Source organism: Periophthalmus magnuspinnatus, chromosome 22 (assembly GCF_009829125.3).
Source record: "Periophthalmus magnuspinnatus isolate fPerMag1 chromosome 22, fPerMag1.2.pri, whole genome shotgun sequence".
In the NCBI taxonomy this organism is placed as follows: domain Eukaryota; kingdom Metazoa; phylum Chordata; class Actinopteri; order Gobiiformes; family Gobiidae; genus Periophthalmus; species Periophthalmus magnuspinnatus.
Window position 1 is genome coordinate 28753614 of NC_047147.1, and position 142426 is coordinate 28896039.

A 142426-nucleotide genomic window follows, 5' to 3' on the forward strand; every position below is an offset into this window, starting at 1 on the left:
CAGAGAAACGTCTTCACTCTAAAACTTTTGTCCAGTGACAGATTTTACTTTGTTTTTTACTCTGTATTTCAGAATGAAAAAATAAACATACAAATCTGTCACCAAAGGTTTTTTTAAGTGCCTCTTTCTGCACGTGCTCTATGCTCTTCACTCTTTACTCTTTACTCTTGACTCTGTCTCTGTGAGTCTGAACAAAGTTTATTTAAATCTCCAGATCAAATCCTGCTACAAAATCAAATCCTTCTTATCCAAACACAACTTTACAAAATCTGTTCAAAAACTCAAAATGTGTCTCACTCATTCATTTTCTAATCTGTCCCTCAAACTAAAAAATCACTGACTTCACCTCATTAAAAACGTGTTAATATAAAATAAAGTCACTCACCAGTAGAAGAGCCACAGAGCCACAGAGCCACAGAGGATCAGAGCCACAGAGTCACAGAGTCACAGAGCCACAGAGCCACAGAGTCACAGAGTCAGAGGATCAGAGCCACAGAGCCACAGGGTCACAGAGCCACAGAGCCACAGAGGATCAGAGCCACAGAGTCACAGAGCCACAGAGCCACAGAGGATCAGAGCCACAGAGCCACAGAGCCACAGAGTCACAGAGGATCAGAGCCACAGAGCCACAGAGCCACAGAACCACAGAGCCACAGAGCCACAGAGTCACAGAGCCACAGAGGATCAGAGCCACAGAGCCACAGAGCCACAGAGTCACAGAGGATCAGAGCCACAGAGCCACAGAGCCACAGAGTCACAGAGGATCAGAGCCACAGTCAGAGTTTCCTCCTTCCTCTTGTTCCTCTTGTTTCCAGGACGTGTTGTTCTCATTTCTCTTCATGGATTGATCCAAACTCTGTCCACACCGCGCGTGAAACAGAGCGCGCGCCCCTTCTACAAGACACGCCCCCTCTGCAAGACACGCCCCCTTCTGCAAGACACGCCCCTTCTCAGGCCACACCCCTGTGTCTGAGGTAAATCTGATCTGGTTTTATTTGTGTGATTTCGATTTAATTTGAGGTTTTAAATTATGAAAAACTCTGAGGCTCTGATTTAAACAGGTGTCAGAGTTTTCTGTTTTTTTCTTGTTTTACTGCAGAGCAGATGTAGATTAACTTGTATTTAACAGTGTAAATGAACGAGGGTTTATTCTGACAGAATCATGAACATAACCACCATCTTCACTGTTGTTCTCATCTTGTTGTTGTTGTTCTCATCTTGTTGTTCTCATGTTGTTGTTCATTTCTACCTCCAAGTCTTTTATTTCATTTTTAAACATACTTTACATTTTATCACTGCAGTACGTTCTTAGTCTGAGCTTCACTGACGATGGAAATAAAAACTCGTCTGGGTTTTTAATGATTAAAATGATGAAATATTTTATTATGAATCAGAATCAAACACTGTTACTGGAGTTTACAGCTTTATCAGGAATGTTCCAGAGTAAGGCATTAAAATGATCCGTCACCAAGGAGACGAGCATGTGACACCAGGCCGAGTGACAGGTCAGATCTGTGGAGATGTGACTTTGTTCTTAATAAAAACACTCATCTGAATAATAGTGAGAAAAGTTACAGAGTGCACCTTTAACTCATTTGTGAACAGTTTCTATCAGATAAAAAGCTCAAACAAGAATCTTTACCCAAAAACAAACCACACGGCTCTGGTTTTATAAATGTTTTGGTGAGTTTATTTTTGAGAAAAACAAAACAAAACAAACTATAGTTCAGTCTCATTCTGGTCAAATGATCAAAATCCACATGTTTTATTAGACAGAGGACAGAGGACAGGGGACAGGACAGAGGACAGGGGACAAGAGACAGAACAGAGAACAGGGGACAGGACAGAGGACAGAGGACAGGGGACAGAGGACAAGATGCCTAAAATAAGGTCACACTGTGAACGAGGGAATAAACTTTTATTAAACCAGAGCAGCGCCAAGAAAAACATCAACATAAACATAAACATAAACCCTCTGCACTTTCACTGTTTGCACCGATCGGACTGAAGCGCGTCACAACTGAGGGAGAACGGGTCTGTGTCTGTGTCTGTGACACCTCAGGCGTCCGGGTCTGGTCTGATCCGGTCTGGTCCGGTCCGGTCCTGGTCCGGTTCGTCTTGTGCTGTTGTTTTGACCTGGTTTATGGTTAATGTCTCTAATTACTGGTCCTGTCCATGTGAAACAAACTCGGCTCAAAGTTCAACGTCTCCTCAGTGTAAATAAACAAAAGTGAAGTCATTTTTTCACAGCAAACTGAAAAAGTGGAGCCTTGATTCAGCTCTGAAGATGTGAAGAACTTTAATCCATGACATTGATCTTCAGATTTGTAGAATCCCTAAAAATATGGATAAGGTTTAAAGTTTGTGGGTTTTGTGATATTTCTTGTAAAAACAGTAACTGGAGTGACCTTTTGTCCATAATCGTCTTATTGTGAGCTGCATTTCCGTGGCAGGGGGAGGCTGAGCTGTCGGACGCGTGCGGAGGGACAGGCGGAGCGCGCCGCTCTGCTGATGACGTACGGGTTAAATCCTTCATACAGAGACTTTCTCTCTTTGGGACTGGACAGCTCCTGGACACGGGGACTGGCCACCGCCTTCTGAGCCGATCTGGACACGGGCCAGGACGCCTCACGCTCCCCCTCGAACTTTGGGTGGTTTTGTTTTGGGGCTGAAAGTGGAAGAGGAGGAAAAGGAGTCAGATAAAAGTACTGACTGATTAAAACAGTGATGTTTATGTTTTTATTACACAAATATCAGTTTATTATTAAAGTTCCCGGCTCTGTGCTCCTCAAACTAAAACAACCCCACGGAACTTTATGGATCATTTTATACAAGAGTTTCCACGTAGAACCAGGACGACTCCAAAACTAAACAAACCTTTTATCTTTTTCATACAGTATCAAATCTCACCTAAAACAGACAAAATGAGACTTCAGTAAAACTCAAAAGTCCAGATTAGGCTTTATAAATCACTGTTGTCACGGCGATACCAAGAAAAACACTTGATACTCAACAATGAAATAAAAAAACTCAAAAAAAAACTTTAGACGATAGAAAGTGATTTTCAACATTAAATAATATTTTCTTTTATGTTCCCCATGTGTCTTATGTCTGTGTAATGTCTCAGTGTCCAGGAGGTTCAGACTGGACCATGGTCCTGTTTAGTCCCGGTTCAGTCCTGGTTCAGTCCCGGTTCAGTCCCTGGTTCAGTCCCGGTTTAGTCCCGGTTCAGTCCTGGTTTAGTCCCGGTTCAGTCCTGGTTTAGTCCTGGTTCAGTCTTGCTTTAGTCCTGGGGTAAAAGACGCTAGTTGGTGATTGGTTGAGAGGCAGTGGGCTGTGATTGGCTGACAGAGGCCGACAGGTGACGGCTGGAGGGAGGAACAAAGACACAGGAAACATGTCCTAAACGTGTCCTAAATCTTCTTGGTTTTGACTTGAGCTTCATTTATGTAAAACATCATCCAGGGGTCACTGAGTCGGGGTCACTGAGTCGGGGTCACTGAGTCGGGGTCACTGAGTCGGGGTCACTGAGTCGGGGTCACTGAGTCGGGGTCACTGAGTCGGGGTCACTGAGTCGGGGTCAGTGAGTCGGGGTCACTGAGTTTAGTATCAACAATGTGAAACTTAACCCTCAGTACAAAACAAACACGAGCTCGACTGCACCAGAACAAGAGGAACAAGTACACAACCTGGTACTTAAGTAAAAGTACTGATACTGGAGCAAAAAGTACTCAAATCAAAGTAAAAGTGTGACATGAAGTATTAAAGTAAATAGTTTAAAAATGTACCTATAGAGTAAAAAGTAAAGTATTTCTCGCAGGTTTTGAGTCTCAAATCTTCAGATGTGATTTTGATCAAATTTGTGCCGAGTTTTGTTCAACAGAAACAATTGAACGATTATTTTTTGTCTGTTTTACATTTTATATTTTTATATTTTTCTTTGCATAAACTCAAACTTGAAAACAAACCCTCCGTCTTTTCAGCCGCTCTAAAAACTGCAATAAAAAAATACAACTTTTCAAAAAAACAACATGAGCTTCAACAGTTAAACATTTTGTCCATTTAAAACTGTGAAAGTTACGACAATGTTGAAAAAATGAAATGTTGACTCTTTTCACATTAAATATTTCATGTTAGTTAAACTGTCTAAGCCCAAACAAAGAAACAGATGTAAAAATGTGACATAATGCAGCTTTTCAACATTTCATTTTTTGATTGACGTTTGTACCAAAAAAAATGATTCAATTGTTTAAAAAACAAACTATAATAAAGAAAAGTAACAGAAACATTTAAAAAGAGTTTAAGGAAATGTTTATTTTTCATTTCATGATGTTTGATTGTTTTTTCATTGTTGATGTTTCATTCAGTTTTAATCCATGTTTGAATTTAATGTTTTTTTAAGGTTCATAAATGTCATTTTTTTCTCCAGTAAACGGCTAAAATGTTTCATTTGATTTATTCATAAGGTGGAGGTTTTAAAATAAGCCCTTTTTTGTTTCTGTTTTTCGTATCTTTCTGTTTTTTATAAAGTGTATTTTTATTGTTGTATATGTGCTAAATAAAGTATTGTTCTGTACTTATCCCCGTCCTGACTCACTGGCGAGCAGCTCTATGTGAGCAGACGCTCGACTCGACCCCTGGGAGCGAGGAGCAGGTTTGGTCCTGGGACCAGACGCCTCATCTCCATGTTTCTTCTTGGGCTGAGCGAGCGCACAGACCCGGGCCGTGGCCACAGCCGTCTGAGTCGCTGCGCTCAACTAGAAAAGAATAAGAACAGAACAACTGAAAAAGGAGAAGATAAAAATGAACTGAAAGAGAAGATAAAAATGTTACATCACTAAATGTGTGTTACTGATGGACCTCAGCATTTTCTTTCATCTACAATTTCAATTTTAAAATTTGCTTTTCAAAATAAACTGATTTTGCAAGATGCACTTTTCTGATGGAGGGTCAGCCATTTATATCTCCTCTGCACAGATCTGACCAGTAACTTGGCCTGATGTTTCACCTGCTGATCCTCCTGGAGTAAAACAACAGACTTAATGATTTTAACATGTGCAGGTTTAACTCTGACCATCAGATCAAGAGCATTTAACAAATGCTCCTGTTTCCACTCACAAGGAGTCGAGTTTATCCACACACTCGTGTCTGTTGTTGTGTTTCACACTCTCCTCGTGTCTGTTGTCGTGTTTCACGCTCTCCTCGTGTCTGTTGTCGTGTTTCACACTCGTGTCTGTTGTCGTGTTTCACACTCGTGTCTGTTGTCGTGTTTCACACTCGTGTCTGTTGTCGTGTTTCACACTCGTGTCTGTTGTCGTGTTTCACACTCGTGTCTGTTGTCGTGTTTCACACTCGTGTCTGTTGTCGTGTTTCACACTCGTGTCTGTTGTGTTTCACTCTCCTTGTGTCTGTTGTCGTGTTTCACACTCGCGTCTGTTGTTGTGTTTCACACTCGTGTCTGTTGTTGTTTCACACTCTCCTCCTGTCTGTTGTTGTGTTTCACACTCGTGTCTGTTGTTGTGTTTCACACTCTCCTTGTGTCTGTTGTTGTTTCACTCTCCTCGTGTCTGTTGTTGTGTTTCACACTCTCCTCCTGTCTGTTGTTGTTTCACACTCTCCTCGTGTCTGTTGTTGTGTTTCACACTCTCCTCGTGTCTGTTGTCGTGTTTCACACTCGTGTCTGTTGTTGTTTCACACTCTCCTCATGTCTGTTGTTGTTTTTGAGTCTCTTACACTGCAGTACTCACAGGGGCCAGTAGGGGGCGCTCTGGCTGCCACTCCGCCGCAGGGAGTCGTGGGAGAGCCAGACGACACAGGCGTTGGGACGGTACAGCCTTCAGAGCCCACGCACTCACCCTCCACTCAGGATTCAGTCTGAAACACCAGAGTTTACACGATTCAGACGATTTGAGTCGTTCATTTCAAACAGAGTCAGGAGTTTGTGTTTAACAAATGACATTTGTTTTGAGCTGGTTTAGGATTAATATGTTTGTAATAACTGATCCTATCCACATAAAACTCAAAATACACTCACACTCACACACACACTCACACACACACACACACAGGGGGTTAAGTGTCTTGCCCAATGACACAATGACAGGATTCATCTGAGCAGAATTCAAACCTCCAGCTCTCAGATCAGTGAATCTGACACTGTCCCGCCCGAGCCCGTCGGTCTGTTTAATAAAGTGACTGTTGTAGAAATCCGTCCCGTGGTGTTTATGTTTGACCCGTGAGCTCAGATCTGTGACACGTGCAGCACTAATACTACACGTCTAATACTACAATACTACAACTAATACTACAACTAATACTACACGTCCCACAATGCTTTGCTCGTGCAGTGAGACCAGTGTGCAGAGTAAAGACTGAAGTAAACTGATCTTGAAAATGTGTTTACTCTGCACTTCTCTGTTAATAGTTTGAAAGTTGAATTTTCAGTCAACAAAATTTGTATTTTTATTTATTTTTTGTTTGGCTTGTGAAAAAATATTTACTTTAAAAATGAAGTTGAAAGGCCACAGAGAAATGAATAATACTGATGTTTTATTTTAAATTTAATTTCTCAGTTTGTAAAATCAGACTTGATTTGTTCCAGATTTTGTGTTTAAGCAAAAATAAAGTTTGTTTCTGTGTGAAAAGTTTAAACGTCACATCAGGTGCAAATTTTTCAATATTTTTTTTTTATTTTAGCCTATTGTGAATTTGAGTTTGACACAACTGACCTTAAGATTTATAAATGTTTAGACTCAAACTTTAAACTAAATCAAACCTGAAGGAGCAGCACAAGAAATGTAACCTTTTTGACCTGGACTTTTAAAAACAGTAAATGAACCAAACATTTGTGCTGGAGACTCCATGAGCTTGAACCTGTGAGACTCAAGGACATTACGATTTTTAAGCCTCTGATCAGAAAATAATCTCCTGATCTGCGTCTAATCTGCTTCTTCTTTCAACTGATAATAACTAACCCTTTGCACCGTCGCGTTTAACCGCCTAAAACAGAGAAAATGAATATCGTGGGATTATTTTGTGACGACAGAAGATGTTTATGTCACTTTTTGACTCAAGGATGAGCTCAGTCACAGATTAACAAAGTCAAAGCATCGATCTGCACAGTCGACCAGGAAAATCTACTCAATCTACAGTATAAAAAACAGACTTAGTCATTACAGAAGAAACATCTGATTTAAGATTTTGAATTGGGACATTTTCTAGAAATAAACCACAAAAAATAAAGTAAATCACATCAGAAAGAGCGAGGCACTAAGAGACAAATGATGAGTTTGAAAAGTATTAAGAGAAGAAATAGTGTAAATATTCACAATTAAACATTAAAGTAGTGGAAGAAATGAATCTGAACAAGATGAAAAGTAAAGTCATATGTGAATTATATGAAAGACAAAAGAGCTGGAGGTTTGGAAGTGATAAGAGACAAAGATAAAAATATGTTATTATGATTTATGAAATGTAAAATCAAACTGTATTTCCACCAGCCCCATGAGACGGTTTGATATTTACGTGACTCGAGTGTTGATCTTTTTACTTCGGGAAAGCTCCAGCCAACGCGGGGTTAACTCTACAACACAAACCGTCACATAAGTAAAAGTACACACACTTACACAAAATACTCACAAGAAAAACAAGTACCAATTTGTGTCACGGAGCTCGTCTTTTCAGGAGGCAGTTTATCGAGCCAATAAACCGAGCGACTTAAAAGAGGAAACACTTGATGAGTTTGAGATTTCACTCTAGTATTTCTTCCATTCCCAGTTTTCTAAATGATAAATGTTGTTTACATGAAGGAACCAGCCATAAAAACACTGGGACAAAGACTCTACATTTATCTGAGCTGGAATCAAACCTCCAACCTGTGGATCTCACAGCTCAAATGTTTGTCAAGAGTCGAACCGTCTAAAGGAGAATCCTACACTGATCGGCTTTAAAACTCAAACTATGGCTGAAAACTGAAAACAAACATGTGACCAGACTTTAGTTTGTGCCGTTTGTGTTTCATGTTGTATTTTTTATGTATTTGAGGACTATGGATGAAAACAACTTTAGAACTAAAACTCTGCATTTTTACATCTGTTTATATTGATGTCCATTAATGTGCATTGTCCCCATCACACACACACACACACCCCCCCCCCACACACACACACCCCCACACACACACTCACACCCCCCCCCCCCCCCACCCCCACACACACACACACCCACACTCATACATTTTTACACCTGTTTTATACTGATGTCCATGTGCATTCTCACACACACACACACACTTATCTCTCATGTAAAATAAATAGTTGTAGTTTAGTAAAAACTTAAATGGAAACGTGATTAATCAGTTAAAATTAGAACAAACTGAGGACATGGGGCGACTGTGGCTCAGTTGGTAGAGCGTTTTTACTTTTCTCACCAAAACATGAAAATAAAAACTGATTTTATCTTTAAAAATATAAGACGACCGTTTGAATTTCATTAATGTAAGACAAATATATATCAACTTCCACGGGCCCCCGTCCTCACGCGGGCCCCCGTCCTCACACGCGGGCCCCCGTCCTCACACGCGGGCCCCCGTCCTCACACGCGGGCCCCCGTCCTCACACGCGGGCCCCTCTAATATAATATAAAGAGGGTGTGATTCTCGGGGGCCCGGGACAGCAGACCCCTCTGTCCCCCCTCGATTCCCCTGATCTTCTGTGTAAAGACATTGTCCAAACGTCTGTCCCCTCCTGAAGGATCCGTACCGGTCTGGATACTGAAGTCTGTTTGGTTTGGGCCGAGCGAGCTCCTGGAGGCGTCTGGCCATCGAGTCCATCCAGAAGAATCTAGAACAGACTGAACACGTCAAAACACACACGACCAAAGAGAACGTCATTAAAGTCACTACGCTGAAGATTTAATTTACAGAAGCTCTTACCTGTGACACTGAGGAGACACTGACACCCGCCCGTCGCTATGGACCGTTGCTATGGAGTCAGGTGTCCACAAAGATCATCTGTGTTCAGCTGCAGACGAGACGCTCACACTGAACCGTTTGGACAAATTTAACTGCAGCTCAAAAAACTCAATTAAATCTGTCACTGGACAAATCGTTTCAGAAGCGACGACGTTTCACTGCTCGTCCAGGACACTTCTTCTTCTGCAGGTCAAAAAACTACAAATCTGCATCTCGCTGTTTAATATTGTTTTGAAATAAAAATAAAGAACATTTATAAAACTTTTTAAAAAACTGAATCGCCGTTTCTTGGATCATTTACAGTGTTCGACAGTTTCATTCGTCAAAACAAATCCACACGACAGTAAAGATTTAACAAGATGCTGCGCCTTTCTGCTCGTCTCCATAGAAATGTTACTGCTTAGAATGTTCCATAGTCTGGCATTAAACTAATCCATCTCTAGATCAGCAGATGAGACTCAGTGACAGGTCAGATCTGTGGAAAAGCGATCCCACTCAGAGTTAGAGCACATACATGTCACGATATCATTATAACCAATGAAATAACAGATTAGGTTTAAAGCCACACGGTGGAACATTCCAGGAAATCAAAGAACACTTCAAAATCTATGGTAAATGTTTTAGTGACACAGGTAGAACATGCAAACCCTGGACCGTCTGGTTGTAAGGCGAAAATACAAACTGTGCCACTGCTCAAAGTCCTGAGAAAAATAAAAATGAGACAGATTTGAAAAAGAAACACTTTTATTTTAACCGTACATTTAAATCTTATAAAACACAGTAAATATTCGTCTAACAAAGCTTTTTTCACAAAGTCCACAGGTGGATCACACTCTACTCGAGTATTGCAGGAGTCTGTTATTGCGACGGTTTAAATATAAATCTGACATCATAGAGACTTTGAGTTTATATTAAACGCAGTGACGTGGGGAGAAATCACCGTGAAACATTCAACGTCTAAACAAACCCGACGCCGAGGCCGACCACAAAGTGTTTGGTACGATTTAAATAATAAAAACTGAAATCTTTGTAAATTATATTTTCAGTCGATGTGACTGCGTTTGTCGTCATCAAAAAACACAAAAACATTGGCTCATTGTTTAATCTACACAGAAACTTGGCACGAGCTTTAACTAAAAAAAACTAAAAGTAACGAGGCAGAATCTCAGAACAAGTCAAAGTTTGAAAAGCTACAAGTTTTTTTTTTGGTCTAAAACTAAATCAGCTACAAATTTGGACTTTAACACTGATTTAATACTGACTCTTGGTGAAGAAGTTGGGATTTATCGAGGCTGTAGAAGCTGCCAGTGGGTCTGACTGTGGAAAATAAACAGGACGGCACCAGGCTCTTTGAGCAGAGCACGGGGGGCGGGGCGCGGGGCGGGGCGAGTGGGGCGGGGCGCGCGGGGCGGGGCGCGGGGCGGGGCGCGGGGCGGGGACAAGGCAAAACAACAACTTAAGTGGTTTTCAGTAGCACCTGGTATAAGGTTTAAACTGCAGTGTCCTCTGTTCATCCCTGGTAAAAATGAGAATAAGCGTTTTAGTTTTGTTTTCTCACAAAATAACCAGCGTCATTATTGTAAAGTCTGTTTTTTTTAACCATTTAACAGATTTTTCTCATTTATTCATAACAATTTGGGACTGGTTTTGGGTTCTGTGACTAATCGACTGGAGCAGTAATTCTACTCATCTTCATCATTCAGACCTGAGACTTTTCCACATGAAACATGAACAATAGACGAACACGTCCCTGACCATCGCCCTGACCATCGTCCTGACCATCGCCCTGACCATCGTCCTGACCATCGCCCTGACCATCGCCCTGACCATCGTCCTGACCATCGTCCTGACCATCGCCCTGACCATCGCCCTGACCATCGCCCTGACCATCGTCCTGACCATCGCCCTGACCATCGCCCTGACCATCGCCCTGACCATCGTCCTGACCATCGCCCTGACCATCGCCCTGACCATCGCCCTGACCATCGTCCTGACCATCGCCCTGACCATCGCCCTGACCATCGTCCTGACCAGGACAAACTCTAGCTCTGGAGCTGAGACGTCGTCACAAACAGGACTCCTGTGAGCTTTAAGAAATCCTCAAAAACACACTGGAGTTGTGTTTGTTTCATTCACATGTTTGAGTCACACTTAATTATTAGTCTGTTACATCTCCAAAGATCAAAACGCTCTGTTCCACTTGGTGATGTCATCATGTGGTAGTTTTCATGTTAACTCCTCCTTTTACTTTGGGAATTTCAGAGCTAAAAATGATCCAAATGATTCTAAAGTGTGTGGTTGTTTTTCATTTTGTTTTGACTCTGGACAAATGTTTCAGGCTCTTAATAGTTTTTGAATATTATTCTTCAAATGTTTTATCAAAATGATTAAAACACAAAACGAATGTCCTCATGTGTGACATTTTTCTCAGAAACTACATAATGTAAAAAGATAATTCTTTGTTTTTACATTATCAGGTCCAATCAGCCCAAATAACAAAGAGAAATTAATAAAACCTCGAAAGAGCTCAGGTCCAAGGAGTTTAAAAACACAGTGGAGCACTTCCTGTATCACCACATGATGACATCACAAGGTGGAACAGAGTGTTTCATTCACACACGTTTAACACACAAACCTGCAGATTAACAAACACAACTCCAGGTGTGTGTGTGACGAGGAAACGACATGAAAACAGATCAGACTGGACTTTATCACCACAGATTTTTATCAGGAGTGTGAAACCTCAGAGGACACAGTGTGTAGAGTGTGTGTGTGTAAGTGTAGAGTGTGTGTAGAGTGTAAGTGTAGAGTTTATAGTGTATAGTGTGTAGTGTGTAGTGGGTAGAGTGTATTGTGTACAGTGTGTAGCGTGTGTACATTTAGGCGTGTCAGAGCGTCTGTACGATGACCGGATACAGCAGAGACATGTGCTCCGCCCCTCTGATGGGCAGCTTGTGGGTGGTGTAGTAGTTGATCACTTCTGGGATGGTGGAGAAAGGAGGACTGTTCTCCCCGAGCACGAAACGTCCATCTGCAGACTCAGAGAACTTCATGTGCATAAAACCTTTACAACTCCTGAGAAAGACACAAGAGAAGTGTGAGAAAATGGGACTTTAAATAAAAACAAACTAAAAAAACTGATTCAAATAAGAAACTATAACACCATGAGCCTAACAGAATAAAACTATAATATATAAATCTAAGTCACCTTTGCCTTGTAGAAAAATAAAAGTATTTTTCGACAAAGCAAAGGGTCGGCTACTTTGAGGATGTAAATAAAATGTATAAAATATTTAAAAAAACAACTAAAAACATTGAATGAGCCGGTGTGTCCAGACGTTTGATAATGTCACGTCCAAATGAGTTTATAAACACAGTAAAGCTCCTTTAAACACAAACTACACCAGGTTCACCTCGAGTCCAGTGGAGAAGGTCGTTAGATGTTTAAGAAACGCCTCATGACTAAACTTAAACGGCACAAACACAGACCTTACACTGGAGATTTTAAATATCTGAGACCTGATGGAGAGAGAGAAGTCTGTTCTGCAGGTTTGGCTGTTCCTCACGAGGTACGAGCTCTCTTTGCACAAAGTCAGTAAAGACTCGGCCTCTGCACGGCTGATCGCTCCGTGGTACCAGCTGCAGAAACAGAGACGACGAGTCAGGAGCGAAACACATTTACATGAGACCAGTCAGATATAAGAGCACAGTATAAACAGCAACTGAAATCACAGTTTGAGCTGCTCTGGAAACAACATCCGGTCTCTTTAGAGAAACACCTGGTGGTCACGAGAATCCCAGGCGTTTCAGAACATGTTTTTAGATGTTTAAACTGTACACAAGCTCAGAGCCTTTGTCCACTGATCTGAAGGTCGACAGTGTGAATCCCGTTCTCCACATAAACATTGTCGGTTGAGATTCAGATCCACAGACCCACAGGTTGGCGGTGCGACTCTACCTCACACAAATGAAAGCTGTTGTGTCCTTGAGCAAGACACAGAACTCCCCCAGTGTGTGTGAATAAGTGTGTGATGTAAAGAGCCTTGAAGGTTGAAAAGCGCTGTATAAAAGTGTGAGTGCTCACATTCACAGTATTTGTTTAAAAAGCAGGATTCAGTTCAAATTCCAATCACAATACTTCAGATTTTTTTTTTTTTAATGTCAAATGATTCTGTGAGAAAACAGAGACAATCACGACCCTGACACACTGAGGTTTATGAATAAAAAGTCTGTCCTAAATATTTCTCCATTTTGTTTTTGAAGTGCAGATCCACATTCAGATCATTCTTTTGTGACCTCAGTCGTGTCCAGGGTTATGATCGACTTTAATGCTCCTTACACTTGTCGTTCGAGGGGCGTGAAAGGGTCGACTCTCTCTCCGAGCAGAGGGGGCGTGTCCCCGACCAGCCTCAGCGTGGTCGACTCTGACGAGGCTCCGGCTCGACCGAAGCGGCTCTGCTCTGTGCGGGAGCGCTCCCTCTCGGCCCCTTCAAACTGAACTGAAAACACAGTTTATTAAAACACTAATTATACAAATATATTCCATAATTAGGAGACAAACCATCTCTGAACACAAAAAAACACTCAAACTGTTCAAATCAAATACGACCTTTTCTGTGAGTCTAAAGTCGACGTTTTCACAATTAAACCTTTTACATGTTCAAGTAATTTGTGGAAAAGTGGAAAAGTGTTTGTGTCAAGAAAATCATCCAAACACAAAGAATAAGCTCCTCATGTAGAGTTTACAGATTCTGCAACTAAAATTTAAACCACTTGATCTTTTTTAAGTTAGTGGCTGTAAAATGCTTAAGTCTGTTCCAGTTAAACACCACAAACTCCACACACACACCACACACACACCACACACACACCACACACACGCCACACACACGCCACACACACGCCACACACACGCCACACAGACACCACAAACTCCACACAGACGCCACACACACACGCCACACTACACACACGCCACACACACGCCACACAGACACCACAAACTCCACACACACACACCACACACGCCACACACACGCCACACACACACCACACACACGCCACACACACGCCACACACACGCCACACAGACACCACAAACTCCACACACAGACGCCACACACACACCCCACACACACACACGCCACACACACCTCCACGTCCACTCACCGGCCAGAGCTTTGGAGATGTTGTCCTTCTTCCATTCCCAGGGCTGGTCGTACTCGTCGGCCGGCCTCTCGTCGTCCTGGGGCAGCCTGCTCTCTCGGCCGTCCGTGTCGATCCAGGCCGCGTGCTGAAGGCCTGAAGGGGGCGCTGTGTGCTGAAGGCCTGAAGGGGGCGCCGTGTGCTGAAGGCCTGAAGGGGGCGCTGTGTGCTGAAGGCCTGAAGGGGGCGCTCTGGGCTGCGTCCTGCCCCTCTCCTCGTACGGGTTGTCATATAACTGCCCTCCGTCGCTGCTCCCCGATCGACTCGTCATTGCACTGTGCTGGAGTTCTGCCAAAAAGAGAAGAGTAAGTCACATTTTAGTTGCGTTTAGTGGAGTAACTATTTATAAAAATACTTAGAGAAGTTTTAATACAGCGAGAATCTGACTTTATACACAGAAAACAGAAAAAGTATCTCAAACGCATCAGTGTCTGCTCTTTAAAACCTGCTGAAAAGGGTCAGTGCTGGAAGAAACACTCAACTGTGCTACTTAAGTAAAAGTACAAACCCCAGAGAAAAAAATAATACTCAAGTTCAAGTATCACATGAGAATATAAGTAAAAGTACTACAGTATTCCTTTAAAATGTATGTAGAGTAAAAAGTAAAAGTATGTCTGATTTTATTGGGCTTCAAATGTAGTGATTGATAAAGATTTGAGCTGAACTTTGTGCAACAGAAACAATTAAATCAATATTTTTATTATTTATTTTTTATTTATTTTATTTTTATTCTAGCAGTTTTTCTTTGTTTATTTTTATTTGCTCAAACTCCAGACATGTTAAATTAAACCCTCAGCAGGTCTCAAACAGTAATAAAAAATACTTTTACTTTTCAGTCCTGTTCAAAAATCTAGTGCAGTCGAAAGTACAAATACTGCTCTCAAATGTACTCAAGTAAAAGTATCCACTTTAAAATGTACTTAAGTGTAGTAAGTGAAAAGGCTCTGGGTTTTTTAGTTGGTTCATGATGAGTTGATTGTTCAAGTCACAGAGTAAACCAAAAAATAAAAAGAGAAAAAAAAGACATTTTTGGCTAGAAAATGTTAAAATGAAAAACATGAAAAATGAGGTCCTGACGTGCAGAGGAACATCATCATCATGACTGAAAACATTCACACAGGCTCATCAAACAAACACGACTCCAGAGGCACAAACACTGAAGCTCAACCTGAAATAATGCGCTGAGCTTCAAACGGCTCCATGTAGCTGCCGCACTCGGGGGGGAGGGGCTTCGGCTCCCAGCTCAGTTTGGGTCTGGGGTCGGGGCGAGCGTCAAACGGGTCGGAGTAGTCCGTGTCTGCGTCTGAAGCGGCGGGAGCAGATGGAACGACCTAAAAACGACGGGAAAATGCATTTAACATTAAAAAGTAAAGAATTTTACTGAATCTTCTGACGACATTGTTTTTGTTAACACTTTATTTTCAGGCTCTTGAAGGTCAACATGATCCATGTGTGATTTGTAGAGTGTGTACAGTGTGTACAGTGTGTGTACAGTGTGTGTACGCCGTGTGTGTGTACGGTGTGTGTGTACGCCGTGTGTGTGTTTCCTGCTGGTGCCTCTTGGCCACATCAGGTTTGTAAATGAAAAATAATTCTAACATTGTACCTGCTTAAAAAGGTTAAAGGTTAAAATAAAAACATAAATAAATGCACATTTATTTAGTCTCTACGATAAAACAAACTGATTCTGCTCTTTTTTGTAAATATAGATCCTGCACTAACTACTGATAAATGCCAAAATATGATTTTTTAAATCAGGCAAGATGGGCATAAAATGTTGAAATCAAATAATCTTTTTATATAAAAAGTTTCTTACTGGTTCCTCTTGGACGGTCACAGGACTGAGGGGAACTTTGCTGCGTCCAAATTCCTGAGAGTCGACTTTGATGAGTCTGTGTTTTGGAGACACAACTTTGACCTGAAATCAAAGAATCACACACAAAATCAGTAAAAAAAACCAACAAACTTCTATCTGCACCCGTCCCTGTAGAATGTTACTGTTGTAACAACAGGAAGTGTTTGAACTGCACTTTTCCTCTGAAAAAAATTTTGTGCATCATTGTATTTCAGCCATAAACTTTGTGCACAGCGGCACGTTAGCTACAGCGGCACGTTAGCTACAGCGGCACGTTAGCTACAGCGGCACGTTAGCTACAGCGGCACGTTAGCTACAGCGGCACGTTAGCTACAGCGGCACGTTAGCTACAGCGGCACGTTAGCTACAGCGGCACGTTAGCTCGCTCAGTGTGTCTAAAAACCAACAGTCATTTTAATTAAAAAAAAAAAATCAGAAAACATAAAATTAACAACCTATGAAAATTCAAATTAATTAAAATAAAGCCTACTCAGTCATTTTTATATGTCATATAGTTCAGTTGGTGGTGTTTGTTTAATATTTATTATACCCGTGTACTAAACAAATGCTGGTACTTTTGCGGAGTCGTCGTTCGCTTTAGTGGTGCAAAACTCCACTTTGGCCTCTGAAAGTTGTGAATAAGAAGCATAAACCTTCTTTCCACTCCTTTTCAAGCTTCTATAAGAATAGATTTGTAAGATGTGTTTGAGGTGCACCTGTGCGCAAAATAAAAAATTAAAATAATGAAATTAAACAAAAAAGTTTCAACATTAGCATTAACACAGACACAAACATGTCTTTACACACAGAAGTGACCTCATTTATTTTATCTGTCGTGTTTAACATGTCGTCAGTGACATTCACCAGCAGCTCCCTGTCCACTCTGACCCCTGACCCACAGCTCCCTGTCCACTCTGACCTCAACCCTCTGACCCCTGACCCACAGCTCTCTGTCCACTGCCTGATCTTTAAATATTTATTCATTTTAGCCTGACTCCTCCTGACCTGATGCAAACACAAATGAACAGGATGCACTGAGCCAGTTAAGAATAAATATGTGATGATTATATTGTAGAGTTTTGATAATAGTTTAAACAACACAATTATAAAAACAAAACTCAAAGCAGAATCAAATGCAGAGTCCAACAATTTGAGATTACACCAGTGTTTTATCTCATCCCAGAGTGGGTGTTAGACGCTCTGTATCAAAGAAGCTATTGTGAAGAAGTGTGAAATGTGACCCTGGCCCAAATGGACCGTTATGTCTGAGTTTTCTGTGATGACAAGAAATGACACTTTTTTGTGGGAAACAACATTTTGTCAGCACTGTAATATATTATATATATTTTCCCCTCCCCGAACCGCCACCTTAACGTGGTGGAGGGGTTTGAGCACCCGAATGATCCTGGGAGCTATGTTGTCGGGGGCTTCATGCCCCTGGTAGGGTCACCCATGGCAAACAGGTCCTCGGAGACGGGTCTGACTAAGAGCGGTTCAGAAGCCCTTCATGAAGAAAAATACAACAAGGCAGTTTACGTCGCCCGGACTGGCGTTACCGGGGCCCCACCCTGGAGCCAGGCCTGGGGTGGGTGCTCGGCAGCGAGCGCCTGGTGGCCGGGCCTTTCCCCACGGGGCCCGGTCGGGCCCAGCCCGAAGAAACGACGTGGGGCCGTCCTCCCGTGGACCCACCACCTGCGAGAGGAGCCATGAGGGGCGGGTGCGGAGAGATCCGGGTAGCAGTCGAAGGCGGGGACCTCGACGACCGGATCTCCGGACATGGAGACTAGCTCTGGGGACATGGAATGTCACCTCGCTGGGGGGGAAGGAGCCTGAGCTTGTGCGGGAGGTTGAGCGTTACCGGCTAGATATAGTCGGCCTCACCTCCACGCACAGCTTGGGCTCTGGAACCCATCTTCTTGAGAGGGGTTGGACTCTCCATTTCTCTGGCGTTGCCCGCGGGGAGCGGCGGCGAGCTGGTGTGGGCTTGCTCATTGCCCCACAGCTCAGCCACTGCGTGTTGGGGTTCACTCCGGTGAACGAGAGGGTCGCGTCCCTGCGCCTTCGGGTCGGGGACAGGTCTCTCACTGTTGTGTCGGCCTACGGGCCAAACAGCAGTGCAGAGTACCCGGCCTTCTTGGAGTCCCTGGGAGGGGTACTAGACAGTGCACCAACCGGGGACTCCGTTGTTCTCCTGGGGGACTTCAACGCCCATGTGGGTAACGACAGTGACACTTGGAGGGGCGTGATTGGGAGGAACGGCCTCCCCGATCTGAACCCGAGCGGTGTTTTGTTATTGGACTTCTGTGCTAGTCACAGCTTGTCCATAACAAACACCATGTTCGAGCACAAGGGTGTCCATCGGTGCACATGGCACCAGGACACTCTAGGTCGGAGGTCGATGATCGACTTTGTTGTCGTGTCATCTGACCTCCGACCGCGTGTCTTGGACACTCGGGTGAAGAGAGGGGCTGAGCTGTCAACTGATCACCACCTGGTGGTGAGTTGGATCCGCTGGCGGAGGAGGAAGCCAGACAGACCTGGCAGGCCCAAGCGTATTGTGAGGGTCTGCTGGGAACGTCTGGCGGAGCCCTCCGTCAGGGGGGTCTTCAACTCCCGCCTCCGGGAGAGCTTCTCCCTGATCCCGGGGGAGGTTGGAGACATGGACTCCGAGTGGGCCATGTTCTCCACCTCTATTGTTGATGCGGCTGCTCGCAGCTGTGGTCGTAAGGTCTGTGGTGCTTGTCGCGGCGGCAATCCCCGAACCCGGTGGTGGACACCGGAAGTAAGGGATGCCGTCAAGCTGAAGAAGGAGTCCTATCGAGCCTTGTTGGCTCGTGGGACTCCTGAGGCAGCTGATGAGTACCGGCGGGCCAAGCGTGCCGCGGCTCGGGCAGTCACAGAGGCAAAAACTCGGGGTTGGGAGGAGTTCGGGGAGGCCATGGAGGAGGACTATCGGACGGCCTCAAAGAGATTCTGGCAAACCGTCCGACGCCTCAGGAGGGGAAAGCAGTGCTTCACCAACACTGTTTACAGTGCGGGTGGAGGGCTGCTGACCTCGACTGGGGATGTTGTCGGGCGGTGGAAGGAATACTTTGAGGATCTCCTCAATCCCACTGTCACGTCTTCCGAGGAGGAAGCAGAAACTGGGGACCCAGGGGCGGACTCGTCCATCACCCTGGCTGAAGTCACTGAGGTGGTTGGCAAGCTCCTCGGTGGCAAGGCTCCGGGGGTGGATGAGATCCGTCCTGAGTACCTCAAGTCTCTGGATGTTGTGGGACTGTCTTGGCTGACACGTCTCTGCAACATCGCGTGGCGGTCGGGGACAGTACCTGTGGAATGGCAGACCGGGGTGGTGGTCCCTCTGTATAAAAAGGGGGACCGGAGGGTGTGTTCCAATTACAGGGGAATCACACTCCTCAGCCTTCCCGGTAAGGTCTATTCCAGGGTGCTGGAGAGGAGAATCCGACCGATAGTCGAACCTCGGATTCAGGAAGAGCAGTGTGGTTTTCGTCCTGGTCGTGGAACACTGGACCAGCTCTATACTCTCCATCGGGTCCTCGAGGGCTCATGGGAGTATGCCCAACCAGTCCACATGTGTTTTGTGGATCTGGAGAAGGCATTCGACCGTGTCCCTCGTGGTGTCCTTTGGGGGGTGCTCTGGGAGTATGGGGTCCGGGGCTCTTTGCTAAGGGCTGTCCGGTCCCTGTATGACCGGAGCAGGAGCTGTGTTCGCATTGCCGGCAGTAAGTCAGACCTGTTCCCAGTGCATGTTGGACTCCGCCAGGGCTGCCCTTTGTCACCGGTTCTGTTCATTATATTTATGGACAGAATTTCTAGGCGCAGTCAGGGGCCGGAGGGGGCCTGGTTTGGGAACCACAGGATTTCATCTCTGCTGTTTGCAGATGATGTTGTCCTGATGCTTCTTCGAGCCAGGACCTGCAGCAGGCACTGGGGCGGTTTGCAGCCGAGTGTGAAGCGGCTGGGATGAGAATCAGCTCCTCCAAATCCGAGGCCATGGTTCTCGACCGGAAAAAGGTGGTTTGCTCTCTCTCCGGGTGGAGAGTCTCTGCCCCAAGTGGAGGAGTTCAAGTATCTCGGGGTCTTGTTCACGAGTGAGGGAAGGATGGAGCGTGAGATTGACAGGCGGATCGGTGCAGCGTCTGCAGTGATGCGGTCGCTGTATCGGTCCGTTGTGGTAAAGAAGGAGCTGAGCCGGAAGGCGAAGCTCTCGATTTACCGGTCAATCTACGTTCCTACCCTCACCTATGGTCATGAGCTCTGGGTAATGACCGAAAGGACAAGATCGCGGATACAAGCGGCTGAAATGGGTTTCCTCCGCAGAGTGGCCGGGCGCACCCTTAGGGATAGGGTGAGGAGCTCGGTCACACGGGAGGAGCTCGGAGTAGAGCCGCTGCTCCTACACGTTGAGAGGAACCAGCTGAGGTGGCTCGGGCATCTGCTCAGGATGCCTCCTGGACGCCTCCCTAGGGAGGTGTTCTGGGCATGTCCCACCGGGAGGAGGCCCCGGGGAAGACCCAGGACACGCTGGAGGGACTATGTCTCTCGGCTGGCCTGGGAACGCCTTGGGGTCCCACCGGAGGAGCTGGAGGACGTGTCCGGGGTGAGGGAAGTCTGGGAGTCCCTGCTTAGACTGCTGCCCCCGCGACCCGGCCCCGGATAAGCGGAAGAAAATGGATGGATGTAATATATTTGTATATTGTTCACATGGGACACAGAAGTCTGCTTGGATGCACGCTTCATTCACGGACGATCTCCGTGGAAACGCAGGGCACATTTGTTGGCCGCATTCGTCGCATGATATGAAATGGGACAGGCCTCGTCACGCCGGAAGTGAGGACACTTCAAATGCACTGAAGTGTCCTTCAGTGCATTTGTCAAATTAGGACACGGCCCATGACTCCTGTTTGGAGTCACAGGCCGTGTTACAAATATGGAACTCTGCTCCAAACCGGCCCCTTTACCTGCTCTAGCCTCAGTGAGCTTCATTTGGAGCTGAAAGCTGCAGGTGACGTCACACTTACGTCACTTCTTTATTCAGTCTATGGCATGGACTGTACGTTGATGTTGCCCATTTGTTTTCTTATGCAGTCTCGGTCTTCCCTTTATCTGGTGATTTAATGTGCCCTCATACACAAGACCAATTCCTCTTAGAGGAATAAAGGTTTTCATTCATTCATTCATGATTAGGACCGTACCTCCACTCCGTTCGGCAGCACTGCACCGAACGCTGGGAACGATGGCAGACTGACGGTGGAGGCGCAGGAGCCGAGACCACCGTTCTGGGGCTCTCTGTCGGGGGAATAAGGGTCTTCAAAGTCCAGCTCCTTCTGGGCTCTGTACGCCCTCAGAATCTCACTCTCTGTGTAGTCCGGCCGCGGAGGCTGAGGGGGGTCACGCCGGCTGCCAAAGTTTAATTTCAGCCACTTTGCCATGGATCTGTGGAGCAAAATGGAGAGTCAAATATTAACCAAAAAGGGAGAAGTAAAAAACAAATTGAAGTAGTAGGAGGTTTCTTCAGTTGGCAACTGTATCCAACTTGGTAAATTGATAAATTGTTATTAGACCTACTCCGACTAATCAGAATAATCTTTATTATTCAATTGTTAAACTAATTGTATTTTGATAATCGTTATCTGGGTTATACAGACTCAAAGCACAGAAAAAATACACACCAAAACCATAAGAGAAAGCAAATGAACACAAACGCACAAATGAACACACTGCAGCAAACATTTCTGTCAACAATGATTTATAAATATATGTTAGAAAATGAATAAAAACATTTCTATTTCAAAGTGCAATACTATTTATACAATTCTATATTATATAGACATTTACACGAGAGTCCTATTCTCAATAAAAGCGTTTTTCTCCTCCTGAAGACAAACAAAAGTAGTTTATCACTCCAGTTTATCAGGTCATTGTCAAGAAACAATCACTGTTTAAAGGGATGGACACTGTTCACAATGACCAGCCGAATAAATCACTTTAAACATCAGATAAATGATTAAACCTGGAGCAAACACTGAGCTACCGCAGACACAGAGCGGTCCGCACATGGTTTATTTAAAATGTGAGAAAAATAAACATTAAAACGATGTAGCGATGTTTAAAGTGAGGTAAAGTTAGCCAAGTTAGCCCCCGCTGCTAATGCTAATGCTAATGCTAACCAGACCAAACACTCACCCTCCTGTGCGTGGGGCATTGGAAGTGTCACGTTCTCTGCTTTTTCAAGATGTCACACAACAACAATGACAAACACGATCCAGACAAATAAATCAGTGTTTAAGTAAAAGTGCAGCCCGCGCGTGGAAAAAGCAGGTCAGTGCGCTAATGCTAGGGCTAATGCTAATAGGCTAATGCTAATAGGCTAATGCTAGCAGCTGTGCAGAGCAGCTGTGAGCCGAGCCGCACAGGGGCCGGGATTAAAGGGGAGGACTGACGTGAGGGGGCGGGATTAAAGGGGAGGACAGCTGTGAGACGAGCAGACTCTGGGGACAAAAAATCTGTAACTCTCCACTAAAGAAAATGAAAACAAGGGAAAAATAAACTACAAAAAAACAAATTAGACATATATTTATTCAGACACTGGGAGAGGAGTGACAGATAAACACAATTTCACAACAGAAAAATACAGAAATTATCACACATTTTAAAGGTGCACTATGTAACTTTTATGTTGGAGGGTTTGTCACCTGCTTGTTTCCATCAAGAGGTTTGCACTGAATGTTCCACAGTAGCGCATTAAACTCGTCTTTCTCCATAGATACAAGCAGGTAACACCATCAGTTACAGGTCAGATCTGTGGAGAGCTGATCCTGCCCACAGTTAGAATACATGTTTTTAAGGTATTTTCTTGCAATAAAAACACATATTATTGAGGAGAAACTGCAAAGCAGTAACATCTCCATGGAAACAAGCAGGTAGCAGAACCCGCAAGAAAAGCTACATACTGCTCCTTTAAGATTTTCCTCAGTTTTTTAAAATTCAATATCAGTTTATTCAATACAAATACACATTTATGAGATAGCAGTAATACAAAACGATATGTTACTCTATTTTCTTTTCTTGTATTGTTTTGTTGATTCTTTTGTTGTTCTCAGCACAGAACACATCGTCCTTATTCACTGTCGTTACTGTCACTGTCGGAGTACGCCCCCAGCAGGCTCAGCGACGATGACCCATTTTGTGTTGATGTGAGCTTCAGCGCAGGAGAAGAATCCACTGCTACTTTTGAATCTGCAGAACAAATAACATGAAAATAAAGCTTCAGATTTGAAAGTGAAAAGGTTTTGTTTTTCTTCTCATCTTATTTTTTTAAATATTGGAATATTTTGATGTTGTGTCAAAATCCTCATGTTCTGACTCATTCACATAAAAATTATTTAGATCGACTGGACATAATATAAAATTCAGTTAAATGATTTTTAAAAAAATTACACACGTTTTGGTTCTCCCCTAAAATTGGACAATTGTCTTGATATTTTGAGTATTTTTTTCCTAATCTGTTTATTCAAAATCATGTTAAATCATCAGCCACGTTTATTCATTCATTTCATATAGTGGATGCAGCCTATACAAATATAAATAAGATAAAGTCATAACATAAGAGCATTACCGCTTTGTGAGGTGGCAGCGCTCGCCGTTGATTCTTTGGGTTTGTTCACAGCTGCCACAGGTTTTTTTCGTACAACCAAAGACCCCAAAGAGCTTTTCCCGCTCAACGTCCCCACACTCCTCTCCCAACTCTCCACTTTCTTCACCCCTCCAGAGGTGCCTCCCTGTCAAATTAAAAAAAAAAAAAAAAAAAAAATATATATATATTGTGAAAAGAAGAAAAGTTTGTTATTACGACTTCTGAATGTGGCTTTTAATAAAATATTACATTATATTACAGAATGTGTTCAGATAAATTTACATAAATGTTGGATCGACACTACAGCCAAGAGGCGCCAGGATGGAACTGTTCAGAGGAAGTGTGAAATACACCTGTCACTATTAATCAATTAAACAAGAGGGAAATGTGAGAAAATGTTAATGCCAGTGTGAGAAAAGTGTATAAAGTGTGTGGTGAGGGGTTTTACAGCAAAAAACATAGATTAATTGTAAAAAATAAAGCTAATACTCTTTCACCTATTGCAAGTTATTTTTAGAACATGACCCCCGCCATAAACCAGGGACCACTGACTCAAAATTAGTATTCAGAACACATATTTTCAGTACATGTATTCAGTCTCTTCCCAACACTGCATACTACATAAATGGAGATCTAAAAATTATTTGATAACAACCTGCAAAAACACAAGACATTTACTTCTTCATTGACCCTTTGTGAGTTTGTTATCATCATGTTACCTGTGAATCCGTGGGCTTGTCCGTGGTCAGGATGTCTGTCGCTTTGACGTCAGTGTTGTCGGTCTTTCTGTTTTTTTTCTCCTTTTCCTCGTCTGAATCAGAGTCAGAATCTCTCAGTCTTTTCACAAGAACACGATCCAACATCTCCCTAAAAAGAGACACATTTCACACTTGCATATTAATACTTTGCTAGTGAAGATGTAACCTGTAAATCTAAAGGCACAGTAAAATCACAGAACTAACTTCATTCTATTGTGTTATTGTGGAGAAATATAAACCTCTCTGACCAGCCACATGTCATATTTCAAAAGATCGTCTTAAGTTTTCAGTTACAGTGATTTCTTCATAGAGGCTACACTGATAAAGCTGTGACTTTGTCTATACTATAAAGAAAGACAGTCTGAGTCGTCCCAGTCTCATCTCCCACAGCTCAGTTTAGGGATGCACCGGTACGTTACTGGTATCAGATATCGGTGCCATTTTTAGTGAATTGGATATCAGCTTCCAAGATATAAGTTCATCTAAAATTACACCAATTTATAGACCAAGATGTGGTAAGACACGATACACTGGCCAATGTTTGCTCAAAACATCTAATATTAAAGCTGTATTTTTACAAAGCTGTTCTGTAAAACATTTAGATTTTTTTTTACCTTATGCAGTTTGTGTTTAAAGGAAATACATGGTATTTTCAGTCTCTGCACTGGTTGATATTAAGTATCAGCAGATAAAGGCCAAAGTATTGATATTGGTATCAAAACTGAAAAAGCTGGATCGGTGCTTCCCTCGTTCAGATGGGCCTGACTGACAGAAACTAGGACTTTTCCATCTGATAAATGACTTGTGATAATATTGTCTTGACTTATAGTGTTAGCACTAGAGTTACATCAATACCAAAATCTTCATAGGAGAAAAAAGATTTTACGAGACACATTGAGCCACTCACTTGGTCTCCCGCTCGTCCTCCTCTTGCTCCCTCTCCTTCTCTCTCCTCTCCAGTTCTCTGTATTGGTCGATCATTCCCTCGAAGTCCACCAAAGCCTGTCTCTGGTTCAACTCCTTTAGCTCCTGAAGGTTCTCCAAGACCTCCATCTCCATTTTAGAGTCCTTAGTGCGGTTCTCTAACACCTATTAATGTCAAGTATAAAACTGTTTCACTGTGGGCTCTTACAGTAAAATGTTTTGAACAATTAAATGCAATAAACTAGATACACTCATCAAATTATCTATCACTGTCTCACAAAAAATGTTCCCTGTAAATATGTTCTGTATGAGCTGAGCAGTTCTGTAAACTGAATCTTGGTTTAAAAAAATTACAAATCTAATAGAAACCACAATGTTCTTTCAAAGAATTCCAATGACATGTTTATTTCAGCCATGTTGGGAAACTGACCTTCATCGGGTTATTGAGCTCTTCATCCTCTCTTTCCTGTTGGATCCTCTTCTCTTCTTCCTCAATAAGTTTTTCTGCCTGAAAGTTTCTCGTGGCTCCGTGCTCCATGGCATAGTCTGTGTTTTCTGGGTCAGTCTGTTAACAGAATCATATAGACAATATAAACAAAGATTACAGCGAACTTACAGTATAAAAAGACAATGTTATAAGAGTAATTTCTTATTTTCAGTCATTTTTACCTTGAATGTGATCTCAGCGAGGCAGCGCGTGCATTTGATGTAGAAGCGGAAAATAGGCAGTCCCATGTACAGCTCATTTTGAACTGTCTCTTTTCGAGCATTGAACTTCTTCCCTTTGTAAATATATTCACCACATGTTTTACACCTGGAGACAAGAAGAGACTGGATTTACTCTTATACTATTAACCAAATGACACACATGACACTTTTACACTGTGTACACTTCATTGACTGTATTTACAAAGGCAAATACCTCATGTTGAACGGGGCCATCAGTCGCACCACATACTGTCTGTCTTTGGGGAGTTTGAGTTTGGGGATTTTTGCGGGATCAAAGTCTGGAGGGTAGTATTTCTGAGGACGAAAACATCAAAGTTAATAAAATATAATATAGTTTTCATAATAACAGCGGTATCTATATTTAATCACCTATACTGTCATTTAAAACCGAAAGGGGCTGAAAAAAGCGCGCTTCAGTTTTTTGGTTTTTTTTTGTTTTTTTTGGTTGAAACGTAAGACAAATGAAAAGTGTGAACTTTGACGAAACAAATGTAAATATAAACACATTTTCACAGGATCAGGAGCCGTTTACTCACATTTAAGACTTTTCTTTCAGACATAGTTGTTGTTTTTTAGAGAATCCAAACCGTGGAGACAGAAAAGTAGTGAATTAAGTTGCTAAATGCTAACGATGCTAACACACGGTTAGCTTTGATGTAAACTTCCGGGTAGTTTCTTCTTCGGCTCTTTGCGGCAGTGGCGCTGGTGACAGAGCTCACACTGCCTCTAGCGGACAAAGGAAAGACTGCAAAAACACAGAGAAGAGCAGCCAAATGAAGTTATTTATTTCAGTGATAATACGATACATTTTTATTTTCTAAAACATCCTAATGTTGGAATATGGACTTTAGGCCTGTTTTTGGTACGACTGAAGATTATTATATAAGATTATAAACTAAGACTGTTAAAGACTGAGATGATTATGTTCAAATGTGCTACAGGCTACACTGCACAGTCAATACAGTTCTTCACTATAGTGTTTTTATAATGCTTTAAGAGAATGTACAGGTGTAATGTTCACAGCTGACCTGGTTTGATTCTGGTTTAAGTCCTGATCTGGACTCGGTTTGGTCTAGACCCATAACACGCTTGTTCTAGTCTTTTTCTATAGTCCAGGTTTATTTCTGTGTTTAGTCCCAGTTTGACTCCAGTTGTGGTGAATGTGTGAAAGGACAGGGACTGATGAGCTGCACGCCCTGTGAATATCTGCATTTATCTTGAAATAAATTATATTATTATTATTGTTGTTGTTGTTATTATTATTATTATTATTAATAATCATTATTATTTGTGTCCTGGGCACTTATTTCTTTGGACTTACGTCACAAAAGACAGGAGGGGATTTGTGTAAACACAGGCCAACCACAAGTGACAGTGTGAACACAGAGAGACCTGATCCTGAGGCCGAGGTCACACCAGAGGAAATTGGATCCTGATTACAGACTGGTGTCAATGGAGGTCAGACGATCAGCAGATTTGACTCAGACTGAATGAAAACAAATGAATGGGCATACCACAGAAAAATAAAATAGTTAAAGTGCTAAACTGTTGTGAAATAGGAGGTCTGTTTAATTCAAACAAGCATCACAAATGAGATTAGATTTGATATTCATTATTTTTTTATTGTCTCCAGTTCTTTTCTAATTTGTCCAGGAGTTTTAATGTTTGAGGGAATACGACATGAACAAATAAACAAATAAACTCCAAAATTCAAACCATAAAAAATACACACACACTTCAACAAAACAGGTCTAAGTGTCTGCTCCAATATTCTGCCAAACAATAATAATATTGGATTTAAAAGTTTAATAAAACAGATTTAGCCTCTTTTTTATGCTGTGTGCACAAAAACAGGCATTTTCTATGCAGCGGCCGGGGCAGATTATTCAAATAGACTTTATTAAAAGCATAAGTCACATGTAAACTCACCTTTGACACTGTGCTCCTTCTGTGGTCACACCGAGATTAAAAGGTGTGGAGCCGTGTTACAGTTTCATTAATATTTAAGGAGCTGGATGATGACAACAGGGCTGAACGGGGGATATAAAGAGGAGGTATAAAGAGGAACTTCTCTGGACCACAGCTTTGAAACTGCCCTGACTTCATCCAAACCCTGACTGTCTGTTTCAGCACCATGGTCAGTGCCACGGCTCTCCTCCTCGTGGTCACCTGCTGCTGCTCGTACCTGTGGCTCGTGCGCGCTGAGGACTCGTCTCTGGAAACTCGCTCTTTGGACTTCACGATAAAAGCCCAACAGGAGAAAGACCTGGTAAGACATTTCAAAACAGTCACTGAACTTAGAAATGGAGTTGCAGATGATTTGGGGTTTTTTTTGGCCTGAGTGTGAGTGTTTTAAATAGATCTATAATGTTATAATGTTTTTGGAGCTGTAGTTTGTCAGTCCTCACCCTCTAACCCAGAGGTTGGTGGTTTGATTCCATGTGCTAAATACTTAATCACGTCCTTTGTGGGACTGTTTGTGATGATGATCTGAGAAGTCAATGCATAATTCAGTGTGCTGCTGTTCACTTTGTTCCACTTGTGAAGCTCAGTGTAAACTTGAGCCTCTGTTAATCACAGATTGATGCTTTGCAAGAAGTTTTGGAGAAGCTGCGAAGCAAAGAAATGCCATCGGAGAAAAAACTTGGTTGGCTGCCATCAGTGAGTAAACCATTAAAGAAAGACAAGATGATCGTTATTTGGTATAAAATATAAAAGAATAATGTTAGTTTTATGTGTTGTACTTTTTGCACCTTTTCCAGTGCGACGCGGGGGAGCCGTGCGCCGTGCGTAAAGGCGCACGGATTGGCACATTGTGCAGCTGCCCGCGGGGAACCGCCTGTAACTTCTATGTCCTCAAGTGTTTGTGATGTAAAAGATGGAAACATTTACACTTTTATTTGTTAAGGAAAAGATGAGGCCACGTCCTGATCGTGAGAGGCTCCTGTGGTTTTATTTTTGATGTGTTTGTGATAAAGAAGGAGAAATAAATGAGCGGTTTGTCCTAAACTGTGATGACACTTTGTGTTAAATGTTGTAGATCTGCATGTTTAGATGTAAACTGTAGAAAAAGATGCACATGTTTGTTTTCTGCAGGACGATGCTTGTACAATAGACCTATATTTGTATGAGGAAAATAAACTTTAAAGAGTGTTTGTTTTCTGTGTTGATGTTTGCACCAAATGAATTAAACATGTGCCAAATGAACAGCCTCCTCGCCTCGCGCTTTCACCTCGTGCCATCAATAATTGAGCAGAGCCTGGCACGCGCTGCTCGGGCGCGTTCCTGCACAGAGCAGGTGGTGGTGCTGGTGGTGGTGCTGGTGGTGCAGGTGGAGCTGGTGCACTTCCTCCTCCTCTCATCACTGCACAAGCCCCTGTCAGAGCTGCACTCTCTCTTTTCTATGACATCACACGCGCAGTTCCAACATGGCGTCGGGCCGGCTGCTGCTGCTCCAGGAGGAGAGGGAGGTCCAGGAGGAAACGGCTCAGCTCGACTTTTGCCTCCACAAACACTCACTGCTCATCGTCGTGGGACGCAGCGTGGAGCAGGGACACGCCGCGGGACACGTCGGACAGGACATTGAACGAGGTGAGAGGAAAAGACTGCGGCAGTGATCACGTTTATCACGTTTATCACGTTTATCACATTTATCCTCCACTGCAGACTCATCACATCTGCTCTGTGTCCACACTGACCTCACTGCAGCGTTTATGTAATTATGTCCACGCACGCGCCGCTGACCGCGGGGCGCGTGCGTGGGCGCGTCCTCTGGTGTTTTTCACCACGCACCCGCCGCGCGCGCGTGAGGGCGACACCAGACACAGATTTGGCTTTGAGGAAATTTATGAAGATTTAGACGATACAAGCTGTGGACAAACAGGGACAGAGACAAACAGGGACAGAGACAAACAGGGACAGAGACAAACAGGGACAGTGACACAGAGAGACACAGAGACACAGGGACAGAGAGACACAGAGACACAGGGACAGGGACAGAGACACAGACACAGGGACAGAGACAGAGACACGGGGACAGAGGAGCAGATGGTAAAGGTGCATCAGATGGAGGTTTATGTTGGATCAGGAGGGACATATGGATCATGTGTTTATGTATAAATGTGTTTATATTTATGAATGTAAAGATGATCTGGGACAGTATTTATCGTCTCAAATGAAGCAGAGACTAAATGAGACTAAATGTCTCTAATGGTTTATTGATCAGTTACAGCTGCATCAGTTCAATAATTCATCTGATCTGAAGAGAAGAGCCTGAGTTTAAAGACGTTTATGACACATGAGTGTCAGGGTCAGAAGAGTCTGAAGAACACGATCTGAACTGGGACGGTTTTCTGCAGCATGGGAACAAAATGGACCTCACCCACAGGGACCTCATCCTCAGACATAGGGACCTCATTCAGGAGCCAGTGCAAAGACCTGAGCACAGGACACATGTGCTCGTACTTCCTGGTTCTAGTCCTGACCCGAGCAGCAGTGTTCTGGATGTTCTGGATGTTCTGGATGTTCTGGATGTTCTGGATGTTCTGGATGTTCTGGATGTTCTGGATGTTCTGGATGTTCTGTTCTGTCTTGAGGCTCGTTTGGAGAGGCCAGTGAGGTCTAACCTTCTGGACACAAACTAAAGTACAGAACATTTTAGTTTAAAGTAATAAAAATATCATGGTGTCACAGATGATCTCACACAAACAAACGTCCTGTGAATAATGAGCCACATGAGTCTGGTCTCTGTAAACAACCTGGAGTTTGTAATTTGACTAAACCTGACACTGTGCAGAGTGTTGATCTTAATAAAGGACAGAAAAACAAGGGCGATGCCAGAACAAATAATGTAAAAACAACAGTATAACTGTGTGTTTTCCGCACAATAAGGCGCCGCTTCAGTGAATGTTCTGTTTTAAAGCTGTTTCCATACACAGGGCGCACCGCAGTATAAGGCACAAAGAATATAAACTACTGCAGTATCTGAGGTTGTGTTCTGCAACAAGATGGAGGGAATGTCAACAAAACAGATAAGTCAGTCAAACTTTATTAATAGAATATTAAAAAAAACTTTGTTCACTCACAAAACAAGTTAATGCATCACAATATAGTAACTCTGGAAATAGTGCAAAGTAACAATAACTCAACATTGTTCAAACGTTAATGTCCAAAGTCTCAATATCTCCAGCCTTGTTCAGTTTAAACACGTGAAAGAAACACTAAAGACTCACTTTTTCAGTTCATTCCTCATTCACGTCTCCCTCGAGTTCTTCCTCTTCAGTGTCTGAGTTGAACAGTTGGTCGAGCTCATTCAAAGTGCTCGATTCCGTCTCGTCAAAATCGTCATTATCCGTGTGGCTGCTGTTGTCTTAACAGTTCAGTGATGATTCCTGCCTTCATGAGCTCAGACCACAGACTGATATATCGGCCCAGGCATCTGCGATCCACTGGCAGATTGTGGCGTGTGTCTGTCTCCCCGTTATTACCGCCATTACTTCGGCGACGCCTCCTGACTACGGGTGTCATAATGGACCAATATTGATCCATATATAAGGCGCCTCGGATTATAAGGCGCACTGTGGGTTTTTGATGAAAGGCTTTTAGGTCTTATAGTGCGGAAAATACGGCAGTTTCCAATCGCTCAGATTTCTGCCTGTTCATTGGCCCGACTTTAAGACTAAACACACACTGGACAAAAAAAGGTCCCACGCTCTAATATTTGTTTGTTCCTTTATCTTTCATTACGTCACATTCTCTGTGTCATTGTTTCGATTTCTCTTCTCCAACGTCACAGATTTATTTCCATCCAGTTGTTGCATTAATGTTTCTCCTCCTAGTTTAATCCAGGTGGAGACTTTTTTTTGGCCAGACAGTGAGTATTTAGAGTAGAGTATTTAGACTCCAGACGTCCTTGTGAAATGTGTCAAATCTTTCATATAATTCACAAAAATGGGTCTATTCCTTCAGAATCCACAGTTTTTCTTCTCTTTCCTCGTCCTAGACATAAATGTTTAAAAGTCTGACCATTATTTGAGTCATAAAAAGAAGCTTTTGGGTGTAGTTTATCTGTTACTTTATAAACTTGATCTGTTGTATTGATCAGTGTTTAAAGAGATATTCATCGTGTTTTAACTGTTATTCATCGTGTTTTAACAGTTATTTGTTGTGTTTTAACAGTTATTTGTTGTGTTTTAACTGTTATTTGTCGTGTTTTAACTGTTATTTGTCGTGTTTTAACTGTTATTTGTCGTGTTTTAACTGTTATTTGTCGTGTTTTAACTGTTATTTGTCGTGTTTTAACTGTTATTTGTCGTGTTTTAACTGTTATTTGTTGTGTTTTAACTGTTATTTGTCGTGTTTTAACTGTTATTTGTTGTGTTTTTCAGGTCTTCGCTCGTGGGACATAGATTTAAAAAGCTGTAATCTGAACCTTTACCTGCAGGAGTTCTTGTCCCACCACACGGCGTCGTTCAAAGGCTCTGGTGAGTTTAAAGTTCGACTAAATATTTTCTGAAACTGCTCTTTGCTGCTGTTGAACTTTCACATAAAAATAACCATGAAAACGCAGCAGGAAGTGACAGAGGAAGGAAAGTGAAGGCAGGACATAGTTTAGTTTGGGCCGAGCCTCAGGACCAACAAACAATAAAAACTGAACCTCGTCTGATGAGCAGAAGGAGCGTTTTTATTATCACAAAACCTCAGTGAGATTTTAAAGGATTAAATCATCAGAGTAAAAACAGACGAGAACTTTTAATAAATAAAACAGAAACTTTCCTCCTTTTCCCCGTAAAGAGACAGATTCAATAAAAATGAACTTTATGAACCTAAAGCTCGAAGGGACTCAGGATTCAGTCACTTCACTGTACTTTACTTTACTTTACTTTACTTTACTTCACTGTACTTTACTTTACTTTACTTCACTGTACTTTACTTTACTTCACTGTACTTTACTTTACTTTACTTCACTGTACTTTACTTTACTTTACTTCACTGTACTTCACTGTACTTCACTGTACTTTACTTTACTTCACTGTACTTTACTTTACTTTACTTCACTGTACTTCACTGTACTTCACTGTACTTTACTTTACTTTACTTCACTGTACTTTACTTTACTTCACTGTACTTTACTTTACTTTACTTCACTGTACTTTACTTTACTTCACTGTACTTTACTTCACTTTACTGTACATTTGAGAGCAGTATTTGTACTTTTACTCCACTACATTTAGAACAAGATTGAAAAGTTAAAAAAACACAACTTTGTGGACAGACTCTGTGTGAGCTGTGACTTACTGATCTCTGATTGGTCGTTGGCTCTTGGCTCCTCCCTCAAAGAGTCTAAACTTGGACAAACATAAAAGTGACAGAATGTTTCTTTATCAAAGATCAGAACTGAGACACGTCACATTTAAAGAGGAAGTGAAACTTTGGAAAAAGAACAAAGAACAAAGAGAAACCTCGAGCCGTTTGGGCTTCTTTTATATTGAATCTGCTCTGTGTCTCTCTCTGTGTCTCTCTCTCTGTCTCTCTCTGTCTCTTTCTCTCTTTCTCTCGTTGTTTTTCTGTAAATTTGCTCAGGACGTTGTTCTAATTTGTTCCAAACTCAGTTGATTTATTTCCTTGAGTCTTTTGTCTCGTCTGATTTGCTCTTCAGGCTCAGTCTGATGTTTATGTGCCGAGTTCTGCTCCGTGTGTAAATATACACACACGTGTGTGTATATTTACACGTGTGTGTATATTTACACACGTGTGTGTATATTTACACATGTGTGTATATTTACACACGTGTGTGTATTTACACACATGTGTGTATATTTACACACGTGTGTGTATTTACACACATGTGTGTATATTTACACGTGTGTATTAATCTAAATCCACAGACGTTGGATCTGAATGAGTTCGGTCGTTTTTAAACTCGTGTCGTGGCGTCTCACTCCGTGGCGTCTTTATAAACTCACACTGAGTTTTCTCCTCGTCTCAGACTCTTATCCTCTGCTCTCCATCGTCCGGATCTGACTTGGCATGTCGTCCCCAGTGATTCTGACTCAGCTCGGTCTTTTTCCATCACAAGTCTGGACTGAGTCTGGACTGAGTCTGGACTGAGTCTGGACTGAGTCTGGACTGAGTCTGGACTGAGTCTGGACTGAGTCTGGACTCTCAGAACAGAAGCAGCAGCAGAGACGCTTCAGACGGGACGTGTAGGACATGTAGGACGTGTAGGACATGTAGGACGTGTTTTTGTCCAAGTGAATCATTGTAGGACTGAAGACGTCTCGCTGCTCGTCAAAGACACATCTCAGCTCTGGTCAGAACTGGACAGATTAGAGTTTTTCTTTTATTGTGGAGACAGAGGGACAGACACAGAGGGACAGACACAGACAGAGGGACAGACACAGACAGAGAGACAGACAGAGACAGAGAGACAGACACAGAGGGACAGACACAGAGGGACAGACACAGACAGAGAGACAGACACAGAGGGACAGACACAGACAGAGAGACAGACACAGAGGGACAGACACAGACAGAGAGACAGACACAGAGGGACAGACACAGACAGAGGGACAGACACAGACAGAGGGACAGACACAGACAGAGGGACAGACACAGACAGAGGGACAGACACAGAGGGACAGACACAGACAGAGGGACAGACACAGACAGAGAGACAGACACAGAGGGACAGACACAGACAGAGGGACAGACACAGACAGAGGGACAGACACAGACAGAGGGACAGACACAGACAGAGGGACAGACACAGACAGAGGGACAGACACAGACAGAGGGACACACACAGAGGGACAGACACAGACAGAGGGACAGACACAGACAGAGAGACAGACACAGAGGGACAGACACAGACAGAGGGACAGACACAGACAGAGGGACAGACACAGACAGAGGGACAGACACAGACAGAGGGACAGACACAGACAGAGGGACACACACAGAGGGACAGACACAGACAGAGGGACAGACAGAGACAGAGGGACAGACACAGAGGGACAGACAGAGAGACAGACACAGAGGGACAGACACAGACAGAGGGACACACACAGACAGTGTAAAACTGTCTCAGACACAGATGGACACTGGTCTTTTAAAGAGACGTGTTTGTTCTCGTCTGTTTTTTTCCCTCAGGATCAGATTTTTTCTTTTTGCTTTGACTCATAATATTTTCCATCATATTTATTCAACTTTAAATTTCACCTTCACCTGTGACAGAGTCTGTGTCCCACAGAGTCTGTCCCACAGAGTCTGTCCCACAGAGTCTGTCCCACAGAGTCTGTGTCCCACAGAGTCTGTCCCACAGAGTCTGTCCCACAGAGTCTGTCCCACAGAGTCTGTCCCACAGAGTCTGTCCCACAGAGTCTGTCCCACAGAGCTGTGGACGACCAAATAAACTCTAAAGATCGGTCCTACTGATCGATTAATCGACTGAAAAGGGGCGTGGCAAAAGCTCTCAAACTGTGATGTCACTGTGTGAATCTGAACAAACTCACCAGAAACACAACGTTTAGTGAACGAAGTCTGTACAGACCTGGCTCTGGGACATGTCTCTGTCACATTTGTCTCTGTCACATTTGTCTGTGTCTCACATTTGTCTCTGTGTCTCACATTTGTCTCTGTCTCACATTTGTCTCTGTCTCAGACTCGTCACAAAGTCTCAGCTCAAATATGTGATTTTCACTTGAGCTGCTCCTCAGACCGACTCTGACCTACTTCCTCTCGTGTTTCCTCCTCTTCCTCTCCTCTTCCTCTTCCTCTCCTCTTCTCTCTCGATCTACTTGCTGTCTCTGCTCCTCCTCTCTTCCTCTCTCTCAATCTTCTCCCTCTCTCACCCTCTTCCTTTCTTGAGCTTCTCCCTCTCTTTCTCTCCCTCTCCTCTTCCTCTCTGCTCTTCCTCCTCTCCTCTCTCTGCTCTTCCTCCTCTTTCTCTGTTCTTTCTCTCTCTCCTCTTCCTCCTCTCCTCTCTCTGCCCTTCCTCTTCCTCTCTCTCTCTCTCTGCTCTTCCTCCTCTCCTCTCTCTGCCCTTCCTCTTCCTCTCTCTCTGCTCTTCCTCCTCTTTCTCTCTCTATTCTCTCTCTCTTTCCTCTTCCTCTCTGCTCTTCCTCTTCCTCTCTCTCTCTCTCTCTCTCTTCCTCTCTCCTCCTCTCTCTGCCCTTCCTCTTCCTCTCTCTCTCTCTGCTCTTCCTCTCTCTCTCTCTGCTCTTCCTCTCTCTCTCTCTGCTCTTCCTCCTCTCCTCTCTCTGCCCTTCCTCTTCCTCTCTCTCTCTGCTCTTCCTCCTCTCCTCTCCTCTCTCTGCCCTTCTTCCTCTTTTTCTCTCTGTTCTTTCTCTCTCTCCTCTTCCTCTCTCCTCCTCTCCCTGTGCTCTTCCTCCTCTCCTCTCCTCTCTCTGCCCTTCCTCCTCACCTCTCTGCCCTTCCTCTTCCTCTCTCTCTCCTCCTCTCTTCCTCCTCTCCTCTCCTCTCCTCTCTCTGCTCTTCCTCTTCCTCCAGGTCACACGTGTCTTCGTCACAGCTCCAGGTGTCTGGACGTCCATGTGGTCATCAGTCCGACTCAGGAGCAGGTTCACACAGAGGTCAGACTTTCACACAAAAATCACATGAAACAGAAAAGTCACATTCAGGAACATTCTCTTCAAAGAGACTCAATTTAAAGGAGCATCATGTGACATCAGACACTGGAGAACATATGCTAACCTGCTAGCATAGACTGTTTATATAAATGAACATATGCTAACCTGCTAGCATAGACTGTTTATATAAATGGATGTAGCTAACCTGCACTAAACCCAAAGTGCTGTAAACATTTGTAAACATCAGTTATAATCTGTTGTTGTTCTCCTCCTCTCCTGCAGGTGTCCTCGTCCTCGTCAGTTATAATCCGTTGCTGTTCTCCTCCTCTCCTGCAGGTGTCCTCGTCCTCGTCAGTTATAATCTGTTGTTGTTCTCCTTCTCTCCTGCAGGTGTCCTCGTCAGTTATAATCCGTTGTTGTTCTCCTCCTCTCCTGCAGGTGTCCTCGTCAGTTATAATCTGTTGTTGTTCTCCTCCTCTCCTGCAGGTGTCCTCGTCAGTTATAATCTGTTGCTGTTCTCCTCCTCTCCTGCAGGTGTCCTCGTCCTCGTCAGTTATAATCTGTTGTTGTTCTCCTTCTCTCCTGCAGGTGTCCTCGTCAGTTATAATCCGTTGCTGTTCTCCTCCTCTCCTGCAGGTGTCCTCGTCAGTTATAATCCGTTGCTGTTCTCCTCCTCTCCTGCAGGTGTCCTCGCTTCTGTCCCGGGACTCGGCTCATAAACTCCTGATTTTGGCGGGTCAGAGTTTGGAGGAAACGGGAGATCTTCTGTTTCATCAGGGCCTGTTCTCTGCTCAGCAGCTCAAACACATCCTGCAGCAACAGGTACGAAGAAGGAAAGGGTTTAAATGTTTGAACGCAGGTGTGATGTTCCGCAGTGTGGCATTAAACGAATGGCTTAATGTGTTTAATGTGTTTGTTCAAAGACACTAGAGTCACATAAAAGGCAAATATTTAAATATATTTAAATATATTTAAATATATTTACTCCTGTAACTGTTTCACTTAAGTCTTTACATGAATCATGTCGCTCAGTTTTAGTTTTATTTTCAGTACATTTATCAGACGTGACTTTAAAAATGTCAAAATGTCTCATAAGTGTAAATGTGTCTCCAGTTGGCGGGTGGAGGACGCTCCTGCTCCAACCTCCACCTGACCCTGAGCTGTCCCAACATCGGCCACTGGAGGCAGACTTTACTGGAGCTCCAGGGCCCGTTCTCTCTGCACATCAACCCTCCGCAGATCCACCCCGTCCTGGACGCCATGGGGGACTTCAGCTCCCTCGTGTCCAGCACCGTGTCCCCCGTGTCCCCCTTCGACCTGCTGCCTCCCCCGTCCACCGTGGGCTTCCTCAAACTGTCCCGTCCCTGCTGTTACGTGTTCCCGGCGGGACGGGGGGACTGTGCCTTCTTCGCCGTAAACGGGTTCACGGTTTTGGTGGACGGAGGGTCGGAATCTCAGGCCTGTTTCTGGAAACTGGTGAGACACTTGGATCGAGTGGACGCGGTTTTACTGACGCACGTCGGGACGGAGAATCTCCCAGGAGTCAATGCGTTTCTCCAAAGAAAAGTGTCCGAGCTGGAGCTGAGGGCAGAGGTCAAAGGTGAGGCTCAAGGTCATTAGTATCAGACACAGAACAGAGATTCAGTCTGTTTGTAAATGTAAACTACAGTTTGAGAGAAAATGGTATTTTCTGGACGATAAGTGTCACTTTTTTCACAGTTTGTCGTTGGTGCGACTTCTCCTCAGATGTGACTTTTATGTGAAATGATTCAAATCTATAAAGTCACATGTTGGTTCTTGTCACAGTGACAGTCGTGCGAGGGGCTCTAGACTTGGACCAGTATCTACTCCTCCTGAACCACTCAACATTTAAAATATCAACATTACACTCATTTAAAAGACAAAGACAAACACTGAACAAAAATCAACCAAAAAGAAAATGTTATTCTGCTGAGTCTGAGTAAATCCAGAGTAAACTTGTTGTTTTTTCTGCTTTATTTATCTGATTAACTGTTAATATCTTACGTTAACAAACCAGACACGTGTTCAGTTCTGTCTGTGCTTCATGGAGCTGAATAAATATAAATGTGTTACGTTAGCATTAGCATTAGCATTAGCATTAGCATTAGCATTAGCATTAGCGTGATGTACTGATATTCAGCCTGTTGGTCCACATTTTATTATTATTATTAGAACTTGACTTTAAAGATAAAATGTCTGTTCTTCATCTCAGATTTTGTAAAATAAATTTCCCAAAAAATGTGACTTCGTCCAGTGCGACTTATATATTTTTATTCTTTATTCTGTGTTTTTGTCTGGTGCAACTCCAGAGCGTCGTATACTCTGGTAAATACAGTAATTATAATAAACATATCAGTCCATAAATATGTGCAGACTCTGATTCTAAATCTTTTGTCGATCTTTAGTTTATTTGCTCTTTTCTGTTTTGCTGGATTTTCTAACCTAAAGTTTGTTTGTGTTTGTTAACACTTACTAATATTTAAAACTAAATATTATTTTATTAAGGTTTTAAAAAGCCAAAGTGTTTGGTAACAATATTTAAAACATACAGTATAATATTTAACTTTTATTTATAGAACACTTAAAAATAATGCAAATGGAAAACAACAGAAGAAATAAAATAATATAAATGCTAAAATAAACCATGATATTAATGATGTGTGTTTGTGTTTTTTTCTTTGAGCAGACGACTCGTCCAAGAGGCTGATCTCCCCGGAGCTGGGAGTCGTTTTCTTTAACGCCCCCGACAGGCTGCAGCCAGAATTACACAGTGAGTCATCGTGTCTTTGTTCTGTTTATTTCACACAGTCGTTTTCTGCGTCTGTGAGTCAGAAGTTTAATTCTGCACAAACGTCTCTGCACAAACCACAGAGGCTGAAAGAACCAGAGAAATGTAAGAAATAAACTTTAAACTGACTTAGAGCTGCTGTGTGTGAGGATGTGTGTGTTTGTGTGAGGATGTGTGTGTTTGTGTGAGGATGTGTGTGTTTGTGTGAGGATGTGAGGTTGTGTTTTTGTGATGAGTTGTGTTTAGATTCGTGCATTTTTGAGTTTTCCAGTTTATTTTTAGTGAGCTCTCGTTTTAGCCTCTTCATCAGCAGGTGACATTTTGTGGATGTTGAATTCAGGTTTAAGTCGTGTTGTTTTCTGTACAGACGTGTTTTATTTTATACGACTGGTCAATAGTCGCTGCACTCGCTCTGATTAATGACTGAATGACTTAATGTCTGCAGATTCTGGGCTTTCGTGAGGATTGAGGCGTTTTTACATTACGTAATATCGACTGGTTTTAGTTGTACAAACGGATTTCTCTTTCTCTGAGGGAGTCACTGCAGCTCTACACTCCACCCAGAGCCTGAGGTCAGAGGTCAACTGACCAGGCTCAAGGTCAGAGGAGACAGAGTTTTTTCTGTGGCCCAGACTATGGAACAGCGCCCTCTGCCTGTCAGATCCTCTCAGGCTTTAACACAGAAAACACTCCTCCTCTCCCTGGTCCCTCCTCCAGTGACACGTGACATCTGTGTGTTATCTGTGTGTTTTCTGTGTTGTTGTTGTGTTGTTGTTGTTGTGTTGTATGTGTATTGTTAGGCGTGGTCTTATCAAAATGACGACTGGATTCGATCAGTTCAAATCTCAAAAGTTTATTCCCCTGACAGTTACAATCTAATACAGGACCCAGGGTCAAATGATCTATCCCTCGTTTGTGCAGAGGCTCTGTCTGCTTTTCCCTGGCCCCAAAGAATAAAATGTAACATGTAACATGAATATGCAAATATTGTGATGAGTAGGTTGACGTCTTGGTTCCTCCTTCCAGCCTCGTTCACTTCTCCGGGCAGCACCGGTTTGTTTTTCGGCCTTGGGTCTCGTCCGGCCGCCTTATCTCTGTGAAAGGAGTTTCTACAAAGAACTGGCTGTCCCCCATAACTCACATCTTACAATGTTGCCTTTAATATGAGAGTATTCTACTGAGTGAATAGTTTTGGTGTTAGTACATATTGTTCAAACTTTAGCATGAACATGGTGCCCGTTCAAAAGACCTTAAAAAGAGTGCAATATTCAAAGGATACATGAATTCAGTGTACACATAGTGGTTACATCACAATATTCAAAACTTCTATGATTTCAGTGTCAAAAGATATATATGTATATGTGATGCACAATATATACATCAATATGCATTCAATAATTTTGATATATGTATTTGTAATGCAACTCAGAAGCTTTATTATTTGTCATACTCTTCAGTATATATCTTATTCTACGTCTCTGTGGCACTTCATGGATTTAATAAGAAACACTAAAGTTGTTTATTCAAAGTGTAAAAGTAAAAAAAAAACAATCTACACAGTGTTATGTTTATTTTAGACGTTAAAAAGAATTTGCTCCCCGTGTTTTTTGCCGTCCTCTGTGTTACATAAATAAACTTGAATTGAATTGTAGGGAGTATTATACCTCTGATGATGAAGGCCAAGATAATGAGCTGCCAGAGCAATTTAATATAACTCTAGAACTTGTATCTGTTAATAAGCACTTAAATAAAATTTTTCTCTTTCAGATGTGGACAATGTTTTGAAGAGCTCTCAGCAGGGAGCTTTAACCGTGCAGCTGCTGAAGAAGCTCGACATCAAACCACATCCAATGATCCGCCCCAACACGGCCCCGATCGAACCAATGACCCTTTTCCAGAAGATGGGAGTGGGACAACTGGACCTGTTCATCATCTCCCCGAGTAAAAACAGCCAGGAGTATCAGACCTTCATGCAGAACTGGCCCGACGCCGCGTCCTCGGCCAAATCTTTACCTCTCAGCGCGTTAGCTTCAGTTTGTGCTCTGCTCGTGTGGCATCCTGCGTGTCCCCAGGAGAAAGTCGTCAGAGTTTTGTTTCCTGGTGTCACTCCACAAGCAAAATTAATACAAGGACTCGAAAAACTGAAAGGGTTGGAGTTTTTGCAAAAGCCAACGGTAACAACGGGAGATTTTGAGCAATTTGGAGCAGAGAAGAAAAGCAAAAGAGCAGACAGTCAGGACAGTGTGAAGTCGGTTGGTAAAGACATAAGAAAAATCGTCAAATCGGTCAAAGAGGACGCAAAGGAGAAAGGGAAAGTTATGAACGGGGCTGATAAAACTAAAAAGGAGGGTAAAAAAGCGCCGCTGACAGATAGAAATACTCTGAAGAAAAAAGATCTTAAGGGGAAAGAGGAAAGTAAAGATCTGACTGCACCCAAACCTAAAACAGACAACAAAACAAAACTGAAAAAAGATGCAAAAAATGACTCAAAAACAACAGCAAAGAAGAGTAAAAAAGCATCAGGCAAAGAGGCGAGTGGAGGCGTAAAAAGGTCAGAAACTGAAGTCTCAAATAAAAATGCAACGAAACAAGAAGAAAAGATCCAAGAGAAAAATGAAAAAGTCGAAGAAAATGAGGAGCAGCCATCTTGTTCCAAAGTATCAACGCCCGAAGACATGACGGAGGAGTTTCGTCAGCTGAGGGAGGAGACGGCGAGAGAGGCGGAGCTCAAAGAAACGGCAAAGTCGACCGAAAATCAACTCAGCAAAGAAACTAAAAGTGCTGAAAACGCAAAACAAGATACGACAAACTGTGTGATCAAAGAGCAGAGTGAGGAAAACATCAAACCTGCCAAAGTTGCTGGATTTCCATGTCCACTTAAAAATGAACCAAGTGTCCCCCAAGACATAACCCCAACGGAGTACACTCTGCTGGACGGGGCGCTACAGCACAGCCCCCCGGTTGTTACGCCCAAATCTTCACCTGAAACTAACCAGGCTCCGGTCAGTCCAGAGGAGGCCACGGTGGAGAACGCGTCACCCGAATCTCGACCCAACAGCGCAGGACACACCCCGTACTGTCTGTCCCCCGACGACGTGTGGGGCAATCGCGGCGCGCTCAGTCGAATACAGATGGGCGGCGTCGAGTCCAGCGACGGAAGCGACGGGACAAGTTCATCAAAAGAGCAAAGCGAAAAACCCAAAAGTAACAAAGAAAAGCATCTGAGTTTTATGACTTTGGGGACTTTGAAGGAAGCGTCCGATCCGTCTCCGTCTCTAACGACCACGACGACCACGCACTCGATGCCCGCCGAAGTCAGCTCTCCCCAGTCGACCGAAGTGGACGAGTCGCTGTCCATGTCCTTTGAGCAAGGTCCAAGCCAGAAAGAGGGAGACGAGTCAGTCACGCATCACTCAAGCTCAAACGGCGGCCATTTTGTCGGTTTGTCTTTACAGATGAAGAAACCGCCGCGATCTTTAGGCTCAGAAATGTCCCGTCCGCCCAATTCGCTCCAAGTCGAGACATCGCCCCATGACGTCGACTTGTGTTTAGTTTCGCCTTGTGAGTTTAAACATTTCAAAGCGCCTGACTCCGCCTCCAATAGTGACCAATCCAAAGGGGGGAGCCATCACCATAGCAACAACAATAACCACAAAGACGCCTCCCCGAGCGAATCAAACGCCCCGGTCGGAACGGAAGACTGTCCCTCGACGACGGCGGACGCGGTTTTAGATTCAGATGATGATGACGATTCTTGTAGCGAACCGTCAAACTCTCCTCGGGACATCCGCCCCGGACAGTCCCTCCCCCCGGACCCTCTCCCCGCCCCCTTGAGGGACGGTCCGCCTCTGCCCCCGCACCCCGAAACCACGATGCCCATCCCGCAATCTGAGACGGACGCTCAGGCCAAGAGAGCTAAAGCCGGAAGCATCAAGGGCAAAAAGTCAGCGGTGAGTCTTCAAAATAAGTCACCTCTGATCATGTCGGAAACCAAATAAAGGAAAGGTGCACTGTGTAACTTTTCTGCCAACTGATCATTTCCACAGAGACTTTATTGCTCTGCCAGGAATTTTACACAGTATGGCATTAAACTGTCTAGTTTTTATGCTCGACAAACATGCATTGTCTCCATGGTGATAAGTTTAATGCCTTATTGTCAAACATTTGAGGTAAAGCAAAAATATCTCAATGGAGAAAAGCAGCTGACACCAGAAAAGTTACAGCATAAAGCTTTAAGTTTGATCAAAATACGTGATTCAGATCTGATATTGATTCTTCTAATATTAAAAAATCCCTCCTTAAACTTAATGTTCAGAATATTTATAAAACCAGTCACCACCAAAACAGTGTTTAAAAACGCACAATAATGACAGTGTTTCATTTACATGTTCTTATGTGTTTGTGTGTTTTTTGTGTGTTTCTTGTGTGTCTGGTGTGTTTTTTGTGTGTTTTTTGTGTGTGTTTTGTGTGTTTCTTGTGTGTGTTTTGTGTGTTTTTTGTGTGCAGGTGGTGGAGACTTTGCACAGGCCCAGTTCAGGAAAAAAACAAAACCAAAGTGGAGCAAAAGGGTCAAAGGAGAATCTGTCTTCTGCTCGAACGTCGTCCTCCAGCCTCAAAACAACAACGGCCAAATCTGCTCCAGGCCCAGGTCCAGATCACACACTTTATTATTACAATGTGATATTTAGAGTTTTTATTCACACAAACACACAAATTATGTTCATCTGTGTTAAGCTAAATGTGAATGTTGCACAGTAAAGAGTGTTAGCCCAGGTGTCGGATATAAAACGGCTTCAGTTCACATTGTGTCTTTGCTGCTGTAGTTCCTAAGTCTGCCTCCGGGGGCGATGTGAGCGTGTACGTGGACCTGGCGTACATCCCGTCTGGACCGTCCACCTCGACGGTCACTGTGGACTTCTTCAGGTGTGTGCGCTCCTCCTGTTACATCATCAGCGGAGACGCGCCTGAGAGGGAGGAGGTCATGAGGCAAACGCTCGACGCTTTACTGGACGGAAAATCCTCCTGGTCCGACGCGGCGCAGGTAAAGATCAAATAAGTCGGAAATTGACTTATTGCTGTTGCTTATTAAGCTGTGAGTTTTTCAGGGGACGTCCTTGTTCTGTATTTTCTGCACTATGAGTCGCTCTGGAGTCGCACCAGCCAAAAAATGCAAAATAATGAAAAAAAGAAACATATATAAGACACAGAGACCAAGAACAGACATTTTATCTTTAAAGTCAAGTTCTAATAATAATAATAAAATGTGGACCAACAGGCTGAATATCAGTACATCACGCTAACGCTAATGCTAATGCTAATGCTAACATAACACATTTATATTTATTCAGCTCCATGAAGCACAGACAGAACTGAACACGTGTCTGGTTTGTTAACGTAAGATATTAACAGTTAATCAGATAAATAAAGCAGAAAAAACAACAAGTTTACTCTGGATCTCACTCCAAATCAATAAATCCACTGAATTCTTCATCCTCGGTGTCGATTCTGAACAAATCCACCCACTCCAGAGGAAGATGAAGCGTTCAGTGTTTGTCTTTGTCTTTTAAATGAGTGTAATGTTGATATTTTAAATGTTGAGTGGTTCAGGAGGAGTAGATACTGGTCCAAGTCTAGAGCCCCTCGCACGACTGTCACTGTGACAAGAACCAACATGTGACTTTATAGATTTGAATCATTTCACATAAAAGTCACATCTGAGTATAAGTCGCACCAACGACAAACTGTGAACAAAGTGACACTTATCGTCCAGAAAATACAGTATTTGATTTGTGTTGTGTAATGTGTCGTCGTTTGTGTTTTTGTCTTTTGTTTTGAAGGTCACAGTCATCCCTACCTTCGAGTCGGGGTCCATGCAGGAGTGGTACCAGCAGACTCTGGACCGACAGAGGGAGCTGAACATCACCGTCCTGGGCTCCAACAGCACCGTGGCCATGCAAGACGAGACCTTCCCCGCCTGCAAGATCGAGTTCTGAGTTCGGCCGCACCAAACGAGAAAAACAAGCCCGAGTTAAACATCTTCAGTGAATAAAAAATATCAGGACAGATCCTCACATATAAAGCTTTTTTACTCGGCTAAAACACACGACCTTTATCCTTCCTCAGAGCACGAAACGCTCCGAGAAAAAAGCTTTATCCTGGATTTCCTTTTCCTTGTGATTTTAAAACGCTGATTTCTGGACAATATTGAAAATACCTGAATGTGAACAGACTCAACGACCTCGGCTCTTCTGTGTTTGGTGTTTGCCGATCTCTCCCACAAACTCCCACAAACTCCCACAAACTCCGCCAAACTCCCACAAACTCCCACAAACTCCCACAAACTCCCACAAACTCCCACAAACTCCCACAAACTCCCACAAACTCCCACAAACTCCCACAAACTCCCACAAACTCCCACAAACTCCCACTTTGTAAAAGAATGCGTCTCTTTAGGGACAGATCCTTAGGCCTGATGTTATGAGAAAACTGCAGTAGAAAACGCATGTGCAAAACGTGAGCAGGTAACAGGAAATATTATTGATTTGCTTCATCCTGTTTGCCAGTGTTAGATTTAATTCAGAAAATGCATTTATGTGAATGTACATGTCATTTAAAAAAAAAAACTAAAAAAAATGCATTTTTGAGTAACTGATTTAATTTAAATGACAAAAGTCGATTCACTTCACGCAGAAGAAAATCCCACAGTTTGTTTGATGATGTGGATAAACGGCTCAAAGCAAAAGTGAAAAGGCTTTACCTGGAAGGGCATCTGGCATAAAACCTGTGCTTTATAAACATGCATCACTGTACAGTCCAGAGGAGCTTCAACTTTCAGTCTTTTTAACTTGAAAACAGTTTTATTTTATCCACTGCAGAAAGTCTGACGTGTGTAAAAACATAAATTATCTTTAAAATGTTTATTCAAAGGCTCAATGAGTAAATGAAACTAATCCAATCAAAACTACTCAAATTAAAGGTGCATCATGTAACTTTTCTGGCGGAGACTCTGCCAGTTCATTGTCCACATCCACATGTTTTTGCTTGGCCTCAAATGTTCCACAGTGCGGCATTCACGACTGTTGTTTCTTTTGCTACGAAAAATACCTTGAAAAACGATACTGCGGAACATTCCTGGCAAAACAATCACATCTCCATGGAGACGAGCAGGTGGCAGACGCTCCAGAGGGAAAGTTACACGGTGCATCTTTCTGTTGAGACGTTTCTGCAGTGGGATCTAAATATCACTGAATCATTTCAATAGTTTTTAACGAGAGCCTTATAAAACGTCTTTCTGTGGTCAGCTGTCGTGAGGTGAACTTTGAACTGTAAAATGTGACGTCAAAATGGTTTTCCGTGGTTCAACTCGACTAAACTGTTTGGTGTTTGTGAAAATCAGGTGGTTTCTGAATGTCCAAAATGTAAATGAGCTTCATTTTAAGGACTGGTCCAGCAAATTGTAACGTACTTGAACGACAAACGCTCCAGCCAAATATGTGACTCCTTCAAATGTACAAGTTTATTTAAGTTGTAGATATTTCCACACATTGTAACATAAGTTATATAAAGTTAGAGGGTGACGTTATGTTTGTAAATAAGAACACGGTGGCCTCAAAATCACCAAAATGGAACAGAAATACTGAGGAAGATTAAGAAGTTTGATTGTGTTTGTGAGATTGTTAAAACAACCAGCAACGTTCAACCCAGGGCCGTCCAAAACAAAACACGTCACTTCATCTTTAAAGTGGGACGATAAAACACACGGAAACTCCGCCCCCTGCAGGTGTGTGTCTGTCACAGCACAAATGAATCTGCACACACATAATATCAGGACAGTATGAAGATCCCGTGTGTTTGTTGATTTTAGGTTTAGTCTTTACATTTTCATCAAACTGACACGTTTCACCATCAGCAGAATATTATGAACCAGAGACACAGTTTGAGTCACACTGACCCACTGCACGGCCCGAACACACTCTGTGCACAGCAGCATGCTAGCTAGCTCACTGTGTGTCAAAGCTAACACCAAGAATAATCCATGAAGCTAACGTGGATCTAAGAGATAAAAAAAAACAGGACAACAGGGAATCTGAACCCACAAGGAAAGAGGTTCCTTACACTGCGGGTGCGTCGGATAAAACTAAGACCGTTTGAGATTCTGGTCTTTTTCAAACCTACAAACACTTTAAGACGAAAACTGGTGCAAACAAAGGACAAAACCCCGAGACACAAACAAAGTAACGTGTCTCCTCCATTTAGTGAAGAGCGAGCGTCACACTGGAAAAAATAAACACTCCATAAAAGAAAGAACCAACACGAGAGAGAACAGCTCAGGACACAGTCTGCTGTTCATCTACATAAGAGAATAAACAGAGAGAACAGCTCAGGACACAGTCTGCTGTTCATCTACATAAGAGAATAAACAGAGAGAACAGCTCAGGACACAGTCTGCTGTTCATCTACATAAAAGAATAAACAGAGAGAACAGCTCAGGACACAGTCTGCTGTTCATCTACATAAGAGAATAAACAGAGAGAACAGCTCAGGACACAGTCTGCTGTTCATCTACATAAAAGAATAAACAGAGAGAACAGCTCAGGACACAGTCTGCTGTTCATCTACATAAGAGAATAAACAGAGAGAACAGCTCAGGACACAGTCTGCTGTTCATCTACATAAAAGAATAAACAGAGAGAACAGCTCAGGACACAGTCTGCTGTTCATCTACATAAGAGAATAAACAGAGAGAACAGCTCAGGACACAGTCTGCTGTTCATCTCCATCTCAAACACACTGACCACTGCTTTGACCAGAGTGAGGGTCAGATCTGAGAGAAAAGAAATGGTTTGAGAGGAGAGTTAAAGAAGATACTTTTGTTAAAGACGATCCTTCTTTAAACAGGAATGGAGCCTGAGACATAATCTGTCCTCCATCTATAACTCCATCCTCAGACCCAGAACAAAGAGAACAATATCAGGGACGTTAAGGCTGAAACTGGAGACAAAATCTGTTTACAGTTTCAGTGTCGTTAGCGCCCCCTTCAGACAGATATAAGACAGTGTCCAGCAGGAATCTGACCAGAGCTGAAGAAGAGACTTGGACGAGCAGCCAGACGTCTTCACTCTGCAACAATTTGTCCAGTGACAGATTTAATTTAGTCTTTTGCTCTGGATCAGACCTGGACGACTGAGGGACACACTGACATTAGCACTGAGACACAAACATGTCTTTGTCCAAACACAGAAGTGTCCCCCAGTGAAGTATTCATTTTATTTGTGTAGTTTTAAACAAGCGGTCAGTGACGTCCACCTGCAGCTCTCTGTCCACTGTCTCATCTTTAAATATCTGTTCATTTTAGCGTGAAAAAAGCTGAACAGGACGTAGTGACGCTAACAGTGAGGCTCCTGTGCACAGAGCAAAGATCATTCTCTAATTCTCTCAGTCGTCATAATGTTACGGCTGATTCAGATTGTAAAGTATTTTTCACTTTTTTTTAATGTTTTAAGCCAAAGTAGACGACAGTCCCAGACACATGTACTTTATGTAATGTAACTGTACTCATTCCCACGTTGAATTATTCTCATAAACATGTCCGACACCCCACCACACTCACTGATCACAGGACGTACTCATCGTTTACTTGATACTTAAAGACTTGAAGCTTGAACTTGACCCTCGCCTTTGTGTTTGTGTCCCGCATGTGTCCAGTGTTTACCGTTTGTACTTCATTCATGATATTCATGAACTTAAACTGGGATAAACAAGTGAATAATGGAAAACTGACTAAATTACTTCCTTTCACTTTGTAATTTTCCATGCAGTCATTTTGGGATGTGTGAATAAAGAAAGAGCATCACTGTTGTTCAAAAGTCAATGTTTAACAGTTTTTAAAGAGGTAATTTACACAAAGTCAAATAGATATAAACAGTCGACTCAGACATAAACTGTGAGGTCTATGATCCAACGAGGGGCCGACGGTGATGTGACGTTTGTGGATGAGACGGTTCTTCTGAGCAGTTCTTTAATGTAAACGGTTAGAACCAGATCTCAGTTTTGAAAAGAGCTGAATCTTTCTGATTTTTATGTATTTTATCCTGAAGACTGAGCTCAGCAGCAGAACAGACGACACGAGTGAGAGATTTGTGCATAAAAAACACATTTGACATTTAACAGTTAGTTTTATTATTATTATTTTGGTGTATTTTAGTTTTATTTCGATTATGCCTCATTTCCGTGGGTAAACACTCATTGAACCATTTTAAACAGATCTCAGTCTTGGTTATTTCTCTGCGATGAGTCTCATTTTGGCTTCGATTAAAAGTCACATCACTCAGACTATTTGACCACGACGTCTTTGTCAAATGGCTGTTTAATTTCACAAGCCACAACTGAATAACTGCTCGTTAAACTCTGACTAAGTTTGTCACTAAGGCGATAAAAGCCCTGCTGCTGCGTTTTACTTTCACTTCAGCTTTGTGTCACACTTGGATCCAAAGTTCCCTCCCATCAGATCGTCTATAAAAAGGATCAAAGTGCAGGACACGCCCACACAGGACACGCCCACACACTCATCAGACGCAACGTTTGAGCCACAGCAGCACATTGTCCAGAGTCCAGCGTTCGTCCACAGGTAAATCTCACTTTTGTAATGTGTTTTTATTGTTTATTGTTTAACTTATATCAACACAAGACCACAGTGACATAAATCTGATGTTGTGTTTCTCTTTTGTTGTGCAGTTTACTCCACCGTCTCCATCATGTCTACCATCATCTCCAGTCTGACCAACGACCAGAGAAACAAACTCCTCTCTCTGTTCAGCCACGCTCAGCTGCACCTCCTGTTCAAAGCCTCAGTCCACGGTTTTGCTGCAGATCAGTTCCACTTTCGTTGTGATAAACAGGGCCCCACCGTCTGTGTGGCTTTTAACAGCTCTGGGTTTGTGTATGGAGCGTACACGTCTAAGGACTACGCTCAAAGTAACCAGAACATCCTCGATGAACGTGCTTTCCTCTTCAGCATCCGTGAGGACAGACCCAGGCCGATCCGGGTGGGGGTGACCCCCGGTCAGCACGCCTTTGTGGACGGAGCTACTGGTCCAAACTTTGGTGCTTTACTGTTTTTAGATCAAAATACAGCTACTGTTTTGAGTCCAGGAGGAGCAACGTTTAACTTCACTGCAGCAGAGATGCACGGAGACAACCTGAACCTGACTGAGTTTGAAGTGTATCGAGTCCAAGGTTTGTAATAACAACTGAATTTGTATGAATATAAAATATTTTATTTTAACCATAGAATTCCACTTTCACTCACTTAAGATCTGTGCAGTTTCATTTTGAGTCAAAAGTACAAACATGTGAAACCTGCTTGTTCTGTATTTACAGAAATGGGAGGAGTCCTGGAAAAACCCTGGAGGATCATTCAGTGGAATGAAGAGTAAGTACACGCCAACATCCTGCGTTTGTGTCGACTGTTCTGTGCTTTTACTCGAGTAAAAAGGAAGTGCAGCCACTGACACAGATCAGACACATGAGGTAAAGTGGACGGACCATGTCTCATATAAAAAGATCAACCTCCAGAATTCAGTCTCTGAGCAGCAGAAGCATTTCAGGTTTTTAGGCCCCTGTAGGACGTGGGGCCTACTGCTTCTGTAACAGTCAGTGCATGGGGTCATGGGGTCATGGGGTCATGGGGTCATGGGGTCACTGCTGCAGACTGATCTGACAAACTTCATCTGAAGTCGCCCCCTGCCCTGTCTCCAGTATCATAGCAACCCATGCCTTAGGCGCAGAGTAAAACACAGAGTAAAACACAGAGTGAAACACAGAGTGAAACACAGAGTGAAACACAGAGTGAAACACAGAGTAAAACACAGAGTGAAACACAGAGTGAAACACAGAGTGAAACACAGAGTAAAACACAGAGTGAAACACAGAGTGAAACACAGAGTAAAACACAGAGTAAAACACAGAGTGAAACACAGAGTGAAACACAGAGTAAAACACAGAGTGAAACACAGAGTAAAACACAGAGTATAACACAGAGTAAAACACAGAGTAAAACACAGAGTGAAACACAGAGTAAAACACAGAGTGAAACACAGAGTAAAACACAGAGTGAAACACAGAGTAAAACACAGAGTAAAACACAGAGTGAAACACAGAGTGAAACACAGAGTAAAACACAGAGTGAAACACAGAGTGAAACACAGAGTGAAACACAGAGTGAAACACAGAGTAAAACACAGAGTAAAACACAGAGTGAAACACAGAGTAAAACACAGAGTGAAACACAGAGTAAAACACAGAGTAAAACACAGAGTAAAACACAGAGTAAAACACAGAGTGAAACACAGAGTGAAACACAGAGTGAAACACAGAGTGAAACACAGAGTGAAACACAGAGTGAAACACAGAGAAAAACACAGAGTAAAACACAGAGTGAAACACAGAGTGAAACACAGAGTGAAACACAGAGTAAAACACAGAGTAAAACACAGAGTGAAACACAGAGTAAAACACAGAGTGAAACACAGAGTAAAACACAGAGTAAAACACAGAGTAAAACACAGAGTAAAACACAGAGTGAAACACAGAGTGAAACACAGAGTGAAACACAGAGTAAAACACAGAGTAAAACACAGAGTGAAACACAGAGTGAAACACAGAGTGAAACACAGAGTAAAACACAGAGTGAAACACAGAGTGAAACACAGAGTAAAACACAGAGTGAAACACAGAGTAAAACACAGAGTAAAACACAGAGTAAAACACAGAGTGAAACACAGAGTGAAACACAGAGTAAAACACAGAGTGAAACACAGAGTGAAACACAGAGTGAAACACAGAGTGAAACACAGAGTGAAACACAGAGTAAAACACAGAGTGAAACACAGAGTGAAACACAGAGTGAAACACAGAGTAAAACACAGAGTAAAACACAGAGTGAAACACAGAGTAAAACACAGAGTGAAACACAGAGTGAAACACAGAGTGAAACACAGAGTGAAACACAGAATAAAACACAGAGTGAAACACAGAGTAAAACACAGAGTGAAACACAGAGTGAAACACAGAGTGAAACACAGAGTGAAACACAGAGTAAAACACAGAGTGAAACACAGAGTGAAACACAGAGTGAAACACAGAGTAAAACACAGAGTGAAACACAGAGTGAAACACAGAGTGAAACACAGAGTAAAACACAGAGTGAAACACAGAGTGAAACACAGAGTAAAACACAGAGTAAAACACAGAGTGAAACACAGAGTGAAACACAGAGTGAAACACAGAGTGAAACACAGAGTGAAACACAGAGAGAAACACAGAGTAAAACACAGAGTAAAACACAGAGTGAAACACAGAGTGAAACACAGAGTAAAACACAGAGTGAAACACAGAGTAAAACACAGAGTATAACACAGAGTAAAACACAGAGTAAAACACAGAGTGAAACACAGAGTAAAACACAGAGTGAAACACAGAGTAAAACACAGAGTGAAACACAGAGTAAAACACAGAGTAAAACACAGAGTAAAACACAGAGTGAAACACAGAGTGAAACACAGAGTAAAACACAGAGTGAAACACAGAGTGAAACACAGAGTGAAACACAGAGTGAAACACAGAGTAAAACACAGAGTAAAACACAGAGTGAAACACAGAGTAAAACACAGAGTGAAACACAGAGTAAAACACAGAGTGAAACACAGAGTGAAACACAGAGTGAAACACAGAGTGAAACACAGAGTGAAACACAGAGTGAAACACAGAGAAAAACACAGAGTAAAACACAGAGTGAAACACAGAGTGAAACACAGAGTGAAACACAGAGTAAAACACAGAGTAAAACACAGAGTGAAACACAGAGTAAAACACAGAGTGAAACACAGAGTAAAACACAGAGTAAAACACAGAGTGAAACACAGAGTGAAACACAGAGTGAAACACAGAGTGAAACACAGAGTGAAACACAGAGTAAAACACAGAGTGAAACACAGAGTGAAACACAGAGTGAAACACAGAGTAAAACACAGAGTAAAACACAGAGTGAAACACAGAGTAAAACACAGAGTGAAACACAGAGTAAAACACAGAGTAAAACACAGAGTAAAACACAGAGTAAAACACAGAGTGAAACACAGAGTGAAACACAGAGTGAAACACAGAGTGAAACACAGAGTAAAACACAGAGTAAAACACAGAGTGAAACACAGAGTGAAACACAGAGTGAAACACAGAGTAAAACACAGAGTGAAACACAGAGTGAAACACAGAGTAAAACACAGAGTGAAACACAGAGTAAAACACAGAGTAAAACACAGAGTAAAACACAGAGTGAAACACAGAGTGAAACACAGAGTAAAACACAGAGTGAAACACAGAGTGAAACACAGAGTGAAACACAGAGTGAAACACAGAGTGAAACACAGAGTAAAACACAGAGTGAAACACAGAGTGAAACACAGAGTGAAACACAGAGTAAAACACAGAGTAAAACACAGAGTGAAACACAGAGTGAAACACAGAGTAAAACACAGAGTGAAACACAGAGTGAAACACAGAGTGAAACACAGAGTGAAACACAGAGTGAAACACAGAGTAAAACACAGAGTGAAACACAGAGTGAAACACAGAGTAAAACACAGTGAAACACAGAGTGAAACATAGAGTGAAACACAGAGTGAAACACAGAGTGAAACACAGAGTAAACCTGAGGATAAAGTATCATTTTGATCCATGTTTAATCCAGTTTGACAAACTCTGGCTCAGATGGTCACGTCCTGCAGAAAACTCAATTCAAATCTATTAAAATCACATCATACTTTTCTTCCACATGAGTTTTTACTTTAGTTTGTTTTACTGGTTTGGTGGCACCAGCAAAATGTCAGTACCTCCACCCTTCTGTGTATTTACAGAGACAGGGCCTGGACCATGGACGTGTGTGTTTCCAACCACAAGACAAAGGAATCCTGCCCCCTACAGGATAACAAATATATTTGTGTGGAGGGCCGAAAATTTAGTTTTCCCAAATGTTTCACACAAAATTCCATTAGGTCGTCCCAATCACTAAAGTCAATCAGACCCTCACATGTTGCACTGTGTTGCCATGGCGATGTGTTATCCTGATGGGAGTGATCCCAAAATTTCCCATTCCATGAGAAAAATATTAGTATTGTGGCATAATGTGAAATTAATTCAATTCAGTTCAATTCAGTTCAATTTATGTGTAGTCATTGTCACAGAAGAACAACCAAATCCTCCATAAAGTGCAAACCCATGAAAAAAACAAAAAAAAAAACAAATTAGGCACAATAACTTTGTTATGTCATCCTGATGAAAAAAGTCAATCGGACCCCTGTCATATCTTTCACTGTGTTGCCATGGCGATGCAAGAAAGAGCCTGTGTTATCCTAATGGGAAAATTACCTAATTTTCATACATTTCAAAGTCTTATAACGACTTATTAGCTTCATTGAGGACCATGGAATTTGGCACAGTGACTCTTCAGGTCGTCCCCGTCAAAAAAGTCTGAGGGCCCCAACTTTGTATTTGGCACCATGTTGCCATGGCGATGCCTCAAAAACCCATGTAACTGCATTTTGTACATCAGCCCTTCCAATGTGTGTAGACTTTGTTCAGCCCAAAGCCGCATTAAACAGAGGAAAGTGGCATTTTAGCGCCTCCTGCAGGGAGCGCCGGGTTGGCCGAGTGCGAAGTGCGGCTCGTGAGGGCCGTTTGATGCCACTTGCGGCTTTAATCTTATTTTTACTTTTCATCATAGAATTTCTTGATGCTCTTTTTTTTACACAACATCACAATGAGTAAAATCAATAAATGTTTGAACATTCTTACCTCATGGACTCAGGTGTAATGTTCAAATACAAATTCCACATACTTTACCTTTAGGTAAAACACATCACAGTTGTTATAAATACTCATACTTGTGTCTCACAGTAAAAGGCAGGAGCTGAAGAATCGGATCCTGTCGTATCGTCCAGATGTGAAGGGGGTGAAGGAGGCGCGGGTGCTGATGGTGGGACCGGTCGGAGCAGGAAAGTCGAGCTTCTTTAACTCCATCAGCTCAGTGTTCAGAGGCAACATGACGTCCCAGGCCATTGCAGGGAAATCTGGGAAGAGCGTGACTGTCCAGGTAAAGACAGAGAGACACATCTGCAAACATCAACAGCTCTGTAGACCTAAGAAATACTCTTACAGTGTTTTATTCATAGTGTTCATTGGTGCTACAGATTTGTTATATTAATCTGATAAACTGAAGTCCTGTCCCAGTCTGTTTATAGGTTTGGATAATGCTGCTGCGTTTTATTAATTGAAACAGACACTTTGTTCCATAAGGTCCATAGTCATTTTACAGACAGTATCTGTCCATTTTCTTCCTCTTCTCCGGGGCCGGGTCACGGGGGCATCAGTCTGAGCAGGGACTCCCAGACTTCCCTCACCCCAGACACGTCCTCCAGCTCCTCCGGTGGGACCCCAAGGCGTTCCCAGGCCAGAGAGACATAGTCCCTCCAGTGTGTCCTGGGTCTTCCCCGGGGCCTCCTCCCGGTGGGACATGAACACCTCCCTAGGGAGGCGTCCAGGAGGCATCCTGAGCAGATGCCCGAGCCTCAGCTGCTCCTCTCAATGTGTAGGAGCAGCGGCTCTACTCCGAGCTCCTCCCGTGTGACCGAGCTCCTCACCCTATCCCTAAGGGTGCGCCCGGCCACTCTGCGGAGGAAACCCATTTCAGCCGTTTGTATCCGCGATCTTGTCCTTTCGGTCATTACCCAGAGCTCATGACCATAGGTGAGGGTAGGAACGTAGATTGGGGTAAATCGAGAACTTCACCTTTGGGCTCAGCTCCTTCTTCACCACAACGGACCGATACAGCGACCGCAGAGACTCTCCACCCGGAGAGAGCAAACCACCTTTTTCCGGTCGAGAACCATGGCCTCGGATTTGGAGGAGCTGATTCTCATCCCAGACACTTCACACTCGGCTCAAACCGCCCCAGTGCTGCAGGTCCTGACTCGAAGAAGCATCAGGACAACATCATCTGCAAACAGCAGAGATGAAATCCTGTGGTTCCCGAACCAGACCCCCTCCGGCCCCTGAACCAGACCCCCTCCGGCCCCTGAACCAGGCCCCCTCCGGCCCCTGAACCGGACCCCCTCCGGCCCCTGAACCGGGCCCCCTCCGGCCCCTGAACCGGGCCCCCTCCGGCCCCTGAACCGGACCCCCTCCGGCCCCTGAACCGGACCCCCTCCGGCCCCTGAACCGGACCCCCTCCGGCCCCTGAACCGGACCCCCTCCGGCCCCTGAACCGGACCCCCTCCGGCCCCTGAACCGGACCCCCTCCGGCCCCTGGCTGCGCTTAGAAATTCTGTCCATAAATATAATGAACAGAACCGGTGACAAAGGGCAGCCCTGAGTCCAACATGCACCAGGAACAGGTCTGACTCACTGCAGAGACACAGCTCCTGCTCCGGTCATACAGGGACCGGACAGCCCTTAGCAAAGGGCCCCGGACCCCATACTCCCAGAGCACCCCCCAAAGGACACCACGAGGGACACGGTCAAATGCCTCCTCCAGATCCACAAAACACATGTGGACTGTGGCAAACTCCCATGAGCCTCGAGGACCTGATGGAGAGTATAGAGCTGGTCCAGTGTTCAACGACCAGGACGAAAACCACACTGCTCCTCCTGAATCTGAGGTTCGACTATCGGTCGGATTCTCCTCTCCAGTCCCTGGAGTAGACCTGAGGCTGAGGAGTGTGATTCCCCTGTAATTGGAACACACCCTCTGGTCCCCCGCAGGGACGCGACCCTCTCGTTCACAGGGTGAACTCCAACACGAAGCGTCTGAGCTGTGGGGTAATGAGCCCACATCAGCTCGCAGACGTTCCCCGCGGGCAACGCCAGAGAAATGGAGAGTCCAGCCCCTCTCCAGGAGTTGGGTTCCAGAGCCCAAACTGTGCGTGGAGGTGAGGCCGACTATATCTAGCCGGTAACGCTCAACCTCCCGCACAAGCTCAGGCTCCTCCCCCCAGTGAGGTGACGTTTCATGTCCCCAGAGCCAGTCTCCAGGTCCAGAGATTCAATTCATTTCATTTAATTCATTTTTGTAACGCTCAAGTTCGTCTTTAATCTGATCAGACAGAACTGACTTAGTTGGAACTAAAACAGATGAGTTTGTGTTGATGCATCGTGTCTATGATGTTTGAATAACAGGTTATGTGTTTTGTTGCAGTTTCGTGCCTACACCATAAAGGCGGGTAAAGGAGGTCCCTCTGTTCCTCTGACTCTGTGTGACACGATGGGGCTGGAGGAGGCCGAAGATTCAGGTTTACACCCAGACGACGTCATCAACATTTGCAAAGGACATGTTCAGGATCGCTACCAGGTACGACCAACACAACTGTGCGATTTTTTATTTTTTAATAATAAATACCAGCAGCATTTGTCCAGTAGGTCATGAACTTTCTCTTCTGTAGTTCAGTCCGTCTGCACCGCTTCAGGAGGGGACTCCCGGATACAGGAAAAATGTGACTCTCAAAGACAAAATTCACTGTGTGGTGTATTTGATGGACGCGAGCAGAGTGTCCCTGATGAACCAGAGGATGTTGGACAAGTTCTGCTCCATCCGGAAGAAAGTCAATCAGCTCGGTGACTGTCCTGAAGCTGATGTGCTTTTAATGTTATTGTGGCCATGTTATATTTATATATATTATATTTAATGGTTCATTTCTCTGTTTAGGTGTTCCTCAGATTCTGCTGATGACCAAAGTAGATGAAGCGTGCCCCCTAGTGGAGAAAGACTTAAGCAACATCTACCAGAGTGTTTACATTCAGAAGAAGGTCAGTGTGCTACAGTTAGACTTTAACATATTTATCATTCTCAGTCTCTCTGGTCCCTGAGCCTTAAATCTGTCTTTAAATCACTCACATTAGATTTATTTTTTTACACGTCAGGGTAAAGGTCTTTGACTCATATGAGGTTTAATCCTCCTCAAACACACACTGGAGTTGTGTTTTGTTTCATTCACACATGTTTGAGTCACACTTTATTATTCGTTTGTAACATCTGCTCTGTTCCACCTTGTGATGTCATCAGGTGGTAGTTTTCAAGTGAACAGCTCATTTTACCTTTAGTTCAGTCGAGATTGATCAAATGATTTAAGTAACGGTGTATAAAGCACTTCCTGTGTCACCACATGACATCACAAGGTGGAACAGAGAGTTTTAGATTTGAAATAACTCTAAATATCCAAACTCTAAATATCCAAACTCTAAATATCCAAACTCTAAATATCCAAACTCTAAATATCCAAACTCTAAATATCCAAACTCTAAATATCCAAACTCTAAATATCCAAACTCTAAATATCCAAACTCTAAATATCCAAACGACGAAACAAAACCCAACTCCAGGTCTGTTTTTGATGAGGAAACAACATTAGAACATAGAAAACAGTGTAATATACAAATCCCAGGATAAATGTGAGTAATATTTGTTCTTCCAGGTGAGTGAGGTGAGTGAGTCTCTGGGCGTCCCTCTGTCCTGCATCGTACCAGTGAAAAACTACTGCACAGAGCTGGACCTGAGCACAGAGGTGGACGTCCTGCTGCTGTCCGCCGTCAACCTCATGTTAAACTACGCAGACAGCTTCTTTGAAAACCTCGACCACGAGGAAGAAACCGACAAAGAGACTGACACAGAGACCTATAAGTCAGTCCATGTTTAACAAATACAACTGTGTGTGTGTGTATATATATATATATATATATATATATATATCAGTATAACCGCTTGTATCTTGCACTTTCCTGAAATAAAAATCACAATTTGTTAAAACTGCTTGAGTCAGAACAACATTAAAGACTCTGTCTACACAGGTTTGTTATTTTTAGTCTTTGTTTTCATGTTTAAAGTTTCAACACATTGTGAAAACTGTTTTAAGTAAAAACAACCCATTTGATCAGAAGTATTCACATTAGAACAAACATCAAGTGTAATGTGACCTGGATCTCCCTGAATCACTGCCCTGATTCTAGAAAACTGCTCAGATTCTAAAAAACGTCTCCGATTCTAAAAAAAACTGCCCCGATTCTAAAAAAACTGCTCAGATTCTAAAAAAACGTCTCCGATTCTAAAAAAAACTGCCCCGATTCTAAAAAAACTGCTCAGATTCTAAAAAAACGTCTCCGATTCTAAAAAACGTCTCCGATTCTAAAAAAAACTGCCCCGATTCTAAAAAAACTGCCCCGATTCTAAAAAAACTTCTCAGATTCTAAAAAAACGTCTCCAATTCTAAAAAAAACTTCTCCGATTCTAAAAAAACGTCTCTGATTCTAAAAAACTTCTCCGATTCTAAAAAACTTCTCCGATTCTAAAAAAACTGCCCCGATTCTTCACATGATGCGTTTTTCCTGTAGTAAAACTTCCTTTTCCATGTAAATGAATGACTCTGCTTTTATGGGCCTCAGCTCTTTGTCATGTGACCCACAGTGAAGCGTCTCGTGACCTTTGACCCTGTGACGTCGTCAGAAGCTGCTCAGGTTAAATGTGTGAAATGTGCTGCTCGTTCATTTAAATCTACACATGACTGACCCCGGAGCCGTTTGTCTCAGACTTTTAAACTGTTTCTTTGTTCAGGTTTTGATGGAATCACAGTAGAATTGATTTATTTGATTTATTTGATTTATTTTATGTTTTTTCTTCATGTTTCACTTTTGTCGACCTGATAAAAGTGTCAGGATCTTTAATAAAAAACATAAAGACAAAGTTATGACTCTAAAACATCCAGTGACATCAACCAACAAATAAGACTCTGAAAATACATAAAATAATATACTTTTATATACTAATATAATATAATAAAATAATGTACTTTTTATGTGCAGTCCTGCATTTTTTAAACATTATAACAAGTAAAGTAAAAATGACAAACATATTTTAGTTTATTTATCGTCTTAAGCTTTGACATGTGGTGGATAAAGTAAAAGTACAGACACTGCTCTAAAATGTACTGAAGTCAAAATAAAAAGTAAACACAGTAAAATGTACTTAAGTAAAACACAGAACCCTAAGTGTATCCTTAAGTACAGTACTTTATTACTTGTACTTCACCTGAGGAATCGTCTGGACAAATGTTTAATCTGCCTCTTCATAAAAGTCTCAACATCGTCTTCTGTCTTTATATTTAACCAAACGATGTAAATGTGATGATAAATGTGATTTTGTTTTACATAAATATATATCACTAATAATCACATTTAAACTGGGGCAGTTTAAATAATTAATCATTTCAAACACATTTTTCTCTGTTTTGTGTCGTTGTTATAAATGACCAGTAGGGGGCATCACCTCTTCTCACTCAAACTGTTGCACAACTGAGTAAATCTCCAGAATAATCTTTACTTTGTGTAATGAGATTTTATCTAATGTTGTAAATGTTTTTTTTTATAATTAAACTGAAAATGCTTAAACTCACAGTAAAATCTGATGTTGTAGATTTAACAGCAGTAAATTAGAAAAAGATTTTTATTATTTTGTCACTATTACATTTTGTCACATGTAAAATTAATGCCCTGTATTTGTTTATTTTTGATATTTGTTTATTTTTTATATTTGTTTATTATTGATATTTGTTTATTTTTGATATTTGTTTTTTTTATATTTATTTTTTCCTGCTGTTTTATATTTTGTGCATTATTTTTTATTTTTGTCAAATGTAACAAAAGCTGTAAGAATAAGAGCAGATAATGAGAGAGTGTAAGGACGTGTGTATGGGACATGTGTATGTGATGTGTGTATGGGGCATGTGTATGTGACGTGTGTATGTGACGTGTGTATGTGACGTGTGTATGGGGCGTGTGTATGGGGCATGTGTATGTGACGTGTGTATGTGACATGTGTATGGGACATGTGTATGTGACATGTGTATGTGACGTGTGTATGGGGCATGTGTATGGGGCATGTGTATGTGATGTGTGTATGGGACATGTGTATGTGACGTGTGTATGTGACGTGTGTATGGGGCGTGTGTATGGGGCATGTGTATGGGACATGTGTATGTGACATGTGTATGTGACGTGTGTATGGGGCATGTGTATGGGGCATGTGTATGTGATGTGTGTATGGGACATGTGTATGGGACATGTGTATGTGACATGTGTATGTGACATGTGTATGTGACGTGTGTATGTGACATGTGTATGTGACGTGTGTATGGGGCATGTGTATGTGACGTGTGTATGGGGCATGTGTATGTGACATGTGTATGGGGCATGTGTATGTGACATGTGTATGGGGCATGTGTATGTGACGTGTGTATGTGACATGTGTATGGGGCATGTGTATGTGACGTGTGTATGGGGCATGTGTATGTGACGTGTGTATGGGGCATGTGTATGTGATATGTGTATGTGACGTGTGTATGGGGCGTGTGTATGGGGCATGTGTATGTGATATGTGTATGTGACGTGTGTATGGGGCATGTGTATGTGACGTGTGTATGGGGCATGTGTATGTGACGTGTGTATGGGGCATGTGTATGTGACGTGTGTATGTGACATGTGCATGGGGCATGTGTATGTGACGTGTGTATGTGACATGTGCATGGGGCATGTGTATGGGGCATGTGTATGTGACGTGTGTATGGGGCATGTGTATGTGACGTGTGTATGTGACATGTGCATGGGGCATGTGTATGGGGCATGTGTATGTGACGTGTGTATGTGACATGTGCATGGGGCATGTGTATGGGGCATGTGTATGTGACGTGTGTATGGGGCATGTGTATGTGATGTGTGTATGTGACATGTGCATGGGGCATGTGTATGTGACGTGTGTATGGGGCATGTGTATGTGACGTGTGTATGTGACATGTGTATGTGACGTGTGTATGTGACGTGTGTATGTGACGTGTGTATGGGGCATGTGTATGTGACGTGTGTATGTGACATGTGTATGTGACGTGTGTATGTGACGTGTGTATGTGACGTGTGTATGTGACGTGTGTATGGGGCATGTGTATGTGACGTGTGTATGGGGCATGTGTATGTGACGTGTGTATGGGGCATGTGTATGTGACATGTGTATGTGACATGTGTATGGGGCATGTGTATGTGACGTGTGTATGTGACATGTGTATGGGGCATGTGTATGTGACGTGTGTATGTGACGTGTGTATGGGGCATGTGTATGTGACGTGTGTATGTGACATGTGTATGGGGCATGTGTATGTGACGTGTGTATGGGGCATGTGTATGGGGTTATTACAGGAGGAGACACAATTATAAAGTCTCATTTATTTATTTTTATTTATTTATTTTATTTGGCGCGGGTCATTAGTTAAATTCATTTTTTTTTGTTGAGACTGAGTTTCTTCCTGATCCATGTTTCGTTCAGACACATGAGCTTCATGTCCTTTCATTTCCAGCAGGTGTCGCTCTTCGAGTCTTTTGTGAAGGACAAACTTGTTTTGTTCTTTTCCAGCGCACAGATCTTTGTTTCTCGTCTTTATGTAAATTTCCTTCTTGTTGCAGAGACTGTCCCGGTGCAGAGACAGGTCTGAGGATCTTTGTTGTGTAAAATCATGTCACTGAGTCTCAGAAAAGAGACCGAGCCAATCGAAACGCGCGGCTGGTTTCGGGTCCGCCCTGTCCGCGTGTCTCATATAAAGCCCCGTGTCCACGCGCCACAGACACAAACACGCGCCGCTCCACGAGGGGGAGTTTGATCATTTCAGCTTCAGCGGACACTTTCTGGATTATTTACATTTTGCAAACATGATTCCTGAGGATAACTTTGGATCTGACGTGATGGCGAACAGGTAAACTTTACGCACAGCTTTACGCACAGCTTTACGCACAGCTTTACGCACAGCTTTACGCACGGCTTTACGCACAGCTTTACGCACAGCTTTATGGACCTGCGGGTGCACTAGAAATGCCCTTTGACCCCCGCGTGTCCTGAGTGTGGAATGCTGATCTGCAGAAACACACATGTAGAAACACACATGTAGAAACACACTCATGTAGAAACACACACATGTAGAAACACACACATGCAGAGTCCTGGGAAACTACACAGACTTCAGACATGTGCCGGGGCTCCACACATGTGCCGGGGCTCCAGACATGTCCCGGGGCTCCGGACATGCTGTAGGACTGTACCTGTGTCTTTCTTACGTCACTTCTGAGCTCACTCTGCAGGTTTAAACTCTTCAAATTCAAATCACATTTTTAAGTTTCCTCTTTAGCCACGCCCACATTTTGTAACGATGATGTAACGTGTCTTTATGCTTTAGTCTTGTGCACGTTCCTGTGGTTCTCTCTGTTTTCTGTCTCTGCTTTAATCCGTTGAATGTGTCTTGTTTTCGTTCAGGACGCTCTCTGCGGCTCTGGCCCTGGAGGAGCTGCTGGTCACGGCGCAGAAGCAGGATTTCCTCACACTTGGCATCTACGAATCGGCTAAACTCCTTATTGCGTAAGTCCCTCCTCCTTCGCCATGCGCCTCGGACCTAAACCTCCCGAGAACGTGACCTCACCTCATTTACTTTGTCTCCGCAGTGACCCCGACAGCGTGGTCCTGTGCGTCCTGGCGGCGGATAACGAGGACGATGTGGCGTTACAAATCCACTTCACGCTGCTCCAGGCGTTCTGCTGCGACAACGACATCACCATCCTCCGAGCGTCCGGCGTCCGGCGCCTCCAGCAGCTGCTCCGAGGAGACGAGAGCAACAGGAACCTGGAGGAGCAGGGAGACCTCCACTGCATCCTGGTCACGGTAAGTACTTCTACTCTGTCAGTATAAGTACTTCTACTCTGTCAGTACAAGTACTTCTACTCTGTCAGTATAAGTACTTCTACTCTGTCAGTATAAGTACTTTTACTCTGTCAGTATAAGTACTTTTACTCTGTCAGTATAAGTACTTTTACTCTGTCAGTATAAGTACTTTTACTCTGTCAGTATAAGTACTTCTACTCTGTCAGTATAAGTACTTCTACTCTGTCAGTATAAGTACTTCTACTCTGTCAGTATAAGTACTTCTACTCTGTCAGTATAAGTACTTTTACTCTTTCACTGTAAGTACTTTTACTCTTTCACTGTAAGTACTTTTACTCTGTCATTCCACAGTACACAGTAGAAATCACTGCAGTATCTGAGCGATATATGGAACCGCTATTACTGCAAATACTACTATGTGCACTACTTTGTGAGGTTAACAACAGAACTACTGATACAACAATAACTACTATTACTACTACTATTACTACATATCGTACAGTTGCAGTTGCAGTACAACTACTTGGCCTTATACTTAGTACAAATCAAATCAACTTTACTACGACTAAACTGGTATCTCTAGTGCATACTTCTAATCCTCTCACAACAAAAACAAATACTACAACTACTATAACTACTACTACTACTACTACTACTACTACTACTACTACTACTACCACTCCTGTTTCCTGCTGTTACTCGTCACACACTGCAGTATTATTACTGCTCATGTTTATATCATATTATTGTTCAAAAGTTTAAAGTTTCGTTCATATTTTTTTCAGAATCCTCAGGCCGATCACTGCAGACTCCAGGAGGTGGGAACGTTCTGTCAGGAAAGTCGCAGGATGGACCAGTGGATCCCTGAGCTGACTCTGCAGGAACGCTGACGACTTTTACCCCAAAACCGGAGAAAAAAAAACAAAATCTGCGTCTAACGTGGAGACGAGATGAAGCGAGAGCTGCGGCGACGCCTGAAGTGAAAGAAACGAGACCAAACCAGACTCGCAGGAAAAGGCTGAGATTCTCGTTCTGCAGAAATCGTCGGCGTCTTTGGGCGTGTGGCGTTTTTCAAAACATTGGAGTAAAGCCGGAGGTTTGGAGTCACACCCCGGATCAGGACGCACACGTGCAGCTGCGCCAGGAATGTCGGACAGTTTCACCGCTCCACATTCCTCTGGGCTGAGTCGGGAAAGCCGTTTGGAAAGACAAGAAGAAAAAGAAGGTGTGTGAGAGTGTGAGTGTGTGTGTGTGTGAGAGAGTGTGGGGTGGGGGTGTGTGTGTGTGTGTGTGTGAGAGAGTGTGGGGTGGGGGTGTGTGTGTGTGTGTGTGTGGGATGCTTGTGTCTTTATTTAGCAGACCCGGGGCAGACTGGACCTGAGTCACACTGGTGCAAACACAAACCCTGAAGAACAAACGTGAAACTGCAGAAAACCTTTTATTTAAAATGTTCTGCCTCTTTGGTATAAAACACGACTTGAACTTAATTTATTCATTATTTGTAAAACACATGTTCATATTATTTATTCTACACTTTAAGCCAATAAATTATAGTTTTTTTTCAGTCTCGTCTCAGTGTCGTCCATGTCTCTAAAAAAGCCACTGTGATATGACGCTAAATGTCCCAGTATGTTTCTTTTCTTCTTCTTCTTCTTCTTCTGCACATCTGACCCTGTTTTTTTACTTTTACTAATTAAATTCATTCCGTTCCCTCCCTTTGTTATTTAAGGTTTAAAAGTCAATCAGTCGTTTCTATTCATAAATACTCGTCTCCTGTTTCAAAACAAACGTCGTCGTCGTCGTCACGGAGACGCGGTCGTGTCACGCACAAGTCTGTGCGCACTTTGTGTTGTGTTTGGAAACACACACGTCCATGGTCCAGGCCCTGTCTCTGTAAATACACAGAAGGGTGGAGGTACTGACATTTTGCTGGTGCCACCAAACCAGTAAAACAAACTAAAGTAAAAACTCATGTGGAAGAAAAGTATGATGTGATTTTAATAGATTTGAATTGAGTTTTCTGCAGGACGTGACCATCTGAGCCAGAGTTTGTCAAACTGGATTAAACATGGATCAAAATGATACTTTATCCTCAGGTTTACTCTGTGTTTCACTCTGTGTTTCACTCTGTGTTTCACTCTGTGTTTCACTCTGTGTTTCACTCTGTGTTTTATTCTGTGTTTCACTCTGTGTTTCACTCTGTGTTTCACTCTGTGTTTTACTCTGTGTTTCACTCTGTGTTTCACTCTGTGTTTCACTCTGTGTTTCACTCTGTGTTTTACTCTGTGTTTTACTCTGTGTTTTACTCTGTGTTTCACTCTGTGTTTCACTCTGTGTTTTTCTCTGTGTTTTACTCTGTGTTTCACTCTGTGTTTTACTCTGTGTTTTACTCTGTGTTTCACTCTGTGTTTTACTCTGTGTTTCACTCTGTGTTTCACTCTGTGTTTTTCTCTGTGTTTTTCTCTGTGTTTTACTCTGTGTTTTACTCTGTGTTTTACTCTGTGTTTCACTCTGTGTTTTACTCTGTGTTTTACTCTGTGTTTTACTCTGTGTTTTTCTCTGTGTTTTACTCTGTGTTTTACTCTGTGTTTTACTCTGTGTTTCACTCTGTGTTTTACTCTGTGTTTTACTCTGTGTTTCACTCTGTGTTTTACTCTGTGTTTTTCTCTGTGTTTTACTCTGTGTTTTACTCTGTGCTTTACTCTGTGTTTCACTCTGTGTTTCACTCTGTGTTTCACTCTGTGTTTTACTCTGTGTTTCACTCTGTGTTTCACTCTGTGTTTTACTCTGTGTTTTACTCTGTGTTTTACTCTGTGTTTTATTCTGTGTTTCACTCTGTGTTTTACTCTGTGTTTTACTCTGTGTTTTACTCTGTGTTTCACTCTGTGTTTTATTCTGTGTTTTACTCTGTGTTTTACTCTGTGTTTTACTCTGTGTTTTATTCTGTGTTTCACTCTGTGTTTCACTCTGTGTTTTACTCTGTGTTTTACTCTGTGTTTTACTCTGTGTTTCACTCTGTGTTTTATTCTGTGTTTTACTCTGTGTTTTACTCTGTGTTTTACTCTGTGTTTTATTCTGTGTTTCACTCTGTGTTTCACTCTGTGTTTTACTCTGTGTTTTACTCTGTGTTTTACTCTGTGTTTCACTCTGTGTTTCACTCTATGTTTCACTCTGTGTTTTATTCTGTGTTTCACTCTGTGTTTCACTCTGTGTTTCACTCTGTGTTTTACTCTGTGTTTCACTCTGTGTTTCACTCTGTGTTTCACTCTGTGTTTTACTCTGTGTTTTACTCTGTGTTTTACTCTGTGTTTCACTCTGTGTTTTACTCTGTGTTTTACTCTGTGTTTTATTCTGTGTTTCACTCTGTGTTTCACTCTGTGTTTTACTCTGTGTTTTACTCTGTGTTTCACTCTGTGTTTTATTCTGCCGCTGAGGTCTCTGTCGTGGACTTTCATGCACATGGCCCCTGTTTGTTTATCATGAGGTAAAAGGGGCGGGTCTGGGGAGGGGGCGAGGGCTGTGATTGGCCGTCGTGCACCCGCCTTCATTCTGATTGGCTGGGACTTTCCTGAGGGGGGAGGTTTGTTGTGAGACTCGTGAGGACAAACACAGGCAGGTCTTATTTTTCTCTTTTTTTTGTCTGAGGCTGAAGTGACTTGACTCTGTGTCTTTGTGCTGCACAGGCTGAACTTTATGAACACTGCAAGAAAACAACATGTGCCTCTGCAGGAGGTCAACAAGTACATGGAGTTTGTACTGCAGTATACTGCAGTATACTGCAGTATACTGTATGTCACAGTAAAGTACCAGTACCTGGAGCAGAGGCTGAAGAAACAGGTCAAAGTTTAAAATGTGCAACTGTTGTATTTATATTTATACTGTTTCTGCTACAACTGTTTCTGTTACTTCTACTTTTACAACCATTACTACTACTACTACTACTACTACTATGATTAATGCTACTACTGCTACTACTACTACTACTCCTACTGTGCATGACAGTTATGACACATACACTGCCTACACAATACACAATCACCTCCACTATTACTACTACTACAATAGACTACTACAATTATCTCTGGAAGTACTGCACTTGTTGTGTGGGATGCAGAGTACTTCTTAAATACACTTCTTCAGTACTTTGTAAATATGTGACGCTCCTGTTTTCAGATGGGTGTGATTGACAGATGGATCAGCCAATCAGGGACAGGCCTGGAGGAAACACGGAGGAAACACGGAGGAAACACGGAGGAAACACGGAGGAAACATGGAGGAAACACGGAGGAAACACGGAGGAAACATGGAGGAAACACGGAGGAAACACGGAGGAAACACGGAGGAAACACGGAGGAAACACGGAGGAAACACGGAGGAAACACGGAGGAAACATGTTGGATTTGTGCAGAGTTAATGAGTCAAACTCTAATCTGCTCTAATCTGTTAATCTGAGGTGAGATAAATGTGATTTTATTTGTGAATCTGATTGGACCAATCAGCTCCTTCATGTGTCACTGAAAAATCTGATCTGATTGGACAATCACGAGCTCCAGACACAACGGAGGATTCACCACGAAACTGAATTTAAACAGACGTTATTAAAACAGACATGTCAGACTCAGGCCCGCGGGCCACATTTGGCCCTTGATATAAATATCTTTGGGCCGCGAGATCATATTAAACGTGTTTTAGACCTGCCCACCGCCCGCCGACCTGTGCAGAGCATCCACCTCTAATACTACAAATCCCAGAATGCTTTGTCACCTCAGATTTAATCCACCTCTTCTGAAAAACAGGCAGATGTTTTTAGAATTTGTCAATATTTAGTTTAGACAGTTTTTAATTTTGGTCTTCTGTGAATTTGAGTTTGACACCTCTGTATGAACATGTCAGAGTGTGTGTGTGTGTGTGTGTGTGTGTGTGAGTGTAGGGGTGGGTGTGTGTGTGTGTAGGGGGGTGTGTGGTGTTTGTGGGGGTGTGTGTGTGTGGGGGGGGGGGGGGGTGTTTGTGATATTTGTCCAGATTAATAAAACACAAACAAACACAAAAATGACCCCAGTATCTGTCATAATATCATCTTTTTATTAATGTTATCTACTTCTCAATATCTTTTTTAACAGCAATATCCACAAAATATTAACAGTGTGCAAGAAAACATGAGTTATGGCACATCAGAGAACAGTTACAAAAAATAGATATATTTTCTTCATAATCAAGGCAAAAAGATACAGTATGAAAACACAGGAGATCGGAACGAAAACACGGAGGGGCTCAGAGCCAAAGCAAAATCTGCTCTTATTTCTCCAGCGGACGCCAAATAATCCAGAGTGTGCTTTATGTCACAACCCCAGAGGCATCTGCAAAACCAGCACAATATGTTTACGCTTTAAGGCAACAACCGTCCAATCAGGAAAAACAACCGTCCAATCAGGAAAAACAACCGTCCAATCAGGAAAAACAACCGTCCAATCAGGAAAAACAACCGTCCAATCAGGAGCGTTCTGGAGGACACACTGTGCGTCTCTTTAAGCCCAACCAGTCATGGAATGATTCGAAATAGACACAAAAAAACAAAAAACAAAAACAAATAAACAAAACAAAACCATGATCAGGACAACGTGAGTGTTTGTAGATTTGTAGTTTGTGCGTCAGTGTGGATTTGTGTCTGAGGCTGAAACGCTTCAGATGGAAATAATTTAAAAGCTCGATATCACGCAAAACTGTCTCTTGTTCTAATGTCCTAAAGCTGTTTCCTCAAAATCAGACCTGGAGTTGTGTTTTGTTTCATTCACATGTTTGAGTCACATTTTATTATTAGTCTGTCACATCTACAAAGATCAAAACGCTCTGTTCCACCTTGTGATGTCATCAAGTGGTAGTTTTCACGTGAACAGCTTTTACCTTTAGTTCAGTCGAGATTGAATATTCTGAGACTGAAATGATCCAAGTGATTCTAGTGAAGGTGGAGTTTAAAAACACAGTGGAGCACTTCCTGTATCACATGATGACATCACAAGGTGGAACAGAGTGTTTTCAGTTTGAGAGAAGCTTAAATCTGCAGGTTTGTGTGTTTGTGTGAATGAAACATCGTTAGAACATTTCAAATATCTCAGTTTGGTCTGTTTACGTTTCCTGGATCCTGCAGTTTCACGTCGGGAGTGCGTTTCACTCTCAGGTTTCACTCTTCTTTGTTTTTCTCTTACATCAGTCGCTCTTTCGCTCACTCTTCCTCACAATGGAGAGAATGGCAAAGTCAAGCAACAAAAGCTTTGGCAATAAATAGCAGGTTTTTCAAAAGGAGCAGAATAAAAGGAAAGATTAAGATCAAAATGTATCATTACATAAAGGATGTTTGCCCCGCCCACCCCGGCTCAGCGGAGGTGAAATGTGTGTGTGACGTTTACTCTGAGCCGGACTCACAGGAAAACACACACTTTAAATCTACAGTTTAATAAATAAAGAGCGTTCTGTTTGGAAGGGCATCTGTCATAAAACCACCTGGATAAATACGCCCCCTACAGGTCTCAAGACACACTGAATAACAGTGTAAGGGAGGGCATCTGAAGTAAATCCACATGCAGCTCAGTGGGGCATTACGTCTCCCACGGCAACGAGAAAGAAACAGGAAGAAAAGAAAAAAGACTCAGACGACACGAGATATTTATGTTTGTTTCATTACGTTAAACATCCTTCCCTTAATACTACAAATCCCAGAATGCTTTGCAGATGTGTTGGCCCCGCCCCCTGCTCCTGTCCTTCAACTTTAATCCACTTCGTCTAAAAAACTTGCAGATGTTGTTAAAATTTGTCAATAAATATTTTGTTTGGCCGAGTCACAGTTTTATTTTCGTGTCTGAGTTTGAGTTTGTTGTTTCAGTGTTAAGTTTTTGTCTCAATAAAATGTAAAAATAACACACAGAGTGACTCTTAAGTGCGCGTGTCGTCTTTTTAATGTGTCAAACACACGTGTTTAAACTGGAGAGCTGCTGTTTGTCTCCTTCAGGTTTAAGTAAAACGAGATCAAACTGGAATGAACTTAAAAACATTAAATGTGTTGAGTTGATTTTGTTTAGAGTTTCCTTTTTTCATTCTTCAGATTCAAACATGATTTAGACGTGGCCAAAGCGCCCTGAACAGTCAGGGGTCAGGGGTCAGGGGTCAGGGGTCAGATTAAACACTGTGACTTTTGTAACTTCAGTTTCTTCTGATTTCACGACATTTTAGTCGTTTCTTTCTCAGCTCTGACACAGAAACTGCAAAAATAAAAACTGTCTATTTTATTTTCTAGGTCTGTTTTTCAGGAAACTGAGCAGAATCAGAACTTCACATTATCACGTCAGCACTGAACGAACACGACGACTTCAACCACAAACAAACGTCTCACGACCTGCACGGGCCCTAATGTCCCAGAGCTTTTACTGTTGCCACGGAGACGCCCAGAGCGTCGCTTTGTGCCAAACAGAAGCAGGACGGTCATGGGCCCCTGATAAGAGCAGGGGCCCAGAGCAGGGGCCCAGAGCAGGGGCCCAGAGCCCAGAGCCCAGCGGGACAATCCAGTGTCCATCAACAGCCCTAAACCCACAAACACCAGCCCCGCCCCGAAAAACACCGAGACGACAGGACGGACCAAAGCGACGAGTCACAGGTCGCAATCCATCAACGCCTCAGCCTCAGGACGACCTCAGGACGACCTCAGGACGACCTCAGGACGACCTCAGGACGACCTCAGGACGACCTCAGGACGACCTCAGGACGAAAGTGCAAACTGTGTGTGTCGGTGTGTGTGTCTGTGTGTCCTGGTTGTCCGATCACAAAAACAAAATGTGAAGGTTTTTCCAGGTGGAGGAGTAAAGGTGGAGTAAAGGAGGAGTAAAAGAGGAGTAAAGGTGGAGTAAAGGTGGAGTAAAGGAGGAGTAAAGGTGGAGTAAAGGTGGAGTAAAGGAGGAGTAAAGGAGGAGTAAAGGTGGAGTAAAGGTGGAGTAAAGGAGGAGTAAAGGTGGAGTAAAGGTGGAGTAAAGGAGGAGTAAAGGAGGAGTAAAGGTGGAGTAAAGGTGGAGTAAAGGGGCGGGGCTGCAGCAGCTCGGGTGAATGAGTTTGTGGCAGATTTCGATTTAACACATTTTGCTCTTTTCTCTTTTCACGTCTTTTATTAAATGGATTTGGAAAAACCAAATGTTTATTTTTGTGTCTTTATTTAATCTGCCAGAGTCAATAAAAGAGCCCAGGGAGGGCATCTGGAGCAAAACATGTAAAGTAAAACCTGATGTGAGGCGATAGAGAGTCTGAGTGTAAAGGCAGTTTAAACTGAAACCACCAGATAAAACTCACACATATTTAGTTTTTTTTTCTCCTCTAAAATTCTATAAAACTGTTTTGTCGAGAGATTTTAAAGTTACAAATTAGAAACGGCAGAAGCCTCAAGACGAGCAGAGACTTTCACCTGTAAATAAACTTTAAAAACAGAATTTAAACGAGCTCAAAGCTGCTCCAGCCCGACACGAACGGACAAAAGAAAAAGACGAGACAGAAACTCCACATGAAGATAAAGTAAAAGTTAAAAAATCGAGCGTCCGCTGACGTCGTGTTTTTGTATTTTACAAACACTGTACAAGGAAATACTCAACTGACCAGAATCCAGAGAGAAAGAAGAAACTCAAAGGAAAATCCAATACAGCTACTCTCCACTGATCACTTCTGCACATCAACGAAAGTTTATACACGTTTGTTTGTCGCAACTTCATATTTTTATCTTCTTTTTTTTTTTACAATCAAGTTTGGTTTTTCAGAAAGGAGGAAAGTCGTAGAGAACGGGAACGGTGTAAAAAAGAAGACACGCTGTAGTTTGGGAAAGTCGGAACATTTTCAAGAATCTAACCTCAAAAACGGGTGTTTTCATTATCAAAGCAAAACAAAAACACTAAGCACCTTCATGTTCAAAAAGAACTCGTCTAATCAGGAAACGGGACAAAGAGAAGCTTCATTTTCCGGCGTAGCTTTTTTGGGACAAGTGTAAACTGATCTGGGCGTGTCTGAAATATCACCTTAAACTAAAGTTATAGGCAGGAGATTTACCAAAAAACCCTGTGGTGTCCCCCCTGGGTCAGTACTAGGACCAATGCAGTTTCGTTCTCGTTGGCTTGAAACCTGATCCACCAGGGGGCGACATCACCAAAAATACTGTAAAATAAACTTTAAAATACTATCAGATAAGTTTAACAAAATATAAAACCTACATGTATTCCACAAACTGCTAAGAAAAAATGCGGTAAACGTTTTGGGTTTGTGTTGCTCCTTAAAGACGCAGGTGCGGAGCTCGTTTCACCTTAGACATCGAAAACACAGAGGAAAGAACGAACGCAGAGCTGCGTCTACGGGAAAGAACGAACGCAGAGCTGCGTCTACGGGAAAGAACGAACGCAGAGCTGCGTCTACGGGAAAGAACGAACGCAGAGCTGCGTCTACGGGAAAGAACGAACGCAGAGCTGCGTCTACGGGAAAGAACGAACGCAGAGCTGCGTCTACGGGACAACGTCTGTACAAGTTTGGCACAGCTGGAGATTTGGCCAAAGGCTGGAGGCGGCCATGTTGGGAAGGTCATGGGCAGAACGACCCGGAGCTAGCCTTCAATCATGCTAGCTCTAACAAAAAGGCTAAAGGCCAAAGTGAATCTCGTCTGTCATGATCAACACGTTTAACGTCGTAAATGTTCTACTTTTTTAACCTAATTTTAAACATTTTGATGTGAGCCTATAATTTCATCGGCTAAAAGCTAAACACGTTTAGAGCATCGCCGTCCATCCTGCACCTCTGCCCGAGCACCTTTAATCAGAGATAAACAGCTTTGAAAAAGGAGGAGCTGTGACACTGCTGCCCCCTACCTGCAGCCAACAGTATGGCGTGTTTGGGTTATGTGTGGAGCGTGTAAAAGAGGCGTGTTTGTATGAAGAAAACACGGAGGTCAAATCAGGTTAATGTGTGTGTGTGTCTGTGTGTCGTGTGTGTGTAAGTGTGTGTAAGTGTGTGTCACTCAGACACACGCACACACGGCGCAGCTATAGGATGATGCAGGGTTTCTTGTCCTTAAAAGGGTTTTCAGACGTGGGGACCCCGACCAGCAGAGGGTCACTACGGGCGTGCTGCTCACAGTAACTCATCAGGTCTGCGGCCGCTTTGGACACCTGAACGAGGGAGAGGGGGAGGAGGGAGAGAGGGAAAGAGAGGGGGAGGAGGGAGGGAGAGAGAGACAGAGGGACGGGGGGGAAGAGAGAGAGAAAGACAGAGGAACAGGGGGTTGGAATGAGGGGGAGAGGGGGAGAGGGGGAGGGAGGAGAAAAGGAGAGAGAAGAGGGAAGAAAAGGGGGTGAGTGAGAGAGGGAAGAAGAGGGGGAGAAGAGAGGGAACGAGAGGGCGAGAGAATGAGAGAGAAGGAGAGGAGGGAGAGGAAAGGAGAAGGAGAGAGGGATGGAGGGAAGGAGAGAGGAAGAGGGAGAGAGAGAGAAGGAGAGGGAGGGAGAAAGAATGAGGGACGGAGGGAGGAAGAGGGAGAGAAGGAGGGGGAAGGAGAGAGAGAAGGAGCATGAAAGAGAGAGGTGTGGGGGGACAGAGGAGTGAAAGAGAGAAAGAGAGAGGAGGAGAGGTGCGAAAGAGGAGGGTCAGGGAGGGAGAGAGAGAGAGAGACAGAGGGAGAGATAAAGTCAGGACTCAGTTCATGGAGCATCAGGTGAGTCAGGTCATTATTACCTGTGATTTAGTGTAAAACATGTCAGACCTGCAGGTGGCGCTGTCTGTGAGGTACATGTCAGACCTGCAGGTGGCGCTGTCTGTGAGGTACATGTCAGACCTGCAGGTGGCGCTGTCTGTGAGGTACATGTCAGACCTGCAGGTGGCGCTGTCTGTGAGGTACATGTCAGACCTGCAGGTGGCGCTGTCTGTGAGGTACATGTCAGACCTGCAGGTGGCGCTGTCTGTGAGGTACATGTCAGACCTGCAGGTGGCGCTGTCTGTGAGGTACATGTCAGACCTGCAGGTGGCGCTGTGGCGGGATGAGCTCGTGTTTAAGTGTTTTCATACGTGACTCACTTTGATGCGTTCGAATCCCGCCTCGATCCTCAGCTGTTCCACCAGTTTTCGGGCCTGGGCGATGTTATTAGTCGTGGACATGATGATCCATCAGAAGAAACAGCAACGAAGAAACTGACACGAGGAAAAGAATAAATAAATACTAAATAAATACTTAAAACTCAAGAATATAATGATGATAATATGTTTAAAATGTAAAAAAGAAGTAAGACACAAAGAGCTTTGACTGTTTTTAAGCCCAGAGCCGGATGTGGCTTGGCAGAAAGTATTTGTTTAAATAATGACACTAAAGACACTGGTGTGTGCCTGTGTTTGCACGACATTGAAGTCTATGGCAAATTTATTGGTGCTGCACGATTAAAATATGGAATTAACTTAATAAAAAATGTGCCAATACAAATCACACTGGTTCATTATATTTATGTTGTTATTATTATTATTATTATTATTATTAGTAGTAGTAGTAGTAGTAGTAGTATTTTTATTATTATTATTGTTATTATTATTATTTTTTTAATTATTATTTTTTTTAATTATTATTATTATTATTATTATTATTATTATTATTATTATTATTATTATTATTATTAATGTATGTATTTATTTGGAGCAGATATCGTGTCTTTACTTTCTCCGTGTTGTGAAATGGTCTCGTTTGGTCTGGGGACAGTGAACCTGCGCCACCTTGAGGTCAAAGTACAGAAGTGCAATAATCACACACCAAAATCTGACACTTCAGTTTAAAAAGTGAATCTTGGGTCAGTGGAGATAAATCTGAGTCTGATTTTAATCTGTCTCCACTTTTATCTCGTTGTTTTTCCTCCTGGACAGTTTGATGTGTGAGTTTAAGTTGAATTGTGCGTCTGTTGTTGTGTGGGGTCAGTACCTGTGTTTATGTTGAATTGTGCGTCTGTTGTTGTGTGGGGTCAGTACCTGTGTTTATGTTGAATTGTGCGTCTGTTGTTGTGTGGGGTCAGTGCCTGTGTTTATGTTGAATTGTGCGTCTGTTGTTGTGTGGGGTCAGTACCTGTGTTTATGTTGAATTGTGCGTCTGTTGTTGTGTGGGGTCAGTACCTGTGTTTATGTTGAATTGTGCGTCTGTTGTTGTGTGGGGTCAGTACCTGTGTTTATGTTGAATTGTGCGTCTGTTGTTGTGTGGGGTCAGTACCTGTGTTTATGTTGAATTGTGCGTCTGTTGTTGTGTGGGGTCAGTACCTGTGTTTATGTTGAATTGTGCGTCTGTTGTTGTGTGGGGTCAGTACCTGTGTTTATGTTGAATTGTGCGTCTGTTGTTGTGTGGGGTCAGTACCTGTGTTTAAGTTGAATTGTGCGTCTGTTGTTGTGTGGGGTCAGTACCTGTGTTTATGTTGAATTGTGCGTCTGTTGTTGTGTGGGGTCAGTGCCTGTGTTTATGTTGAATTGTGCGTCTGTTGTTGTGTGGGGTCAGTACCTGTGTTTAAGTTGAATTGTGCGTCTGTTGTTGTGTGGGGTCAGTACCTGTGTTTATGTTGAATTGTGCGTCTGTTGTTGTGTGGGGTCAGTACCTGTGTTTATGTTGAATTGTGCGTCTGTTGTTGTGTGGGGTCAGTACCTGTGTTTAAGTTGAATTGTGCGTCTGTTGTTGTGTGGGGTCAGTACCTGTGTTTATGTTGAATTGTGCGTCTGTTGTTGTGTGGGGTCAGTACCTGTGTTTATGTTGAATTGTGCGTCTGTTGTTGTGTGGGGTCAGTACCTGTGTTTAAGTTGAATTGTGCGTCTGTTGTTGTGTGGGGTCAGTACCTGTGTGTCTTTGTGTTGGGGCTGAGTTTCCAGTGAGACAAATCTGAGACGATTCAGTCACATCAGTTTGATCCTGTGGAGACAAAGAGACAAATGTAAAACACGGAGCTGCATCAGGGCCCCTGTGGCCCCTGTGGCCCCTGTGGCCCCTGTGGCCCCTTTGGGCCCCTGTCTGCCCCCTGTCTGCCCCCGGGGGCCCCCTTTGGGCCCCTGTGGCCTCCTGTCTGCCCCTGTGGCCCCTGTGGCCTCCTGTCTGCCCCCGTGGGCCCCTGGGGGCCCCTGTGTGGTTTAATTACTGGTGCTGTGCTGCTCTGAGGTTCGTGTCTTTAATTATAGTTTTTATGAGTCTGAGTTTTATCTCGACACTTGAACATCTCTCCAGGTGAAGTTATAAATATTCGATCTGTTGATTGAATATTTAGTCACTGTAGTAGTACATGTAGTAGTACATGTAGTAGTACATGTAGTAGTACATGTAGTAGTACCAGAAGTACCAGAGTACACAGCTGTAGTACTCTGTATTTCACTAAAGACACACGGCTCTTCAATCGATTTTTACTCTGGTCAAAGGTTTGGTCAACGATAAAAAGTCAAATTAACACACAACGACTTTAAGACACACAACACACACACACACACATCACACAACACACACATCACACACCACACACACATCACACAACACACACACACATCACACACCACACACACATCACACACAACACACACAACACACACAACACACACAACACATCACACACAACACACAACACACACACACACACACACATCACACAACACACACATCACACACCACACACACATCACACAACACACACACACATCACACACCACACACACATCACACACAACACACACAACACACACAACACATCACACACAACACACACACATCACACACACAACACACACAACACATCACACACAACACACACACACACACATCACACACAACACACACACAACACACACACTTCATGTACTGCACAATAATACTTCATGTACTGTTGAATAATATAATCCCTGAGTGGTGCAGTACTCTCACAGTACTAAAGTACAGTACTAAAGTACAGTACTAAAGTACAGTACTAAAGTACACGTCTGGCTGTACTTCTCTAAAAAAAGCCTCGTCTAGAATCGATTTTTAATTGTCTAAAAGTGACTTTTAAAAAAATATTAGGATCCTGCACAAAAACATCTGTCTCAGAGAAGTACTTTAAAGTACTTTAAACATCACCACACTGTGTTAAAGCAGGACTCAGAAGTACTAGAGTTTGTTTGTACTCGTAGTACTGCACATGTCGACATCACAGCATCGCCGTGGAAACCACCTCACTGAGTTATTGTGATTGAACCTGCAGCTTTTATACTGACACAACAAGTGTGTGTGACCACAAACACACAACCAGCTGTGTGCAGGTGCACCACACAACTACAACCTACACTACTACACTACTGTAGTACTACACAACTACACTACTGTAGTACTACACAACTACACTACTGCAGTACTACACTACTGCACTACTACACTACTGCACTACTGTAGTACTACACAACTACACTACTGTAGTACTACACAACTACACTACTGCACTACTACACTACTGCACTACTACACTACTGCACTACTACACTACTGCAGTACTACACTATTGGACTACTACACTACTGTAGTACTACACTACTGCACTACTACACTACTGCAGTACTACACTACTGGACTACTACACTACTGCAGTACTACACAACTACACTACTGCACTACTACACTACTACACTACTACACTACTGCAGTACTACACTACTGCAGTACTACACTACTGGACTGTAGTCCTGTCCATGACCATCACACCAACCACATGAGTAAACTACAGTCACACAACAACATTCAGCTCTGACACCGGCTGTACTACACTGTAGGACTACAGACCAACAGCCCTACAGACCTACAGACCAACAGCCCTACAGATCTACAGCCCTACAGACCAACAGCCCTACAGACCTACAGACCAACAGCCCTACAGACCTACAGATCTACAGACCAACAGCCCTACAGACCAACAGCCCTACAGACCTACAGCCCTGTGTCCCTCTGACACTCTGAGCTCATCTGTTGATGTTTCTCTGTGACGCTCAGAGGATGAAGCTTTTAGGACAGAAACACGCTCGTGTCTTTAGGACAGAAACACGCTCGTGTCTTTAGGACAGAAACACGCTCGTGTCTTTAGGACAGAAACACGCTCGTGTCTTTAGGACAGAAACACGCTCGTGTCTTTAGGACAGAAACACACTCGTGTCTTTAGGACAGAAACACGCTCGTGTCTTTTGGGCATCTCCGTGCTCAGGAGAAATCCTCCAGAATCACGCGTAGAGACAAAGACACAAACCCTGTGTCCTGTGTCCCCTGCCCTGTGTCCTGTGTCCTGTGTCCTGTGTCCCCTGCCCAGTGTCCTGTGTCCTGTGTCCGCGTCTTACAGGAGCGGCTCTGAGTCCTGACTGTATCGATCCTCGCGGCTCGGGCCTGGACCAGGCCCCGCGCCGCCGCCGCTCCAGCACAGATCACACTGCGGGTGTTTGGTGATAGAACAGCGCGTCCCGTCGCTGTGTCGGGGATAATCGCCGCACACTCGCACAATCGCGCCTTTACGCGCAGCTCTGCGCCGCGGCACAGATGATATTTCCCCCGTGGAGCGCGGCCTTGGAGCGGGAGCGGCGGACACGCTCCGAGCCTCAGAGACACAGCCTCTTATCTCCTGTTACGCAAACGCGAGGGGCCTACTTCAAAATCCAGTGTTTGGATGAAGACGCGCGGGTCAGTGGCGGCGGATCCTCTCTGACCCCGGTCCTCCCGGTCCTCCCGGTCCTCCCGGTCCTCCCCGGTCCTCCCCACACCCTTCTGCCGGTGAGAAAAGGGGCTGGGGGAAATCCGAAATCGTGACACGGTCCTGCTCCTGAAAACGCGGCCGACGCCTTTGGTGGAAATGAACCAAAAGCAGCGGAGAAACTCACCTCTGCCGCCGCAGCTCGAGCTCATTTAAAGGGCCAGATCCGCTGGTTTCTCACCCTCTCGCCGCTCGTTCGCTCCCGGAGCCAAACGCCTCCCCCTCGGATCCCGCTGTCTGTCCACTCCTCAGCCCCCTCCCCCTCGCCTCCCCTCGCCTCCCCTCGCCTCCCCCTCGCCTCCCCTCGCCTCCCCTCGCCTCCCCGCGCCTCTGCCTCCTGAAGCAGCGGCAGAAGCCTCAGCCTCTGAGTTTCATCAGAGCAGAACCTGAGCCTCAGTGTGTCTGTGTGATGTTTGTGTGTCTGTGTGATGTTTGTGTGTCTGTGTGATGTTTGTGTGTCTGTGTGATGTTTGTGTGTCTGTGTGATGTTTGTGTGTCTGTGTGATGTTTGTGTGTCTGTGTGATGTTTGTGTGTCTGTGTGATGTTTGTGTGTCTGTGTCATGTTTGTGTGTCTGTGTGATGTTTGTGTGTCTGTGTGATGTTTGTGTGTTTGTGTCATGTTTGTGTGTCTGTGTGATGTTTGTGTGTCTGTGTGATGTTTGTGTGTTTGTGTCATGTTTGTGTGTCTGTGTGATGTTTGTGTGTTTGTGTCATGTTTGTGTGTCTGTGTGATGTTTGTGTGTTTGTGTCATGTTTGTGTGTTTGTGTCATGTTTGTGTGTTTGTGTCATGTTTGTGTGTTTGTGTCATGTTTGTGTGTTTGTGTCATGTTTGTGTGTCTGTGTCATGTTTGTGTGTTTGTGTCATGTTTGTGTGTTTGTGTCATGTTTGTGTGTCTGTGTCATGTTTGTGTCATGTTTGTGTGTCTGTGTCATGTTTGTGTGTCTGTGTCATGTTTGTGTGTTTGTGTCATGTTTGTGTGTCTGTGTCATGTTTGTGTGTTTGTGTCATGTTTGTGTCATGTTTGTGTTTGTGTGATGTTTGTGTGTTTGTGTGATGTTTGTGTGTTCGTGTAATGTTGTGTGTTTGTGTGATGTTGTGTGTTCGTGTGATGTTGTGTGTTCGTGTGATGTTGTGTGTTTGTGTGATGTTGTGTGTTCGTGTGATGTTGTGTGTTTGTGTGATGTTGTGTGTTTGTGTGATGTTGTGTGTTCGTGTGATGTTGTGTGTTTGTGTGATGGTGCTGTGATGCTCAAAGGAGTTTTGTGAGTTTAATTAGGCCCGAGCCCAAACAGGGCGTCGCCCCGAGCACAGACTCCTGTATCCTAGCAACCCACGCCGTAGTCATGGGACATGCATATTTGTTGTTGCTAGCATGTCAGCGCGTACATTTCAAAATCTTATAACGACTTATTCGCTTCATGGAGGAATGTGACATTTGGCTCAGTGATTCTTCAGGTCGTCCCGTCCAAAAAGTCCAGAGGGACAAGTTTGTATTTTGCACGGTGTTGCCATGGCGACGCCTGGAAAACCCATGTTTTTGCATTTTGTGCATCAGCACTTCCAATGTGTTTTGACTTGTTTGGTGACAAGTGCAGCCCAAAGCTGCAATAAAAAAGGGACAAGTGGCGCGTTAGCGCCACCCACAGGGAGTGCGGGGGCCGAGTGCGAAGCACGGCCCGTGAGGGCCATTCAATGCCGCTTGTGGCTTTAATTTTCAATTGTGCTTTTAGATCACAAACAATAATAATAATCACAAATAAAATAAAACGATGAGTCTATTGGCTCATCCCAATCAATAAAGTCAATCAGACCCATGTGTTTTTTTGCTCCGTGTTGCCATGGCGATGTGACAAACTGTTATCCTAATGGGAAACCTCCCACATTTATCCATTCATCAGAAAAACATTAGTTTCATGGAATATTGTCAAAATTGCCACAATGACTCTTCATGTCATCCTGATGAAAAAAGTCAACTGGACCCATGTCATATTTTTCACTGTGTTGCCATGGCGATGCACAAAACAGCCCATGTTATCCTAATGGGAAAATGGACTAATTTTCGTACATTTCAAAATCTTATAACGACTTATTACCTTCATTGTGAAATTTGCCACAGTGACTCTTCAGGTCGTTCCCGTCAAAAAGTCGGGGGCCAATAGCATCTTGCAGATAGGATGGGGCCAAACCGTTTAGGGCTTTGTATGTCAGGAGGACGACTTTGAATTTGATTCTAAGCTCGACAGGAAGCCAGTGCAGATATTTTAGTACAGGACTGATGTGGTCTCTTCAAATCAGTGACTGAAAGGCTCACGAACTCATGTAAAGTCCATGCTGCTGTACATGTGATAATACACGTGATAAAAAACCTGCATTGAAGTGCGATGTTGTCAGAGAAACGTCATTAAATAATCTATTTTTTAATGTTTTTGTTTTGTTTATCATAGTTATATATTTGCTGTATTTTTATTTACACATAAATGTCATCGCTGTAACTCCACAGCCCTGTTTTATGTCTGGAATTAGAATTAAATGTAGTGAAATAAACGTTTATTTTGCCACAAACTTGTGAAACTGCACAGATTTTCCAGTTTCTGGTGCATGTTTTGTGTCATTTACTGTTTTGTTTTCAAACCATCACAAAACACCAAACAGAAGTGTTTCCTCTGAGGCCCCTGTCCCTGAGGACCTGCAGTACCAGCAACACCGCACGGGGGCGCCATCGCTCCACCAGTGCACATGTGTCCCCCAGGGAGGTGTGGGCCGCTCCTCCTGCTCCTCCACAGGCTCTGACAGGAGCAGGAGGAGCGGGAGGAACAGGAGGAGCAGCAGGAGCAGGAGGAGCGGGAGGAGCAGGAGGAGCAGCAGGAGCAGGAGGAGCAGGAGGAGCAGCAGGAGGTGTCTGTTTGTTTCATTGACTCTTCTGTCGTGCAGAGTCAGACACAGTTTAAGTTTTTACAGTTTGAACATTTCATTTGAACATGTGTGTGTACTGTGTATGTGTGTATGTGTGTGTGTCCAGCCCTAGACTGAGCAGCTGCTTAGGGCCCGAGGCCCCCAGAGGGCCCCCAAGAGCCCACATATTTATATTAAAAATATTGATTGAAAAGTATTTTTCTGAAAACTAAATGTCCCTTGTGTGTTTATACGAGTCTAAATGTCCCTCTGAAACATTAGATGTGTTTTATTTACAGTTAAACATTTGCTGCTCCATTTGTTTTGAGTCGGGCAGTGGAGTGGACAGCTCTGTGTTTACACCTGTGTGAAGGACCCCTCCCTCCAGGTGCACTCTGGGACACTGAGGCACAGGGACATTTGAATGAGCGTTTTACAAACTAAAAGACTGAAAGTTCAGTTTAAATAAAGTCTGAGACAAAGTCCAGAGGACAATCAGACAGAGGACACACCTCAGAGGGACAGAGGACACACCTCAGAGGGACAGAGGACACACCTCAGAGGGACAGAGGACACACCTCAGAGGGACAGAGGACACACCTCAGAGGGACAGAGGACACACCTCAGAGGGAAAGAGGACACACCTCAGAGGGACAGAGGACACACCTCAGAGGGACAGAGGACAGAGGACACACCTCAGAGGGACAGAGGACACACCTCAGAGGGACAGAGGACAGAGGACACACCTCAGAGGGACAGAGGACACACCTCAGAGGGACAGAGGACACACCTCAGAGGGACAGAGGACAGAGGACACACCTCAGAGGGACAGAGGACACACCTCAGAGGGACAGAGGACACACCTCAGAGGGACAGAGGACACACCTCAGAGGGACAGAGGACACACCTCAGAGAATCAGAATCAGAATCAGAATCAGAATCAGAATCAGAATCAGAAGACTTTTATTGCCATTTTTAGTAATTTTTTGCCATATTACTAGGAACTTGATACGGTGAAAAAGTGCAACATAAACACACTGAATAAATACAAATACAAATACAAATAAGGTCATGCACAAAGTTAAAAAGATCAAATAAAATACTTAAAGGGAGAAAATATAAACAACAGCAGCATCAGAACAACAGAGTAAAGTGGCTTATTAAAGTGACCGGTGTTTAAAGTGTCCAGTTTAGTGCAGATATTATAAAGTGTCATGAGACAAACAGCAGAGGGGACAAACTGTTCTTATGGCGAGAGGTTCTGGTCCCAATGGACCGTAGCCTCCTGCCAGAGGGAAGTGGCTCAAATAGTCCATGTCCAGGGTGTGTCAGCTGCTCTACGGCCTGCTCGCCCCGAGTCCTGGAGACAGGTCCTGTAGAGATGGAAGGAGCAGCATCACCTTCTCAGCAGAGGCACAATGTGCTGCAGTCTCTGTCTGTCCCTGGCCCCAGTGAACCACACAGTGATGGAGGAGGTGAGGATGGACTCAATGATGGACGTGTAAAACTGCACCATCATCTGGACCGGCAGCTTGAGTTTCCTCAGCTGCCGCAGGTGGAACATCCTCTGCTGGGCTTTCTTGATGAGGGAGCTGATGGTCGGCTCCACTTGAGATCCTGGGTGATGCAGGTGCCCAGGAAGTGGAAAGAGTCCACAGTGGTGATGGGGGAGCCCGTCAGGGTGAGGGGAGGCAGGGGGGCTGTGACTTTCCTGAAGTCCACGATCATCTCCACTGTCTTCTGGGCGTTGAGCTCCAGGTTGTTGCTGCTGCACCAGGACACCAGCCGCTCCACCTCCCTCCTGTAGGCAGACTCATCGCCGTCCGAGATGAGTCCGATGAGGGTGGTGTCATCCGCAAACTTAACCAGTTTGACGGAGTCGTGGCTGGAGGTGCAGCAGTTGGTGTACAGGGAGAAGAGCAGGGGAGAAAGTACACAGCCCTGTGGAGATCCTGTGCTGATAGTCCGAGTGTCCGAGACATTCTTCCCCAGCCGCACGCGCTGTCTCCTGTCCGTCAGGAAGTCAGTGATCCACCTGCAGGTGGAGTCAGGCACGTTGAGCTGAGCGAGCTTGTCCTGGAGCAGAGCAGGGAGGATGGTGTTGAATGCAGAGCTGAAGTCCACAAACAGGATCCTGGCGTAGGTTCCCGGGGAGTCCAGATGCTGGAGGGGCCAGGTTAATGGCGTCGTCCACAGACCGATTGGCTCTGTAGGCAAACTGCAGAGGGTCCAGGAGGGGGGAGGTGAAGGACTTGAGGTGGTGCAGGACCAGGCGCTCAAATGACTTCATGACTACAGACGTCAGCGCCACAGGTCTGTAGTCATTAAGTCCAGTGATCCTGGGCTTCTTGGGGACGGAGGGAAAGAGGACAGAGGACAGAGGACACACCTCAGAGGGACAGAGGACACACCTCAGAGGGAAAGAGGACACACCTCAGAGGGAAAGAGGACACACCTCAGAGGGACAGAGGACACACCTCAGAGGGACAGAGGACACACCTCAGAGGGACAGAGGACACACCTCAGAGGGACAGGGGACACAGGTGAGGCTGTTTGTCTCTAAACATCAGATGCTGTGATGAGTAAAGACACTGATACATTATTTTATTATTTTTCCTGGTGTTTGATTTTAGTGATAAATCTGATTAATTTCGTAGGATTTTTATGACACAGACACTTTTTCATCTTATAATTCTGATCTTATCGACTGAACTCACTGTAGTTTGGTGCAATTCAAATATAATTTATTTATATAAACACCTGCTTTAATATTTACACTTCCTGTGCTCCGAGCTAACTGCTAACAGCTAACATGCTAACTGCTAACGATCTACTGTTAGCATAACAGTGAGTGTTACTTTCTCACATATTTTCCTGTTTGTTTTTTTAAATCTCTAAACTCTGTTCAGTCTAAATGTTTTTGTTATAAGTTTCACTGCAGCACAAATAATCACCAGAGCCACTTAGCATCGTTAGCATCGTTAGCATCGTTAGCATGCTACTATTGTAAACAGAAGCACTGAGCTGACGTCCTCTGTGAAATATAAAAACATTTAGAGTCTGAAATATTTGTTTATTTCATGAGACACATGTGATTAAAGCTGCTCTTAATGTGCAGAACAATGTGCAGAGTCACAGTTACAGTGGTATCGGCTCTTGGTATCGGCTCTTGGTATCGGCTCTTGGTATCGGCTCTGTCACACTTGTGTTTCTGAGCCTGTAGAATGTTGAGTCTTTTTCTCAGTGTTGATCATGTCTGAAGAGGAGAGCGCCCCCTAAAGTCTGGGGTTTGTCCCTGACTCAGTTTGAACACGCCCCATGGCGCCAAAACTCCCATGATGCATCTGTGTCTTTACCTTTGGCTCTTCGTGGACTCGTGTTCAGACTTTTTCTCATAAAAACAGAGAGACTGGCCTCATTTTCACTCATGTGTGAAATTATGCTGATGTCTATACGTTTACTCCTCTCCCTCCATCTCTCCCTCTCTCCTTTTCCCTCCATCTCTCCCTCTCTCCCTCTCCCTCCCCTCTTTTTCTCTCTCCTCTTCTTTCTCTTCACCTCTCTTTCTCTCTCTTCTCTCCATCTCTTTGTGTCTCTCTTGTCCTGTTTTTCTTTAAAGGGCCCGTCTCTCTGTTCCACCTGGTGATGTCATCATGTGGTGATACAGGAAGTGCTCCTCTGTGTTTTTAAGCTCCGCCTCCTTCGTTAGATTCATGTTTAATCATTTCAGGCCTGGATTTGACTTTAAAGTCACAGTTATAGTGTTTTTATTGTTTTGACCTGATTTAAACTGCTTCACTCCTCAGACTTTCAACTGTCAAACAAAAATATTCAGAAATAAAAACAATAATTTAAAGGATTATTCTGGAGTTTTGGAGAGTAAAGCCGTTCAGTTACAAACAACTTTAAACCACTGAGTGACATCACCAGGTGCAACAGGGCATTTGTGCATTGGGAAGCAGACAGAGTATAAACAGAATATAAACAGAGTATAAACAGAGTATAAACAGAGTATAAACAGTATAAACAGAGTATAAACAGAGTATAAACAGAGTATAAACAGTATAAACAGAGTATAAACAGTATAAACAGAGTATAAACAGTGTATAAACAGAGTATAAACAGTATAAACAGAGTATAAACAGTGTATAAACAAAGTATAAACAGTATAAACAGTGTATAAACAGTATAAACAGAGTATAAACAGAGTATAAACAGAGTATAAACAGTATAAACAGAGTATAAACAGTGTATAAACAGTATAAACAGAGTATAAACAGTATAAACAGAGTATAAACAGTGTATAAACAGTATAAACAGTATAAACAGAGTATAAACAGTGTATAAACAGAGTATAAACAGAGTATAAACAGTGTATAAACAGTATAAACAGTATAAACAGAGTATAAACAGTGTATAAACAGAGTATAAACAGAGTATAAACAGTGTATAAACAGTGTATAAACAGAGTATAAACAGAGTATAAACTGTGTATAAACAGTGTTATAAACAGTGTTATAAACAGTGTATAAACAGTGTATAAACAGAGTATAAACAGAGTATAAACAGAGTATAAACTGTGTATAAACAGAGTATAAACAGTGTTATAAACAGTGTATAAACAGTGTATAAACAGTGTATAAACAGAGTATAAACAGAGTATAAACAGTGTATAAACAGAGTATAAACTGTGTATAAACAGTGTATAAACAGAGTATAAACTGTGTATAAACAGTGTATAAACTGTGTATAAACAGTGTATAAACTGTATAAACAGTGTATAAACAGAGTATAAACAGTATAAACAGTGTTATAAACAGTGTATAAACTGTGTATAAACAGAGTATAAACAGAGTATAAACTGTGTATAAACAGTGTTATAAACAGTGTTATAAACAGTGTATAAACAGTGTATAAACAGAGTATAAACAGAGTATAAACAGAGTATAAACTGTGTATAAACAGAGTATAAACAGTGTTATAAACAGTGTATAAACAGTGTATAAACAGTGTATAAACAGAGTATAAACAGAGTATAAACAGTGTATAAACAGAGTATAAACTGTGTATAAACAGTGTATAAACAGAGTATAAACTGTGTATAAACAGTGTATAAACTGTGTATAAACAGTGTATAAACTGTATAAACAGTGTATAAACAGAGTATAAACAGTATAAACAGTGTTATAAACAGTGTATAAACTGTGTATAAACAGTGTATAAACTGTATAAACTGTGTATAAACAGAGTATAAACAGTATAAACAGTGTTATAAACAGTGTATAAACTGTGTATAAACAGTGTATAAACAGTGTATAAACTATATAAACTGTGTATAAACAGTGTATAAACAAGGCCAGGTCTGTTTTTAACACGACTGACACAGGTCAGATCTGTTTAATACAGGACCTTTAAACACAATGTCATTCACTCACTGAACACACACACAAACACACACACAGACCACAGTCACACACACACAGTGTGTGAAGTGTCTTGCCTAAAGACACAATGACACTTTGCACCAGAGCTGCTGCTGCTCGTCTGCAGATCCTGATTTTCCCAACGGTTTCCATCCTCCAGGAACCAAACTCCAACTGATGTGACCAGACCTGGTCCAGACCTGGTTTAGTCTTGGTTCAGACCTGGTCTGGCCCTGGTTCAGTCCTGGTCTGGTTGTGTCCAGTTTATGTCCTGGTCCATCTCTGTCCCCGCTGTAGGGTCACACTCGTCTGAAGTGACACGTCACGGCGTCTCCATGGAAACTGCTGCTCGGAGCTGCAGAGGGGGCGGAGCTAAAGGGAGACTCCTACTGAGGCTCAAACTGACACGAACTGAAGTGTGGACAAAACACACACATACACACACACCCTCATACACACAGACACACACACCCCGACACATACACACACACCCCGACATACACACAGAGACACACACAGAGACACATACACAGACACACACCGACACACCCACACACAGAGACACACACACACATACACACAGACACACACACACACAAGTAACAACAAACTCGAGTCCATTTACATTTTTATTATGAAAATCATTTTGCAGATTATTCTCTATATTTACTGTATGTTCAGAGGATGCATCAGCACAGTAGATCTTATATCTTATAGGAAGACTATTGCTAGAATAAATATCTGTACATCAGAATCAGTCAAATAAAATACAAAAAACTACATATTTCATAAACTTTACAAAAACAAAAGCTGGTAAAGAGTAAACAGTTTGCAAGAAAAGGGCCTCAGTGTAAATGACAAAAGTGATTCACAGTTTGCGCCTTGTTCTCATGCGGGGACCATGCAGGAACCGAACGGAACCGAACGAACCGAGCGGGAACCGAACGGAACCGAGCGGGAACCGAGGGGCCAGAGCCACAGGATAGAACCAAACTACATTACCCACGATGCACCCTGCTGTCAGACGCTCCTGTCCCACTGCGCAGAGCTGAGGGATTTACATCGACTTTAAACATTTGACACGTCAGAGCAGCTCAAACGTGTCAGTGTTTGTGTTAAAAAAGCCTCAGTGTAGACTTTTCCCATGTGAGATCCAACAGAGAAAACAGCAACTGATCATGAAAAAGAAAATATTATTAGAGCAAAAATAACCCGCTTCCATTTTACAAAACAGGAAGTACAAAGTCAGCCAGAAAGTTACATAGTGTTGCTTTAAATATATCCATAACTCATAACATTTCTACAAATCAAACTCACACAAGCCTCAACTGAATCATGAACTGTAAAAAATACAGTTTTCATCAATAGAACAGCTCAGCTCTGATCAACACAGAGATCACAAACACAGAGATGGATCGGATCAGATCAGATCAGATCGGATCAGAGCGGAGCCTTCAGACGTCAGTGTGGAAGTCAGAGGAGCAGATCTGTGGAGGGGCGTCACTCTGATCTTGTCGCGTTGAATCTTGTACAGATTCAAGTTATTTTTGTATTAAATGTATTTAAATGTGCAGTATGGAACTTTTACAGCAGAGGGGGAGGCTGGAAGTACCCACAGTACGGCATTAAACGTATCTGCATCTGAAAACACAGACAAACAGCTGACGCATCACGCTGAGACGCAGGTCCGACCTTTAGAGAGAAAACCACTGAAAGATCGCAAGGTGAGCAAGGAACGAAAGTCAAGGAACGAAAGCAACGTTTGGACTGATTGTAATTGACTGACTGTAAGAGTGAACTGAAATCACCGTAATGCCCAAGTCACGCCCCCTGTGACACGCCCCCTGTGACACGCCCCCGGTGACACGCCCCCTGTGACACGCCCCCTGTGACACACCCCCGGTGACACGCCCCCTGTGACACGCCCACTATGACACGCCCCCGGTGACACGCCCCCTGTGACACGCCCCCTGCTACACGCCCACTGTGACACGCCCCCTGTGACACGCCCCCTGTGACACGCCCCCTGTGACACGCCCCCTGTGACACGCCCCCTGTGACACACCCCCTGTGACACGCCCACTGTGACACGCCCCCTGTGACACGCCCCCTGTGACGTCCACACTTCCTTCTCCAGTTTTATTTTCTTAATCGTTGATACTCGTATCGTTGATACTACGGCAGCGTCGCGCCGTCATTTTTGTACAAATGAAAAAACAAATTTGCTGCTGGCTCATGTGCAGGTGTCCATAGGGGGCGCCGACAGCTAAGACAACGTTTAATTCCAAGATTAATCCCAGTGTTGATGTGAAAGTGCGAGCGCAGCCGAGTCAAACCAAACACCGATGTGCAGGTCGGCGAGTTTAAGTCATTTCCCTTTGACTTATTTTCTCACAACAGCCTGAAGTTGGATTGTTTCTCCTCTGATTTTGTTTCCTCTCCGTGTGACGGGGATGACTAACGCTCTGTGTGTAAGAATCTGCTCTGATGACGACACACTGACACACAACAACAACAACAACAACAACAACATGCAAACTCCGACCGACCGAGTCCTCCATCTTTACTCATTATATTTGACACTGAACACGAGGCGAATGTCCCGAGTGTGGAGACATTTCAACACAACATGCTGCAGAGGCTTCATTAACTTTTAGATTCTGTTTTCTCCCAACCCTGGAGAACCTGGGAGGGCATCTGGTGTAAAAGTGAGCACAATAGAAATGCAGATTAGTGCTACAAGCTCAACCAAAACTGTGGTATTTGTAACTTATTTCCATTTCTCCAGAACTGCAGCACAGAAGCAGCAGTCGATGCCAAAGAGCTCATTGAAAATAAACATTTGGACGTGTCAGGAAGGGCATCTGATGTAAAACCTGATGCATTTGCCAAATGGATATGCAGATGAGTCCGGACAGAACACGAGCGATGGGTTTTATCAGTCCTGAAGGCAAAGTGCGTCAGATAGATGCTATAACGAGCGGCAGTAGAACACTCCCTTTTCTCCACGTTTCTATTTTTAGAAGCGCAGCCTCCTCCTCTCTCTCTCCCTCCCTCCACTCCTCCCTCTCTCTCTCCCTCTCTCTCTCTCTCTCCATCCCTCCCTCATCATTTTTCCTCCCTATATCATTTCCTTCATGTTGCGCGTTTGCTTTATGGACGTCACCGCGACAACAACAACAACAGCAGATTGCACCGACACGAGCTCCCAATCTGGCAACCTCCCCCCAGCACCTCCCCCCAGCACCTCCCCCCAGCACCTCCCCCTGCACCTCCCCAGCACCTCCCCCCAGCACCTCCCCAGCTGATCTTTATGCAGCTAACGCTCGGTCGCTGCGGCGGATAAACGTCACAGCACAATCCCCTCGAGCGAGAAACGAGCAGGTAAAAGTCCAGAGGAAGAAGAGGGGGACGCTGGGAAAATGTGAATATTTACAACGAGACGAAATGGAATAAAACAAAAGGATTTACTCAAAACAAAGTGACAAACACTGGAGGAAATGTACAGTATTTGACCATTTCATGAAAAAGATGAATAACGTGATGGATTATTTCTCACATGTACTAACTCGACGTGCTCAGGGTTTGTTTTTTTGGAGTTTTTGTTCAGTTTTTATCTTTGACAGAAGAGTTTTGTTTGTGTCGCCTCTGAATCTCCAAACATCACACAGTATAAAGGCCATTATTATATTTTGGTTAGTTTTATTATGATCTCACTGAGGCCCAGGGGGTTAAGTGTCTTGCCCAAGGACACAACAGTATTTACCTGTGGGTCTGAACACTCGATCTGTGACGAACCACAAACCACAAACCTTCAGAACTAAATGTCTGTTCTATTAAACTGAATGAACAAAAACATTATTTTTTAGCTTGAAATTGTGTTTTGTTCAAATATTAAATCTTCTGTAACTGGCCTCAGATTTTTAATTTACAAAACTCTTTTCATGAAACAGTAAAAAACTTTTAATGTGAATGAAATTATTTAGAACATTTATACAAAAACTGCATTTTACACAGCGTCCCCACTGAGAGGACATGAGAGGACAAGGAAGGACGTGAGAGGACAAGGGAGGACGTGAGAGGACAAGAGGGGACATGAGAGGACAAGGGAGGACGTGAGAGGACAAAGGAGGACGTGAGAGGACAAGAGGGGACATGAGAGGACATGAGAGGACAAGGGAGGACATGAGAGGACAAGAGAGGACAGCAACATAGTGACCAGCCCCGTACTGTAGTATAAGTATTGTAAGTATAGTACACAACATAATAAATATCCCTGTCTTGTGTTGTAGTAGGTAAAAGTACTTTTACTTTTCACTGCAGTAGTTGTTGTTTTCTGGGACCTCACGCTGGAGCAAAGTCCGACACTGAGAATCATTCAGTTTTTCAAAATAAAACTTGGATCGTTACATTTTCACATTTTGCTCTGATACAGTTTTAGAGTAAATACGTTACAGTTTGTATGAAGTGTTTTTACAACATCAGAACTGAAAGTTTAAACATCTGAGTATATTTGTATTTACAGTATAAGTACATGTGTCGGACAAAGGGACATTTCACGTGGCGTTTATTCGCAGCGAAGTTTTACACTGCGAGAAAATCCCTTCAGTTATGGACAGGCCCAGTGTCTGAACAAAAACTAAAACCCAGTTCCATTTCTCATCGTCACATTTCTCAGATTTCGTAGTAAAATCTACTCGATTCATGAAATGTCAAAGTACCTGGATGTTACATTTTGCAGAGTATTTGTAAATTGGAAGCCAGAAATACTTTGAAATGAATCAAATCAGAATCGAAGTTCATTAAATAAACGAACTCTGACTCAAAGACGTTAAAAAACTGCACTTTTCTGGGTCCAGCGCCTCATTTCTCCACAGACGTGACACGACTTTGACCGAATATTTCATCAAACTGTCTCCATAGAGATGACCCCACACGGCCAAGTTAGAGTCAGATCTGTGGAGAGGTGACCCTGCCCCCAGGAGGTCAGATCTGTGGAGAGGTGACCCACAGGAGGTCAGATCTGTGGAGAGGTGACCCACAGGAGGTCAGATCTGTGGAGAGGTGACCCCGCCCACAGGAGGTCAGATCTGTGGAGAGGTGACCCCGCCCACAGGAGGTCAGATCTGTGGAGAGGTGACCCCGCCCACAAGAGGTCAGATCTGTGGAGAGGTGACCCCGCCCACAGGAGGTCAGATCTGTGGAGAGGTGACCCCGCCCACAGGAGGTCAGATCTGTGGAGAGGTGACCCCGCCCACAGGAGGTCAGATCTGTGGAGAGGTGACCCCGCCCACAGGAGGTCAGATCTGTGGAGAGGTGACCCCGCCCACAGGAGGTCAGATCTGTGGAGAGGTGACCTTGTGCATGTTTCACTGCTCATTTAAGACAAAGACGCTTGGATGAGTTTGGTCCAGTCTAAAGCCAAACTGTGGAATATTCCAGACAAAATATTAACATCTCCATGGAGACCAGGCCACCAGAAAAGTGACACGTTGCAGCTTTAACTGGTGTAGATATTTCTGCAGTGTAAAATGAGGCGTTGCTGATAAATAAAATTCAAACGAAATGTCCCGTAAAAGTGTCAGCTGTAGATTCTGCTGCTCATGATTCACACAGAGGCAAACAAGGACGTGTGTGAGGACGTGTGTGAGGACGTGTGTGAGGACGTGTGTGAGGATGTGTGAACGTGTGTGAGGACATGTGTGTGGGGACGTGTGTGAGGACGTGTGGATGTGTGTGAGGACATGTGTGAGGACATGTGAGGACGTGTGTGTGGACATGTGTGAGGACGTGTGTGTGGACGTGTGTGTGGACGTGTGTGAGGACGTGTGGACATGTGTGAGGACATGTGAGGATGTGTGTGAGGACATGTGAGGACGTGTGTGAGGACATGTGAGGACGTGTGTGAGGACATGTGTGAGGACATGTGAGGATGTGTGTGAGGACATGTGTGAGGACATGTGAGGACGTGTGTGAGGACGTGTGTGAGGACGTGTGAACGTGTGTGAGGACATGTGTGTGGGGACGTGTGTGAGGACGTGTGGATGTGTGTGAGGACATGTGTGAGGACGTGTGTGAGGACGTGTGTGTGGACGTGTGTGTGGACGTGTGTGAGGACGTGTGGACATGTGTGAGGACATGTGAGGATGTGTGTGAGGACATGTGAGGACGTGTGTGAGGACATGTGTGAGGACATGTGAGGATGTGTGTGAGGACATGTGTGAGAACATGTGAGGACGTGTGTGAGGACGTGTGTGAGGACGTGTGAACGTGTGTGAGGACATGTGTGTGGGGACGTGTGTGAGGACATGTGTGAGGACGTGTGTGAGGACGTGTGTGAGGACGTGTGTGAGGACGTGTGAGGACGTGTGAGGACATGTGTGTGGGGACGTGTGTGTGTGGACATGTGTGTGGGGACGTGTGTGAGGACGTGTGTGAGGACGTGTGTGAGGACATGTGAGGACATATTTGCGGACGTTTTGTCTGTGCTTTTTGAGTTTTCCAGAGTTAAACGGCGTCACGTTCGTCTTTGGACTAAATGGACGGATCTGAGACGCCTGAGACGAAGAGGATCAGACTTTTGTCAAACTCACACTTTGATGAAAACTGCAGCATTTTTCTTTCATTTTAAGAACGAAAACAAAATAACAGGTTTGGAGATGATTATAGTTATTTTGGACGTGACTAAATAAAACTCGTTTTGACAAAGTAACAAACTACTCTCTGTTACTGTCGTGTGTCTGATACTTTGGATTTCACCTTTAGCTTCAATAACAGGCCACTAGGGGGCAGTTTTGGTGGCTCATTTGGTAGAGCATGTAGTACCGTTAACATTTAGTCGCTGATACTTTCTACTAAATATTGCATTTTTGTCGCACTCATTGGTCTGATGAAAATCGTATAAATGACCAAACTTTTTGTTTCACATTCTCCAAACACGATTCATCCTGTGGTTTTGCAGTTTCCTTCAAAGTTCGTGCAGTTTATGAGTTTAAGGCCGAGTACCAGACTTTTCCAGTGTATTTGAGAAAAAAATGAGCTTGTGCCGTGCGCCGTCTGCGTCTAATTACAAAGAATTTATCATCCAAGAATCAGGAAGTGCGTTGTTAGCGTGCTAGCTGCCACTTTACCGTGACACTGACACTGGTGACGCTGACACTCGTGAAAAGTGCTTATAAACTCATCATGGTGAGTAGTTAGGCTCTGAATGCATAAGGTCAGTGAGCAGTAACTGAACAAACTGAAAAACAAAATCAGGTACAGGCCTTAAAGTCTCTTAAAGTCTCTTAAAGTCTCTTAAAGTCTCTTAAAGTCTCTTAAAGGTCCTTGATCAGGGGAATCGCAAAACGTTAAATTACAATCGTGCATTTTGCAAAACCACAGCGACCGGGTCAGAAAACCCTGATCTTCAGCAGAACCTCGGCCTCAGACTCTGTGAAACGACACATCGTCTGATCTATGACGGCGAGTGATTCCTCTGTGTTTGAGGACGAGACGGAGAAACACGGAAAAACAAATTCACCAGGAAGACGCAACAAAACAGGAGCTGTATCTGGAGTATTGTGCTTTTGGCGTCCTGTACAAAAGCTTCAAACAGTGACGTGTGTGAGACGGACGCCCCGGGCGGGCGCTCCGGGCGGGCGCTCCGGGCGGGCGCTCCGGGCGGGCGCTCCGGGCGGACGTGGTTTTACTCAGACACCAGTGAAACAGACAAACGTGGCGACTCTGATGCTCGTTTCGTGTTTGTGTAAAAGGTTAAAGTGCAGTGAGGGCATTTTCTGAAGTCGTTTTAAAGAGACGTCTGTAACTTTGAACGATTTTTGCATGAACTCTCGTGTGCATTTGAGGATCACCGCAAAAAATATTATCCAGAGGAATTACATGACCAGATTTGAGGAGATTTTGGACTTGTTTTCTTTACAAATGAAGATTTTATGAGTTGATTTGGGATATTTTAAAATATTTTCAAGTCAAAACTTTGGACACTCCCTCACATTTAGTTTGTTTTCTTGATTTTTACTTTCTACATTTTATTTTATTTATACAGGGAAACATAATGAGAGCACTTAGACTCTCTGTTCAATCCATTTAAAACATTAAAAACAGGTGCAGGTTTGAGGATAAAAGCTCATGTATAAACAAAACACGTCAAATATATGAAGTAAGATAAACAGAATCATGTAGCAAGGAAAAACATGTAAATACATTTTAAAAAATCATTAAAATCCTCGCCGCTCTTTCCTTTGAGTTGTGTTTTTTCTGTTCTACATAATTCCATATTTCTTACGTCATATATTTGATGTTTTATGTTTGTATTTAAAATGTTAAAAAGTAGTAAAAAATAAAGAAAATAAATAAAACTGAATGAGACAGTGTGTCCAAACTCTTATTTCTAGTTGAATTATCGTGAAGCGTCCAATAATAACGTCACATAAAGAATAAAACGATTAAAATCACGCTTAAGATTCAAAGTTCAAGTCATTTTAACCCGTCATAGATATTATTTTTGCAGTGTGATTGACAGATTCCTGAAAATCAAATACAAAAACATCGAGTAAAAGCAACAGAACTGTCGTGTTTATACGTCCATGCTTTTGTGTGCTTCTCAGTAGGATTTTTTTTAATCTTCAAAACGTAAAAATGAATTAAAAAGGCAAAAATAAAACACCTTCAAAGTGCCAAACGACATTCTCCGCTTCGTCCCGGGTTCTTGGTGATTATCCAAGTACAGTTCATCCTCAAGGCGAAAGTCCCGCTCCGTGACATAATCTACATCTATTAAAGTCTTAAAAGGATCGTTGCGTTGTTTATGTGCACGCCCTGCCGCGGATTAACTCTCCACTTTTACATGAGATTTCTATGAAGCAGAGATACGACTTAAACAGATGGATGAGTCTCGTGTCGTTGGTCGGAGTATATGGTTTTAGCGTGAAGATCTACGCCTCGTTATGTTTAGATATTTATATTTACAACGCCGTCGGGGTGAGCGATCGCTTGGCCGTCTCAAAGCCGTGAGTTCAAAGCGTTCTAGCGTGACCGATTCTGCACTTTTAAAACTTCATGAATGTGTTGGTGTTTTCAAACCGACGGCTCTGGCTTTTGTTTACAGAGATGAGGCGATGGAAATATGTTGGAAAAAAAAGAATTTCTTGCCCTTTCTTCAGCCGTTTAGCTCTGAAATGTGTTTGTGACGCTTGAGCGATGCTAGCTGATGTTTTTTTGGACATGTTTCTGCTTCTCTGATCCAGTTTCAGCTCAGAACAGGCGGGTGGGTGTCGTAGACGTGTGGAGAGACTGATCCTCTGCTCAGTTGTTGCTAAACTCCTCCTTAAGTTAAATTAAAATACTTGTGATTGACAGATCGGTGGAGGAAAATTCCCAACTTGTATGTTTCTCTTTTGGAGGAAAGACTTAAAAAATACGTGAATGACAACAGATGTTTTTGAATTTCTTCCATTTACTTGAAGCGGACAGCTTCTACTTTTGTCAAATTAAAAGCTTTATAATCTTTGACGGATGCGTTTTTGTGTCAGTCCAATGAAGATGGGCAGATGAAAAAGGCTCTGGATGGTGAAATATCTTCCATTTACAACTAGACAGCTCCTTCTTAAGTCAAATTAAAATGTTCTGTAAAGCTCGTTATCCAGCGGTTGTTTGCACAAATGTCTTAAAACAAGTTTAGCGAGTAGCAAAAGATGAAGTCAAATTAAAATGCTTTTCATAGGTCATTTGTCAAGTAGGCAGGTGGGTGGATGAAACAGATATGTTTTGGATGGCTAAATATCTTCCATTTACTTCAACGAGACAGCGAGCTCCTTCAGATTCAAACGCTCGCGTGATCCCGCGGTCGTCTCGGCGACTCGCTGATTTACATCACGCTGCATTTGCCCTTCAGTCTCTCGGCGCGGGACTGTTTTCCAGACCGTTTCCCGTCGATGTTGAGGCTCATATTCCTCTTCTTGTCCAGGTTGAGCAGCTCCTGGAACAATTCGGTGACGTTGTGGTTGGTTTTGGCCGAGGTTTCCATGAAAGCGCACTTCCACTGTTTGGACTGGGCTTCTCCGTCTTTGGTCTCCACTTCTCGTTGGGTCTCGTCGCTCTTGTTGCCCACGAGCATGATCGGGATGGACTCCACGTTCCCCTTGATGGCCAAGATCTGGAAAGACACAATGAGACATGGTTTAGATCAGTGGGTTGTGAGTTATTGTTTTTGGATGTGGTTATACTCGTGTGCGCAGTAACTGTGTTACTCTCTCGACTTATGGCCGACTGTGGCTCAGTTGGTAGAGCGTTTGTCCACTGATCTGAAGGTTGGCAGTTCGAGTCCCGCTCTCGACATAAACAGCATTGGCAGAGCTTCAATATGTGAAAGATAAAACTATATTTTTAGGCGCTCAGTATTTATCGTTCGCACATTTTCTTTGCACTTGTGAGAAACTTTTCATATCTTTTTTTGGTACAGCAGAAAGTTTGATTTTTCTGATCATAATCACACTTAGACCTGTCGGAGTAATGGCCGTCGACTTATGGTTTAAAACTTTTGGAGGACGTAGAATCTACATTGAACCAGTTCCATTTCAGGCCCAGCTCTTCCCTGGACCTTAAACATAAACTCATTTGTTGAGGGTTGGCGTTTATCAGCCGCCTCCTCAGAGTCAGACGGCGGCTGATTAGTCAAGTCTCCATCAATCCACGTGTGATTTCCCCAGGGCCGAACAAACGGACTCACTAAAATGAATCAATGACTCAGAGCAGTGACCCACTATGAGCAGAGAACAACATGCACAGATTTATTCTGAAAAACTACACCATATATTACAAAATAAAAGCATCTGTGACAAGAGCTCAGGGAACATGTTGGATGATTCTTGGTTATTGTCTCATTGTTTGGTTGTTGTTGTTGTACTTGGATTTTAGACACATGATTTTTTCTTGTTATGGACATTTTGAGCAGTTTTCACCATTAAAAAAATAAAATACACCGATCCCTGGTTTATCGTGGGAGTCACGTTGTAAAAATAACCCGCAATAGGAAATCTGTGAAGCATCAGCTTTATTTTTTACATTATTCTCTCTGTTTTTGTCTGTAAAACCCCTCACCACACACTTTATACACTTTTCTCACACAGGCGTTAACATTTTCTCACATTTCTCTCTCGTTTAAACTCTCTCAAAGTTCAAACCTTCGTAGGCGTCTTTGTCGGTGCAGAACGTTTCATCGACATTGTGGGTTTTGTCGGGGAGAAAACAAATTGCAAACACACAGCACTTCAGAGTCACACTGAGATCCAACGTTTATGTAAATTTGTCTGAACACATTCTGTACTGGACAGGAGACACGGCACGGAGGAGACTGATGGACAATGGTCTACAGTCCAACAGCCAATCAAGACGCACGACACAATGGTCTACAGTCCAACAGCCAATCAGGACGCACGACACAATGGTCTACAGTCCAACAGCCAATCAGGACGCACGACACAATGGTCTACAGTCCAACAGCCAATCAGGACGCACGACACAATGGTCTACAGTCCAACAGCCAATCAGGACGCACGACACAATGGTCTACAGTCCAACAGCCAATCAGGACGCACGACACAATGGTCTACAGTCCAACAGCCAATCAGGACGCACGACACAATGCACGTTCAGACCCTGTTTTGCCCAAGGAGGAGCTGAAATTGCACTGCCGACCTGTGGGTCAGTGGATCTGGACACTCGACCAATAATGTTTACATTGAGAGTGGGATTTGAACTGCCAACTTTTGGATCAAACACTCCATAAACGGAGCTACTGTCGTCCAGTTAAACCAAGTGTATTTCCTTTAAACAGAATAGAAAATGGTTCAGTTTTAAGGTCGATCACTGACACAAACCCCCTGACACACTCTGAACTACATCAGCACAGTCCATCCCCTCAGCTCTAAACGTGATGGTCCTCAGACCTGTTGGTAGATGGGCTTGAGCTCCTCCAGAGACTGTCGGCTGGTGATGGAGTAGACCAGGATGAAGGCGTGGCCTTTGGAGATGGAGAGGCGCTGCATGGCGGGAAACTGGTGGCTCCCGGTGGTGTCCGTGATCTGAAGAGTGCACACGCTCTTGTCACAGCTGATCACCTGACGATACGTGTCCTCCACCGTCGGGATGTACGTGTCTCTGAACGTCCCTTTGACGAAGCGAAGCACCAGGGAGCTCTTCCCCACTCCCCCCGCCCCGAACACCACCACGCGGTAATCATTACTCTGCTCCGGCATCCTGCCCCGATCAGGGTGTGCGCTGGTTACACCTGCGGAGAAACACAAGATGTTTATTTGTTCAAAGGTAGAAAAGAGATTAGTCTTCAACACGGCAAAGGTCCCCCACGGCCCCTCCACACAAAACATACAACATACAATATAAACATACAATATTAATATAAATATGTAATAATATGTCATAAAATATAATACAAATGTGCTCAGGTCTCTGGCTCCTGTGGCTCAGAGAAAAGAGTCTCTCCATGGACCAGCACCAAAACCAAAACTAAACCAGCCATAAGAACCATCTCACACTCTGAGGACTTCAGGGACCCGCCTCCTGATGTAGACCTGGTTCAGTCCTGGTTCAGTCCTGGTTCAGTCCTGGTTCAGTCCTCGTTCAGTCCTCGTTCAGTCCTCGTTCAGTCCTCGTTTAGTCCTCGTTTAGTCCTCGTTTAGTCCTGATTCAGTCCTCGTTTAGTCCTGATTCAGTCCTCGTTCAGTCCTCGTTTAGTCCTCGTTTAGTCCTCGTTCAGTCCTCGTTCAGTCCTCGTTCAGTCCTGGTTCAGTCCTGGTTCAGTCCTGGTTCAGTCCTGGTTCAGTCCTCGTTCAGTCCTCGTTCAGTCCTCGTTCAGTCCTCGTTTAGTCCTCGTTTAGTCCTCGTTTAGTCCTGATTCAGTCCTCGTTTAGTCCTGATTCAGTCCTCGTTCAGTCCTCGTTTAGTCCTCGTTTAGTCCTCGTTCAGTCCTCGTTCAGTCCTCGTTCAGTCCTGGTTCAGTCCTGGTTCAGTCCTGGTTCAGTCCTCGTTTAGTCCTCGTTTAGTCCTCGTTCAGTCCTCGTTCAGTCCTCGTTCAGTCCTCGTTCAGTCCTGATTCAGTCCTCGTTCAGTCCTCGTTCAGTCCTCGTTCAGTCCTCGTTCAGTCCTCGTTCAGTCCTCGTTTAGTTCTCGTTCAGTCCTCGTTCAGTCCTCGTTCAGTCCTGGTTCAGTCCTGGTTCAGTCCTCGTTTAGTCCTCGTTTAGTCCTCGTTCAGTCCTCGTTTAGTTCTCGTTTAGTTCTCGTTCAGTTCTCGTTCAGTCCTGGTTCAGTCCTCGTTCAGTCCTCGTTCAGTCCTCGTTCAGTCCTCGTTTAGTCCTCGTTCAGTCCTCGTTTAGTTCTCGTTCAGTCCTGATTCAGTCCTCGTTCAGTCCTCGTTCAGTCCTCGTTCAGTCCTCGTTTAGTTCTCGTTTAGTTCTCGTTTAGTTCTCGTTCAGTCCTGGTTCAGTCCTGGTTCAGTCCTTGTTTAGTCCTCGTTTAGTCGTGCAGAGGGTGTTCAGGGTTGACAGTCGTCTGGGTTTTTCCTGTGCTGAAAGGTAAAGTGGACAAACATCAGGGGCCTCTGTGGCTTTGAGCTTCAGGAGATGGATGAGTTTCTGCTTCACATCGATACAAACTGAAAAAAGAGCCATGATGTACAAACACACACTCACAGATCGAGCAGATAAAGGAGCTCGTTCTGAAAAGTGATTTACGGCTCTGCGTCGCTCCATCGATGAAAGAAAAGAGAATAAACGGCTTTAATTGTGTCTGTGTGAGTTCAAAGGTCATGTCCACTGTGTCTGACCATAAAATAAACATTGTGGAACTTTTCTGTTGCAGAGTTTGCTGCTGCCTCCTTGTCTCCATGGAGATCTGATTGTTTTGTGTGTAATTTTGCACAGAAATGTAATAAAAGAAAAAAAAACTCTATCATCTCAATATGGAGACAATCAGGAGGCACAGGTCAGATCTGTGGAGAGGCAAGCTTGTTTTTCCAGGTATTTGTTCCTCCCTCGTTCCCTCCTCCTTCGTTCCCTCCTCCCTCGTTCCCTCCTCCCTCGTTCCCTCCCCCCTCGTTCCCTCCTCATTCCCTTGTTCCCTCCCCCCTCGTTCCCTCGTTCCCTCCTCCCTCGTTCCCTCCTCCTTCGTTCCCTCCTCCCTCGTTCCCTCGTTCCCTCCTCCCTCGTTCCCTCCTCCTTCGTTCCCTCCTCCCTCATTCCCTCCTCCCTCGTTCCCTCCTCCCTCGTTCCCTCCTCCCTCGTTCCCTCCTCCCTCGTTCCCTCCCCCCTCGTTCCCTCCTCCCTCGTTCCCTCCTCCCTCGTTCCCTCCCCCCTCGTTCCCTCCTCATTCCCTCGTTCCCTCCCCCCTCGTTCCCTCCTCGTTCCCTCATTCCCTCCCCCCTCGTTCCCTCGTTCCCTCCTCCCTTGTTCCCTCCTCCCTCGTTCCCTCCCCCCTCGTTCCCTCATTCCCTCCCCCCTCGTTCCCTCCTCATTCCCTCGTTCCCTCCCCCCTCGTTCCCTCGTTCCCTCCTCCTTCGTTCCCTCCTCCCTCGTTCCCTCGTTCCCTCCTCCTTCGTTCCCTCCTCCCTCGTTCCCTCATTCTCTCCCCCCTCGTTCCCTCATTCCCTCCCCCCTCGTTCCCTCCCCTTCTTGGTGAATATTTATCGTACATTTTCTTTGCAGCTCTGAGACAGTTTTGGTTTCTTATTAGTTTCTTATTTTGTCGTTTGATCAGATCTGAGCTGTAGAAAGTTGAATAAATCATTTCTGTGACTCATTCCAGACACAAACTGCACCAAACTGTACATTTCAGATTTGTTTTTGCGCTGAGCCGTGCAGGCGGTGATGGTGTTTGGGATTAAAAACTGTGGAGAAATTTGAATTTTTACCTATGACGCAACAAAACTGGACACAACTCAGCTGGATCCAAGTAAAATACAATTCAACACAAAAACACAACTCCAGGTTTGTTTCATGTCTGTGGTGTGAATCTGCTCTTGGGTTTTTGTGTCAGTGAAATAAATGTTTATGTTTTTTTATTTACTTCAGTTTATTGTGACAGGCTCAATTTTGTAATGTTCAAAAGAGAAACTCCATTTTATCTTTAAAGTCGTTCATTCCCATCTTTCCTCTCCTTTAAATTCACTCGCTCCTTTTTCTAATTGAACACAAAACCTCTGACTTGCAGTTCTTAAATGAATTAATGCAACACGATCGTCCCCGGAGCCAAACGGCCTCAGCAGATTTAGGTCCGACGCTTCTCCGTCGCAGAACGACGTCGCGCCTCGTTCATTTCAAAAGCCAATGTCACCTTCAGCTCAAAATATGCACATAATTTACCCCGAGAGCCACTTCCACGGCATCAGCCACATTAGACACAAAGATCAAGAGGCCGATTAAACGGGCGCCAAAGCCGTCACGCGCCGCCGCCGTCTCGTTTGAGGGTTTTAGAGGAACGCTCCCGTTATTGGACGATGAGTGGTTTATGGGATCAACGGATTTACACGTATTTTGTGCAGAGTAATATCCATCCAGGCCAGTTACGGCGTAAATACACGGGTCAGAGTCGGGCTGTGGATAATGAGGCTGGAGTCGACCGAAGACGTGTCCCGACGTTTGATTGGTCAACTCAAAAGGGGGCGTGGCAAAAGCTGTCAAAACTATTACGTAATCTCTATGTATCTGACCCAAACTGTACTCACAAGACTGTACCTGCAAAACAACGATTTATGTAGATTTATGCAGATTTATGTAGATTTATGCAGATTTATGCAGGTGAACACGGTAAAATACACACAAATACAAACAGTTTATCATTAAAATTATCAGTCAAATATAATAAAATGTTAAAATGTCCCATGTCCAGTTCAGTCTGTTTCCTACAGTTGGACAAATATTAAAAATCATTATGTGCAGATTTTTACAGAGAAACAACAGAACAAAATGAACCAGACTCAACAAACTCGATTATCTAAATTGTGTTTTTTCAAATTTCTAGTAAAATTATTCAGACGTACAGACAGTTTCAGAGTCTGAAGCTGATTCTGTTTGAGGGTTTGAAAAGAAAAAGCCACAGGAGCAAACGCCGTGAGTTTAATCTGTTTTTACATGAACACAACCAGACAAATGTTTGTTTTTCCTACTTTCTCCATTTTAGAAACATATGGACCACATCAAATATACAAAGTGACTTTTATGGAATTATGCAGCGAAGACAAAAGTTAAATAACTCGATAACTCAATTAAACTCCATTAAACAAAGAGCGACTCCTCTGAGGATCTGAACATGTGTGAAGATCCATCTACAGTACAGCATTTACACACATCAACACATAAAACAACAGCAAAACAACAGCAAAAACGACAATAAAACAACAGCAAAACGACAGCAAAACGACAGCAAAAACGACCGTGAAAACGACAGCAAAAACGACAATAAAACAACAGCAAAAACGACAATAAAACAACAGCAAAACAACAGCAAAAACGACAATAAAACAACAGCAAAAACGACAATAAAACAACAGCAAAAACGACAATAAAACAACAGCAAAACAACAGCAAAAACGACAATAAAACAATAGCAAAAACGACAATAAAACAACAGCAAAAACGACCGTGAAAACGACAGCAAAAACGACAATAAAACAGCAAAAATGACAATAAAACGACAGCAAAACAACAGGAAAAACGACAATAAAACAACAAAACAACAGCAAAAACGACCGTGAAAACGACAGCAAAAACGACAATAAAACAACAGCAAAAACGACAATAAAACAACAGCAAAAACGACCGTGAAAACGACAGCAAAAACGACAATAAAACAACAGCAAAAACGACAATAAAACAACAGCAAAAACGACAATAAAACAACAGCAAAAACGACCGTGAAAACGACAGCAAAACAACAGCAAAAACGACAATAAAACAACAGCAAAAACGACAATAAAACAGCAAAAATGACAATAAAACGACAGCAAAACGACCGTGAAAACGACAGCAAAAACGACAATAAAACAACAGCAAAAACGACAATAAAACAACAGCAAAACAACAGCAAAAACGACAATAAAACAACAGCAAAACAACAGCAAAAACGACAATAAAACAACAGCAAAAACGACAATAAAACAACAGCAAAACAACAGCAAAAACGACAATAAAACAACAGCAAAACAACAGGAAAAACGACAATAAAACAACAAAACAACAGCAAAAACGACCGTGAAAACGACAGCAAAAACGACAATAAAACAACAGCAAAAACGACAATAAAACAACAGCAAAACAACAGCAAAAACGACAATAAAACAACAGCAAAAATGACAATAAAACGACAGCAAAACAACAGGAAAAACGACAATAAAACAACAAAACAACAGCAAAAACGACCGTGAAAACGACAGCAAAAACGACAATAAAACAACAGCAAAAACGACAATAAAACAACAGCAAAACAACAGGAAAAACGACAATAAAACAACAGCAAAACAACAGGAAAAACGACACCTAAACGACAGCAAAAACGACAATAAAACAGCAAAAACAACAATAAAACAACAGCAAAAACAACCGTGAAAATGACAGAAAAACGACAATAAAACAACAGCAAAACAACAGCAAAAACGACAATAAAACAACAGCAAAAACGACAATAAAACAACAGCAAAAACGACCGTGAAAACGACAGCAAAAACGACAATAAAACAACAGCAAAAATGACAATAAAACAACAGCAAAACAACAGCAAAAACGACAATAAAACAACAAAAATGACAATAAAACGACAGCAAAACAACAGGAAAAACGACAATAAAACAACAAAACAACAGCAAAAACGACCGTGAAAACGACAGCAAAAACGACAATAAAACAACAGCAAAACAACAGCAAAAACGACAATAAAACAAGAGCAGTCTCATCTTCCAGAGCAGACAAACACAGCGACATTAACAACAAAACAAAACAAAAGGTGAGAAATCTGAGCTAAACAAAATATCAGACCTTGTACTTTTCTATGTTCATCTATTTTTATTTGGTAAAAACAAATCAAACAGTTAAAGTTCTAGTTGAGCTGAGACTTTTAGGTCATTTTTAGAGCCGATAATCACAGACACCAGAGTCTCACACATCCACTCACACGTTTAGAAAGTCGCCTCGTTCACACCCACACGGCACATTCACAGGAAGAACAGGCTCAAACACGTCCTGGTACACGCCAAGACACGCCAAGACACGGACAGACACGCCACGCCACGGACAGACACGGCAAGACACGGGATATAATTAACCTGGACTCGTCTCCTCTTATTGGCCCACAATAATATTTAAGTCAATAAATCTAAAAAAAACCCCTGTAGATTTAGGCTGAGTTCTTCTCTCAAACTGAAAACACTCTGTTCCACCTTGTGATGTCATCATGTGGTGATACAGGAAGTGCTCCACTGTGTTTTTAAACTCCACCTTCACTAGAATCATCTGGATCATTTCAGTCCTGGAGTTGTCTCTTATCTCGACTGAACTAAAGGTAAAAGGAGGAGTTAACATGAAAACTACCACCTGATGACATCACAAGGTGGAACGTCGCATTTTGATCTTTGTAGATGTAACAGACTAATAATAAAATGACTCAAACATGTGAATGAAACAAAACACAACTCCAGTGTGTGTTTGAGGAGGACATTAGAAAATGGATTAAAGCTACAAGAGTTTATTTTACGTAACATCGGATCTTTAAATATCGAACACACCAAATGAACTCTCCAGAAACACACTTCTCTGCTTTGCCTGGAATGTTTCAGAGTATGGCATTAAAAGGTATTTATCTAACACATTTTTACAGCTGAAATCTTTATTAATGCGAGTGTCTTTGCTCTGTTCCAGTCTCAGGTGGAGCTACTCATCTCTGTGTATAAATATGTTTAATGCCAAACTGTGGAACTTTAGCCGAAGAAACACCATCTCCATGGAAACAGGTGCTGGGCCTTTTTATTGAGAATTCTGTTTGTTCCACAGGTCAGAGGAAAAACAGGTGTAAAAACATTTGTGACGCAGCGTTTTATAAAACCAAAATGAAGTATTTTTATTTTGAAAAGAACTGAATCTGAAAATAGAACATTTAAAAAGACCAACTGTGTTTAAAATCAGCACGGCTCATTCTGACAATAATAGTTTCAATTATGCAGAAGCTGGACTGATTTTAGCAGCGACAGAAAAGCTGTTTTTGCAGAGCTGTTTTCAGGGGGATAATTAAAGCTCCATAACGTCATCTTTTGTGTCTTATTTTGTGATTGTTCTGGCTCCAGCTGGTCCCATCAGATAGCCGCCGTCCTCCTCCGGGCCGGCTCTTTGTTGTGCGCTCCCACTGTTGCTAAGCGCTCGGCCGAGGTTTTGTTTTGGAGCTGACTTCAGACGCCGAGATGGTTTTGGACACAGAAACTGCACCGAGTCAAGAAACAGATTTATCATCATGTTTTTATCAAACTCCTCTGTGTTTTTAAAACCCAAACACTTTGAATAAACTGCTGTCCAGATCAGGGGCTGTTTCCACGGTAACATTATAGAACATAGAGTTTAAAATGGAGGTGGAGGAAACGTCAGTATTCCCTCCATGTTCTTCCTCTTATCCGGGGTGTGGGGGCAGCAGTCTGAGCAGGGACTCTCAGACTTCCCTCACCCCAGACACGTCCTCCAGCTCCTCTGGTGAGACCCCAAGGTGTTCCCAGGCCAGAGAGACATAGTCACTCCAGCGTGTCCTGCGTCTCCCCCAGGGCCTCCTCCCGGTGGGACATGAACACCTCCCCAGGGAAAAGTCAGAATTCCATGGTGGAATCTGCTGTTTTACTGTGTTTAATCTGGTTTATGGTTCATTTTCTTTCCTGGTCCTTTCCACATGAGACAAAACTGGCACAAAGTTCAACATCTCAAAAAAAAAAATAAAAAAAATTTATAATAATATATTTTCAGAATATCCACACAAGATCTCACCCCGTGGGGTCAAAATGACACAAGAACAGTGAGCACCAGACCTACTGTGCATCATGGGGGTGGAAACATCATGCTTTGGGGCTGTTTTTCTGCAAAGGGACCAGGACGACTGATCCATGTAAAGGAAAGAATGAACGGGGCCAAACACACCGCCCGGGCAACGAAGGAGAGGCTTCATAAGAAGCATTTCAAGGTCCTGGAGTGGCCCAGTCTCCAGATCTCAACCCCATAGAAAATCTTTGGGGGGAGTTGAAAGTCCATGTTGCCCCAAAACATCACTGCTCTAGAGGAGATCTGCAGGAGGAACGGACCAAACTACAGCAACAGAGAAAACCTCTGGAGACAGAAAACGACCTGTCACTGCAACAAAGGGAATATAACAAAGTATGAGATGAACTTCTGTTATTGACCAAATATTTATTTTACACCATAATTTGTAAATAAATTTATTCAAAATCCTACAGTGTGATTTCCTGGATCTTTCATTCTGTCTCATAGTTGAAGTGAAACTATGATGAAAATTACAGGCGTCTCATCTTTTTAAGAGGGAGAACCTGCACAATTGGTGTTTGACTAAATACTTTTTTGTCCTACTGTAACTCGTGTCTCTTGTTGTCGTCTCTTGCTTCACTGCGGCTCACACTAATCGAGTCTTAAGTCTTCATAACAGCCGCTGGATTCTCATCAGTGTAAATCCATGCGGCGGGTGAACGTGCTCGTGTCCGGCTGCTCTGTCCAGGAGATTGCACCGCTGTGGTCTTGGGCTTAGGAGCTAATCGTCGGGCTTAACCTCGTCGTAGTACGAGCTCCGCACTGACCCAATTCCCAAGACTTAGGTACGAGACTCCTCCAGCCTCAGACTCTAACTGCTCGTATCATAAATAATCACACATTTATGTCTTAGTAGATGCTGAGAGACGCTGTAGATAAAGGTCAGATGTGACTTACTGCACGGCTCTTGTGATAAAGACGAGGATCAATACTCGAGCTTCAGTGAGTTCATTTGATGTAAATCCTCAGACTGTTCACTCTTAAAACCTCTGAGTCTTTATCAAACGTGCAGGATGTAAAAGGAGAAGTTTTTTCTTCAGTTTTTTCAGATGAGGTGAAGGGGGCGGGGCCGACACACAGACAATCATCCCAAAGCATCATGGTCTTTTTACAGGTTCGGCATCAATATGTTTCACAATTAGATACAGAACTTGTCACAAAGCACAAAGCAGATCCTCAAGTACGAATCGAGCGAGTGCCATTAGAGATCCAGGATGTGCCTTTAAATAATCCTTCATATGGATTTAAGGTTTTAGATTATGTAAAACTGACTCTTGTGACATTTAAACCACGTTATGATGTCGTTGTGATGTCGTTGTGATGTCGTTGTGATGTCGTTGTGATGTCGTTGTGATGTCGTTGTGATGTCGTTGTGATGTCGTTGTGATGTTTCCTCATCACAAACAGACCTGGAGTTGTGTTTTGTGTGAATGAATCAAAACACAACTCCAGAACAGCCCTGTTTGTGTTTGGCGTGAAGCATCATGCTCCCTGACCTCTGACCTCTGTGACATCACTCACGCCCTGTTGCTGTTACACTTATTAAATCCCACATTTCCTTAAACAGATGAACTGAACAGTTTACAGTTCACTTTAGTAAACATCAGTAAGAATGTGTGAATCTATCTTTGTTTTTATTTTCCCTTTATCTCAGTGTGAGATCAGTGTAGTCTGTTTGTGTAGCAGTTAGCTTTAGCTTTAGCATTAGCTTTAGCCTTAGCACTAGCTTTAGCACCTGACCTGAGTTACACCATGTGGCTTTATCATCACCTGCTGCTCACAGTCTGGAGTCATGTGGGACGACACGTTAACAAGTGTCATTATGTGTAAATGAATCAGAGAATTACACATTTTACTTTTTTAATGATGAATTTAAATGTTTGTAAAAAACACAGACGCACACGGAGACGCACACGGAGACGCACACGGAGACGCACACGGAGACACACACGTCCATGAACATCACAATCAACTGTGTTCATTTAAGAGACACGATGTGAAGTCACATTCAGCTCACGTCTGTTTAGGACGATGTTCAAATACAACATGTGAGTGAAGAAGAGGAGGAGGAGGAGGAGGAAGAGGAGGAGGAGGAGGAGGAGGAGGAAGAGGAGGAGGAGGAAGAAGAGGCAGAGGAGGAAGAGGAGGAGGAGGCAGAGGAGGAAGAGGAGGAGGAGGAAGAGGAGCTCAGAGTGGCAGATGGCGACAGGGACACACTCAGTATAACGACTTTAACGACGCTGTCGACGCCAAAACTGAAGAAACTGAAGAAACTGAAGAAATGCAAACACAGAGACGACAGTAAAAATGTGAGTTTAAAGGGACCTGCTCATAAAAGAAGTAAAATATAAAGTGTTTAATAGTTTTATTGTTTAATTGTTTTATTGTTTTATTGGAGCAGCACATTTAAACTGGTTTCATGTTTTCAGATCTGCTTCAGTCGTTTAATAATCTGTTTCACACGTGTCTGAGTTTAGACTAAATGTCCCGTCTGTTTCAGTAGAAAACACTTTATCTGCTTTGTCACGTTTTTAAGACGTAAAAATCAGGCACGGCTCCTTTAACAATTTAACACAATATTATTTAATCAAAAGTCCTCAAAATGTCGCCTGCAAAAAGGAAACTGAATCTACAGAATGAGCAGAGACAGAGCCACACTGAAGCTCACACTGAAGCTCACACTGAAGCTCACACTGAAGCTCACACTGAAGCTCACACTGAAGCAGAGGCTCACACTGAAGCTCACACTGAAGCTCACACTGAAGCTCACACTGAGGGTGAATCCCTCTGAGTCCTGGAGACTCTCCCTGATGAATCTGCAGTTTCACCTCCACCTGTTTGTTTCCTTTAAGACGAGGAAAGAAGATCATGGATCATTTATGGATCATTTCATTTATGGATCATTCATGTTGTCGACATGATTCATCTGTTTCTGTGGAGCTGAAAATAGTCCAGATTATTAATATGTTTGTTTTTTTCAGATTAAATTCTCTGCAGTCCATTGGAAATGTGCAAAATGAAGCAGCAAAATACTATTTTTCATATTTGAGCACTACATTATGTTTTTATTAGATTCTTATTATAAACAACATAAATAACATGTTTAAAAAAATAAAATACTCACATAAAAGTCGTGGTGTTTTAAATGTTCCAAAGACACAAGTGTGTGTGAAAATAAATGTACTGCCCAAGGACACAACAACAGAGAGCAAACACACGACAAACAGCGAGGATGGAACCACCAAACTGGTGGTTAAAGGGAGGAAACATGTGTCACCAAACCATTCATAACTCACACGAACACGACCGTAATGTCCCACAGTGTGGCTTTAATGTGGGAGTCTTTTTTTCACAAACACTTCAGATGTAAGATTCACATTTAATGCCACACTGTGGAACATGGATGGAAAAACAGAAAAAAGCAGCAGAAAAAGCTCAAAAAGCTCTCGCCGCTTAGAGATTTACTTTTGTTTGTGTTTTGTTAAATGTCCCATGATGCACTGCTCTGATCTGCTCTAATGTCGTTTCCTCGTCACACACAGACCTGGAGTTGTGTTTGTTTCATTCACACGTTTAACGCACAAACCTGCAGATTTAGGCTGAGAAAAGTCTGTCCACCTTGTGATGTCATCAGGTGGTGACACAGGAAGTGCTCCACTGTGTTTTTAAACTTCACCTCCTAGAATCATTTGGATCATTTCAGTCCTGGAGTCGTCTCTTATCTCGACTGAACTAAAGGTAAAAGGAGGAGTTCACTTGATGACATCACAAGGTGGAACGTCGCATTTTGAGCTTTGTAGATGTTGGAGATGTTCATTTTAAGTAGCACGGGACTTTAACACATCAGACTGTCTCATAAAACAGATTCTGGATAAACTTCATGGTTTAATGTTGATTCTGAAACAGCCGCAGTTTAATTTACAAACATGTTTTATATTTAGGACCTGAACGTCTTTTTCCAAAACGGCCCCGTCTCCTAAATCTAAAAACAGATTTTCATTTGAATCACAGTCGCAGCGACGTGTCCACTGTCCCCGATTCAACGTCTGAAAGACACGTGTCCCGTAAACACGTGTCCCGTAAACACGTGTCCCGTAAACACGTGTGAGCGAAGTGTCCCAAAACATTCAGATTTGTTTATTTTGTTTTGATCAGTTTTGACTGAATTTATTCTTGGACATTCTGTATTTCACCTGATTTAAACAGTTTATGTCTTTAAATGTGTAGTTGCTATAGCAACTAACAATTCAAAACGCAATATTACGTCTGAACGTCCAGAGTCCTCAAAATGTCGCCTGGAAATAAGAAGCTGAACCCGACGATAACAGGACGATAAAAAACAGTGTGTCCACACATACGACACTAAAGTCCACACGTGTGTCCACACTAAAGTCCACACGTGTGTCCACACTAAAGTCCACACGTGTGTCCACACTAAAGTCCACACGTGTGTCCACACTAAAGTCCACACGTGTGTCCACACTAAAGTCCACACGTGTGTCCACACATATGACATTAAAGACGTGTCCACATACGACAGATACTTTCTCTTGGATCACGTCACGTTTCCACGGTAACCACCTATTTTTGCCTTTGTTTCCATGAGTTGAGTCATTTCTATGTTTCGTTCTTATGTAATAGAGCAAAAACAATACTGTATAAGGTTAAAAGAGTGAATATTTATCTAACAGAGTACTTCTGACCAGTGTAGTATTCACTATTAGTACTTTAATAGTAGTATTGTAGTATTTCACAGGTTGTACGTGTCATATTCCACTGCAGGTCTCTGTACTTTTCTCTCAGCTCAATTATTTGTCCATTAACTGCACAGTTTTCATCTCAGTTGTTTGAAATAGTCAAGTATTATTGTGTTTTTTCCGCAGTACTTCTGACCATCGCTGACCGCTGTGTTTATACTTTTATACTCTTAGTTTTTAAAGGTTTTAAATCTCGTCTCCGTTCACTAAATCCTCAGAGACATCGTCCTCATTTTAAACTCTGGTCCAAACTGATGCAGGACAAACTGTACAAGTATTTTACATCCCTCTGTCCCTCAGTGTCCACTCCTCTGTCCCTCAGTGTCCACTCCTCTGCCCCTCAGTGTCCACTCCTCTGTCCCTCAGTGTCCACTCCTCTGTCCCTCAGTGTCCACTCCTCTGTCCCTCAGTGTCCACTCCTCTGTCCCTCAGGAAGTGACTCAGACACACACGCAGTCCAGGCCCACGTGATTCACACCTTCAACAACACGGATAGATGGATAGATGGAGAGATGGAGAGATGGATGGATAGATGGAGGAAGAGGAGAGGATCCAGATGGAGCTTAATCCGCGGCATTTGCCTCAGAAACCAGAGTTTATGCGTCACACTGGCGTCATTCTCACCGCACAGTGTTGTTTTATCAAGGAGCAAAGAGGCAAAGCGCGCGGGCTGCTCCTCCTGCTCCTGCTCCTCATCCTCCTGCTCCTCATCCTCCTGCTCATCCTCCTCTTCCTGCTCCTCATCCTCCTGCTCCTCCTGCAGAGGGGAGCAGACCGGAGCAGACCGGAGCACGCGTCGCCATTACAGCGCAGCAGAGAGACCAGCCCCGGTCATAAAAAAACAGCTTCATTCATAAAAACCAGAGGATCAGAACAAGCACCGAGTCACACGAGTCAAACCCACAGGCCCTCCTGTCCCCTCCTGTCTCCTCCTGTCTCCTCCTGTCTCCTCCTGTCTCCTCCTGTCTCCTCCTGTCTCCTCCTCTCCTCCTCCCTCACTCTTCAAAGCCCTACACCATAATCCTGCGTCTCCCTCTGACAATATGGCTCCACATAAATCTCTTTACGCCGCGTTTAAGTCCAGACCAAAAACAACACAAATGAACCAAATGCATGACGGGAAATGAGGCCCGGGCACAGCGCGCGGGTCCATGCACACATATACACACACATACACATATATATGTGTACACGCTTCAGTCTGACCTGTTTCTGCGCTGAACGGGCTTCAGACTCGGTTCTTGCTTCAGGCGGAGTTTCGGGGCGCGCTGTGCATTTTCCTCGGTTCATGAAGCGACACGGACACGATTTATCCAAAACACGAGAGAAAAAGCCACGGGAGGAGCAGCGGGAGGCGCGGGAGGCGCGGGAGCAGAGGAGCAGAGGAGCAGTGTGTCTGATCCTCTCGTGTCGCGCAGGACGTGGGAGGCGTCGCTCTGAAGCTGCTGTTTCCTTCTTCAGTTGGAGACACTTCCTGGTGGAGGAGAAAAAGAGACGGTTTAATGTTTTTGTCCCAGAGTCTCCTCCAGCCGCGTGGACCTTTGTGTTTGCGCAGATGTTTAAATAAAAAGGAGTTTTTATTTATTTTGTAAAGAGCCGCACGCGCCAAACACCAAACAGCATCTGTGACGTCATTACGATCGTTCTTATATAATCCAAAAACAGCTCACGTGAGGGATTCCCCAGACTCAGCTTCAGCTTCAGATTCAGAAAGAACACACCTGGACGCGCGCGTGCACAGCAGACAAACTGTAGCTTTAAATAGGACAAAGTGAAGCTTTAAGTGGGCGTGGTTTCCTCCTGGAGAGACACGTCACGCGCCTGATCACTGAGCTTTTGTTGTCAGCTTCAGCACCAAGGACAGTCCCAGCTTCAGCTTCAGCACCAACGACCGGTCTCAGCTTCAGCACCAAGGACAGCTCCTGCTTCAGCTTCAGCTTCAGCTTCAGCCGTGACTCAAACCTTCAGAGGATCAGTGAGTTTCTCTGGAGTAAACTCAGTGAAAATGTGAAGATGAACCAGGAAGTGAATCTGCTCCTGACACAAATGAACTCAAACATACACACAGTGTGACCAGGCCCCGTGTGACCAGGCCCCGTGTGAACAGGCCCCGTGTGAACAGGCCCCGTGTGAACAGGCCCCGTGTGAACAGGCCCCGTGTGAACAGCCCCGTGTGAACAGGCCCCGTGTGACCAGGCCCCGTGTGACCAGGCCCCGTGTGAACAGCCCCGTGTGAACAGGCCCCGTGTGAACAGCCCCGTGTGAACAGGCCCCGTGTGACCAGGCCCCGTGTGAACAGGCCCCGTGTGAACAGGCCCGTGTGAACAGGCCCCGTGTGAACAGGCCCGTGTGACCAGGCCCCGTGTGAACAGGCCCGTGTGACCAGGCCCCGTGTGAACAGCCCCGTGTGAACAGGCCCCGTGTGAACAGGCCCCGTGTGAACAGGCCCGTGTGAACAGGCCCGTGTGAACAGGCCCCGTGTGAACAGGCCCCGTGTGAACAGCCCCGTGTGACCAGGCCCCGTGTGAACAGCCCCGTGTGAACAGGCCCCGTGTGAACAGCCCCGTGTGAACAGGCCCCGTGTGAACAGCCCCGTGTGAACAGGCCCCGTGTGACCAGGCCCCGTGTGAACAGGCCCCGTGTGAACAGGCCCGTGTGACCAGGCCCCGTGTGAACAGGCCCCGTGTGAACAGGCCCGTGTGACCAGGCCCCGTGTGAACAGGCCCGTGTGAACAGGCCCCGTGTGAACAGGCCCGTGTGACCAGGCCCCGTGTGAACAGGCCCGTGTGAACAGGCCCCGTGTGAACAGGCCCCGTGTGAACAGGCCCCGTGTGAACAGGCCCCGTGTGAACAGGCCCCGTGTTCTGTTCTGTCCATGACTCACCACAGACATGGACATTGTGTCTGTCTCCCTCTAGTGGTGGAGCGACAAAGTGCAGCCCTCACACAGAGGAGCCACAGAGGAGCCACAGAGGAGCCACAGAGGAGCCACAGAGGAGCCACAGAGGAGCCACAGAGGAGACCAGGTGGTTACAACTAGAATCGAGGGACAGTGGATTATGACGTGTAGATCAGAGGGGTCAGGGGTCAGGGGTCAGGCTGGAGTGTTTAAAGGAGCTGTTGGGATTTTAAATGTTTTGAACTAAGAACGAGTCAAATGCAGCAGCGAGAGAAAAGTGCTGGAAATGTGGATCTAAAGATCTCAAACTGTTCTGATGGATCAGAGACGACTCCAGGACTGAAATGATCCAGATGATTCTAGTGAAGGTGAAGTTTAAAAACACAGTGGAGCACTTCCTGTATCACATGATGACATCAGTGTGAAATGTGCCTTTAATTCATCTTCATTATTATTTTCTGATTCACAAAAGTGTGAATAGGTTTTATAATCCACCTGTTTGAATCAGGTGAGAAAACAAACTCACTCTGGACAAAACCTCAGAACAGTGCGGTTAAAGTGCCACAGTGCAGCTTTAAGATCGATGCCTCGTTTGGCTCCGGCGGCTCAGAGCTCAGCCTTAAAGTGACACGTTACACTAATGTCACTATTTTTACACATGAAATACACAGAGGAGGTTCCATCACTGTTACCTAGCAACCGCAATATTAACACAAGACAAACACAACAACTAAAACTAAAACTAAAATAACTATAAAAACTACAGCCATAACCACGATATCGACTTTTTTCATTCAACACATGAGACTGAACAATTATTTTAGTGGAGCAGGATTTTCTGTGGGACTTTTTCTGATTTATAAACATTTATGACAAACTATTTACTTAATTGTTGCATTTTCATATTTATTTATTTATTGCATCTCTTTTTTTAAATAAATATTCCACATTCAGACTTGTTTTTTGGGGATAATTCTGCTTTATGATCTCATTTCAATTTCATCGTTTATCTTTTGCATTTACGACTGAACAGTTTTTTAACTAATAAAATAAATTACAACACATTGATTTAGTTAAATTAAGGTTTAAACTGTCAGAAAATGCCTCTTTGTGCGTCGTCTTTTTGTGTTGGTGACATGGACTGAGGGAATTCATTGCTATTTCTTGTATTTTTATTGTTTTTCTGCACAAACTGACACTGAACTCATTAAAACTGTGATAAATATTTGCTCCAGGTTCAATCCCAAAATAAAAAGTGATGATTAAAACCTGGACAAACAGAACAGGAACAAACAGAACAAACAGACACTGTGGGTTAAATTCTGTCCTTTACGCACAGACCTCATCTCTAAGCTGTAAAAAGTATATACTATATACTGCTAATTACTGGTACTTTCTGTAGTACTTACTGTTTGTACTGGTAAAAATAGATTTGGATTCAAACAGTGAAGGTGATGGTTTTTATTTTGGGTTTTTTTTGTGTTGGTTTTGTTTTACATTTTGTTCTTTTTTGTGTTTTGTTTGATTATTTCTTGTTCTATTAGTTTTTCGGTCGTATTTGAAAATGTGAAAACAAAAAACATGTTGATAAAATAAAACATTAAACTGCGTCACGTCGTTTAAACTCCCCTCGGCAAAGCTCTGGACAAACAGTCCAGACTTTTATCTCGTCACACGTCCAGTGCACAGACATAAAGGCCCTTCATCCAGGCCCTTCATCCAGGGGCCGTCGAGCGTGAAACTCGGGCCAAACGCAGATTAAGGCTCGTTGAGTTTTATGAAAGTGAATAACTGCAAAAGGACGAGGGAAAAGACCCAGAGAAGAGACGACTGCAGCTCCAAGGATTTATGCAAGATAAGGATTTATATCAAGACACGACGTTTGACGTCTCAGACGTGACGGAAATCATTGGTCAAAATCAGCTACAGGAGCCACAGGAGCCACAGGAGCCACAGGAGCCACAGGAGCCAAAGGAGCTCGTTACAAACGTCTTATCCTCCACAGACTTTTTACACCAAATGCAGCGTCAAAAACTCTCCAGAAGAAAAACTTCAAAGGACCAGCCCATTTCATCACAAACCAAAACATCAGAGTGAGTGACATTTAAAAGAGGCGTCTCCTGTTGTTCAAAGTGTCTAAGCAGGGACTCCCTGACTTCCCCCACCCCAGACATGTCCTCCAGCTCCTCCAGACCCCAGGGCGTCCCCCGCCCAGAGACACGGTCCCTCCAGCGCAGAGCAGCAGCTCCACTCCGAGCTCCTCCCCCCGTCTCCCCCGCCCTGAGGAGGAAACACGTCGGACATTCGGTCATTACCCAGAGCTCATGACCAGTGGTCAGGGGGTGGTCACTGTGTGGTCACTGTGTGGTCAGAGTGTGGTCAGTGGGTGGTCAGAGTGTGGTCAGTGTGTGGTCAGAGTGTGGTCAGAGTGTGGTCAGAGTGTGGTCAGAGTGTGGTCAGAGTGTGGTCAGTGTGGTGGTCAGTGTGGTGGTCAGAGTGTGGTCAGAGTGTGGTCACTGTGTGGTCAGAGTCCTCCTCAAACTGCCCTTACACATGCTGCTGACCGTCCCTGCCCCGTCCTGCAAAGATGAACTGGGACCTTTGAGACACAAAAGGCAAAAGCTTCAATTTATCTAAAACAAAAAGCAGAGTTTGTTTGTGTTGAGGAAACGTCTTTGATCAAACACACGGCTCTAAATAATCAGATCGTCACTTAGCAATTCATTTTACTAATTTACTTTAAGAGATTATGAGTCTTTATTGTCGTGTCTAATTGGACATGTCACACCTGCTCAGTGCAGAGTTTGTGTGTTTTTTTCTTTAATAGTTAAGCCCCGAGGAGGAAAGACGCACAACAAACAACTGTTCAGCAGCACATTTAATGGAAAAGGGAGGAGCAAATCTGCAGAGGCTACAATCTAAAAATGCAATTTCCTTCTGTGTCTCCAGCCACGAAACACAATCACTGCGGTCCCTGGAGTGAACGGGGCCGTTTGGGGCAAATAAAAACACGTTTGTGAAGACGGACACACAACAGAAGAGGCACAGACGAGTAAAGTTATTCAAATTACACTTTTATTAGCACAATAAGTCGATAAATTAAGACATACAAAAGACAGAGACTTTCCAGTTAAAGATGAAACCTTCACAAACCTCAGACCTTCAGTGCGACTTGGCACAAATGGAAATAAGACGATTTCCAGCCGTGTTAAAATGTTAAACAAAGATAAAAATGTGTTTTAAGGCAACTCTGTTTTTTCAAGTGTCGTCTGGATCATTATTGGCTCAGCTGAAAACTCACAGCATCAAGAACCTCCAGTGTTTCCAAAGTCTTTAGTTATTCATTTACAAAACGGTCACATTTGTCTTTGCTACAACAAAAAGGTAAAATTGTCACTGAGCAGGTGTTTTTTTAATTTTCAGAAATGTGAAGATTCACCATCTCCACAGAAAAAGAAAAGACAAAACCAAACAAACTTCATCTTGCTCTCCTCCTCCTCCTCCTCTTCCTCCTCCTCCTCTTCTTCACTGGTCTTTGTCGTGGTTTAGAGCTTTGTTAACAGCTGAGAGAAAAAACAACAAGAAGAAGAAGAAGAATGAATTCAACCGTGCACTGATGTTACAGAGATGCATTAAAGAAGATGGATTATACGATCATTGGTTTTCTCTCTTTTACCCACTCGGCCTCATCCCCTCGTCCTTTTTTACTTTCTCAAAACAGTAATGCAACATTCAGCAGTGTCATTTTTGGCACAAATGAAAATAAACTAAATAAAATCCACTTGACACAACTGTGAAGTGTAATGATCCAAACGTGTCCCTGCAGCATGGACAGAATCAGGACAGAATCAGGAGAGAATCGGGACAGAATCGGGACAGAATCGGGACAGAATCAGGACAGAATCGGGACAGAATCGGGACAGAATCAGGACAGAATCAACGTGTTTTAAATCAATATTGTGACTGAATTTTGTGATTAAACTTTAGTCATAGATTAAAGGGATGGAACGAGACAAACTGGGTCCATGAGAATCATTTGCAGTGATTCATGATGATCTTTAATCCGTTATTTTCAAGACGCCATTTTGCCAATCAACCGCCGTTTTCACCTCCATCGACGTGCGCCCAGAGCGCTGCATTTACTTTATGCTCAAATTTTATTTTCTTAAGTCAGACGTGTTTCTTTTAGTCATTTTAGATGAAAAAGATTCAATTATAATGACGTAGATTTTAACTGTAAAACAAACACAAAACGTCTTTAACGACATTTTGTCCATGTTCAAATCTATAAAAAGCCTCAGATGTTTGACATGGAGACGCCTCCTCACCTTCCTTTGCCACTGTGTCCGACAGGTTCTTGGCCTTGTTGGTGAGGTCATTGACGACTCGGTCCATGGCGGCCTGGTGCTTCAGGAAAAACGGGCGAATGGCTCGTCTGTAGAGGATCTCTGAGCCGTTCCAGCTCACGGGAGCCATGCACCAGACGAGGAACAGGCACTGAGGGTAAGAACGCACAAATATGAACCACAGTCTTCAAATATGAACCACAGACACGAGCCTGGACAAAGGACAAAGACATAGAACACGGTGATGTCATCGACGGGGACAAGAGACAGTTTGTCCTGTCCATAAAGACATTCTTATAAATATCTAAAAGTACATTTATAAAAGACGAGACAAAGACTAGAGCCAAGAACCTGCTAAATGTTTAAACTACAATCTGCATTTTAAACAATCAAACCTCTGGAGTCGTTTCGTCGTCACTGACGTAAACTCAGGTGAATCTGACGTGTTTTTCTTTTGTCAGAATGTTTTTTATGGCAGAATAACGTCTGTGGTGAGTCACGAGCATAAAGCTCTTTTAAATCAGAAGACTTTTATTGCCATAGTCTGTGAACACAGTTCACAAACTAGGAACTTGATGCGGTGAAAAAGTGCAACATAAACACACTGAATAAATACAAATACAAATAAGGGCATGCACAAAGTTAAAAAGATATGCTTAAAAAAATCAAATGAAATACTTAAAGGGAGAAAATATGTACAACAGCAGCATCAGAACAAACGTGTCTGTTCTGTGAGTCTGTTCAGTCTGGACTGTCGTAGCATCTATTTCACACATTCAAAGTCAGTTAAGTTTCTTCTAGACGAGTTTATTTGTTGGACCAAACGCACCTCTCCAGTGCAGTAAACAAACGCACCTCTCCAGTGCAGTAAACAAACGCACCTCTCCAGTGCAGTAAACAAACGCACCTTTCCGGCGTAGTAAAAGGGGAACCAGGAGAGGAAGATGTCGGAGAAAGCCTCTGCGATGCTGAAGAGGCCGTACACCACCCAGTACGTGAGCCACTGCGTGTCGTCCTCCTTTACGTTGCTCTCGATGGCCTTGATCCTGAAACAGAGGCTCAGCTTCAGAGTCAACAGCAACGTCAGCGAAACTCTACAAGAGTCCAACACCCGAGGAGACCAGAGTCTGAAACAGAGTCTGAAACAGAGTCTGAAACAGAGTCTGAAACCGAGTCTGAAACCGAGTCTGAAACCGAGTCTGAAACCGAGTCTGAAACCGAGTCTGAAACCGAGTCTGAAACCGAGTCTGAAACCGAGTCTGAAACAGAGTCTGAAACAGAGTCTGAAACAGAGTCTGAAACAGAGTCTGCTCGAGTTTAAAGGCTTCAGTATCAAAACTACTTTTCGTATCAATAAGTCTCTGGTTAAACTTTTGTGTTTTATTTAATGTTTATTTTACTGAAAGGAGCAGATTTTTCTTCCTTTCGTTCGTGTCAATAAGTCGAGCCACAGACCTGCTGTTTTTATGTTAATTCTCTGATTATTTTGTTTTTGACTCTTTAAATTGAAATTGATGCCAATAAAATGAAACGGCAATAAATAAAAAACAAAAAAAACACTACTGTAAACTTTATTCATTTGAGTTTCAGGGATTTCTAATTTGACAGAGTCGAGTTTCATATCAACTTTTAAAAAAGAAAAGTCTACAGCCAAAAACTGTCAGGAAAATAAAGTTACAGGAGCAAACTTTGGACTTTAGGATGAAACGTGGCTGTTTAGAATTTAATCAAATGGAAAACTGTGATCAAAGAAAACAAGGAAAAAAAATGAGATTATGACACGTGACGACTGCAGTGAAACGTCGGGTTTGTTCATTTACTGATCTGGGACCTAAACATGTGTTTTACAAAGAGCGAAGGAAAACAAACACTCAAAGACTTTAAGGACAGTTACAAATAATCACATGATAAAACTGTTGGTGTGATACGTACGAGAAATAAGCCGGATACACAAACCCAATGAGGTTACACAGCAGCGACGCGCCGTATCCAAAGAGAAGGTACAGTCCAACCAAGCTCAGGACTCCTGCACAAAACAAGAACAAGAAGAAGAAGAAGGTCACAGAAACATGTCACACTTTATCAACCTTTAGAGTCACACTGTCAGTTTTATGGTTTATTATCTGAACTTTTATACTGCGCTGAAGAAAATACACAAATGTGACACTCACACAACAACCTGAAAGAATTATCCACAAAAAATATCCAACATAAACACAAAATATAAAAACACAAACTGCAACAAAACACAAAATAACCAGTGTTTTAGGTCCAAAGTTCATCTCCCACATGTTAGAGCCACATGAACCATCTCACACTCTGAGGACCTCAGGGACCGGCCTCCTGGTCCAGAGTCAGGACTAAACATGGACTAAATGTGGACTAAACATGGACCAAACGTGGACCAAACGTGGACCAAACATGGACTAAACCAGGAGAATCAGCGTTTAAGTTTTATGAAGCTATAACCTGGAACATTCTTCCTGAAGATGTGAGACAAACTCGACTTTGACAATGTTTAAATCCAGGCTCTGTTCTGTTCATCTGTGACTGAAAGGGTTTTATTCTGCCTCTTCTCTTTTAATGGTAAATTTATGATGATTATTTGTGATTATTTGTTTTGATTTGTGTGATTTTAATGTCTTTCTTATTCTGTAAAACACTTTGAATTACCTTGTGTATGAATTGTGCTGTACAAATAAACTTGCCTTATTCTGTTTTATTTATTCACCGTCTCCAGAAATTTAAAATTTAAATCACAGAACAAATAAATAAATAAATAAATAATTCAAACGTTTCCTCTAGTGCAAAGAAAAAGTCTCCATGATGAAAACTGAGCCCAAAACTATGGCTCCATCTAAGATATTAAACCATAATGTGATAAGTTCTGTGCACGTTAGCGCGCTGTGTCTCAAAGCTAACGGTCACTTTAAAATCAGAACACATAAAATAATCAAAATCTTAATTAATTAAAATAATGACACAATTATTTTTACATGTAGAAACTTCAGTATGTGGTGTTTTAATGTTTATTATGCCTCAAAATTAGCATTAGCATTAGCACTGAGACACAAACGTGTACTTTTTTTAAACAGAAGTGTCTCTGCTCAAGTATTCTTTTTATTTGTGTCGTGTTTAATATGTCTGACCCTGACCCTTGACCTCTGACCCACCTGCAGCTCCGTGTCCACTGTCTCATCTTTAAATATTATTAATTTTAGCCTGACTCTGCAAAAACCTCAGAGATAAAATCAGACAGGAAGTAGATAAAATCAGACAGGAAGTAGAGATGCTAACAGTGTGATTCCTGAGTGATGTCTTGCACGAGTCTTTTATCGTGACACGTATAAAAATAATTTACTCTGATGAGTCTTTGCACATTTTCAGTATCAGAGCAGGACGTGTGAACGCTGCAGAACCGACGGTCAGTTTAATGACTTAACAAAACGATGTTTATCTTCAGCAGGACGTCAGGTTTAAGGAACATTTTGCCCCCACAAGCACGTTTGACAACTTCATGACAAATTCCTCATGACGCAGGGTTAGCATAGAGGCTAGTACAATAATAACCACACGGGGTTAGCATAGAGGCTAGTACAATAATAACCACACGGGGTTAGCATAGAGGCTAGTACAATAATAACCACACGGGGTTAGCATAGAGGCTAGTACAGTAATAACCACACGGGGTTAGCATAGAGGCTAGTACAGTAATAACCACACGGGGTTAGCATAGAGGCTAGTACAATAATAACCACACGGGGTTAGCATAGAGGCTAGTACAGTAATAACCACACGGGGTTAGCATAGAGGCTAGTACAGTAATAACCACACGGGGTTAGCATAGAGGCTAGTACAGTAATAACCACACGGGGTTAGCATAGAGGCTAGTACAATAATAACCACACGGGGTTAGCATAGAGGCTAGTACAATAATAACCACACGGGGTTAGCATAGAGGCTAGTACAGTAATAACCACACGGGGTTAGCATAGAGGCTAGTACAGTAATAACCACACGGGGTTAGCATAGAGGCTAGTACAGTAATAACCACACGGGGTTAGCATAGAGGCTAGTACAATAATAACCACACGGGGTTAGCATAGAGGCTAGTACAATAATAACCACACGGGGTTAGCATAGAGGCTAGTACAGTAATAACCACACGGGGTTAGCATAGAGGCTAGTACAGTAATAACCACACGGGGTTAGCACAGAGGCTAGCACAGTAATAACCACACGGGGTTAGCACAGAGGCTAGCACAGTAATAACCACACGGGGTTAGCATAGAGGCTAGTACAGTAATAACCACACGGGGTTAGCACAGAGGCTAGTACAATAATAACCACACGGGGTTAGCACAGAGGCTAGTACAATAATAACCACACGGGGTTAGCATAGAGGCTAGTACAGTAATAACCACACGGGGTTAGCATAGAGGCTAGTACAGTAATAACCACACGGGGTTAGCATAGAGGCTAGTACAGTAATAACCACACGGGGTTAGCACAGAGGCTAGCATAGTAATAACCACACGGGGTTAGCATAGAGGCTAGTACAGTAATAACCACACGGGGTTAGCATAGAGGCTAGTACAGTAATAACCACACGGGGTTAGCATAGAGGCTAGTACAGTAATAACCACACGGGGTTAGCATAGAGGCTAGTACAGTAATAACCACACGGGGTTAGCACAGAGGCTAGTACAGTAATAACCACACGGGGTTAGCATAGAGGCTAGTACAGTAATAACCACACGGGGTTAGCATAGAGGCTAGTACAGTAATAACCACACGGGGTTAGCATAGAGGCTAGTACAATAATAACCACACGGGGTTAGCATAGAGGCTAGTACAGTAATAACCACACGGGGTTAGCATAGAGGCTAGTACAGTAATAACCACACGGGGTTAGCATAGAGGCTAGTACAATAATAACCACACGGGGTTAGCATAGAGGCTAGTACAGTAATAACCACACGGGGTTAGCATAGAGGCTAGTACAGTAATAACCACACGGGGTTAGCATAGAGGCTAGTACAGTAATAACCACACGGGGTTAGCATAGAGGCTAGTACAATAATAACCACACGGGGTTAGCATAGAGGCTAGTACAGTAATAACCACACGGGGTTAGCATAGAGGCTAGTACAGTAATAACCACACGGGGTTAGCATAGAGGCTAGTACAGTAATAACCACACGGGGTTAGCATAGAGGCTAGTACAATAATAACCACACGGGGTTAGCATAGAGGCTAGTACAGTAATAACCACACGGGGTTAGCACAGAGGCTAGTACAGTAATAACCACACGGGGTTAGCACAGAGGCTAGCACAGTAATAACCACACGGGGTTAGCACAGAGGCTAGCACAGTAATAACCACACGGGGTTAGCATAGAGGCTAGTACAATAATAACCACACGGGGTTAGCACAGAGGCTAGTACAATAATAACCACACGGGGTTAGCACAGAGGCTAGTACAATAATAACCACACAGGGTTAGCATAGAGGCTAGTACAGTAATAACCACACGGGGTTAGCATAGAGGCTAGTACAGTAATAACCACACGGGGTTAGCATAGAGGCTAGTACAGTAATAACCACACGGGGTTAGCACAGAGGCTAGCATAGTAATAACCACACGGGGTTAGCATAGAGGCTAGTACAGTAATAACCACACGGGGTTAGCATAGAGGCTAGTACAGTAATAACCACACGGGGTTAGCATAGAGGCTAGTACAGTAATAACCACACGGGGTTAGCACAGAGGCTAGTACAGTAATAACCACACGGGGTTAGCATAGAGGCTAGTACAGTAATAACCACACGGGGTTAGCATAGAGGCTAGTACAGTAATAACCACACGGGGTTAGCATAGAGGCTAGTACAATAATAACCACACGGGGTTAGCATAGAGGCTAGTACAGTAATAACCACACGGGGTTAGCATAGAGGCTAGTACAGTAATAACCACACGGGGTTAGCATAGAGGCCGTGGTTTTAAATAGCCTTTTGCTGCAGAGGCTAATCCTTCGCTGGAGTAAATAAAGGGCGAACTCACTGAATCCACAAAACACCGGCTGTTTTATTAGCCGGAGCATTAGCATTAGCATTATTTTACATGGCTTCACCTTGAGTCAATAATTTTATCAAAACAAACTGAGGATCAAATGTCCAGACTGAACTGTAAAGATCCCACAGTGTGACATGCAAATCTAAGCAAACTGAACAAAGAAACGGCTCCATAAATAAAAGGAGCAATAAACGACATGAGCCCCATGAAGGGTTAAGTCCTGGGACGCGGCGCTGAACGACACCGCGTTTTTACATGTGATTTGCACGAGGCAAATCCAAATCCATCTGCTCCAGGGTCGACAGGGCGGCTGCAAAAAGTCAACACACGAGAAGAAAATACTATTTAAACATCAGGCCGTCAGAAAACACCTCGACTTTGACTTTGGAAATGAGATTCTTGTTTTTGTTTAGTTAAAAAAGGTGTAACGTGTGTCAAGTCCTAATGAGAACACACAAAACACACGGATCGAAAACACACGGATCGAAAACACAGAACAGCCTCGTCAGATTAAACACGTCCAGAAGTTCACACAGAAACAGAAAACTCCATTTACACCTGAAGAGCGATATATCGATGAATACAGACGATAAACGATAAACACATTTCTGCCACTGACAAAATAAAAACTAAAACTGTTCTAAATCTACAATATTATTAAAAAAATGAATGAGCTGCGATAAATAAACAGTGAATCAAACACTTTAGTGACTTTGACTCATTAGATACAAAAGAATTTAACCTTTTACAGTTTAAATCTTATCTCAGCCAAAAAAATAACCAAAAATGTTCCAGTCGTGTAAAGAAAACGTAACATGATAAATGTTGACCTTCAAAAAATACTGCTCCAGCTTCAAATATTAAACTTTAAGTCAGTGTATAGATTCTGGAGACAGGCTGGTCCCATTTTAGAGTAAAATATGATTTTTAAATGTCAAGGGTTTAACGAAGAAACTTAAAGGAAATTCAAAATGTCTGATTCAGAAACGTTGGACTGTATTTTCCAGGTCAGATTATATTCAGATGTGACTTATGTTCTAAATATAAGTCACATCTGAGTCTAACCCAAACATGTTTTAGAAAGAAACGTGCCTTGTTTTTACTGAAACACCAGAAACAAACTGTACATGTTTTTAAACCCAGAGGCTCAGGGCGGCGCCATTTGAACAAACCAAAGGACATTTTAAGAGGCTCAATATTTAAACTTTTTCATTCAAAGTTTTCATCATAAACAGTTTTTTTACTTTGAGTTTTCTGCTTGTTTCAGGTTTTTTCCTCGTTCAAAGATATTTTGGTTTAAATTTCTCGTCTTTCTGAAATGTGATAAAAGCAGAATTAACCTGCAGGGACCAGAGTTTATTCTATTTTCCCTGACACTTTTCTTTCCATTTTAATCATGTTTTTGTTCATCCGTCTGTGACATTCGAGCTGTTTAACCGTGTGTTTTTCTGAGGCAGGACGTGAACAGTTTAAATCGTCTTCACACTTAAACGCCGTGGACGTGTGACCCTGAGAAACATTCAGCACAAAAACACAAACAGCTGACGTCAACGTGACAAACGACGAGGAGGCGGCCGAGTATTTACTGTTGGACTATAATCAGTGACTAAAGCCACAAATCATTCACTTTAAACTCACAGAACGACATAAAACTGGAGCAGTTTGGACCAGGACAATTATTTGACTTTATTATTTTACTGCTGTCACACAGAAAACACTCAGGCTCCTGGTATTTACTGTAGAAATGTGGTATTTGCTCAACGGCTCATTTTGTTTGTTGAGGAGGAGCCGATGATCACGAGAGTAAAACATTTAAAACACTGAGTTTTAAATGTCCCATGATGCACTGCTCTGATCTGCTCTAATGTCGTTTCCTCGTCACACACAGACCTGGAGTTGTGTTTGTTTCAAAACACTTTGTTCCACCTTGTGATGTCATCATGTGATACAGGAAGTGCTCCACTGTGTTTTTAAACTCCACCTTCACTAGAATCATCAGAGCTGGAATCTCTACTGAAGAAAAAAGGAAACAGAAGGAAAATGAAAACTACCACATGATGACATCACAATGTGGAACAGAGCGTTTTGAGCTTTGTAGATGAAACAGACGAATAATAAAGTGACTCAAACATGTGAATGAAACACGTCTGTGTTTGAGGAGCAAAAAGGATCATCACATGATTAAGACTAAACTTTAACTTCAGGTCGAGTGATGATTTTTAGACTAAAGTCGTGCAGCTGATTCTCAAAACACATTTTCATCAAAGTTTGTTCATGAATTGAATTAATAAAACTGGTTCATTCATACTTTAATTTGAGAAGTACACGGTACGCCAGAAGTACACGGTACGACAGAAGTACACGGTACGACAGAAGTACAGGGTACGCCAGAAGTACACGGTACGCCAGAAGTACACGGTACGCCAGAAGTACAGGGTACGACAGAAGTACAGGGTACGACAGAAGTACAGGGTACGACAGAAGTACAGGGTACGACAGAAGTACAGGGTACGCCAGAAGTACACGGTACGCCAGAAGTACACGGTACGCCAGAAGTACACGGTACGACAGAAGTACAGGGTACGACAGAAGTACAGGGTACGACAGAAGTACAGGGTACGACAGAAGTACACGGTACGACAGAAGTACAGGGTACGACAGAAGTACACGGTACGACAGAAGGTTTTAAAAAGAGACGCGTCAAACTCATTTTGTCACAACAATAAAATGTCGAACCATCACAAACGAAGGACACGGCTCAACTTCAGATTTTCATGAGTGTTTTTTACTTTTTAAGCAACAAAATGAAACTTTCAGCTCAAAGAAGAGTTTTCTTTATCACTCTGTTCTGATCTGACACATACACACACAGTGCGCGCGCACACACACACACACACACACACACACACACACACAGACATTTATAAAACACAGGGTTCAACATTGTGTTTTTATGATTTTTTTCAGGATCAATGTCGGGTTGGGCATGTGTGTGTGACATATATATATATATATATATATATATATATATATATGTCACACACACACACACACACACGTGACATCACAGTTGCTGCAGTGCTGTGCTGCTGACGGTGCATAATTCAGTGCTTCATGTTTCTATATTGAAGCAGCTCACACCAAACATAGCAGCTCCCTGAGCTATTTGCAGACGGGAGTTTGATCCTGACCAACCTCAGCCGCAGCATTTGCACATTTCACAGTTTTTTTTGCACTTGAACATGAAGCTGGAGCAGTTTGGCTTCTGTACAAACTTAGATCAATTCTAACTTCAAACTGATTAAAAACTTCAAACTGGGTCACTTTGGTTTGGCCTTTTCCTGAGTCTCATCCTCCACCTGCACAGACGGCATCAGTGCGTTTGGTGACCGTCTTCAGACTTAACCAGCGCCAAAAACCTCCAAACTACACGTGAAACATGAAGTTGAATAAGCCGTCTCCCCCTCTCCCCCTCTCCCCCTCTGACCTCTCTCCTCTCCTTCGTTCCTCTGCTGCTTGATATTTGAGTATCAGATAAAAATACCAGCTGGGACAGTTCAGACGCTGTTACAGTGAAGAGCTAAAGGACATCGAGAATAAAACCGTGTGAAAAAGATTACGTGGCAACTCTAATCTGAAAAATGTGGAATAAAGGTCTGAGCTGAATGAACTTTGACCTTCAGACGGACGAGAGTAATAAAAGTGACGACAGGAAGTGAAACGAGATCAGAGCCATCGTCCTGATCGACACTGAGCTCGTCCCGTTTCCACACAGACACTTTCAGTTCCTTTTTATTCTAAATAAACTCATTGTTTTTATGTTGTTCTCTTTGTGTCTGGACAGTGTCACGTGTCACGTTAAACTACACGACTGCTCAGGTCTGACACCTGCTCGTCTCCATGGTGATTTACTCTTTGAGCGTTAAAGACACAACCTCAATTAAATGCCATAAACACCTTAAACCCGTGCGTTCTCAGTGTCAGAGTTTTCAGACCAAAGATTTTTTTTGAAACGATAAAACTGCAAAAAGAAAATGTGAAAAATAACAAATACTTTCTTATTAGTTTTTTTTGAATAAAACAGGGATCAGAGAAAAATAAAGTTAATGTAACTTTACACAGTGCAACTTTCCATTCCACAGAGCAGGCTGCACACACTCGAAAAGTTACACCGTGCAGCTTTAAAGTGCTCGTCCTGCTCTTCTGAGGTCATTTTATATAAAACCACTTCTCTAGATAAAAGTAAAATAAAGAATACATCTTTATTTTACTTTTTATTTCAATAGTCAGGCGTCTGTTCATTTTGTTTTTCTAAATGTTCAACCAACTGTGGAGTTTTTGAAAAATGCATGAAATAAATAATCCACATGGAGCTTTACACAAACACTTCAGACGATATAAAGTTAATTTAACTGCAGCTTTTTGGATGTAAATGGAATTCAAACCCAGCACAACAAACCAAAACAATCCTGTAGTTACAGAGCGGCTCTTTGTTTATCCTGATGTTTGGGAAATGCATCTGTGACACTTTAAAAAACACCAGTGTCTGTGGGTTAAGTGCAGTTTTAAAAGTGTCCTGTTACCCTCTTACCCTCTTACCCTGTTACCCTCTTACCCTGTTACCCTCTTACCCTGTTACCCTCTCACTGTGTGACTCTGCTGCTCGTGTGAACTTACCCGAGCTGATATATTCCCTCTTGACTCCAGTTTTTTGTTCCAGAGCAGCCAGCTGATCTGTCACAAAGTTCTTCTCGTGGAGCAGAGCCACGAATCTCTCTTTGTACTGACTCATTTTCCTGCAGAAGTGAAATAAAACTTTAGATGAGTAAATGCACAGTTAAAGTTACAGTTAAAGTTACAGTTAAAGTCCGTTTTTCTCACCTTAGACAGTTCTTTCCCCTCTGGCTCTGCTGCAGACTGAGTGTGAGCTGAGCTGTGGGGGAGGGGTTTCAATCATCACCAGCCAATCAGAGCGCTCCGTGTGGATGACGTCAGCGGCAGGTGGTTATATAAAAGCTCCGCTCAGTCAAACTTTATATTTACTCAGGCATTTGTGACTTTTATAAACTAGAATTCAATTTAGGTTTATTTGTAAAACAAATTTAAAACTACTTCAGCAAAGCACGTCAAATAAAAACAACAAAAAACAAATACGAACATAACACAAAACACAGGAAAAAGAGAATAAAGCACCAAAATGTCTTTGATAGTGAAGCTAATGTCAAATATCAGGGAGAAGAGGGTTTTCAGTCTACTCTTAAACTGTGTTAAAGACTGAGAGGATCTGACAGGCAGAGGGCGCTGTTCCATAGTCTGTCTCCTCTGGTCTTGAGGCTTTGGGCTCAGCAGCAGGAGCTGACCTTTGACCTCTGACCTCAGGGCTCTGGGTGGAGTATAGGGCTGCAGCGTTCTGGACATTCTGGACATTCTGGACGTTCTGTCAGAGCTGGAGGACCCTGGACCAGCCCCACAACAATATTTACAAAAAATCATACACGACTGTGGAAGGTAGATCCTAGAGCGGGTTTATTTGTACAGCACAATTAGTACACAGTAATTCAAAGTGTTTTACAGAATAAGAAAGACATTAAAATCACAATACAACAAGTCAAAACATATAACACAAATAATCATCATAAAGTAACACAAAGAGGCACAGGTAAACAGAACCGTTTGAGCCTGGTGTAACAGACTTAAAATGCTCTTATTAGTATTTCCTGTTTGTGTTTAATGTTTCCTTTGAATTTATGTGAATTTTATTATTTTGACGACGTTTTATTTTGAAATCCGGAAGTGCGCATTGCTCCCAGTTTTATTTTGGTAGCGTCACTTCCTGTGTCACGTCGGCTGCAGAGGGTCAGCTCTGTTTTGGTCGAAAATAATATATTTTATAAAAATGATTTACTGTTAAATAAATACAAGAACACGTGTTAATCAGACAATGTTTTCACATGTGATGAATGTGTTTTGGAGCGATAATTCTGAGTTTTGTAAGTTTAACACTGGACATACGTTTCAGTTAGCTTCATACAGTTACATGGAGCTAATGGCGCGAAAATGAGCCGCCATCTCACAGAGCTGCTCTTACAGGAGCCACACAGAGCTGCTCTCACAGGAGCCACAGGAGCCACAGGAGCCACATGGTGCTGTTCTCACAGGAGCCACAGGAGCCACATGTGTGAAGACATTCGTAGTATTTGTAAGTTTGTCACAGGTATGTTTGATTTAATTTGTATTTATGTAAATCGTAGTAAATGGTGCATTTGTCTCTTAATTATAATTATTACCACTCATATAAATTCTAAATATTTAATTGTTCAGATATGATTTATATTTATATAATTGTGAGTCATTGTGATTTGTAAATCCTGTGTAAAAGTGAAATAATAACAGTCAACACGGTTTACAGCCGTTACAGTGGATTTAAACATCGTCAAAGTCAAGACCTGGTTTAGTCCTGGTTTAGACCTGGTTCAGTCCTGGTTTAGACCTGGTTTAGTCCTGGTTTAGTCCTGGTTTAGACCTGGTTCAGTCCTGGTTTAGACCTGGTTTAGTCCTGGTTTAGACCTGGTTTAGACCTGGTTTAGTCCTGGTTTAGTCCTGGTTTAGTCCTGGTTTAGTCCTGGTTTAGACCTGGTTCAGTCCTGGTTTAGTCCTGGTTTAGACCTGGTTTAGTCCTGGTTCAGTCCTGGTTTAGTCCTGGTTTAGACCTGGTTCAGTCCTGGTTTAGTCCTGGTTTAGTCCTGGTTTAGTCCTGGTTTAGACCTGGTTCAGTCCTGGTTTAGACCTGGTTTAGTCCTGGTTCAGTCCTGGTTTAGTCCTGGTTTAGACCTGGTTCAGTCCTGGTTTAGTCCTGGTTCAGTCCTGGTTTAGTCCTGGTTCAGTCCTGGTTTAGTCCTGGTTTATATTTTTATTATCATTTGCTGTGATTCAAGGGTCAAAGTTCATCCCTGCAGTAAATGTGTATGTAGTGTGAGCAAAGAGCCACTAGGGGGAGTCCTACATCCATATGTGTTAGAACCAGCTGCTTCATAAAGTCATTACTGCAGCCAAACTGTTTATGCAAATGACTTATAGAAGTGACAGATTTTGGAAAGACAATGGAGACTTAATCTGCTCAGGTGAGTTTTATTTGGAGAGATTATTGCTTTGAATGTTCCACTGTGTTGCATTGCACTTTGGTGTTTTTATGTCTCAAAAATACCTAGAAAAATGTGTGTCCAATCTAACATCTCTAATTGGCCTTGTCTCCATAGAGATAAGTTAATGCCAGATTGTGGAGAATTTTATCCAAAGAAATAACATTAATAATAACTGACTCCATAAAGCCCCTTTATACTGCCACCTAGTGGCAACAGCAGAATTTAACCAAACCTTTTAAAAAAAGATGATTAGAACTAATTTTATGTTAGATTTTATACATTTTAGTTTAAATTTGTATATTAAAAATGAGTATGGGGTCTGGGGCTCTTTGCTAAGGGCTGTCCGGTCCCTGTATGACCGGAGCAGGAGCTGTGTTCTCTGCAGTGAGTCAGATCTGTTCCTGGTGCATGTTGGACTCCGCCAGGGCTGCCCTTTGTCACCGGTTCTGTTCATTATATTTATGGACAGAATTTCTAGGTGCAGCCAGGGGCCAGAGGGGGTCTGGTTCGGGAACCACAGGATTTCATCTCTGCTGTTTGCAGATGATGTTGTCCTGATGCTTCTTCGAGCCAGGACCTGCAGCACTGGGGCGGTTTGAGCCGAGTGTGAAGTATCTGGGATGAGAATCAGCTCCTCCAAATCCGAGGCCATGGTTCTCGACCGGAAAAAGGTGGTTTGCTCTCTCCAGGTGGAGAGTCTCTGCCCCAAGTGGAGGAGTTCAAGTATCTCGGGGTCTTGTTCTCGAGTGAGGGAAGGATGGAGCGTGAGATTGACAGGCGGATCGGTGCAGCGTCTGCAGTGATGCGGTCGCTGTATCGGTCCGTTGTGGTGAAGAAGGAGCTGAGCCGGAAGGCAAAGCTCTCGATTTACCTCAATCTACGTTCCTGCCCTCACCTATGGTCATGAGCTCTGGGTAATGACCGAAAGGACAAGGTCGCGGACACAAGCGGCCGAAATGGGTTTCCTCCGCAGAGTGGCCGGGCGCACCCTTAGGGATAGGGTGAGGAGCTCGGTCACACGGGAGGAGCTCGGAGTAGAGCCGCTGCTCCTACACGTTGAGAGGAGCAGCTGAGGCTCGGTCATCTGCTCAGGATGCCTCCTGGACGCCTCCCTAGGGAGGTGTTCTGGGCATGTCCCACCGGGAGGAGGCCCCGGGGAAGACCCAGGACACACTGGAGGGACTATGTCTCTCTGGCCTGGGAACGCCTTGGGGTCCCACCGGAGGAGCTGGAGGACGTGTCTGGGGTGAGGGAAGTCTGGGAGTCCCTGCTTAGACTGATGCCCCCGCGACCCGGCCCCGGATAAGAGGAAGAAAATGGATGGATGGATGGATTAAAAATGAAATGTAAATGTAATAGAGTTTACACCTGTTTCAGAATCAGAATCAGAAGACTTTTATTGCCATAGTCTGTGAACACAGTTCACAAACTAGGAACTTGCTTCGGTGAAAAAGTGCAACATAAACACACTGAATAAATACAAATACAAATACAAATAAGGTCATGCACAAAGTTAAAAAGATCTGCTTAAAAAATCTAATGAAATACTTAAAGGGAGAAAATATAAACAACAGCAGCATCAGAACAACAGAGTAAAGTGGCTTATTAAAGTGACCGGTGTTTAAAGTGTCCAGTTTAGTGCAGATATTATAAAGTGTCATGAGACAAACAGCAGAGGGGACAAACTGTTCTTATGACGAGAGGTTCTGGTCTCAATGGACCGTAGCCTCCTGCCAGAGGGAAGTGGCTCAAATAGTCCATGTCCAGGGTGTGTCAGCTGCTCTACGGCCTGCTCCCCCCGAGTCCTGGAGACAGGTCCTGTATAGATGGAAGGAGCAGCATCACCTTCTCAGCAGAGGCACAATGTGCTGCAGTCTCTGTCTGTCCCTGGCCCCAGTGAACCACACAGTGATGGAGGAGGTGAGGATGGACTCAATGATGGACGTGTAAAACTGCACCATCATCTGGACCGGCAGCTTGAGTTTCCTCAGCTGCCGCAGGTGGAACATCCTCTGCTGGGCTTTCTTGATGAGGGAGCTGATGGTCGGCTCCACTTGAGATCCTGGGTGATGCAGGTGCCCAGGAAGCGGAAAGAGTCCACAGTGGTGATGGGGGAGCCCGTCAGGGTGAGGGGAGGCAGGGGGGCTGTGACTTTCCTGAAGTCCACGATCATCTCCACTGTCTTCTGGGCGTTGAGCTCCAGGTTGTTGCTGCTGCACCAGGACACCAGCCGGTCCACCTCCCTCCTGTAGCAGACTCATCGCCGTCCGAGATGAGTCCGATGAGGGTGGTGTCATCCGCAAACTTAACCAGTTTGACGGAGTCGTGGCTGGAGGTGCAGCAGTTGGTGTACAGGGAGAAGAGCAGGGGAGAAAGTACACAGCCCTGTGGAGATCCTGTGCTGATAGTCCGAGTGTCCGAGACATTCTTCCCCAGCCACACGCGCTGTCTCCTGTCTGTCAGGAAGTCAGTGATCCACCTGCAGGTGGGTTTGGAGGTAATGTCCATGATGGTGGGGGAGGAGGGGGAGGGGTGTGAAACTTCAAACCTCGCATAAAAGCCGTTTAACTTTTCTGCTAGTTGTTTGTTGTCCACGGCGGGAGGGGCTTCGGGCCTGTAGTTGGTGATTTGCCTCAGCCCTCTCCAGACAGAAGCAGAGTCGTTGGAGGAGAATTGCTGCTCCAGACTGTATTGTATTTCGCTTTAGCCTTTTCCACCTCTTTGCTAAACACATACTTGCAACGCCTGTAGCCTTCACGATCTTCTGCCTTGAAAGCCTCTCCTGTTTACACCTGTTTACTTCTGTTTGAGACTTTAGCACAATAAATATAATAAAAATAAAACACATCTTCAAGTCCTTAAATCTGAGCTGATCCAGGACTGAACTAGGACCACACCTCCACCCTCTGCTCCACACCTCCACCCTCTGCTCCACACCTCCACCCTCTGCTCCACACCTCCACCCTCTCTGTTTTGTGTTTTCAGGTGGATTTAACCCTTTTGTGTCCCGTCTGCTCCTCTTCATCACACACATGTTTATTTATGGCCTTAATAGACTCACTGGCCCATGTTTATGTAAATCTCACCCTCCACACCTCATTTAGTTGGTAATTCATGTTTTTAATGAGCTTTTTTCTCAGTGCTCTGACGATGGAGGAGCTTCTTAAGTCCCTGCAGAAGAAACGTCGTGAATGTGAGGAGGCCCACAGACAAAGGCTCTGTGCTCTCAACGGTTTGGCAGGAATCCACTTTATCAGAGGTGTGGACCGGGCTGCTCTGGTTTTATTTAGCCCCAACGTTCCCAGAGTCATTAAACTAACCCTCAGCTTTGTCCAAACAGCGGCCAGAGTGTGGACAAGTGGCTTCTACAGATAATCATATAGGACTGGCGTGTTTAGGTGCCCACAGACGGTAAAGACGTGACTGAGTGAGTGTGATGTCACCACAGCTTCAGCTCCAAATGAAGCTCCGACTGGAGCAGGTGTAGCGGTTAATCCCGACCGCGAGTATCGTAGCAACCAAAGAGCCAATCCAGAGCGAGGCTGTTGAAGGTAACGCACTTAGCAACGCTGTCAATCAAACCTGTCGCTAACGCTAAGAGGAGCGACCTCGGGGAAAGAAGGACCTGATTTGTCTGTTATTAATGTTCAGATCTTGATTTACAGACACAATAGTGAAATAAAAACCCCAGGATCATGTAGAGGGTTAATATGAACATTTAAGACCAAAATGAGTCTGAAGCAGCAGGGACAGAGAGAGGACACAGAGGGGACACAGAGGAGACATAGGACACAGAGGGGACACAGTTTAACACAGAAAGTGAACTGGAGCCAGAGTCGATGGAGCAGGAAGTGCGCTCATGATCACTTCCTGTTTGGAACATAGTGGCTAGCAGGTTAGCTACGTGCATTTGTATAAACAGTCTGTGGGTGCACCGTGTAACTTCTTTTGCCTCTTGCTTGTTTCCATGGAGATGTTTTTACCATGTTCCGCAGTGTAGCATCATGAAAAAATCCTGGTCCTGGTTTAGTCCTGGTTTAGTTCTGGTTTAGACCTGGTTTAGACCTGGTTTAGTTCTGGTTTAGTTCTGGTTTAATTCTGGTTTAGTCCTGGTTTAGACCTGTTTAGACCTGTTTAGACCTGGTTTAGTCCTGGTTTAGTCCTGGTTTAGACCTGGTTTAGACCTGGTTTAGTCCTGGTTTAGTTCTGGTTTAGTCCTGGTTTAGTTCTGGTTTAGTCCTGGTTTAGTCCTGGTTTAGTTCTGGTTTAGTCCTGGTTTAGTTCTGGTTTAGTCCTGGTTTAGTCCTGGTTTAGTTCTGGTTTAGTCCTGGTTTAGTCCTGGTTTAGTCCTGGTTTAGTTCTGGTTTAGTCCTGGTTTAGTCCTGGTTTAGTCCTGGTTTAGTCCTGGTTTAGTTCTGGTTTAGTCCTGGTTTAGTCCTGGATTAGTTCTGGTTTAGTCCTGGTTTAGTGACATTTTACGGCTCAGAACTTCCTAAATCCACAGATCTTTCCTCCGTGTTTATGACACCAGCCTCTCGTTAGTGACACAAAAGTTCCACTTTAAAACTTTAAAACTCTTAAAAACATCTGAGCGTTTTCTGCCTCGTTGGTTCAGTATTTAACAGTTTACTCCACACACACTGATCACCGCTGCCCCCTGCAGTTCTTCACTGGTGGTTCATCCTGTTGCCGAAGTTAAAAGTGAAAGGTTCTTTGTTTTATGGTGTCCGTCACACACACACACCCCCACACACACAGACACACACACACCGACACACACACACACACACAGACACACCCCCACACACACAGACACACACACACCGACACACCCCCACACACACAGACACACCCCCACAGACACAGACACACCCACAGACACACCCCGACACACACAGACACACGCACAGACACACCCCCACAGACACACCCACAGACAGACACACACACACCGACACACCCCCACACAGACACACACACACACACAGACACACCCCGACACACACACAGACACACGCACAGACACACGCACCCACACACACACCCCGACAGACACACCCCGACACAGACACACACACACAGACACACACACCCCGACACACCCCCACCGACACACCCCGACACACCCCCACCGACACACACACACACCCCGACACACACCGACACACACCCACAGACACACCCCGACACTCACACCCCGACACACACACAGACACACACACACCGACACACCCCGACAGACACACACACAGACACACACACACCGACAAACGCACAGACACACACACAGACACACCCCGACACACACTGACACACACACAGACAGACACACACACAGACACACGCACAGACACACCCCGACACACACCGACACCCCCCCCCCCACACGCACAGACACACACACACACACACACCGACACACACACAGACAGACAGACACACCCCGACACAGACACACACCGACACACACGCACACACACCCCCACAGTTCTTGTGGTTCTGTTGTTCGACTGCAGTAAAACACTCGTAAAAATGTCTAGACAAAATAAAACCTGCAGCAATAATAATAAATGTTTAAGTTTAAAGATGCACTATGTAACTTCTGTTGAGGCTCCACCTCCTGTGCATTTGCTTTGCTTAGAATGTTCCACAGTATGGCATTAAATGTATTTATCTCGGGGTCTCCATCCATTTTCCTCCGTTTATCCAGGGGTCGGGTGTTTCGCTGCTAAATGAACCATGACATGGATTTTTACTATTAGAGAGATTGCCTCTCCACAGATCTGGCCTGTAACTTGGCGTAGTGATATAACCATGAGTCTTATGCCAGACTGTGGGACTTTCCAAGCAGATTGAGGACTGTCCAGCAGAAAAGTTACATAGTGCACCTTTAAAGTCATGGTTTATTTCATTTAAACTGAGTTTAGACCAGGTTTGGTTTGGAATTTTTAACATCTGAAACTGAAACAAGACCAGACCAGGACTAAACCAGGACCAGACCAGGACTAAACCAGGACCAGACCAGGACCAGACCAGGACCAGACCAGGACCAGACCAGGACCAAACCAGGACTAGACCAGGACCAGACCAGGACCAAACTAGGACCAAACCAGGACCAGACCAGGACCAGACCAGGACCAGACCAGGACCAAACTAGGACCAAACCAGGACCAGACCAGGACCAAACCAGGACCAGACCAGGACCAGACCAGGACCAAACTAGGACCAAACCAGGACCAGACCAGGACCAGACCAGGACCAAACTAGGACCAAACCAGGACCAGACCAGGACCAGACCAGGACCAAACCTGGACCAGACCAGGACCAGACCGGGACCAAACCGGGACTAAACCGGGACCAAACCGGGACCAGACCGGGACCAGACCAGGACCAGACCAGGACCAGACCAGGACTAAACCAGGACTAAACCAGGACCAGACCAGGACCAGACCAGGACCAGACCAGGACCAAACCAGGACCAGACCAGGACCAGACCAGGACTAAACCAGCACCAGACCAGGACCAGACCAGGACCAGACCAGGACTAAACCAGGACCAGACCAGGACTAAACCAGGACCAGACCAGGACTAAACCAGGACCAGACCAGGACCAGACCAGGACTAAACCAGGACCAGACCAGGACCAGACCAGGACCAGACCAGGACCAGACCAGGACCAGACCAGGACCAGACCAGGACCAAACTAGGACCAGACCAGGACCAGACCAGGACCAGACCAGGACCAAACCTGGACCAGACCAGGACCAGACCGGGACCAGACCGGGACCAGACCGGGACTAAACCGGGACTAAACCGGGACTAAACCGGGACCAAACCGGGACCAGACCGGGACCAGACCAGGACCAGACCAGGACCAGACCAGGACCAGACCAGGACTAAACCAGGACTAAACCAGGACTAAACCAGGACCAGACCAGGACCAGACCAGGACCAAACCAGGACCAGACCAGGACCAGACCAGGACTAAACCAGCACCAGACCAGGACCAGACCAGGACTAAACCAGGACCAGACCAGGACTAAACCAGGACCAGACCAGGACCAGACCAGGACTAAACCAGGACCAGACCAGGACCAGACCAGGACCAAACCAGGACCAGACCAGGACCAGACCAGGACTAAACCAGCACCAGACCAGGACCAGACCAGGACTAAACCAGGACCAGACCAGGACTAAACCAGGACCAGACCAGGACCAGACCAGGACCAAACCAGGACCAGACCAGGACCAGACCAGGACCAGCTGTGGCTTCAGTCGTCACATGTGGGACTTTACTGGTGGAGCCTCGGCCGCCTGATTGTCTCTATGGAGATGTTATTGTTTATCTCCATGGAGACAAGCAGGACGCCACCAGGCCAAACTGCAGGTCAGATCTGTGGACAGGCGAGCCCATTCACAGTAAGAGTGCTTCCTGTTAGGGACTACAGATGAAAAATAGCCTTGTGGCTAATTCTGGTGCATTTACAGAAATGTTAATTAATGTACATTGTCCCTGTCAAATAAACTACAGAAATAAATAAATAAAATACAGAACATTATGAGAAAAAAAATATATTTGTGTGTACAATATATATGTTATTTGAAATTAATCGCTATGGCAACAGTTGCCATGTTCATCATTCTGAAACCTACAGCTGTGACTGATGAGCTGGTGTTTTGTACAGAGCAGCGGTCCATAGGCTGTATATATACTTACACATATATTCTGTATATACACATATATATTATGTACATATACACATATATATTCTGCACAGACTGATGTTTGTGGTGACAGTGGGCGGAGTCAGGCATGTTACCTCGGTCTCGCTCGCCGCTCTCGTGTGGAATCTCTTTGTGAGTTTGTGCATCATTCACTCTGCTGTTTAAGAGGAGCCTCATTTGTCTCTGAGGCTCCGGGGCCGAGGACAGAGCTGCGACTTTAGGTCTCACAAAATCTGCAGAAAAATAAATAAAAAGTTCTTTCTTCTCACGATTTGTTTAAATTAGTTTAAATTTTGATCCTTTTAAAATGGGTGTTGTACTGATCGGAGCCTGGGTCCTGCTGAGTTTGAGGATGGGGTCTGCAGCTGTGGACCTGGACACAGAGCAAGAAGGTGAGGAACATGTGCAGTATCTGTGCGGTGATTTTAGTCATGCTGTTTAATTACTACTTTAATAAACCTTAATTAAACATAAACAAATACTTAATTTATTAAAAAACTGTTTGATCCAGACTTAGTTCCTTTAATGTGTAACAGAGTTTGGAGTCAGAGTTTTAATAAAGTGACACTCACCTCTTCAGTGGATTCTAGCCCTGGATCATTCTTAATAAATGCTGTGTTCATGTTTAATTAAGACTGATTAAAGTGTAGTTATTTTAGTGGATATCATATAAACTAAAACATCGTACATAAACTGACCAGTGCAGTGGTTTCTTAAATCACTCAAAATATAATAAATATAATGACATCAAATATGTATTAAACTGCTGAGTATTCTCATTTGAAGTCGGTTTAAAACTGTCCATAAAATACATCTCCACATCATATGATTATAATATTGACTTTGAAAGCAGCGGCTGGGGCTGGTGCTGGGGTTGGGGCCCGGTGTCAGTCGTGTCACTCATGTCAGTTGTGTCACCCTTGTCAGTCGCTTCTGTCATTCATGTCACTCATGTCAGTCCCGCCTGTGTCAGTTGTGTCACCCATGTCAGTCGTGTCTGTCATGACAGTCATGTCACTCATGTCAGTCGTGTCGC

At 43.6% G+C, this 142426-nt stretch overlaps 10 protein-coding genes across 11 annotated transcripts; 4 read left to right on the top strand and 6 right to left on the bottom strand.

Moving 5' to 3' along the window:
• Window positions 1–2426: 2426 nt before the first annotated feature.
• Window positions 2427–8821, bottom strand: theg (theg spermatid protein). The gene is made up of 6 exons (XM_033987830.1): window positions 8760–8821; window positions 7654–7715; window positions 7525–7582; window positions 5748–5874; window positions 4598–4757; window positions 2427–2668 (listed from the first exon to the last, which is right to left on the bottom strand). The coding sequence occupies exons 1-6, from the start codon at window positions 8819–8821 to the stop codon at window positions 2427–2429; spliced, it is 711 nt and encodes a 236-aa protein (XP_033843721.1).
• A 2133-nt stretch (window positions 8822–10954) lies between these two features.
• LOC117390590 (SH2 domain-containing adapter protein F-like) lies at window positions 10955–22452 on the bottom strand. The gene is made up of 8 exons (XM_033988350.2): window positions 22239–22452; window positions 21248–21488; window positions 15993–16094; window positions 15345–15507; window positions 14141–14464; window positions 13311–13470; window positions 12491–12610; window positions 10955–12046 (listed from the first exon to the last, which is right to left on the bottom strand). Exons 2-8 carry the CDS (start codon window positions 21482–21484, stop codon window positions 11860–11862), a joined length of 1293 nt encoding a protein of 430 aa, XP_033844241.1. The 5' UTR covers window positions 21485–21488; window positions 22239–22452; the 3' UTR covers window positions 10955–11859.
• A 161-nt stretch (window positions 22453–22613) lies between these two features.
• Window positions 22614–26803, bottom strand: yju2 (YJU2 splicing factor homolog). Its single transcript, XM_033988351.2, has 8 exons — window positions 26636–26803; window positions 26293–26393; window positions 26040–26184; window positions 25801–25935; window positions 25354–25535; window positions 24408–24555; window positions 23671–23833; window positions 22614–23291 (listed from the first exon to the last, which is right to left on the bottom strand). Exons 1-8 carry the CDS (start codon window positions 26657–26659, stop codon window positions 23173–23175), a joined length of 1017 nt encoding a protein of 338 aa, XP_033844242.1. The 5' UTR covers window positions 26660–26803; the 3' UTR covers window positions 22614–23172.
• A 1419-nt stretch (window positions 26804–28222) lies between these two features.
• Window positions 28223–28981, top strand: LOC117390592 (cocaine- and amphetamine-regulated transcript protein-like). Its single transcript, XM_033988353.2, has 3 exons — window positions 28223–28368; window positions 28680–28760; window positions 28862–28981. Exons 1-3 carry the CDS (start codon window positions 28234–28236, stop codon window positions 28967–28969), a joined length of 324 nt encoding a protein of 107 aa, XP_033844244.1. The 5' UTR covers window positions 28223–28233; the 3' UTR covers window positions 28970–28981.
• A 505-nt stretch (window positions 28982–29486) lies between these two features.
• Window positions 29487–45827, top strand: LOC117390172 (microtubule-associated protein 1S-like). The gene is made up of 10 exons (XM_055231345.1): window positions 29487–29690; window positions 32486–32581; window positions 36609–36691; window positions 37373–37510; window positions 37802–38288; window positions 39396–39479; window positions 41265–43447; window positions 44004–44145; window positions 44321–44538; window positions 45335–45827. The coding sequence occupies exons 1-10, from the start codon at window positions 29528–29530 to the stop codon at window positions 45488–45490; spliced, it is 3750 nt and encodes a 1249-aa protein (XP_055087320.1). The 5' UTR covers window positions 29487–29527; the 3' UTR covers window positions 45491–45827.
• Window positions 45828–50058: 4231 nt separating this feature from the next.
• LOC117390448 (interferon-induced protein 44-like) lies at window positions 50059–59384 on the top strand. The gene is made up of 8 exons (XM_033988188.2): window positions 50059–50124; window positions 50232–50732; window positions 50877–50928; window positions 55449–55644; window positions 57745–57897; window positions 57989–58160; window positions 58252–58352; window positions 59018–59384. Exons 2-8 carry the CDS (start codon window positions 50252–50254, stop codon window positions 59237–59239), a joined length of 1377 nt encoding a protein of 458 aa, XP_033844079.1. The 5' UTR covers window positions 50059–50124; window positions 50232–50251; the 3' UTR covers window positions 59240–59384.
• A 3843-nt stretch (window positions 59385–63227) lies between these two features.
• On the top strand, window positions 63228–65535 carry LOC117390173 (growth arrest and DNA damage-inducible protein GADD45 beta-like). Its single transcript, XM_033987833.2, has 4 exons — window positions 63228–63331; window positions 63886–63987; window positions 64071–64287; window positions 65073–65535. The coding sequence occupies exons 1-4, from the start codon at window positions 63288–63290 to the stop codon at window positions 65175–65177; spliced, it is 468 nt and encodes a 155-aa protein (XP_033843724.1). The 5' UTR covers window positions 63228–63287; the 3' UTR covers window positions 65178–65535.
• A 3820-nt stretch (window positions 65536–69355) lies between these two features.
• On the bottom strand, window positions 69356–80253 carry LOC117390577 (guanine nucleotide-binding protein G(I)/G(S)/G(O) subunit gamma-7). Of its 2 annotated transcripts, none has more exons than XM_055231354.1 (4): window positions 80179–80253; window positions 77146–77218; window positions 75367–75480; window positions 69356–74465 (listed from the first exon to the last, which is right to left on the bottom strand). In XM_055231354.1, the coding sequence occupies exons 3-4, from the start codon at window positions 75445–75447 to the stop codon at window positions 74340–74342; spliced, it is 207 nt and encodes a 68-aa protein (XP_055087329.1). In that variant the 5' UTR covers window positions 75448–75480; window positions 77146–77218; window positions 80179–80253; the 3' UTR covers window positions 69356–74339. The 2 variants fall into 2 exon arrangements, with proteins under 2 accessions (XP_055087329.1, XP_033844230.1); XM_033988339.2 differs by lacking the exon at window positions 80179–80253 and adding an exon at window positions 79949–80102.
• A 17984-nt stretch (window positions 80254–98237) lies between these two features.
• diras1b (DIRAS family, GTP-binding RAS-like 1b) lies at window positions 98238–100626 on the bottom strand. Its single transcript, XM_033988445.2, has 2 exons — window positions 100318–100626; window positions 98238–98525 (listed from the first exon to the last, which is right to left on the bottom strand). The coding sequence occupies exons 1-2, from the start codon at window positions 100624–100626 to the stop codon at window positions 98238–98240; spliced, it is 597 nt and encodes a 198-aa protein (XP_033844336.1).
• Window positions 100627–119159: 18533 nt separating this feature from the next.
• On the bottom strand, window positions 119160–131442 carry zgc:101744 (Receptor expression-enhancing protein 6-like). The gene is made up of 6 exons (XM_033988071.2): window positions 131405–131442; window positions 131201–131319; window positions 122379–122472; window positions 121354–121492; window positions 120429–120597; window positions 119160–119663 (listed from the first exon to the last, which is right to left on the bottom strand). Exons 2-6 carry the CDS (start codon window positions 131313–131315, stop codon window positions 119626–119628), a joined length of 555 nt encoding a protein of 184 aa, XP_033843962.1. The 5' UTR covers window positions 131316–131319; window positions 131405–131442; the 3' UTR covers window positions 119160–119625.
• Between the last annotated feature and the right edge of the window lie 10984 nt (window positions 131443–142426).

Bases quoted from the DNA above. Each gene is read 5' to 3' on its own strand.
- LOC117390590 (XM_033988350.2), bottom strand. From the start codon at position 21,484: ATGGCAAAGTGGCTGAAATTAAACTTTGGCAGCCGGCGTGACCCCCCT. The intron at 15,508-15,992 runs GTAAGAAACTTT...CGTCGTTTTTAG, and splicing joins TGACCGTCCAAGAGGAACCA to GTCGTTCCATCTGCTCCCGC. The intron at 13,471-14,140 runs GTGAGTGGACGT...CTGTGTTTTCAG, and splicing joins CATCTCCAAAGCTCTGGCCG to TTCAGTTTGAAGGGGCCGAG.
- yju2 (XM_033988351.2), bottom strand. From the start codon at position 26,659: ATGTCTGAAAGAAAAGTCTTAAAT. The intron at 25,536-25,800 runs GTCAGTTTCCCA...TGACATTAATAG, and splicing joins AGCTCAATAACCCGATGAAG to GTGTTAGAGAACCGCACTAA. The intron at 23,834-24,407 runs GTAACATGATGA...TTAATTTGACAG, and splicing joins ACAAGCCCACGGATTCACAG to GGAGGCACCTCTGGAGGGGT.
- LOC117390172 (XM_055231345.1), top strand. From the start codon at position 29,528: ATGGCGTCGGGCCGGCTGCTGCTGCTCCAGGAGGAGAGGGAGGTCCAG. The intron at 29,691-32,485 runs GTGAGAGGAAAA...TGTGTTTTTCAG, and splicing joins CGGACAGGACATTGAACGAG to GTCTTCGCTCGTGGGACATA. The intron at 43,448-44,003 runs GTGAGTCTTCAA...TTTTGTGTGCAG, and splicing joins TCAAGGGCAAAAAGTCAGCG to GTGGTGGAGACTTTGCACAG.
- LOC117390577 (XM_055231354.1), bottom strand. From the start codon at position 75,447: ATGTCCACGACTAATAACATCGCCCAGGCCCGAAAACTGGTGGAACAG. The intron at 74,466-75,366 runs GTGAGTCACGTA...TCCCTCGTTCAG, and splicing joins CGGGATTCGAACGCATCAAA to GTGTCCAAAGCGGCCGCAGA.
- theg (XM_033987830.1), bottom strand. From the start codon at position 8,821: ATGGCCAGACGCCTCCAGGAGCTCGCTCGGCCCAAACCAAACAGACTT. The intron at 7,583-7,653 runs GTACTTGTTTTT...TTTGTGTTGTAG, and splicing joins GAGCTCCGTGACACAAATTG to AGTTAACCCCGCGTTGGCTG. The intron at 4,758-5,747 runs GTGAGTACTGCA...ATTCTTTTCTAG, and splicing joins AGCGCCCCCTACTGGCCCCT to TTGAGCGCAGCGACTCAGAC.
- LOC117390448 (XM_033988188.2), top strand. From the start codon at position 50,252: ATGTCTACCATCATCTCCAGTCTGACCAACGACCAGAGAAACAAACTC. The intron at 50,929-55,448 runs GTAAGTACACGC...TGTGTCTCACAG, and splicing joins ATCATTCAGTGGAATGAAGA to TAAAAGGCAGGAGCTGAAGA. The intron at 58,161-58,251 runs GTGACTGTCCTG...TTCTCTGTTTAG, and splicing joins GAAGAAAGTCAATCAGCTCG to GTGTTCCTCAGATTCTGCTG.
- LOC117390592 (XM_033988353.2), top strand. From the start codon at position 28,234: ATGGTCAGTGCCACGGCTCTCCTCCTCGTGGTCACCTGCTGCTGCTCG. The intron at 28,369-28,679 runs GTAAGACATTTC...TGTTAATCACAG, and splicing joins CCCAACAGGAGAAAGACCTG to ATTGATGCTTTGCAAGAAGT. The intron at 28,761-28,861 runs GTGAGTAAACCA...CACCTTTTCCAG, and splicing joins AACTTGGTTGGCTGCCATCA to TGCGACGCGGGGGAGCCGTG.
- zgc:101744 (XM_033988071.2), bottom strand. From the start codon at position 131,315: ATGAGTCAGTACAAAGAGAGATTCGTGGCTCTGCTCCACGAGAAGAAC. The intron at 122,473-131,200 runs GTAAGTTCACAC...TGTTTTGTGCAG, and splicing joins GAGGGAATATATCAGCTCGG to GAGTCCTGAGCTTGGTTGGA. The intron at 120,598-121,353 runs GTGCGTTTGTTT...TCTTACCCTCAG, and splicing joins CCTTTTACTACGCCGGAAAG to TGCCTGTTCCTCGTCTGGTG.
- LOC117390173 (XM_033987833.2), top strand. From the start codon at position 63,288: ATGATTCCTGAGGATAACTTTGGATCTGACGTGATGGCGAACAG. The intron at 63,332-63,885 runs GTAAACTTTACG...GTTTTCGTTCAG, and splicing joins TCTGACGTGATGGCGAACAG to GACGCTCTCTGCGGCTCTGG. The intron at 64,288-65,072 runs GTAAGTACTTCT...TATTTTTTTCAG, and splicing joins TCCACTGCATCCTGGTCACG to AATCCTCAGGCCGATCACTG.
- diras1b (XM_033988445.2), bottom strand. From the start codon at position 100,626: ATGCCGGAGCAGAGTAATGATTACCGCGTGGTGGTGTTCGGGGCGGGG. The intron at 98,526-100,317 runs GTCTGAGGACCA...GTGTCTTTCCAG, and splicing joins TCAAGCCCATCTACCAACAG to ATCTTGGCCATCAAGGGGAA.